The sequence below is a fragment of the Sceloporus occidentalis genome, unplaced genomic scaffold (genome assembly GCF_023333645.1).
Source record: "Sceloporus occidentalis isolate IW3139 unplaced genomic scaffold, rSceOcc1.0.p SCAF_4, whole genome shotgun sequence".
NCBI classification, from domain to species: domain Eukaryota; kingdom Metazoa; phylum Chordata; class Lepidosauria; order Squamata; family Phrynosomatidae; genus Sceloporus; species Sceloporus occidentalis.
Genome location: NW_028316984.1, coordinates 114,953,253 through 115,097,431, shown reverse-complemented (window position 1 = coordinate 115,097,431; position 144,179 = coordinate 114,953,253). Strand labels below are relative to the sequence as shown.

The 144,179-nt window shown below is 41.0% G+C and overlaps 2 protein-coding genes and 1 pseudogene across 3 annotated transcripts in view; 2 read left to right on the top strand and 1 right to left on the bottom strand.

Annotated features, from left to right (window-relative positions):
- The window catches only part of FIBIN (fin bud initiation factor homolog), a 5,806-nt gene extending 1,209 nt beyond the window's left edge, over positions 1-4,597 (top strand). Inside the window, exon 1 of the mRNA XM_089521333.1 lies at positions 1-4,597. This exon is cut by the window's left edge and continues 1,209 nt beyond it. The gene's annotated coding sequence lies outside the window, so the exon portion shown is untranslated.
- A 19,710-nt stretch (positions 4,598-24,307) lies between these two features.
- Positions 24,308-78,313, top strand: BBOX1 (gamma-butyrobetaine hydroxylase 1). Of its 2 annotated transcripts, none has more exons than XM_089521332.1 (8): positions 24,308-24,378; positions 36,742-37,211; positions 38,807-38,921; positions 60,903-60,975; positions 69,093-69,198; positions 72,665-72,861; positions 73,926-74,092; positions 75,006-78,313. In XM_089521332.1, exons 2-8 carry the CDS (start codon positions 36,792-36,794, stop codon positions 75,164-75,166), a joined length of 1,239 nt encoding a protein of 412 aa, XP_089377458.1. In that variant the 5' UTR covers positions 24,308-24,378; positions 36,742-36,791; the 3' UTR covers positions 75,167-78,313. The 2 variants fall into 2 exon arrangements, with proteins under 2 accessions (XP_089377458.1, XP_089377457.1); XM_089521331.1 differs by having other exon boundaries at positions 60,777-60,975.
- A 2,072-nt stretch (positions 78,314-80,385) lies between these two features.
- On the bottom strand, positions 80,386-80,554 carry LOC149314527 (U2 spliceosomal RNA; annotated as a pseudogene).
- Between the last annotated feature and the right edge of the window lie 63,625 nt (positions 80,555-144,179).

Genomic DNA, 144,179 nt, shown 5'->3' with positions numbered 1-144,179 from the left:
CCTACCCGCCTACAGTCCACTGGGTTCCCATGGGGCACCAGCGCACCTACCAAAGGTCCACAGGGTACCCACTGACAGTTCAGGGTGCCTAAAGGGGGAACACCTAGTCACCCATAGTCCACAGAATATCCACTGGCAGCCCACAGTGTGCCCAAGGGGGTCACTAGTCCACTCGCCCCACAGTCCACAGGGTGCCCAACGCACCCCACAATCCACCCCCCCCCGGCAGTCCACAGACTCAGGCACTGATGGTCCACAGGGCGCCCAAGGGGTTCGCTAACCCATCCTCTGACGGGACTCAGACTCGCCCACCATCCGTCCACAGAACCCCCCCCCCCCACTGAGGGTCCACTGGGTGCCCAAGAGGAGCATCCCCCAACCCACCCACTGAGGGTCTACAGACTCATCCAGCTAAGCTTCAGGGTGGCCAGGTGTGTCCTTACTGCAAAGGAGGCAAAATGGAGGGCATCCAGAATGAAAGAAAAAAGCATGAAGGACCTGACCAAAGCAAAGCTATAAAAACACTCATAGAAATATGACATTCAGGCATCTTGGTCCTGCTTGAAATGGAGAACATTTTGGAATTCCTCCTGGATGGAAGGCTGAAATGGAGGACATGTCCTGGAAAAGGAGGACCTTTGGTCACCCTGCACCAGCCACAGACTGCTCTCCTGTCCTCTCAAGGAAGCCTCCTCAGGCACAAATTGGAACAAGCTGCCCACTCTTGGCCCTCCAGTGGTCTGCACTCCTTGGTTCCTGATACTTTCAAGAAGGTTGTTAGTAAATAGCTAGCCTAGGGTAATTAATGGTTTGGGCATTGAACTGGGTTCAAATCCTGACTTGGCTATGGAAAGCCATTGCATAACCTTGGGCATGTCACACTCTCACAGCCTCAGAGGATGGCAGTGGCAAGCCCCTACCCTCTGAAGAAACTTGCCAAGAAACCCTATTATGGCCTTAGGGTCACCATAAGTCAGAAATGACTTGAAGATGCATAGCAACAACAACAAGCTGGGTGAGCCCATGCCTCTCCCCAGATTTGAGGGGGGGGGGGTCTGTTAAAAGACAACTAACTGGAAATAAACTCGTTTATCTTTTCTCCCCCCCCCCCAAAAAAAAAAAAACCTACAACCTTGAAGGCTGTCCTGTCCTGGTATCAGTCTGTACTTGGCTTATTCTTGCTTTTTTAAAGAACAAGGAAAGAAAAAGACAAACTCTGGGTGCTACTTTTCAACCATGCCAAAAAAAAAAAAAAAATCCAACAGGTGATGACTATATCTGGGAGAAAGGCATCCTATCAGTAAAAAGAAATCTATCTTGGCCACTGCTGTTGAAGCCACACAAATTCCACAGCAGGAAGATGGTGTCAGCCTTGGTTTACTGGGTCCTTCCTCTGCTTTGAACATAAAGTATATGAGGATGTGGGGGGAGAATTAGAGAAAAAGGTGACCTTTTAAAGGTTGCAGTCCTATACTGCAGGGCAGGAATGGGTAGCCCTCCAGATGTTGTTGGACTACATTGCCCATCGCCTCTATATAGCCAATAAGGAGGGGAGTTATAATCCAGTAACTGCTGGAAGGTCTACACATTCCTCAGTGTTTACCTGGGAGTACCATTGAACTCAGTGAGGCTTCTTGGGTGGATGAGTATCTGATTTATACTGCATACTACTAAAGGCCTGGGGCATTGTTCATTTTATGCCCATTTTCTAGATGTGCTTACAGAGGCTGAGGGGGGTGATATGTCAACAGCTGCTGAAACCCGTCCCGTTGACAGCCCAATGTGGCCTGGGGCCAGATAAATGGGCAACACCTTTTTCAAAAAAAGTCTTATTACTAGCAAGCACATTAATATAATCAGTGAGTACGTACTTGTCATTTGCCAAGCTTTACAATAGCTCCTGGTCATAGGAGAGTTAGGCACACTTCGGCCTACTGAATTAACTTTATGCTGGATTGTGGTCAATAATTCTGGGAAATGAGTTGTTGCAGCCAAGAGAAAAAAGACTTGCTAACAGCTTTTGGAACTTGCTCCCTTCTCCTTTCCCATTACAGTTAAGTGGAACCTCTAAGATGATTCAGCATTGCCAAAAAATATGTAATTATTAATAATTTATATGAATTTGTTTTGTTCTCATTCACAATAAACTGGTGAATTTGGCCATTGTTTGTTCCAAACTGTATTTGAGGGGCTGACTCTGGAGTGATTTATCCCTGTCTTTCAGTGACTTCTGATAACTGACAAGGAACTTTGTATCCTGACCAGTGATGTGAGAATGAAATCAAGGAATGGTAGTTATTGTTATTTAATTATATGGGGCCTCAAGAGAAGCAAAAGGGTAACACTTTCCATCTGTTTAGTGTGTGTTTATTGGGGAAGTGGGAATTCACTCACTACTTACACGTTGTCTGGAACAAGAGAATAGTAGCTAGGAACTTGGTAAGGTCCAAGGAATGTTCCATACAAGCCTGTAAGAAAATGCCTCCCCTTTCTTCCAGATTTTTTCCCTCCAGAATCACAGTCATCAATGGGACTGATGGGAAGGCTCTTCATCTTATTTAAAATGCCTGTTTTTAATAGAACATGCATTTTTATTTAACTGTGGAGTTACCTACAGTCATAGCTTTGTACATTTTACCACCTCAGTGCCTTCATTCAGCTTTTGAGTTGCTCCAGACTTCACAATTGAGGATGTGCTGGGACTATAAGTATTTTGATATTGAGGGATCTGCTGCATGATCCAGAGGGATTTGTATCATGGTTTTTTTTAAAATAAATAAATAAAGGAAAGTCTTGCAGATATGAAACCCAGAGGCTCTGAGTAAAACAGTGCTAGACTTCCCCCACCTTCCCACCGCAAGAATTGTTTTAAATGCTGTAAAGGGATTTAGTATAGTTGGAAGCTACTGTTGAGTGTCACTTGGCTCCTTGCAAGATATAAATTTCCTGCCCACTGGAAGAGGGCCTAGCTGGATTGCCAGCAGCAACCAGAGATTGCAGTTGGACCTATTCTTCCCTTCAGTCTAGGACTGCCAGATCTAAAATTTAAAAGGAAAGGATACTTTATGGCTGTGGTGCCCATTGATTGCAGTTCTATTACAGCTGCGGCATTTTTAAAATTACATTTGTGGATGTAATGGCTAGTGTATCTTCCTTAGAAAGAAATAAAAAACAACAGCAGAGGTTTCTGGCAAGGATAATCCATGGCCAGAACAATACCCAAGACCTTTAGTACAAAGTCAGAATCCAGGTGTTATTGCAATTCCCTAGACAGCATAGCTAATGGTGAAGAGTGCTGGAAGTTGTAATTTAACAAGATCTGGTCAACTATAGCCAACCATGCTTTAGGAACTTGATGGAATGGTGATAGTCAGATTCCCAGTCTGTGAAACCTGTTGTTTGCTTTCATTGCACTAGACATCCCATGCCCAGATAAAGAATTGCTCTGCCTTGGACCCTGAATTAAAAACAGACCAGGCAAAACAAAATGCATTCTGGACAATGGTGGGAATTGTTCGGCCTTCCAGATGTTGGATTGCAACTCCCAGCATCCCTACCTGCCATAACCAATGGTGATGAATGATTACAGTTAAAGTCCAATAATATAGTGAGGAAAGGGGAAGAATCCCAAGGAACTCTAACCAGAAAACTTCTCTCCCTGTTCTAATTTGCAGTTGCCTGCAGCCAAGAGAAAGATAAGCTCTCAACAGTAGGTTGTTTCCAGGAGGCACCAGATTTTCTTACACCTACATTGCTATAAAACTGCTTTCCTTTGTAACCTGTATCATTGCCACCCTTTAGCTGCTTTCCTGCAGCATTAATGCTTGTTTTGTAAATGCTTTCACTGTCACATAACTAGGTTAAACAATAAGGGGTTTCTGCTGTTTCATGGCTGTGTTACGGTTCTACAGAGCTGCAATATTTGGACAGGCTACAACCAGTAGTAAGGAAGTTAAGGCTGCAAGCCCTATGCTTGCTTACTTTTGGGTAAAATCCAATCCGCACTCTGTACACAGCGCTGTGTAAGTTTACAGCGCTTTATAAATAAAGGTTAATAATAATAATAATAATAATAATAATAAGCATCCATAGCTCTAAATCTTATACCCCACAGTCTTCTCTCCTGAGAACATCACAGTGCTTGTTTTTTCTTACATCTTATCTTCCTCCTAGTGCTAGGATCGGGAACATGTGGCCCTCCAGGTATTGCAGACTACAATCCCAATAATCCGTTACCATTAGCCAGCTGGTTGGAGTTGATGGAAGTTGCAAACCAAAACAACCAGAGGCCAAACTTTGGTCATCCTTGTACAAGTACCTTGCATTGTTACCCTTGACTTGTTCAGCTGGTTGTTTTTTAAATGACTGGTGTATTAAGTATCAAGGTATTGTAAATTCTTTTGAACATCAGATAGACCATTGACATCATAATCAACTCCCAGTGAGGTTTATTTCTGAAGAGGCATGTATAAGATGGTACTGTAAAGCAATCTGTTCTGTATTTCTATAATAGATTTATTTTTTCTTCTGTCATTACCCAATGGACTGTAATTAACTTATATAGTTCAGTACTATGCAAGTTAATTACAATCCATTGGGTAATGACAGAAGAAAAAATAATTTCTGAACTTTGTCATGACTGCACTGGGGTACTTCAAGGATGATCACAAAAGACCTTGTTTTCCCCTTTTGAGAATGTCTATTGGCATTATTTGTGCTTGGCATAGTGAATGTGTGCAGGTTCTGCCTTGTTCATTATATATCAGTCTGCATGAAACTTCTAGGAGTGTTCCAACAATGGTTTCTCATGTACCAACAACTTTCTGTTTAAACAGCAATCACTGACTCCATCAAATAACTTTTCAAATTTGTAGATATGTAAAAAAGTAATTGCTGGAGCATCTTCCTATTCTAGCTGTACTTATTTGTGAGAATGACTTCCATTTTTGAGAAAGTGCCTTTTGTTATCCTTAGCTGTTCCTGTTCTTCTTTCAATAAAAAAACATGATTCTTAGTAGAAAATTAAGATATCAGCAACCATAAAAACAATTTTTAGTAATAGTGGATGACTCAGAGGCAGGCTTAATTTTGTTCTATTTTAATTGAATTTTAGTTAAGAGATATATGTTACAACCCAGCCAAAGGTAAACATGTTTAAGCCCTATTTGTTTCACTGGAATTGTTTGAGTCCATTTTCATTTTCATTTTTTAAAATTGTCACAACAATGCCAAAACTGAAAATCATCTTGGCTGAAATTTATTAATATGAAGGATGGCCATCTTGAACGTTATCAATTCTATGATAACACATCTTCTGAGTGTCCACTGTCAGAGTTTGCTTTTCATAATGGTATTTATTAAGTTTACTTTTTTGTTTACTATTTCTTGAAATTGTACGCAACAAATATGAGGTTGAAATCTAGAAGTATTAATTTAAGCATTGTGATGTTTGCAACCATTTGTATATCATTGTGTATCTTTAATTGCAGGTCATGTATTCTTACCAGTATTCTTATGGCTTTCTCTTGATCCCCCCCCCCCCCCCACTTAAGACAAAAATCACTTCTCAATGTTAATTCAGCAAATATACATGAATCAACCATGGAATCTTGGATTAACATCCAGGTGTATACATGGAGGACTATATTGGTCCTAGTTGTCTTTTGATTTGTCCCCCTGATCAGATATGGATTTTGGGATTGGCTCACTTTCAGTATGATCTGCTGTTTGCTTCAACCAGCATTCTTAAACTGGAATGGGCTTTAACTGTTACTTGCGGTTGTTCAATTTCTGTTGTTGTTTTTAACTGTTCAATCAAGTATTTAACACTGTGATATTTTTAAATGGAGAATGTACTTTTTATAGCATGCCTGTATGTCTCTGTGATGTAAGCTATCAATCAGGACAAAGTTCAGAACAGTGTTTCTGCAAGAATAATAGTTGTGTAGAACAGGGAATTCTAGCAGGTGTTGCTGCATGACAAGTTATATCTCCTGAAATGTTCCCTTTTGCACAACTATTAAAGATGCAATAGGCCTATCCTCGTTTGCATCTGTTCACTCTGCCAGCAATACCATGCTAATGTACTTTGAGTTGCACCCCAAACCTAGTTAAAATAAGTCTTTTATAACACACCAATAATGTTATTTCCATACTTTTGCTAGCTTTTGTTTTATAAAATCATTTGTGTTTCTTTGACAATAGCAAAAGAGCATGATGGGAAGTGTGCTCCCCCCTTTTAATTATGTTTCCTATTTAATTCTAAACTGAGGATAATTTGAATTTATCTGTTGCAGGAGGGAAATGTGTGTTTATATTGTCTTAATAAATATTTAAAGAAAACAAGTTGCACTCCTGATTCATGAATCATTTAAATTTTAATCACACTGTTTTGAAAGATTTTATCATTATTATTTTGACAGCACCACAAGGACCTGAATTATCTATAAAGGGATTGCCATCAGTTACAGAACAGTATAAATTAAATGTTTCCAAACCAAGATTTGTTTTTCTTTAAAGTAATATTTTAAAAGCACGGGGCTTGATACTGCTAAAGTTCATAAGCACCAATGGGAGGAGTTCCTACCTCTTCATAAGTAATTTTGGTGGCCATATAGAAATGTAAAATGGACTAATAGCTGTATAGAACAGGGAATTTCAGCAGGGATAAATGGCACACCATTTCTTCATGAAGTCCACCTTATAAATGCATGGTTTTTAAAGATACCCTCCCCCCCCCCCCCCAATCCTTGTGGATCCTCTGGACATGACAGCATTCTAATAGTGTAGAGACATGTAATTCATGCCTTATCATTCTTTTGTGTTGTCTTAGAAATTGATTCCACTCCATCTTGGTGGAGGGCTGTGGGGGTAACTGTGAATGTTGTCCTATGACCTATGCTACTGTAGTCTGTGGAGAAGAAACAAAGTGAAACTAGGGAGCATCCAGTGAAGGAAAACATTTGTGATACAGTGCTCAAGAAGGGGAGATTTGTTCCCATACACACTCCAGTATACATGGACAGATTACACCTGGGAAAATGTAGACCCCTACAGAAGAAAGTACCCTGAGAATAACAATAACACCCCAAAGGCAGTTGCCGCTATTGCAAAACCTACTCTTTTGGTCAGAGTGGGGAACCTGCAGACTCCAGATTATGAGATTGTAACTCCCATGATCCCTGGTCATTTGCCATGCTGGCTGAGAGGGAGCTGAAGTCCATCAGCATCTGGAGGGTTCCTAGTTCCCTCATCCTGCTTCAGACACATATGGGATACTGAACATTTGGGCTAGATTATGGAAATCATGACTATAATGAATTTTACTGCATGCCATGTGACCTCATATATCATTTATCAAACCATGTGACCTCATTTCTCTCAGGCACAAACCTATATCCTTGGAAGTAAAGTAAAATTCAAATTCAAAGACATAGCCGTATTAGTCTGGACATATCAGTATGCAAAGGGATATCATAGCATCTTTGACACTGAGAGAAAGAAGCTTGTAGTATAAACTTTCATAAACTGACCTTACATAAGCATCTGCATCAAATTTGTTACAATATCCCTTTCCATAATATATCCTTGGAAGTAAGACAAGAGATGTCTTGCATTATTATCTGTATGTGAGTGACAGATCTAAATCTGAACTAATCAGCTGCTGTACCCAAGCAATACTCCTTTCTGTACTGTTCTTGACCACTGTACCTCACACGTATTAGAGTATATTATATTTTTCACTTTATCTTTTTTCAGTATCCTACAATCAGAGTTGAAAGAGACCACAAGGACTATCTAGTCCATCCCCAGAAACACAGAATCAAAGGACCCCAACAGATGGCCATCCAGCCTCTATTTAAAGACCTCCAAAGATGGAGACTTCACCATTCTCTGAGGGAGTGTGTTCCACTATTGAAAAGCCCTTACTGTCAGGAAGTTCCTCCTAATGTTGAAGTGGAATCTCTTTTCCTGTAGTTTGAATCCATTGTTTCGGGTCCTATTCTCTGGAGCAGCAGAAAACAAACCTCCTCCATCTTCAGTTACTCCCACAGCCTTTCAAACAGGGCTATTCTTCACTTCTCAACCAACTCTTCTCCAGGCTAAACAGACCCATTTCCCTAAGTCTCTCCTCATAAGGCATGGTTTCCAGACCCTTCATCATTTTGGTCGCCCACCTCTGCATGAGCTCCAGCTTGTCAACATCCTTTTTTAATTCTAATGCCCAGAGCTGAACACAATATTCTAAGGGAGGCCTGACCAAAGCAGAATAGATTGGATCATGAGACTCATTAATGAATTTGATTGCATGCCATATGACCTCATTTATCAAGGTTCTAATATACTATATTAAAATAATCTCAATCTAAAAGTAAGGTAGTTTGTACCAACATTCATTAAAATTATTCAGCAACTCCATTACAATCTGAAGAAAGCTGTCTTTTTGCATATGATTGCAGATGTCATGGAATCATAGGCGGGTTACACACCACCATTAAAGTACGGAGTCAGTCTGTACTAGGGTTAGGAAGGTGCGGTGCTTCCGCACCCCCCTAACCCTAGTACGGACTGAATCCGTACAAAATGGCGGCTCCCCTTCCACAAGGGGGCTGCCATGACGACGTCATGACCTCGCCGCCTCTATACGGGACGGCGCGGACGTGACATCGTCGGTCCACGCCAGGGTGCTTAGTGCGCCCTTTCCGCGGACCAGGAAGGAGCTCTGTTTCGGAGCTCCTTTCTGGTTTGCGGCGCCGCTTTGCCTCGCTGGGCGCAGCCTTCAGACAGCTGCGCCCAGCGAAGCAAGGGAGAAAGGGGCCAAGCGGCCCCTTTCTCCTTCTCCCCGCCGCCGCGGGGTGTCCTTGAGGCTTGAAGCCCCAAGGACACCCCTTTTCAGGCTGCGGGGAAGCGGCGTTTTGCTGCTTCCCCGCAGCCTGAAAAGCGGCGGATCGGGGCCTCAGCGGCTGCCGTTCTGGCAGCTGAGGCCCCGATACAGCGGGGAAAAGGGCGGGTACAGCCCACCCCAAATCTGCGGTCTGTAACCCGCCATAGAGTGGGAAGAGGCTTCATAGGCCCATGAGTCCCAACCCACCCCTCAGGGACGTAGCCAGGATTTTGGGAAGGGCAGGGTCCAGACTATAATGAGGTTTGGGCACGGCGGTGCAGCAGCACACACCATTCATTGTATCTAACGGAAGGGGGGTCCGGATCCCACGGACCCCCCCCCCCTTGGCTACATCCCTGCACCCCTGCTCAATGCAGAAAATGCAACTAGGGCATCCCCAGCAGGTAGCTGTCCAGTCTCTTTTTTGAAGACGTCCAAAGAAAGAGCTTCTGTAGGTAACTGGTTCCATTGTCGAATAGCTCTTACTATCAAGTTCCTTCTAATGTTCAATCCGACTCTACCCTCCTGGAACTTAAAACCATTAGACTTCTGTCCTCTGAGAAGAGAACAAACCTATACTCTCCTCGCTGTGGCAGATCTTTAGAAATTTTTAAAGACACAGTCTTGCCACTCTTCAGTTTACTCTCCACTAGGATGAACAGGCCCAACACCCTTAACATTTCCTTGTATGTTAGTTCCCCATTTCTCTTGTCATCCTTGTTGCCCTTCTCTGCACTTCCATCCAATTTGTCTATATATATCCTTTCTAAATTAAGGTATCCAGAAGTGAACTAAGTACTTCAGATGAGGACTGACTAATGCAGACTGTAGTGGGACTATTCCTTTGCTTGTCTTGTGAACTGGTTCTATTAATGCAGATTAAAATTTTATTTGCCATGTTTGCAGCAGTATCACACTGCTGGATCATATTCAATTTACAATCAACAATAATTGCAGGGTCCTTTTATAATCTGGGGCTTTTAAAAATAAATAAATAAAAAGAGTACAGAGCAGGACCTTTCTTCTGAAAGGCAGTGCTAAAACAAGAGTACTAGTTTATTTAAGAGTCTGGCTAAACTATAACCTGTGAATTTTGTTAAAATAAAATATTTAAATTTTGGCTTGAATTCATTTTATCGTTTGCTTAAAGATAATACAGAAATTTATTCAGATCTTACAGAAAGCCACAATCTTACTGAAAACAACCCAGCCAAACTGAAGTGCTTTAAAGTCTTGTTCATTTGGAGAAAAATTTAAGTGCATGCATAACTCTCCCATGCCATGGGTGATCACCATTTCAGTTTACCACTGAAAAGTGGGGTGGCAGAGGGATAACTGGGACTCTCTTGCCAAACTGGGACAGTTAGAGGGTATGCTATTCAGGATACTCAGTGAAAAAGTCTTAGGAATAAAGGAAAACAAGAGAAGTAGTCAGGATGATTGTACTAGTTCCAGTGTAGATAAGAAGTGCCCTCTCCTGCCCACCAGCTTGGTTTGTTCTCTCTCAGGGAAATGGGAAGGGAACTACATATCTTAATATCTCACAAAACTACAAATCCCAAGAATTTAGCAATGGCAATTAAGGCAGTGTAAAACTGCATTTATTTGGCAGTGTAGATGCAGCCTTAGACTTACTTCAGGATATCTTTTGACTCTAAATTGAGGCAGACCTGAGTGGATCAGGCCCTTTAGATCAATGCAGTAGGAGAAAGCTCTCTGTCAGAGAATTCAGTACACCTTACAAAACTCGAGATCCCAAAATTTCAGAGAATTAAAGTTGTATCAAATCATGCTTTCTAGCCCTAAAAAGATTCTTACTCATTCCTGGTTATCAGATAAGTGTTCTTTACAAGCTTGGACTATAAAGTCTTAAAAGCAAATCATTTTTTTAAAGTATGTTATTATTACATATCCTTTTACTCTTCTGAGCTTTTTTGGCTCAATAAAGCACTTTAATTCCAAGTTTTATATGGAAACCTTATCTTTATTTTAACACTCCTTAACAATCTTTCATTTAGCTTTTCCCATGACATTTAATTCATGTCAACCTTTCAGTTATCTAAAGAGTGTTGTCAGCCTGAAATAGCAACTATGATTACGAACAATTGTGCATTATTTCTAAAGTATGGCAGAACTCTGCTGTTTTTTTTTAAACCATGAATATCTTGCTGTGCCTGTAGACAGTAAAAGAAATTTATTTCTTCCTCCTATTTCTGTACTTTGATCTTTTCTCAACCAAAGGAAAAGAAAATTGTGCACAGATTTTATTTCGTGAAACATAAATATGCCTAACCTAAAGGGAAAAGAACACACCAGACACAATAATTTTCTGCACTACTTCCCATTACAAAAAACCTGTATCGGTTATGTTGTTGTTGTTGTTGTGTGACTTCAAGTCATCTCTAACTTATGGGGACTCTAAGGCAAACCTTAGGTTTTCTTGGCAAGATTTGTTCAGAGGGGGCTTGCCTCTGAGACAGTGTGATTTGCCCAAAATCACCCAGTGGGTTTCATGGGATTTGAACCCTGGTCGCCAGAGTTGTAATCCATCACTCAAACCACTACACCACATCAGCTCCATCCATGCTAATTTAAACACTGTTGCCTCGCTGATTTTAAGAGAAGAGTTTTAAGAACCTGCTCAGTTTTCCCAGGGAAATCGATAGGGTTAAATTAGCAATTAGATTTCCTCTCCATGGCCATAGAGCAGTGATGGCAAACTTTTTAGAGACTCAGTGCCCAAACTCAGTGGTGTCACCCAGTGCTGGGCGGCGAGATGTCTCCCTTCTGGGGGCGGACCTTCCAGGGGGAAAACTCAAGGCACACTCTTTCAACCTCAGGATACCAATAGCAAACCCCCCTCTGACTAAACTTGCCAAGAAAACTCCATGATACAGGGTGCCTGTGTGCAGGCTCACCATACGTAGACTCAAGATCATGTGGACAGCAAGCCCTTGTCGTCTTAATAGCATGTACACCCATGGCACATGCAGCATGCAGTGTGCAGAAGCACACCATCATTAAAACCAATGGGACTTGAAGTACTGTGGTATTTCCCTTATGGGGGGGGGGGCAGAATGGATCCCCTGCATAAAACAAGGGTCCACTGCAGTTTCACCTTAGGGTCACCATAGGTCAGAAACAATTTGAAGGCACCACACACACAAGTCATGCTCTCTCAGCCTCAGGGGATGACAATGGAAATCCCCGTCTGATGAAGCTTGCCCCACATGATAGTTTCACTTTAGGATCACCAGAAACTGGTGCTCTGAAAAGAGGGAAGGTGCTCTGGGCCCATAAGTTGGAAATGACTTGGAAGCACACAACAACATCAAGCATAATAAAGCACAGAAGGCACAGCACAAGAACAAAGAGAGACAGCAATTTGGGCATGTGACTCTGGAAACCAGGACTTGAATCCCAGCTCAGCCATAAAACCCTCTGGGAGACCTTGAGCAAGTCATACTCTCTTAGCCTCAGAGAAAGGCAATAGCAGAAATGCCCTCTGAAGAGATCTTGCCAGGAAAACCCCATGATAGCTTACCATGAGTTGGAAACAACTTGGAGAAGGCTTCGGGGGCAGAGTCTGGAGCCCCATCAGTTGGAGGGAATTGGGGCCAGGGCTTAAGTCTCAGGGCTTCTATCCCTAGGCCTAACATCCAGAACGTAGTCTCTGGGCTCTGAGACTCAAGTCCATGCACTGGTGCTGGCGCTGGCGTCCTCTGGCCAACAGGGCTCTGTAGGCAAGCACTGACCCTGAAGCCAAGACTCATTGGCCGGAGGGAGCCAGCACCAGTGCTAGTGCCAGGACAGGGACTTGGGTCTTGGAACACAGAGACTCCATTTTGCGTGCCATAGGTTGGCTACCACTGTCATAGAGAGTCCATTGACTCCATGAAAAGCTCCCTCCATCTAAGCACTGAAGTTTGTCCTTCAAAGAACAGCAGAGGAAGGGTTTGGGTGGTGTGGAATGGTGGGATGAGGGAGCTCTACACAGCCCACAGCCTGTGAGGTTTACACTAAACCGGGAGCTAGCACAAAGATTTTCCTTCTCATTAGTTAGCAGCAATCAAAGCGGAGACAAGCTCCACATGCTAAAAGATGGTCAACTGTTTATTAGTGTTTTAAAAGCCCAATGCATTTCAGCCACACTAGAGAGATTGCATCATATGTCCCTATGTCCCATCAAGACATTGGTTGTGCCTTCCCAAGATCATCTGAAATATGTATATATACAGAAATGCTGCAGTGTCTGTTCCCTCTATCTCTATGGCCCTCTATGAGCCAGAGAATTCTTTTGAAGGTGATGTATAACTTTGTTTAGAACTATATGAATATTTTTGTATCACAATTTGATGAGTGTTCTCCTATCTTTTTATATGTTATACTTATCTATGTTTTCAGCCCCTGAGGAAGGCCTAGTGTGGCCAAAATGTGTTGGGTTTTTTAAACATTAATAAACAGTTGACCATCTTTTAGCACATGTAACTTGTCTCTTCTTTCTTTGCTGCTTGGCTATGTGCTTTCAGTTCCTTACCTATAATATCCTCCTTATTCGTTAAACAGCACACATACACAGGAACAGCAATGTCTGCTGCTCCTCTCTCCCTGCAAGGATTCAGGTGGGTGTTGTATGGATCAAACACTCTAGTTTTATAGTCTTTGGACTTCATATCCTTGACCTATCCTGATTTATTTGATAGGGACAGCCTTGATTAATCTTCTGCAATCTCACCTTTCCAGCTGCTTTTAAAGTATCCCAGTTACTCTGTCCTCCTCCCACCTTCCCCCTTTGTCCTCCACCTACTTCAATTGCTGCAAATTGATTTCAATGTTTGATCATAGATCTGGGAATTCTTTAACTATTTCTATTTCCTCATTATCTAGATTGAATTTGTGTATTTCTTCTGTGGTTATTGTTTTTGTTTTGTTTATGTTCAGTATCAGACCAGCCTTTGCATTTTCATCTTTGTCCTTCCTTATTAAATGTTCCAATTCCTGAATGTCTTCTGCCAATATTATGGTGAAACGATTATCCATGACAGAATATAATCTCATTTACTTTCAAGGATTCATCTTTAGCAAATCTTGAGCAAATCTTAGCAGTATTAATAATGTGTAAGCACGTACCTCTAGCCTTATGAAAATCAGCATTTTAAGGTGACATGTCAGGGATTATCAGGAACCCTTCCTGAATAGCATGAATAGCTGCCTAATTTGTGGCTCTAATTTGGCTCTTTTATTTTCTTCCAATGCCCACTTAGTGTATTGGTCATTCAATCAGAATACACCCTACTGCTTGTCATCAGGTGTCTCTAATGTACTAACAGGGTGATTCCTGTTATGGTCATTCTTTGTGAATTTTGTTTACATTCTTTAGAGGAACATCTGGGATTCCTTCTAGACTTGAAATCTAAACAAGCATTTCCCTTCTTTTATTACAAGACAGAAAATGGGCAGTCACTGTCAGGCTCTATATTCTATATAAACCTCTATATTCTATAATAAAAAACCTATGTTTCTAATAGATTACATGGCCTTATTTAATGATATAAAAACATTTTGGAGGCATATGCACAGGCTGAGGAGTTGCCAACTGTAATCTGGCCTGTAACAAGGTGACATTTATCCTCCTAGGTCACATAATATGTTTTTTTTTTTTCCTTCAGTTTTGGTACTGGAATACATTCTGTAATTTTTTAACTTTAATTTTTCTTTGCAATTGTAGAATTTTGTTCAAGATGTTGTTGTTTGTTTTATCTTGCCATTTTCTACACTCTTTGACTGTATTAATTGGAAAAAAAACATTGCTTTTTAGAAGTGACATGAAACAAAAAGTCATCAAGTTGGACCAGCTACCTCATGATTATGATGATATGCTGATAAGAAACAGAGTGGTGAAGACACGGAGCTGAAGATGGCTTGGACCCATTTCAGTAGAGAACATGGGATAAAATAACCTTGAGCTGAAGTACTCCAGCTTAATGGGGCTGCAATAATGGTCAGCCTGGGGCTGGATGGAATAAGTAAGACAATATAATGGTACATGCTGTAAAATGATATTGTGATTGTTAAAAAAAAAGAATTAAAAACATGTAACACACCATAAACGAAATGGGTTCCAGATTTTCATTACACATTACTTTTGGATATTTCTGCTTTAAAGTTCCATTTTTATAGGCTTTCAGAAAACAGACAGATAATGGTAATGAGTCATACTTTTGTGAGTTATTATGTAATCTAGAAGGGTAGTGTGCTTTATTTCAGTTGGACAAAATTCTTTTCTACTTGGATCTCATGCACCACCTATTATACATTTCATAAGATACATCAGTCAAGCAAACACTGCTGATTACGTTGCTTGCAGAGGGAATAATTGTGTTTCAGAATTATACCTGCAGCTGCAAAAATGTTTCTAGCTCAGTTATCTATCTTCATACCATTCTTCTTTTTGACAGATTTTAATATTACACACATGTATGTATAGTGGAGCCCTTGTTGTCTGCTGAAGTTTGGTTCCAGTACTTAACCACCACTATGGATAACAAAATCTGTAAATGCTCTAGGAGCATAGTGAAATAATTTCCTTATATAAAAAAACAAAAACAAAATCAAGGTTTGCTTTTTGGAATTTTTTTGGGGGAGGGGGAATATTTTCAAGAGATGGGTGGTTGCATCTGTGGTTGCAGAGGGCTGACTATACATATCTTAAATCCAACTGCTAGTCCCAACTAGAGTAGGCCCATTGAATCAATGTGATTTACATATGTCGATTTACCATTCAGTAGTGATTCAATGGGTCTAATCCAGTTGGACTAGCAACTAAATTTAGGCCATGGCATTTATTTTCTTAATTTTCTGTCTAAAATGCAGATATACCTCAGTTAACAAAGCAGATGTCATTATTTATTTAACAGAAAATTTGGCACCAGAGACAGAAATAACAAGAAAAGAGTAGGGATAGTTTCCTGCACAGACACAAAAGACGTTCAACACATTTTAGCAAATTTTATATTCAAAATTCACACTATGCACATACAAATTGAAACAACCAGGTCAGGTAAATCTTGCATAAGTGAACAAAAATATTTTGAACTTTCTAATCCAGAGACCGAGAGCCAGTATGGCACAATGACTTGAGAGTTGACTTCTGAGTCTGGGGACCAGGGTTAGATTCCCAGCTTGTCCATGAAACCCTCTGGGTGACCTTGGGTGAGTCACATGCTCTCAGCCTCAGAGAAAGGTAATAGTAAAGCTCCTCTGAACAAATCTTGCCAAGAAAACCACATGCTACCTTGGGTACCTTTCGGGAGAAAGGCAGCGTATAAATGAAATAAATAAATAAATGTGGCCTTAGGGTTGCTATAAATTGGAAACAACTTGAAATCTTCTTCCAAAATGGGATGGATGACTTTTTCTTTCACCAGATTCCCCTATTCTCAGGATTTCCATTTTTAGTAGCCAGACTTAGAGGTCTAATATTCTTTAAAATGATGGGAGTAGCTTATGGGGCAGGTTTATTTATGTTTCCCTTTTCTCTCTTTTGCACTTCACACATGCTCGGTAAGGGATTCCAGAGGTAGCAGTTGTTTACCTTGCCCAGGTAAGCAGGCACAAGTCTCTTCACTAAGAACAGCCAGAGGAGAATGCCATTCTTTCCTAGCTTTAGTGTTTACTACAGACACACTGCTGCAACCTAGCCCTTCTGTTTTTTCAGCTTTCCTTCACCATCTTCCCAATGCCAACACTACTAAAAATCTTTCTGCTAGACAGAGGAAAAGGACAAAAAGAAAACTGGGGGCCTAAAACATCTATATCAAAAGGAGCTTCTTTGTCAGAGGCTTTGTTAAAAGAGGCATGCTTGAATTAACCATACAGCAGGCCCTTAGGATCTGCTGGGATTTGGTTCCAGTACACATGGACAGACATGTGGATACCAAAGGCTCATTATATACAATGGCAAAGTAAAATGGTGTCTCTTATATAAAATAGCAAAATCAAGGTTTGCTTTTTGGATGTGTGTGTGCATGCATGTGTGAGAATAGTTTTGAACCATGTAGGTTGAATCTGTGGAAACATTCAAATAGTGCAATGACAAAGAATTCCCTTATATCAAAATATACTGTGTATAACAATGTGATACACTGTGCAAATTTGCATGGAAAAGAGAAAATATCTTAATATCCAAATGTTTTTCGACATCTTCCTCAGCAAAACAAAACAAAACAAAAGGGAATGTGGTAAAATGAGTTAGTACATAATTCATATATGAACACACCATATTGTAAAAACAAAACCATAAGGTTGCGAGTTCAATACTAGCGAAAGGGCTCAAGCTCGACTCAGGCTTGCATTCTTCTAAGGTCACTAAAATGAGTACCCAGATTGTTGGGGGCAATTAGTTTACAATTTGTAAACTGCTTAGGGCAGTGGTTACCAACCTGTGGGTCGGGACCCCTTTGGGGGTTGAATGACCCTTTCATGGGGGTCTCCTAAGATCATTGGAAAATACCTATTTAATTACAGTCATGAAATAGCAATGGAAATAATTTCATGTGTTTGGGTCACCACAATATGAGGAACTGTATTAAAGGGTTGTGGTATTACGAAGGTTGGAAATCACTGGCTTAGGGAGTGCTTAAGTGCACTGATAAGCAGTATAGAAATGTACTTGCTATTGCTATTGCTAGAATAATAATCGAACAGATATACCTGTGCATTGTTATACACTATATATTTTGATATAAGGGAATTCTTTGCCGTTCCACTATTTCAATATATTTTAGACAGTAAAATTATTTTTTATGTTTTATTTTGTTAACAATTTTGCCTAGACTTTTCTGTTTATTTTGTTGTTTTATTTTTGGTTTAGATTATCATCTTGTTGTTTTGATAGGTTGAATTTGTGGATGCATAAGGTTGATTTATATTTTCTTTCTCCCCTGATAGCAAATAACCTTTGTACATATATATCCTACACATAAACTTTTTTCATATTTATAAACCTCATCCGCTTTTTTAATACTAGGGTTTCACCAACCAAATTCATTTTGTAATTTCAAAACTGCTGGTTTCCAAAGCATTAGCTCAGCAAGAACAGTGCTGACCATAATTGATCTCTTGAACTATGTAGACAAGGGAGGAAAACTCATGAGGAGAAAGACAAAAATGGAACTGGAACATTTTTAAGCAATTAAATACTACTATATGTGACTTATGTCAAAGACACAGACATATTTTTACATGGATTACTGCACTGATTTGACACGTGGAGAGTCTGATTGAATACAGCTACCAACACAAATATTTAACTTCCCATATGTTGCAAAACTCAGTTTTGTTGCCAAAATGGCTGTACAAATCTCATTCTCAAAATAGTATTTTGCTTTCTTTATTATTTTTGCTCATAATTGTTTCCACCAGTCTATTGAATAGTTAACGCTCCCCCCAACATTGTAATATTTGATAAAGATGTTGGTATGATAACATGTAAGGCTGCAGTTGTCAGACATGTCATTTCTTGTATTACAGTGATGAACAGTCTTTACACTTACTGATGTGGATATCTGGAGCTCCTTTTCAACATTACTTGCAGTTGCAACTTCACAGCTCACTTATTATTATTATTACAGTTTATTTATAAAGTGCCAAAAATTTACACAGCGCTATACATAATCAGAATCATCTGCATTTATGTAAAGTCACAGTAGATTTTCTTATTGGCTGAAAAGTTCAAGTAATGTATTATACATATGAGGAAGAATTAATAATGAATTTACAAATGAAGATTGAATTGCAATGCCGTAAGATAACCACATCATTATTAAAACTGGCTATATTGTAAAGTTCATTTTTCAAATATGAGACATTTATTAGACAGATCATTAACTTGGAAAGCACCTCTGAGCATTTGTGGTAAGTCTGAACATCAGTAATGTGAACTAGAAAAATAGAACAAGTTTTAAAAAGAATTAAAACGAATTTTACCTCACCGTTGAAAACTACAGGGCCCTTTGGGTTGCCCCTCCATGGCCCCCCAGAAGGATCAATTTTTTTTTACTCCAATATGTATGGAGGAGTAGAAGCCATTTCCACATATGGGGGGGGGGGGGGGGGGACCCTGAGTCAACATTAATTTTTTGCACATTTTTAAAAAATGTGCCACAAAATGTCCCAAAATGCCCTCTTGTGGCCCTGGAAGGACCAAAAATATGCTCCTTCGTATCACAGAGTGCTTGGGGCCATTTTTGTGGCCCCCTAGTCTCCCATGGTTGCCCACCACTGTTCTAAACAAAGAAAATAGAAATGCAAAATTTGTTAAGCTTACTTAGAATAAGAAAGTGGCCTTCCAAAAAAGCCAACAACTACTGTTTAGATAGACATAAACTGCACGATTTGTTTATACTGAACCATCAGAAAGTAAAGGTGTCTCTATCTCAGCCCCCTGAAAAAAGTTTTGGATTTTGGAGTATTTCAGATTTCAGAATAAGACTCAACCTGTAATGAGAAGGATAGGAGCTATTTGGTCAAACTACCCACACCAACAGAGACAGACAGTATAGTTGTGCAAGTAAATCACCTTACCCTCTGACTCATCTGCATTTTCCTCTTCTTCTCTTTACTTAGGGTTGCCATTAGTCCGGACCTCCAAACCGGGACAAATGTAGGACAAAATTTTCAAATGTAGGACCTTTTTTTGTTTGTTTGGTCCTACATTTGAAAAAGAGCCTCTCTGAGGGGAGGATTCCTCCTCCGCCTGGGCTCCGTTGCAAGCAGCCCAGGCGGAAAAGGAATCCGCCCCCAGGGAGGCTTTCTTTTCCCCTTGGGCTCCGTTTTTGACAATGGAGCCCAGGGAGAAAAGAATCCTCTCTGAGGGGAGGATTCCTTCTCCGCCTGGGCTCCGTTGCAAGCAGCCCAGGCGGAGAGGGAATCAGCCCCCAGGGAGGCTTTCTTTCCCCGCCTGGGCTCCATTTTTGCCGGCGGAGCTCAGGCGGGGAAAGAAGTCTGGCCTCGGCAGGCGAGGCTTCTTTCCCTCCCTCGGCTCCAGCGGAGCCAAAGAGGGGAGGGAAGCCCCCCGCCAAAGGAGAGAGGCCTACAGAGGCCTCTCTCTCTTTCCCCCGCCACCGCTGTTGCACACTTTGCAACAAAGCCCGGGGGCGGGGGAAATCCCGGGGGTGGGGCCAACCCGGGGCGGGACCGTGCAGACCCGCCCAAAACTGGGAAAGTCCCGCCCACAGGCGGGATATGGCAAGCCTATCTTTACTGGACAAACATGAGGAGAGCAAACCAAAAGGAAAGGCTGTTGTTATTAGCTGCACTTGAGTCAACCTCAACTCAGAGTATGCCATAGCTTTTCTTGAAAGCGTTACAGGAGTTTATCATATTACCAAAAAAAAAACCAAAAAAAACCTTACCTCTGCTGTTTTCAAGTCTATTATGGGATGCAGTCAGGTATTAATGCATGGAAAATGCCACCCATGCTGCATCCCCCCCCCAACTGCAACCCACCTACAAGCCCTGCTCAGAAGTCGGGAACCAGGAACTGACTTTGCAAATCAACCATCTGAGCACAGCTTGTAAGTGGGTTTTAGGCGGGTTGCAGTCGGGGGTCGGCATTTTCTATGTGTTAATACCCGACTGCATCCCATAATAGACTTGAAAACAGCAGGCGTAGGTTGGGGTTTTTTTGTAATGTGCTAAACTCTATAGTCTCTAAAACACATGCTGATTTTCTTCTGGAAATTTTCTCCATGTTTGACCATGGAGCGCTCCATTATTCATTATGTTTGTGCTGTTGTTCCTAGTGCCTCTTCTTTTTCTGAACCCCGCTTGCACCTCTGGGAGTTTTCTCTCCATATATGATTGGAGTCTACATTGCAGAATTTTGAGCAGAATTTTGCTTGCATGGGAAACTACTATCATGGTCTTAAAGTTGCTGCAGTCTTTTGTGCCTCCTTTTTTGCAGATGAGGATGAATGTCTTCTATAATTTAGGCAGCTTGGGTGGCTGGGCCAGGCCCACTTCATGCTGCCCAGAGAACCAGGGTAGGAATAAGCATCAGGGGTCAGAGGCTACTATCTGCCTGTTCTCTCCCTCTGAATAGCTTGGCACCCACTTGGTGAAGGAACAGGGCAGGTCCCACACTCCCAGGCCACATCAACCAAAGAGAGAGCACAGTTAAGCAAGAAGTGCCACATCTGTTTGGCCACTCCCTCCCCTATGCTTGAATCTGTCTTTCAACAGCAAATTGTTGCATGTGCCAGTGGTAGGGTGACCAGATGTCCTCATTTTCCAGAACATGTCCTCCATTTCAGCCTTCTGTCCAGGTGGAATTCCAAAATGTCCTTCATTCTGAGCATGACTAAGAAGCCCAATGCAAATGTTGAAAGCACTTTCCCCCCCTTGAATTGTCAGCACAACTGACAAATGAAATGAATTATTTACATGTAGATTCAGTCAAATTTTTGGTAAAGTACAGTTTTAAGCATTTGTCTCGCTCAAAGTTCTATAAATATATCACAAGCCAACAAGGCACATTTTAATGAAGAAAAATCAGAAAAATATGGCTGAGTACATAATAAAATTCAATATATGTAATATAGCTGTAAATAAACCCTATGAAATAAATTTGGATCCGGTGGGATAAACAGGAGCTGCTAGCTTACATCAACTCCACTATAATTATAGATCTCTCAGGAAAGCTGGTGTCATAAGGCAGCTGCACTCCCTTTAATAACACCCTCTCAAGAGTCCAAAGGTAAAGGTAATTGCATCGACCACAAGCCAAGGAGCAGGTCCTTGATAATGCTAATGGAGTTGCCTACTTAAAGTCTAAGCCACTCCAAACTACAGTGGGTCCCCCACATTCACTGGAGTTAGGGGCTCAGGGCCCCTGTGAAAGTGGAAAAACTGCAAATAAAAAATACTGGGTTTGTTTTTACCTGAGAGAACACCTATCCAGATCCTCCAGTGCAACTCTGTGGTCAACATCCTAGAGCCTAGAGATAGAGAAATGTTTTCTTTAGCAATCTCTAGGTCTTCCATTGCAACTTTGTTGTTAACTTCCAGCAGAGTTTTGTTAGAAGTCTGAGAGATTCCTAGAGAGAACATATTATTCAAATCTGTGAACGAGCAAATCCACAAAAGTCAAAGCAGTAATGTGGAGGGCTGACTGTGGTCCAAAACACATTGCAGAAATAATTCAGTTTAAGACCACTTTAACTGCCCTGGCTCAGTGATAGGGAATCCTGGGAACTGTGGTTTATTGTGGCACCAGAGCCCTCTGACAGAGAAGGCTAAATGTCTCACAAAACTTACAGTTTCCAGAATTTTCCCTAGCACTGAGCCAGGGCAGTTAATGTGGTCTCACATTGGATTATTTCTGCAGTGTATTTTGGATCTGTATTGGGATTGCAAAAGGGATAGCTCATAACAGTAGCTAAGAAAATCAAATTCAACTCTGTCAGGATTGCCACTAAAACATAATGTCCCAAGGCTCCAGCCCTTGGAGGCTTGCCTTTGCTACACCTCTGGTAGAACAGCAATGTCCTATGGCTTTGGATGGTACTTAATGAGATCCAGATTCAAGTCCCAGTAAACCATGGAAACTCACTGGGTCTGTCCTACTCTAAAATAGTGGACCATGGACTGGGGCCAGTCCCTGGTGAGTTTCTAGAAAGAAAGAGAAACACATGTTGCTGATGCACCCAATGTGGCACCTGTCTATAACGGCACACCAAGGTGTGTGTAGAGTAACTGCTAGTGTCACATATCAGCATGATCTAGTGGTTTGAGTGTTGGACTATAACTCTGGAGACCAGGGTTCAATTACCAGCTCAGCCATGAAACCCACTATATGACCTTTGGCAAGTCACACTCTCTCAGCCTTAGAGGAAAGCAATGGCAAACCTCCTGTGAACAAATCCTGCCAAGAAAACTCTATGATAGGATCACCATAAATCGATAACAACCTAAAGGCACACAACAACAACAAAAGGAGCCCTTTGCTTTGATTGTGTCTTCCTGCACAGCAAGTGACTGTGCTGGATGGCAGATATGCCATGACAAGCTCCTTGGAGAGGTTATAAATAAACAGTGCCTCATAGACCCAGGGTTTGAGTGTTGGACTGGGACTCTGGATACCAGGGTTCAATTCTCAGCTCAGCTATGAAACCTACCTTGAGCAAGTAACACTCTCTCAGCCTCAAGGGAAGGTGATCGTAAACCTTCTCTGAACAGGGCGACCAGATGTCCCAACCTTTGGACCTGTAAAGACAGGCCAAAATAAAGCTGCTTTGGGTCACTTTGGAGGTATGCAGTTTAAATGATATATGCGTCCTAAGAGGTCAGAAGCCATGCTAAAGCCACGCTCCAGTCCTAAGGATTGGAGCATGGCTTTGGCACAGCTTACGGCCTCTTAGGACACATGCATCATTTAAAGAGCATACCTCCAAAGTTACTCGAAGCAGCTTTATTTTGGCCTGTCTGTACGGGCCCATAGAGGAGGCCAAGGCACTGCAAAATGTAGGACATTGAAGAAAATGGGGTACATTACTGTTGGAGTATTGGCATCAATGCTTGTTTTGTAGATCTATGTTTTTCCTTGAGAAGCGGGGAGTCTTCTAGCAGTAACAATGATGTGTATCTCTATGGTCATTTCTTTACTGGCCAACCGAAATGCCCAATATACTTGTTCAAGCTTTGGAAGTTCCATGCTTGCTTGTAGCAAGTATATTGTGCATTTCAGTTGGCCATAAAGGTATCACTGATGGATTTCTATTTGTATTTTGTTAAATGGCCAACGCAGCTACCCCTGAGTGCTTTCTCTAAGGTCATTTGGCCAGTGTTGTTTGTGAAGAGGCCACTTCCCATAAAGTAAGTTTTCCTTTTCCAGTGTATCCTGTTTATTTACCAGAAGCTCAGACCCAGTAGATTTTTTACCAAACTTTTGTGGGGTACACGGCTGTCGCTGTGTTGCTGCCACTGCTAAACTTTCTTAACAACAAATAACCAAAACCATAATCAATTTTCTTACTATTACAACACATAAAAGCTAAAAAAACAAAAACAAAAAAGCACCTCACATATAGAAATATAAACTCATGCTTCTTATGCTTAAAATGGTGGACAATTTTGGAAACTGGACTGAAATGGAGGACATGTCCTGGAAGGAAGAGACCAGGTCACACTCTCTCAGCCTCTGGGGAAGGCCATGGCAAACCTCCTTTGAACAAACCTAGCCACTTTAAAAGAGTTGCCATAAGGACCTGAAGGCACACAGCAAACCCCACAAATGCCTATGGGGCAATGCACATTATACACAGAAGCCACCCAGTCCCTGCTGCTCAGAGCCCTCCTCCTCCTCCTCCTCCTCCTCCAGAGCCTTGGAGCCTGACCTTCACTCCCCCTCCCCTTCCTTCTCCTCCTGGGGTTGTTTCCTGCGCCCGCCCGGGCCTCTCTTCCTCGCCCTTCCTGATAGTTCCAGAGACTGGCAGGTAAGGCGGCTCTGTGTTTGCCAGGCCTCTGCTCCCCCTTTTATACCTCTCCGGGCGGGCGGGAAACTGGGCTTCATGGAGGGCTATTGAAACCTGGAGGGACTTTGGATGGAGGGGGGGGGTTACTCCTCTCCGGCTCCCCCCGCCCCATAATCCTGGCTGCATCCACCCTAGAGAAATAATCCAGTTTCAGAGCGCTTTAACTCTTTTCTGGCTCAAGGCTATGGCCCACAACAAACTCCAACTCCCAGAATTCCATAGCCTTGAGCCAGAAAAGAGTTAAAGCGCTCTGAAACTGGATTATTTATGTAGTGTGTTGTGCACTACAATTCCCATTGGCCACCCTGAGTGGGGTTGATAGGATAAAGTGTCCATAGAGCTAAAGGTTCCCTCCCTCCTGCTCACTTTAAATGGTTTTTCTAGCCCTAAAAGTGAGTCTGGACTAAGGCTGAGCTGGGAAGAAGTGGCTTTTTCTTTCTTTTTTTGGAAAAGGCCTCTCAGAGTCCCCCACCACTCAGCAAGGCATTCTGGGAATTGTAATGGATGGTGTGCAACTTCCTGGTGGGTGGGTGTAACTATAGAAGTAGCTTTCAACGACACATAGCCCTGTTACGCTGGGATTTCAGTATGAAAGGGGCCTTGTAGCACCTTTGAGAAAGGAAGGAAGGAATTCTAGGATAAACTTAGACTTCCTCTCCTTCATTCATCTGAGGAAGTAGACTAGGGTCCAGTTCACACTGCAGAAATAATCCAGTTTGAGACTGCTTTAACTGCCTTGGCTCATTGCTAGGGAATCATGGCAATTGTGGTTTATTGTGGCACCAGAGCTCTCTGACAGAGACGAGCAGGGTATAAATACTCTAATAATAATAATAATAATAATAATAAATGTCTCACAAAACTATGGTTCCCAGAATTCCCTAGCATTGAGCAGAACAGTTAAAGCGGTCTCAAAGTGGATTATTTCTGCAGTGTGTTTAAGTCTACCAAAGCTTATACTACAGCTTCTTTCTCTCCATATCAAAGGTGGTTTGAATATAGTTATATTTCAGATGAAGGAACTGGCAAAACCACCTCTGAGTATTCCTTGCCTAAGAAAATCCTATGAAATTCATGGGGTTGCCATAAGCCCACAGGTGACTTGAAGATACATGTACGGACAATGAGAGGCTTGAGATATACTTGCCTCTGTAATGTTTCAGAAGTGGAATTTAGCATAAGACAGGATCAGGATAGGATTCACAAACTACCTGAATATCCATGTGGAAATGGTGACCATGTTCCCCCACTCAAACTTGTGGCCTTTGGAGTCTCTTCCAACACTATGATTCTGTGTTTTGTTTCCAATTTCCCAAGTTGAGCCTGTGCCTTCCCAGTATAGATGTCAAATTCAGTGCTTCACTGTGCTAGAAGAAAGAACATAAATAAATAAGATACTGATGAAAACAGAATCATAGATTCTGTACCATAGGTCCACACTGCAGAACTATTCCATTCTGAGACCACTTTACCTGCCGTGGCTCAATGCTAGGGAATTCCGGGAACTGTAGGTTTGCAAGAGATTTAGCCTTCTCTGTCAGAGAGCTCTGATGCCACAATAAACTACAATTCCCATTATTTCCTACCACTGAGGCAGGGCAGTTAAAGCGGTCTCAAACTTGATTATTTCTGCATTGTGGTTTGGACCTTAGATTCTATATTTCCTCAGTATCTTATTTAATTTCTATTCTGTCTTTCTTCCAGCACAGTGAGGCTTTGGATTTAGCATCTAACCTGGGAAGGCACAGAATCTCAAACTTGTCTAATTGGAAATACCATAGATTCATAGAGTTGAAAGAGAATCTATGATTCTGTATTTCCTCGGTATCTTATTTATTTATGTTCTTTCTTCCAGCACATTGAAGCACTGAATTTGGCATCTATCCTGGGAAGGCACAGGCTCTCTAACTTGGCTAATTGGAAAAAAACACAGAATCATAGCGTTGGCCTTCTAGTCCAAAGCATGTGCTAGAGAAGAGCCATCAATTATAAAAGAGTACTAGCTTACAGAGCTGTTTCTGGCATCAAATTGGGCAAAAATATGGTATGATTGGACAGTATTAGAAAGAGGTCGCTAGTGTCATGTCGTAAAAAAAATTTCCAGCCACCATGGAATCGTAGGGGCTTATGCAAACATACCTCATTTATCGTAATGAAATGCATGGAATGTGTTTATTGTGAGTTACATTTTAGTGTGAAAGGATTTCTTGTAAACTCTGTCTTCAGAGTCTTCTCAGGACAAGAGGTTGTATAAGGTGAACTCTCTACAGATTTGAGAAAGTGATGCACAAATCCTTTTACCCCATAAGGATTTTGGTGAAGTCAGTGTAGCTCCTCCAGAATAAATATCTTAGAGATTGTATTTAACTCTGTTTAAGATGTTGATGGGATTGTAGATTATTTAGTGAAGTGACTGAAATCTGTTTTAAAATATGAGCCAAATAAACTTTGAGTAAATTCAGACAGCTCTTCCATCTTTTTCCCTTAACAGATTGTTTTTTGCTTGTTTGTATGGAAAGAAAAGAGTCAAAAGCAACGATAGGAGAATTGGGCGAGGGAGGGTTCAAATTTAAGATAGTGTTGAGAATGAATGAGATAGGAATGTTGCACCAAAAAAAAAAAAGTCCCCAAAACTGGAATTGCCCTTACTTTGAAGGTCTTATTCCCAAATGAAAATGAAAACTTTCACTTAGTGCTTCTTCACACTTGATAATTATAGTGCTGATTCCACTTCAATTGCCCTGACAGCATCCTATGGAATCTTGGGATTTCCAATTTAAGGAGGATCTTTTTTTAAAAAATTCTCAGCTGGAGAACTCTTATAATAAACAAAAAACCCAGGATTCCATAGGGATGAGACCATGACATTTTTAACTTCATGCAAATAAAAATGAATAATTACTCTGGTTGGTACAAATGGCTACAAAGAGGATTCAAAAGTAATTACTGATTGTGTAAGACAAGTACATTTTATTTTCTCATCCCATCAGCAATTGCCTAATGCAGTTAGGGTTTATATGCAGTTAACTGCAGTGTTGCTGGCCATAAAATTACCAGTACCTTTTATAGAATGGACCTTCCTCTGATCTCTTTTAAAATACTATTCCACAGTGCATTCAGTCTGGGCTGTTTCTACACAGTTGATGCATAGGTGGTCTTCCAGGTCAGTATGGTACTAATCTAGTAAGAGCATGAAATACTATAATAGTGCAAGCCTGCCAAGTATCGCCTTGTAAAATATTGAGTCTTTAACAAAATTTATAACCACTGCAGGAGGAATATTTAAAGCACATTTAAATAAGACATTTAAAATCTCACCTCATATATTATGAACTCCCACTCCTTTAATGATCACATTCTAGTGTCCTGGCTGTCTCTTTCCCCCCCTTTGCCTCATAATTTTATTCTTTATTTTGTTTTTAAGGTACATTTTTCTATGGCAGCCAGTAAATGCAATATTTTTTATAATTGGTCTCAACTTTCTGACTGATTAATTCTAAAAATATTTGCATACTAGCAGTATAGGTTCCATTGGGATAAACAAATGCAAATAACTATGCGGTCAAAGGTGACCCAGGAAGTAAAGGGACCACAAGGGCCTTACAGTCCAAATCCCTGCCATGCAGGAATACACAACCCAAGAACTCCTAAAATAATCAGTCCAAACTCTGATTAAAGACCTTCAGAGCTGAAGACTCCACCACCCTCTGAGACAGTCTGTTCCACACTATCAACAGCTCTTCCCAATGTTTAGATTGAATCTCTTTTCTTGAAGCTTGAATCCATTGGTTTGTGTTCTGGTGTCTGGAGCAGCAGAAAACAAGCTTGTTCCATCTCCTACATCCCTTAAGATATTTGAAGATAGCAATAATAATAATAATAATTTTTATTTCTATCTTCCCGCCTCTCCCGATGGATCGAAGCGGGATCACAGCAAGGTTAAAATTACAATTACAATATTGCAGCATTAGTTACTGCATCATTAAAAACCACAGTTAAAAGAATAAAAACAAGAACATAAAAACATTAACATCAATCAATCACAGGGTCAGCTGGTCTTGTTCCATGCTAGTGGTCTTTATAGGAGGTCAGGAGGATAAGCGTAGCGAAAGAGCTCTGTCTTTACTGCCTTCTTGAAGGTTTCTAAGGATGTAACAAGGCGGGTCTCCTCTGGGAGTCCATTCCAAAGTCTAGGGGCAGCTATACTGAATGCCTTTAGGGAAGTAGAAACATGTTTGGATGCTGGTATCTCCAACAAATTCTTCCCACTTGTTCTAAGAGTGCGGGGCGGATTGTATAGGGAGACATACTATCATGTCACCTCATGACCAACTCCCAAAGTTATTCCTCATTAGGCTTCATTTCCAGACCTTGGTCATCTTGGCCACCCTTCTCTGGATATGCTCCATCTTGTTAATATAATAGTGCAACCCAATTGATAGTGCCAACTAGGGGCTGGTTTATGAAATCAGTGGGTTTGACATAAGTGCTGACTTACGTTATTCCACATTTAATTCAATGGGTATATCCTAGCAATTTGATTTAACCACAAAATTGTGAAGTTGGAGATATGGTTCAGAAAAAAATTGGGGAAATAATGCCAACTCAGGCTTATAAAAGTGTTCATAATCTGAAATTAGACAGTTTTAGCTAAGAGTGACCTCAGCTGCTGGCAAATAAAAATATTCAAACTGGCTTATGTTAAAACTAGATTTGCCATGGGACTGACAACTGTTAGCCCTTTCAAACCACAATATATTATTCATATTTTCTGTTTTTGGTAGTAAGTGACACAGTGGAATAGTGGGAATGAGTAGATATTCAAGAGCTATTTCATCATGACGCCAAAATGTAATGAAGACATTACAGTCAGTCAGCTGTATCTCATTTTCCTGATCAAACCAGACAATGTTATTAATGCACACTTTTACATGTGTAAAGAGCAGAATGAAACAATAGTACAGCAAGAAACTTTTCATTTTTCAGATCTGCTATTGAACCTCCCTTTAAGTCCCATCATTCCAGGAAGAGTGCACACATAAGTCCTAGGGACTGAGCTGCTTATGCTTGAGGGTGGTTTAGAAATTTCATGAAAAGGATTATGCCTCTCCACTACATAGAGATGCAAGAGTTCCACATATTGGGATGTTTCATGCATCGTGGCATCATGAATGTATTTTTTAAATTATTTCATATTAAATCCTGTTCCAAACTGAGGCTTAAGGTATCTCACAAGATTCACTTTTTTAAAAGTATTGCTAAAAACATAAAGACCTATGTTATGTTCAGTTATGTGATCGTTTAGTTATGCTAGCATTTCTACATTATCAGAAATATTGCAATGATGGTATTCAGTCTTTTTTTATATACCCCAAAAGCAAAACTTCTTGAACTGAACTAGCAAGGATTTTCATTCAATTGATATTAAATTGAATAAGCTCTGATAATTATAATGGGTTGAAAGAAGTGAAAAGCTACAGCTATTTTTAAAGGTGCATTAGGTCCCCATTGGAAGCTTATTCCCAAACAACCATTTGAATAAAAAGGTCTTGTTCACAAAGAAGGGAGCCGAGTTAGCACCACTTGGAAAGACTGCTCCCTGCAGCCTGGGGCTAGCCACTGGGAAATCTCTCCTTCATGCCCCTACCAAAATGTGTTGCTAACGCTCTTGCAACCAGGAGAAGATAATATAGGAATTTTCATTTGCATTTTACACTGGAATGTGATATATGTAAATGTGAGTCAGTTGCATTTTACACTTGTCTACAATATCTGAAAAAACCCTGGGTTAATTTATGCTTATCTCATTTTTGACAAATGAACACAAGGCTGCATGAGTCTCTTAGACAGAAAACCACACTTTGTGTATAGATATATATCTGTGTGCGTGCGTGCATGCGTGCACGCCTTCAAGTTGCCTGTTGACTTATTGCAACCTCTAAGTTGCCAGTTTTGCCTCTTCCTTCCTTTGAAATATAGGCTGGTATTCATTGGTGGTTTCCCATCCAAGTACTAATTTAGAAGGTAACCAAGTGCTTAGCTTCCAAGATCAGATGGAACTTGATGCCTGTTACCTGATGCTAAATGGGATAATTGGAATTGTGTTTTCATTTTTAAAGTACAAATAACAGAGACAGAGCCCTGGTTAAAAAACAAAACAGAGGCCATGATGTGCAGGGGTCCTTTCGTCACCTTATATTTTCCAACACAGTCCTTGCTCCTATTAAGTATCAGGAGAAACCCTTACTGCTGTATCTGAATAACAACATAAAAAAGGATTAGACATAAAGAGAATTAACAATGATGATTTATTTGAAACTAATTAGTGAGTTTCAAAACCAATTTTCATGTTTGGGGTGGATTTACTTTGTTCTAAGCATTTGCTTTGACTGAAATAGTGAATGAAGGTGGGTGGTACATAAATTACTTTCTTGTACTTTCAAGGAGTTAATTTTATGTATTCATTTTTCCATTTTCAATTTCAAATTAACTATTACAGAGTGTAAGAGGTTAATGTTTTCTGTTTCCAACTAAACCATCCACACATTATTAAATATTTTAAGAATGTCTAGCTTGATAAAAATGTAGTGTGAAATGTCATTGTTGTAGATTATGATTTCTGTCACATAATGAACAAATTCTTCAGCTGGAATAAACTGATGTTTTTCCATTGATGTTTTTCCATTGATGTTACTGGAAACTCACTCCATCCAATTTCAGGGAAAGACATAATAGAACTGTGGCCCAGAAATCTGGATTTCATATGTTTGTTTTCATAGTTGGAAAAATGTCGGTCTCTGTACAAAGATGCTTTTACCTTCATATATCTTCAATATAGACATTGAAAATTGTTGTATTCCTAGTCCAGGAATCTCTGACCAATACAAAGGGCTGGAAATAAGACATTTTAAAATATTGGTAATGGAAAGCAACATCCGCAGCTACCTCATGCAGTGGGCCCTTGGTATCCACTGGGATTTGGATCCAGGACCTGCCATGAATAACAAAATCTCTGGATGCTCAAGTCCCATTACATTGGACCCTTCCTGTCTATGGAATCTGTATCCATGGATTCCGAATAATCAAAAATTATAATAAAAACACTCAAATACAGTATTGAAAAAATAGAGTATTTTAAAAAATACAGTTGGCCCTCCATTTTCAGAGGCTCGCACATATTCAAGCCTCATAGGCTTGAATGGGGCGCTCCCCCCCCCACCATTGGAAATAGCAGAGGTTGCCCTCAGCAGATATTTGAGTGCGTGGAACCCAGATCCGTGAGTTAGGATGGGCGACTGTACATACAAAAAGCAATACAGGACATCACATCTCCCTGGCCCTACCTAGTTGCCTTGCAAAAGGACCATGGTTGAGGCTGGACCATCTCTGCTGCAGAAACACCCCAGCTGCCTACCCCACACTGACACTAACTTCCCTCCCTTCCTTTGTGCCCCACGATAGAGGGAAGTGAGTGTTAGGATGGGGAGGTGAGGTATGTGAACAAATTTCAGTGTCTCATGCTCTGCAATGCTTGAAATTCAGGAACTAAAGGATAATTTCATTGGAGGGCAGAATTCTTACACTGAGGGGTAATGTCCTCATAGCTGCATCCTTAGAGAGGCACATGCAGATCCTAAGTATGTTTGGAATGTGTGCTGCTGTTCAGATGGCCCTGTGGATTTTAGGCTATGCCTTGATCCATAAAAAACTTGAAATTATCCAGATATTTGTGGATTTCAATGGCTTCCCTGTGCATCCTGACATGGTAGTGGTTTCAACCGGAAAGAGGAAACCCTTAAAGTGAACAAAATTTGGCTACCAGTCCTGAGGAAGCAAAATAAGGACTCAGCAAATGCAAATGGGAAACCATTCAGAATCAGGGCCTTTCCCAGCAGATAATGACATTAATCCTCTTTTGCATTAGCCTCCCAGCCTGAGGCCATCCATCAGCACAGAACAATACACATGCAAATCACTCCTGCATTCCCAGGCTCACACAGTATATATAGACCCACTTTTTCCAGGCAAAGCATTCTCTGAAGATGCCAGCCACAGATGCTGGCGAAACGTCAGAAAGAAAATTTTCTAGAACATGGCCACATAGCCTGAAAAACCCACAAAAAACCAATAATAATAATAATAAATGAAAGCTTCTGTCCACCCCAGCTAACTGGAATCAGTGGATGCTATAAAGTTCAACCTAATAATTTTTCAAGGAAAAAATTGTCCTTTCTATAAACCAGGGGTGGGAACCATGCAGCTTTTCAGATGTTGGATCGCAGGCCCCAGGAGCCCTAGCCAGAACAGACATTAGTAAGGAATGCTGAGGGCTGCATTCCAACAACATTTGGAAAACTACATAATTCCCACCCTCACTATCTAAACTTTAAACTAGCATCATAAATATGTGCTCTTCCAGGAGTGACCAACAGCAGGACAGTTGGTACCTGGAAAGCCACTGGATGAGCCATGTTTCAAGCTTGTCCTGTTCAATTAATTTTTTAAAAAAACATAAATTGTTGCTCTTTTGGTTAATGGAGTCTGAGGGGAGCCTGCAACCTCCCCTTTTTGAACCAGAGCAGGGCTGAAGCAACCTCATACCGCGGCCCCAAGCCGGCCTTCTGAGGGCACAAAAAGGAACTGCAAAAAGCAACTCCTTTTTGTGCCTTCAAAAGGGCACCATAGCTGCGGCAGCACTGGACGCAGTGCCAAAGATATGCCATGACGCCGTGCGCCATCTGGAGCAGCGTGCAGCATTAGGGCACCCTGGGGCAGAGTTAGGCATGCATCGTCAGGACGCCGTGTCCCGACTCTGCCCTCAGGCCAGCCTTTCAGGCCAGTCTGTAAAGACCCTAAGAAGCAGATAGACGTGTATTCTGGGCCAGGTAAATATGAGCAGAACTTCAGACCACCACTGAGCCTAGGTCTCCATGTCGCAAACAGGGCAATGCAGAAGTGTCTAGTTGGCTTATCTTGCTCCAGCCACCAGCATTAGCCACTGTGAAAGAAGGTGATAAGAAAGAGCAGCATGGAGAAGGCACAACTTACTAAACTGTTCAGCTATTTCATTTATACACTTCTTGTCCATCTTAAATCCCCTAACTGCCTAACATGTCTAAGGCAAGCAGCAGGAGTTGTCAAGAGTTCAAGGGAGGGCATACTTGCATGTTTCTTCCTCTGGATATGTTTGAGTGGAGGTGTTTGTATATGAAAGTGGCTTTGTGTATGCATGCACATGTGAGCACATGCACATATTCAGGGTGGGTGTTCAGTGCAGAATTATTTTCTACACATTTTATTTCTTGTCCATATATTTATTTTATTACTGTTGTTGGGTTTTTTTGTGTGTGCCTTCAAATTTTTTCCAACTGATAGTGACCCTCAGACGAGCCTATCATGTTTTTTTCCCTGCAGATTTGTTTAGAAGAGGTTTACCCTTGCCTTCCCCTAAAGCTAAGAGCATGTGACTTGCCCAAGATCACCCAGTGGGTTTCATGGCCAATTTGGGAACCCTGGTCTCCACAGTTGTACTCAACACTCAGACCACTATGCCATGCTTGCTTATTGTGATCAGTATTTGGGTTGGCATTTTTTGCTATATTTCATGCGGTCTGGAAAGGAGAGCCTGTTCCAATAGTGTGGTGAGATATCGTTACCAAAGCATGCTGAATAAACAGAAGTCTTTCATTTTTAAGATAGCAGTTAAATGTCTACAGATTCATAGTACAATGAATGGGTAAAGCAGCCAAGGGCTGAACAGAATTCCCAAGGAGTCAGATTTGCAAGATGTGATACCACATGCTGCTAGAATTCAATGACACGGCGATGTTAGTCTGGTTCACTCCATGCATCTGGGGAAGTATACTTACACCTAAGAAAAGTTTTACAGTGCGCCCACATAAGGGAAGGGTCAACTGTACTGCCAACTTCTTTTTTTCTCTCAATTATGAATGAATGAATGAATGAATCTTTATTTGTATACCGCTATTCCCATGATGACAGCGGTTTACAACAGTAATAAAAACATACCGAAACTACAAAATCCAATAGAAAGAAATCCCCCCCACATTAAACAATACAGTACAGTAATAAAAATATCCATCATTCAATCACAGTTAAAAACAGTTAAAAACCAAAGCACCAATTACATCCAATACAATACAGCAACACAAGGGGAGAAGAATGGAATTAAGGAACATGGGGGAAAGCTTGACGAAAGAGGTGAGTCTTTAGATTTTTCCTGAAAGACTCCAGGGAGGGGGATGAGCGGAGCTCGTCAGGCAGAGAGTTCCAGGTTTGCGGGGCCGAAGCAGAAAAAGCCCTATGTGCAGACACCACATATCTTGTATCAGGGACTCTCAAAAGTTGTTTCCCGCCCGACCTGAGAGTGTGGGGCGGATTATATGGAGAGAGGCGGTCTTCCAAGTACCCTGGGCCCAAGCCATTTAGGGCTTTATAGGTAAAAACCAACACCTTGTATTGCGCCTGGAAGCGAATTGGCAGCCAATGAAGATCTTTCAATACCGGTGTTATATGGCTGGCTCTGGAGTTGCCAGTGACCAGCCTAGCTGCCATATTCTGGACCAATTGTAGCTTCCGAGTTTGGTACAAGGGTTGCCCCATGTAGAGTGCATTACAGAAGTCGAGTCAAGAGGTTACCAGTGCATGTACCACTGTTTCAAGGTCCCCCCGGCCCAGGAAGGGTCGCAGCTGGCGTATCAGCCGAAGCTGATAACAGGCACTTCTAACTGTCGCATCCACCTGAGAAGTGAGGTGAAGCGACGAGTCCAGAAGCACACCCAGACTGCGAACTGTGTTCTTCACGGGGAGCGTGACCCCATTTAGGACAGGTGGAAAAATTTCCATCCCCGGACCAGGGGAACCTATCACAAGTACTTCCGTTTTCTCTGGATTCAGGCTCAGTCTGTTTTCCCTCATCCAGCCTTGAATTAGATTCAAAGGCCTTACAAGATCCCTGATATTGTATACCAGATGCTGTAAGGTATGCTGAATACCACATGCTGTAAGGTATAAGGTGAGGGGGGAGGCAACAGTGGGTATAATCTTTCTAAAATATCTTTCTATAGGATTCATAGTATTCAGAGTGCTTAATTTTGCAACAACTGCTTGGTTCTTGCCTTTCAAAATCATGGTACTGCTAGACATCTTTAAACCAATATAATGCACTCAGTACCAATACTATGCCCCCAATAACAAAATACATATTTATTCCAGAACGCTTGAATAAAACATTAAAAACAAATAAATGGAGGCTAGTGTAGCCAACATGGTGTAAAGAGCCAGTGTGGCGTTGTAGCCAAAATCTATGTAGGGGAATTTTAATTAGCTCCAATTGAGAGGGAGTCGGCCACAAGGACTTTACGAAATTGTCTTCCACCTGTATACCAACAGACTGGTGGATCTAGGAAATGATGCAGAGGCAGACTGCTCCAATAAAGTATATTTTATTTAAAGGGGGAAAATCACACAGCATTTCACTATCACACACTCATTCATTCAAGGCTCAGGAAATCAGGGGTGAGCTTGGAAAAGATTTGAGGCAGCACTACGGATGATACTTACTATAGATGAGGCTTGCTTCCAGACTCCAATTGGGTGAAATAGGTTGAGACATGGCCGTTCCAAGAGCATTGGTTGAATGGAAGTGCCGGAACTAGACTAGAGATTACAGTGACATAGAGTCCCCATGAACTCTAAACTAGCACACTGAGGGGAGTTTTCCAGGGGTTTTAAGGGCTAAATTAGCCCCTGGGAAAAGGTGCTGAATTATCTGCGGTGAGGCAGTCTGGTCTGGCAATAATCAAGGGAAACGTGAAGGGAGTTGTTGATAGCCGTCTCATCAGGTGAGACATCTAGACTATCATCGCCTATTCTTCTGATTATGGGAGGTGATATTGATTCCATTAGCAACTCCCAAACTACCTGTTAGGCTAGTCCGAGGGGTATTGTTCTGTAGAGGTCCCATGAGGCTGACCTCATTTGAGTGTACATGTCCCACCACTTTGGGGATTATCGTGGGCTGCAAAGCAGGGTCCATCTGGAGTCATGTGGAATACCACACACAACAAAATTCAGAAAAATGCACTATGGCTAACAGCATAGTGGTTTGAACATTGGTCTATGACTTTGGAGATCAAGGTAAAACCCTCTGATGGGGATGTCTTAGGGTCACCATAAATCGGAACTTACCTGCAGGCACATAACAACAACAAAGTACATAATACTAAAAGAGTGTAAGAAATACTTTTTTTAAGCAGAATCTTTCTTCCTTCTAGCCTTTCAACAACATGCTTTTTCTTACAGCCCTGACCTGAATAGAGGTGTCATCAGAGCAGAAGTAATTCCTTTATCATATGAAGATCAACCAAGAGAAGGCAAAGATGTGGACTGCAGTTGCTAAATATTTGTTAAGACCGAAGATCCGTCAAGATTGTTCTCGGACCCTGCTGCAAGCACAAAAGGGCAAGTTCAGTCATCGAAGGCATTTCTCTCTGAGCGGGAGGCCTTGGCAACATTCATCTGGGATAGCACAACCAGTTCAGGCCTTTGGCATGAGCGCAGCCATCCAGAATGTGGAAACTCTAGAGGCAAATCAGTTTATCTGTGTTCACTGGGAAGATGGGAGTAAAAGCCTTTATCCTTTCGTGTGGTTACGAGACAACTGCCAATGCCCTGACTGTTTTTTACACTCTGCTAAAGCACGCAAACTGCTTCTTGAGAATCTAGATGTCAATATTCGGGCCAAATACGTTGGCGTGACAGAAAGGAAAAAGGTAAACTGTATGTGTATGTGCATGCATTTTGAAGCTGTTGTTTTCACACTCTTGTATATTAATTTGAGCCCATATAATATGTTTCTCTTTTATGTGGCAGCATAAAATGGTTTTAGGGTCTAATCCTACACACCAAGGTGTATAGGCCTTCTGTCAAAGGATTCATTCCCTCCAGAGTAATCTCTCAGGATATGTATACTGGCAGTTGGTAGAGTCAGAGTTTGCAGCAATAACTTCTGTCTTACAACTCCCAGAATTGTTCCGTAGCCATGCTGGCTTGAGAATTTTGAGAACTATAACCCAAAAAGTAACTTGTACAAGCTTTTGGCAGCACCTAGTGGTAGAGAGGGACAGAACCAGGAGTAAATGAGCTGTTTCCTCTTTTCTTACTTTTCGGTCTGCCCCCACTCACCTCCTCCACTATATAGTCACAACAGTTTGATACCGTAGTGGAACCTTGGTATAGCTGGGGTTTGGTTCCAGGACCTCCTGTGTGGATACTAAAATGCTCAAGTGCCATTAAATACAATAACGTAGTAAAATGGTATTACTTATGTATAAAATGGCAAAATCAAGGTTTGCCTTTTGGAATTTATATATTTTTAAAAAGTTTTCAAGCCATGAATGCTTGAATCTGTGAATAAAGAATCCATGGATTTGGGAGGCTCACTGTATTCTAACTGCCATGGATCCATCTATAGAATCCTGGGATCTATACTTGGGTGAGATATTTAGAATTTTCTTCTGGAGAACCATACTGCTATAATTCAGGGGAGTGCACTAGAGCTCTCTAATAGGGAATTATGAGTATTTCACTAAACTACAACTCCTGTTCCATAGGATGGAATAGTTAATATGGTACAAAATTGTATGACTGTGGCTGTATCCACACTGCAGAAATAATCCAGTTTGACACCACTTTAACTGTCATGGCTCAATGCTATGGAATTCTGGGAATGGTAGTTTGTTGTTGTACCAGAGCAGTGACAGTTAAAGTGGTGTCAAACTGGATTATTTCTGCAGCGTGGATGCAGCCAAGGCAGAATAGCATCTCCCTCTTTCTGTATGTATATTCCATTCACTGTTCTATTTGTCCTCTCACTTTCCTCACAAGAGAGCCACTTAGGTAGAGCCAGGTGGTGCTTGGAGGGGTTTGAACTGATCACTTGTAGAAAATTTTTAAAATTAGCCCAGGGGTCATAGGTTGCCATCTTTTCACATTGCACTTAACTGGGTGTTGAATAAGTGTCACTGAGCACAGTGGGACTGACTTTAGAGCAGGTGTGCCTAGGACTGGTTAGAAATGTTGGGTGCTTTGTACAAAGACTTTGTACCTGTACATTCAGTTGGATTCTTCCACAAGTAGAAAGGCTCCTTCCCTCAGCAAGAGGCTTTTGAGTGACTTGAGCTTTTCTACTGGTTAAAAGGAGAAGGAGGTGATGCTTGCCAATCCCTGCCCCCCCCCCCTCATGTCCCTTGAAAAGGGCTTTGTGGAACAGCAGGGAAGTGGAACTGAAGAAGGAAGAGGAATAAGTGAAAAAAAATACTTCCCTCTGTTCCTTCAACAGAGTTTTCTTTTTGCTTTATACATTAAGGTATGCATTATATGGCCAGATGACCACACCAGTGAATTTGAGGCTGAATGGCTGAAAGAAAGATGTTTTTCTGAACAAGCAAGAGCAAATGTTCAAGAAGAGTTGTTTTTATCAGGTAAGGAGTCATCACCATCTCAGTGATTTGTACTGAGGCAGCTCAAAGTTTCAAGGTATGTACCTTCAAGTTGTCTGTTGACATGTGGTTATTCTATGAATTTCACAGGGTTTTCTTCCACAAGGAATACTCACAGGAGGTTTGTCTTCCTCTGAATATAGTCTGCATTACCTGGTATTCTCTGGTGGCCTACCTTCCAAAGGTTTGGTGTATTCAGGGTATTTAGTCAACTATAGTTTTTAATAGCATGGACTAATTATTTTTAAAGAGGTTGAACCACTAATATGAAGCAAGAAGACCCCATGTCCACGCCCTTGAATAGAAGAAATGGAAATCTATATCTTTACAAGAAACCTGGAGGTTCATGAAAGAACAAAGAACTCTATGGAGATGTACATCTTGATGATCCTATATACGGTACTTTAACCCACTTTGCTATTGTGGGTACTTTATTATTCCAGACATATATTCCAAGTCTGGTTTAGGGAAAGTGCAGCCACACCAGCGCCCCCCAGTAATTCTCTCCCCACTAGGTGTTTAGGGCCAGCTTTGCCACTTTTAAGGGAAACACATCATTTTAGATAAGGCAATTGCTTCGTTAGATGAACTCGAACTAAAGTAAAAGTAAAAGAATTAAGCATTGCTGCCAACCCCTGTTCTAAATGCTTCCAGAGAGATATAATAATAAAAGATATGGAGTCAGATTTAAAACCTTTACGTTCTGTGTCGTTTCAATGAGAATTTGAAGGGGTCTATAGTTTTAATTTATTCAGCACTAAAATTATCATGCTGAAAAATACACCAAGAACTCTATCAGGTTTAGCTCCATTTATCTGATGGTGCCTATGATTTGTAATTTTATGATGGCATATGTTTCTTATCTTACAAATAAATAATTGTTATATAATGGTACAACATACCATTAGAAATCTGGATTGTTTGTTTCTGTATGAAAGGCACTGCATCAGGGGAACATAGCAAATGTATCCTTTTAAAAATGAAAAAAAAATCAGTGTGACATATGAAATCTTGCATCCAGCCCATTAATGTGGAACATCATAAAGCAGTTTTGCAAAGGGTCCTGGGTTATTTGGAACTTTATGCAAGGTTCCTCAGTAAGAAGATTATTATGATTTCTCTGAAAGGCCATGATATTATGATTATCTATGGCGGGATACAAACCGCCGCTTTGCGGCGCTTCCCCGCCGCCGCCGTTTGCTGCGCGCGGGAGCTGCAGCAGCCAAACCGCGCGGCTCCCGCGCGGAGCAAAAAAGAAGCTCCATTTCGGAGCTTCTTTTTGCGGCGCCTCTATGACGTTGCGAGGCGCCTGGCGCGGACTCGCGACATCATAGGTACCGCGACACGTCTGGACGCTATGCGTCCAGTACGTAAAGATGGCGGTGCTCATGTAGAAGGGGCGCTGCCATCTTGTACGTATATAGGATACGTACTAGGGTTAGGGGGGTGCGGAAGCACCGCCCCTTCCTAACCCTAGTACGTATCCTATACGTACTATATGGCGGTTTGTATCCCGCCTATGTTTCTCTGAAAGGTTATTCACCCTCGAATTCTCTGAAAGACAGCCATAACTATTGATCTTCCCCTCTAGTCTAAATGATCAGATAATTTTTGTTGTTTCCTAGCATGCAATCCTAATTATATGCTGTGATGATGATGAAACCCAACACATTTGTCTTGTGTCCTTCAGAAACAAAGCAAAAATTAATCTACATAGCAGATCATGCCCCAGAGACCTTTTCTCTGGCATGAAAAGATCCTGTGATCCAAATGTGCCTCAGCAGACATGTCATTCTGAAAAGTATGAAAGGCCCCCTTGAAAGAAGACTCTAACTCAGGGGTGGGCAACTGCAATTGTTGGATTCCAGTTTTCACAAGTATATTGCCATCGCTGTATCAAGGCACGCAGGGCATTTGCAACCAAAAATTGTTCCAGAATTTTCCCTCTAGTTTGCTCTGAACAGGACATTGTCTGTTTCTGGACTGCAGTTGTGTTTGGGGAAGTTGTGAAACTTAAATGATAAACTGTTTTAGGTGAGGTTTTACTTCCAAATTGGAGGGGTGAGGGCCTCGTGCAACCTGTGGTTTATCCCTGTTCCACTTCTGCGCCAAATCAGTTTTGAGAGGCAAGACAAGGTAAGAAGAAATTGTGAAGTAGGATCAACTTAGGACTGTGATTGTATGACATGTTTGTTATGTATATATTACTTTATGTGAGCTCAGTATTTATGTGGACTTTCCATAAAACAGACATTTCCATTTACAATTTTGGAAGTAAAAAGGCAAATTCTAGGCCAAACAGCATTAAAAATGATACAAACTGAAAGAAGATTGATTGATTGATTCTTGGTGTCAGTGCCCTGACTTTTTCTGATACATCAAACACAAAGCTGCTTCACCTGGTGAATAAAAATAATGACCAAAAAAATGAATAATTTTTTTCTGTCAAGGACAGTATTCACTTGTGGGTAACCTGTCAGAATCTGACAGTGAGCAGGGCAAAACCTAAAAATAACTGTGACAACTCCTTTGTGTCTTTCCCTCTGTTTCTCCCTCTCCCTCTCCACCTGTTGGGCTGCTGAGGAAGAGATAGATTACACTTGGAGAGATATGCAATGGTCACTTGCAGAGGCCTTTAAAACTTAGGCTGAAGGCCATTGGAGATCAGATCAAAGGCTATAGGTTGCCCAACCCTTCACTGCATTCTGACTGTATAGGGCTTTGAAGGTCCTATTCTTTAAATAAGATCTCTTAAGATATATGTACGTCATTACAGAGAGGGGATTTTGAAATGTCCAAAACTATAAAGGGGGGGGGGGGGAGGAAACAGAATTAAAAAATATTTGGCTTTTTATTTCTGCGTTCACATAGCAAGATTATTTAGAGGCTGCTTCCTGGCACCACAGTATTATTTTTTGTAGATTACTTTCATGGTCTGCTGCCAGAAAGACAGCAGCTGTGCTTAGAACTGCAATTGAATAGCTGTGGAGAAGTCCCATCCTCTGTAACTGTCACCTCCTGCCAGGCCATTCTGCAGTCTTTTCTAGAAGAGAGATTGTTTATGTATGGCCTGTCACAAAATTTAAAAAAGCAGCAGCAGGAAGAACCTGAGCTGCATGAAAGACTGTTGGTATCTCAACATTTAACTCTTTCTACTGCTGAAAGCCTCACTAAGAAGAAAATACACCTGCTGAGGACTGTACTTAGATGTGTAGGGTGGCAGAGGAGAAGCCCCACTTGCTATAACTATCAACTCCTACCAGGCTTTCCTGGAGAGTATTTCTGACCATGTTTGGGGAAATGCTGTTGGAGCTGGAGGAGGCTGAAGGATGATTGGGAACATTTGTAAGCTGTTTTTCTGGATCAAGGTAATCATGTTTGGATGACCATCATTCAGGGGGAGGCTTAATTTGTATTCTTTAATAACTTGTGTGTTTGGAATCCTCATGGGATATTCAGCTCTTGGAAAAGTTATTTTTTACACTATGAGTTCCTTGCTGGCAGAGGGATTCTTAGGGTTGTATGGGAAAAATAAATTCCCAGTGATGGAAACTCAGTCTACCAATGCTATGAATGAATGAATGTTCAGACAGCCATAAAGAGATGTTGGAAATTGGAGGCCAAATCCAGCATCACATTGCTGCAACGCCAGTGGAATCCTGACACCACGATTTCCTGTCCTCACTGAAGCCTTTAGCACCAGTTTGAAAATGGCTCTGGTGGGTTTCTCTTGTGGGTTTCTTTGTCCAGCATAGATGGATTTTGCAGGTTTGGTTTGTTTTCTTTGGATGCATGGCATAGAGGGAGCTGCAGTAAGGAGTTGAGTTTGCCCAGATCCATTTCTGCCAATGACTGTAGTTCCATCAGTGACTGTATCAGTTGGATCCAGGCCTGGGTTGGAAGGTATAAGAAGAACCAATTCATATTGTCATTTCAAGGGATGGCAGACACACAAAAATTCTCTGCATAGTTCAGTTCATCATTATTATGGTCATAGATCAGCACACCTCTGCATAGTGATTCCTAACTTGTTGACAGCACATTGTTTGAATCAACTGTGCCAAATACTGAATTCAGATTATGAACAGAAGAAGTGGTACAAAAAAACCCTAATTTTTCAGATTCATTTTTTTAAATTTATTTTTATTAAACAAATGTACAAACTTACTGAAATTGTATCCAAGTTCTTATACAAAAAATAAATTCGTTAAGACATTTCAACAATATTATATATAATTTTTCAGATTCATACAATCGTCTGGCAGTCTGAGAGATCCCACATAAAGGACTTGCATCACTTTCACCTGGTTTGCTTTTGGTCTGATAGAGTCTGATGCATGCAGATTAGTTGTGTCTATCTTGCAGTTGAGATATTTCTGATGTGTTGAATAAGTACAGTTGCCCCTCCTAACTCACAGATTTCAGATCCACGGCCTCAACTATCCACAGACCTCCACTGTTTCTAATGGCGTGTGCCCCATTCAAACCTATGAGCCTTGAATATGTGCGAGCCTCCATTTTCACGGGGGGAGGGGGCTGGAATGGATCCCCTGCAAAAACGGAGGGCCAACTGTAATCCATTTCATCTGAACACAGCAGTAGCAAGTGGATTTCTTCACTGAAGGGAATTAACACTAGTAATACACTAGTGCCCAGCAATTTCTCACAATAACTCCCAAACTGACAGGCCAGGCATACTTCTCTTGCACAAAGCAAACATTGATTTTGCTATTTTATATAAGAGATGCCATTTACTATGCTACTGTATTTAATGGGACTTTAGTATCCACGGATTTTGGTGTCCATTGGAGGAGGTCCTGGAACCAACCCCCAGTGGATACTAATGGTCCACTGTACAGCTTAAAAACACATTTTAGACTGTTTAATGCATATTTTATTGTTTTAAATGTTAAATTAATTTTATTGCTTAAACTGGTTTTACTGTATGCTACCCTGATATCCTTTTTGATATAGGCCAAACATCTTAATAAAAGAAAGTCTTGGAAGCTCACTGGCCAAATTTTAGGCTTTGTGAGAATTCAGATGGTATAGACCTGCATTGCCTTGATGTGTTAGTCAAACCCAGGGCACTTATCCTGTCTCTACAGGTAGGACATCAGGGTCTTTGTTCTGTTCATTTGCATAGAGCTAAGACTGCATCTACAGAGAAGAATTAATGCAGTCTGACACTGTGCCATAGTTCAGTGTTATGGAACCCTGTAGTTTGTAGTTTTGTGAGATATGTAACCTCTTCTGTCAGAGAGCTCTGGTGTCACAACAAACTACAAATCCCAAAATTCCATAGGATGGAGCCATGACAGTTAAAGTGGTGTCAGACCACATTAATTGTGCAGTGTGGCAGTAGCCTAACACAGGCAATCAGCAGAAATTAAAGACTAGCTCCATCAAACCAATGGTACGGAAACCATATATTTGAATTCACTCTCCAGTGGGAAAACACCTCCCTATATATTAAGAAGCATATTTACTAGTTTGCTTAGAACACGGGGCTTTCTGTCTGACATGCTAGTTTTTTTTCTGTCTTCTCTAATCAGGCAGATACCATCTAGAAAGGAAAAAGCCTAGATATAATCAGTTTATCTAATGAATGACACGTTCTTGAAGAATGTGAAAAGCACTATATATAGCTCATTGATAAGTCCATGGACCATGCAGTGTTCTGGCAAGATTTTTTCCCCCTCCTTCGTAGCCCATAGGTCTGTTTTTCATCAGTACTAACAAAATTGGTTTTGAAAGACATGAATGGGCACTACTAGAAATTTCACCTCCTTCTGAAATCTGAGCTATTAAAATTTCCTGCAAATGGTTTGAAAAATAAACACGTTTTTCAATGCAGCTATTTTAGAGCTACATTGGAAGAAGTCTGTCAGAGCATTCATGGCCTGCCTTATTAGAATGTTTTAGCAATTTCATTTTCATAATTCATGGCCTTCAATCCTATCCTGCAGCAGGGGAAATTATCCTGAGTGTTGTTAAATAGTGGAAACAATGCACCATACTGAAATGACAGAATAATGAATGATCTGAGTGGGCTGGTTTACCACCAGCAAATGCTGGCAGAGAAGGCAATCCCTTTTTAGCACTTATACTTAATAGATTTTCAAGATGCAGTTATTCTTGATTTTCATTTTAAAAATTGAATAATGTTCTTTGTTGTTCAGTGAAAAATTGTACAAATTGATGGATGGAGAAAGACAACCTTGTTAGTTTAAACAGGGCTATCACATATCACGTCTTAACCTTCTCTTCTCCAGGTTAAACATACCCAGCTCCCTAAGTCATTCCTTATAGGACATGGTTTCCAGACCCTTCATCATTTTAGTTGCCCTCCTTTGGACACGCTCTAGTTTCTCCACCTCCTTTTTGAACTATGGTGCCTAGAACTGGACACAGTTTTCCAGGTGGGGCCTGATCAAAGCAGAATAGAGTGGCACTATTATTTTCCTTGATCTAGACACTATACTTCTATTGATGCAGCCTAAAATCGCCTTGGCCTTTTTAGCTGCCGCATTGCACTGTTAACTCATGTTCAATTTGTGGTCTACTTGGACTCCTAGATCCCTTTCCCTATGTGGTCTTGTTCAGCCAGGTGTCCCCCATCCTATATCTGTGCATTTCATTTTTCTGCCCTTACTGCAGAACCTTACATTTCTCCGTGTTGAATTTCATTTTATTAACTTTGGCCCATCTTTCTAGTCTATTCAGGTCATTTTGAACTTTGATCCTGTCCTTTGGATTATTAGCTACTCTGCCTAATTTGGTGACATCTGCAAATTTGATAAGTATGCTCCCATATTTTTTAAGTATGCTTGTTCACACAAAGTTACACTCACTTTTATAACTGAGAACATAGCACACTGTTCCTGTTTTATTCAACTTTAATGAGAACTTATTTGTCTCATTTGATGACATCAGTGCCAGCTCTTAGATATTTTCAGCATATCAGCTATTCATTGTTTGAATTTCTGGTTAGCCCTAATCCAAGGCAAACACACAGCAAAGAGACCTGGGTTGAATCTACACTGATGAAATGGTCCTTTAGGCAGTCCATGGAATCCTGAGCACTCTTCTCCAGCCCCACATCTAAAATGAATGGATTTTCTTCCTATCTTCTTTCTTAACTGTCCAGCTGTCACATCCATGCATGGTAATAGGGAATACAATGGCTTGTATGATTCTAACTTTTGTGCTCAGTTGTATATCTTTGCATTTTAGAACCTTTTCTAGTTCTTTCATACATACATATATACATACACTAAAAGCTGTTAGCTTCACATCCATGTTGGTAATAATTTTCCATGCTGTAGAAGAGTATTTGCAGAATTCTAGAAACTTGTGATGGAAATTATTCAAGCTGTTAGCTTCATTTATTGTGAAAGGTTGCAAAGCTAACGAAGGAAGTTTTATATGAAGAGGCACTTCTCTGGAAGCTGCAGATTTGCAGCTTAGAAGAGTTTATGAAGCCAGATCTTTTTCTATGGTCAGTATTCATATTATCAGCTTTGGTTTATGCACCACTTCCTTAATTTCTTTGGAGGGGGGGAAGAGTCTGAGATGACTGTGCATGCCCTTGTAACTTTCCAATTGGAACCAAAAACTTTATTTCACATTGGATTGAGTTGGAAACTCTTTGTTATGTGTTAACAGTTGGAAGCATATAACTCCACTATTACAAACATTTCAGTGGTTGCCGAGCTGGTTCTGCAGTTAGTTCAAGATGTTTGTTTTCTCTCTAAAATCCTATATATCTTGGGGTACAAAGCCTATGAAAAAGCTCCTACTCCTATATGAATCTCCAGTGTAGCCAGATAGGAGTTAGGAAGGATCTTTGTCTGAAACACTGTAGAGCTTTGACCAATCCTTAGAGACAAGCTGTATGGCCTGACTCATAAATCACCTCCAACAATTTTTTTCAGTCACTGAGGAATACTCAACAGGTCTCAGTTGCAAATGGCATCTTCATCACAAGTAATACTGTCGGTAACAGCTAAACCAAGCATTTTCAGCTTTGAGGCTGTGACTAGGGAATCTTTTTAACATCTGACATTTGCCAGGTCAAAGAACTTGGCCCACCTAGGAGTTCAGTAAAAACATTTTTGTTTAGGCAAGTTTTAATGGATGTTTATTTGAGCAGTATTTTCCTCCTGCTGTTGGAAAGAGTTAGTGATTCAATTCTTATGGCTGGATTCTTGTTAATGTTTCAAATTTGTATATTTTTATTTTTTTTAAGTTTCTGTTCCCTGCTTTTAGAAATGTAGCAAACTTCAAAGTGGATTGTATATTTCGAAGCAAATAAACAGACTCATTGAAATTAATTTCCATATGTTATATTACTAGACACCACAATATACTGGTCCCACAAACTCCTAACTCAAAGGCTTGGGAGTTTGGATATTTATTTATAATTGTATTTATAAAGAATCATAATACAGTAGTATTAAACAAATCAGTATAATATTGAGATCCCCTGATGAGCTCCTTGTTGAACCAGAGGAGATGGAGAGGCATCATGTCAGACTCCATCATGTCTAGGCCCAACAATTAATGAAAGACTCTTTCTCAATACCAGCTGCCACTGAGAGAGCAGCACTGCCATCTCTTTATCATTGTGTTTCGTGGTTTTTAGATTGTAAGCCTGCGGGTAGGGAATTGTCAGAGTAACAGTTTGTAAATTCTGAGGAGTGTTTTTTGGCTGAAGGGTGAGGTATAAATTTTCCCACTCAGCCATGAAACCTACTCAAGTCACACTCTCTCAGCCACAGGGGAAGGCATTGGCAAACCTCCTCTAAACAAATCTTGGCCAGAAAACCTCATGATAGGTTCACCTTAGGGTCCCCATAAGTCAGAAACAACTTGAAGGCATAAAACAACAACTGTGTGTGTGTGTGGAGAATGCTGAAAGACCAGTATATTCCCAGTCACCTAAAGAAGGATGTTTTCAGCACCCATTCTCACAAACACACTCTTTCCATATTTGCCTTCTTCTTATTAAGTTTGAAAGCCATGTAGATCATAATCTATTTCCTCAGGGATGGAACTTGCCCCAGGACCATCACAAGACCAGTGTTCTTCACTGAGCCATAATATTCTGTCTTTATTTATGCATTAATTATATGTACTATTTTTGCATTTATTACATATACATGCATCAGTATATTTCTGAAAGGCCATATGAGGGAGGGCTTTCACTTGGGCCCACTACCCTCTCAAGCAGGTCTGGTTCAGGCATGGAACCTTATGAGGACCTCCTTAGTGGCTGCTGCAAGGCTGTGGAATTCCCCCCACAAAGAGGCTAGTCTTGTCCACCTCTCTGCTCTTTTTTGTTGGTAGAAAAATACCTTTTTATTTAAACAGTCCATCAGCTTTTAATTGCTGGTGTAAGAAGGCTTTTTTCAGAGGGTTATGCTGTATTTTTATCTTTACTATGGTTTGAATGTGTAGTCTAGCAATTTGAGGCTGCATCAATAAGACTATAGTGCCGAGATCAAGGAAGTAATAGTACCGCTCTTCTCTGCTTTGCTCAGACCTTTCCTGGAAGATTGTGTCTGGTTTTGGGGACCACCATTCAGGAAAGATGTAGACAAACTGGAGTATATCCAGAGGAGAACAACCAAAATGGTGAAGGGTCTGGAAACCATGGCCTATGAGGAGTGGCTTAGGGAGCTGGGTATATTTAGCCTGGAGAAGAGAAGGTTAAGAGGTGATATGATAGCCCTGTTTAAATACTTGAAGGGATGTCACATTGAGGAGGGAGATAGCTTGTTTTCTGCTGCTCCAGAGACTAGAACTCAGAGCAGTGGATGCAAGCTGCAGGAAAAGAGATTCCACCTCAACATTAGGAAGAGCTGTTTGACAGTGGGACACACTCCCTCAGAGAGTGGTGGAGTCTCCTTCCTTGGAGGTCTCTAAACAGAGGCTGGAGAAGAGAAGGTTATGCGGTGACATGATAGCCATGTTTAAATATTTGAAGGGATGTCATATTGAGGATGAAGCAAGCTTATTTTCTGTTGTTCGAGAGAATAGGACCTGGAGCAATGGATTCAAGCTACAGGAAAAGAGATTCCACTTCAACATTAAGATGAACTTCCTGATGGTAACAACTGTTTAATAGTGGAATATGCTGACTAGGAGTGTGATGGAGTCTCCTTCTCTGGAGGTTTTTAAACAAAGGCTGGAGGGCCATCTGTTGGGAGTGCCATGTTTGTAAGGGATATCATATTGAAAATGAAACAACTTTGTTTACTGCTGCTCCAGAGACTGGGGCATGGAATAGTGGATTCAAACTAGAAGAAAAGAGATTCAAAGTTGTGGAAGCACAAATTGTTCACATAGTGCCATTGCAGATGGTTGTGCATTGCACAAGAATGCTCATAGATGTGCATTGCACTTTTTAGCATGTGTGCATTTGGTTGTGTATTCAGATGCATAGTTTCTATCGTGGTCCTGCCCTTCAGTGCAAGGGTTATGTAGCACAATTAATGTGTACCTCAGCACAACCTTTATGTAGTATCTTGGCTGTGAATTTCTCCAAGAAAAATAGGGGGAGATGGCAAATTTTCATCTTCCAGGTTGTATCTATGCAGTGATGGAAAGTTTAGAAGCAGTTCTAAATATAGTATTATTGTTGGTTGTTGATATATAAAGTAGGATTATATGTTGTTATTGTGTGCCTTTGACTCATGTCCAACTTACAGTTACCCTAAGGCATACAATCCGCCCCATACTCTTATGTCCTCTGGGAGGAATTTACTGCAGCCTATAAAGACCAGATTGACTGCGACCTCCCAGAGGCTTTTTCTGCAACCGCTCCCAGCCTGTGCAATGGCCTGCCAGATTAGATCCATCCCAAAATAAATTACTCGGCCATGACTCTACCCACGGTTATTGTTTTAATTATTCATGTAATTTTAGCCTTAAACTGTTTAATTATTTTTAAAGGGGGGAGGGGTATTTTGTATATATGGTGTATTTTTTTAACATTGTAAGCCTCTTTGATTGTTTTCACAAAAAGTGGGGTAAAAATATAAGTTTTATTTATTTATTTTAAGGCAAACTTGTCACAGGTTCTTCTTGGCTAGGTTTGTTCAGAGGGAGGTTTACCTTTGCCTTCTGAGCCTGAGAGCACGTGACATGTCCAAGGTCACCCAGTGGATTTCTGTGGCCAGTCGTAGTCCCACGCTCAAATCATGACACTGACTCTTTGTTTTGTTTGGCCTAATCAAGATGCAGTTAAAATGTTGCACACTTGTTATCCAACATGCCAGGGTCCCAGAGGGCACCCACAACTAATAGGAGGAATTTTATTAGCTCAAGTGAAGCTGCTGAGAGGGATTTGGGTAGCTAGAAGCAGTAATCAACCTTGTGTATACTGGTTCTGAGAAACAACTTCAGAATGCAAGGTCCAAATGTAGTCTTATTTATAACCGCAAAAGGGGAAATCACCTTTAATACAAAAACATACACACACATATACAAGAACTAGCAATTTTAAATGTGGTAGTGGATAGTGATTTTCAAGATTCAATGGGTGATACTGTACCTGATTCTAGAAACAGAGGTTCTAGTCCGAAGGTTATGAACGGAAAGTGGCTCAGCATGTTGACCGTGTATCTGAGTTGGCCAACAATAGCTGCGGGGTCAGGTAAGATACAGACAGAGTTCCTGTCTGACTTCAAAACAAGATCAAATTGGTAGTCCCAATTTAGCAAAGGTATACTTTATAGGGTAAAACATACTCTGGGGAAGTTTTGGGGGTTAAGGTGAAGTTCCTAGGAGGAAAGAATAGAATTGGAAGTCAGTAAATGTCTAAACAATCACCATGAATGTCCCTGGACAAAAGAGTCTCACTCCCAAAGGGAGGTAAACTGGGACTTCTGTTCATGTGTAAACACCAGGTCTATCACCCACCATCACTCCTATCACCCATCCATCACCAAGTCTATCACCCATCATGAAGGAATTATATAGATCTTTATTTATTTATTCTAGCTAGGTGCCCTGGCCTCCCCCATGCTTGAACCAGCAGGATCTCCAAGTGTGCTTATGGAAGTGCTTATGTGGCATGGCTAGTTTCCTGCACTGGAGGTGTCTTCTTGGTTACCTGCCTAAAACATCCTTTTAATATCAATCTGATCTCAGAAGAGAGGAGGGGTGCAGCAGACCAGAACATGGGATGTCACACTGTTGTAACATATTGGTTGTTTCTGGTTGACCATTGTGGCCTTTGTAGGCTATTTTTTCATGGACTAGTATGGCTTCCTTTGTTTTGGTTTAATTTTTTTACTTAATTTTTTTTTTATGTTACATTGCTATTTCCTCTGCATTTTCCCTCTCTCCCCATCAACCTGCACACTGTTCTGGAGGATTCCTGAATCTACCAGAACAAATTTCTAGGGAAATGTCTGAAGTAAGGGGAAATTGGTAAAAATTGTTTTCCTCTACCATTAGCTGGAGCATCCCATGAGTAGAGTTTCACTTATGGAATTTCAGCATCCAGTCCAATGTGCTGTGGAAGTTCATTTATAGAATTGTTTGTGAGGAAGGTAAAAAAAAATCTAGAAGATAAATTATACAGCTGGAACCATGAGTTTTCATAGAACTCAGTACTCTAGCAAACACATCAATTGCAAATTTGTCTTTTAATGGATTTGTTTGGCAAGTTTGTTTATTGAGTTAAGGCACGGTAGATGAGTCTGCTATGTAACTTTTTCATTCCTATGAAGAATCAAAAACATTTGCAGCTTTTAAAGAAAAAATCTTTTGAAGCAGTGGTACAGTATTGAGTGCAGCACATTCAATGCTAAGCAGTATGTGTTGGAATAGATTTGCTGTGGAATTTTAATAAGGTGTGATTACATTTCTCTTCAAGGATCACACTGTGTGTGTTTTTTTCATTTGAGGAACATTTTGAAAAATATAGCAGCTTGTCAGTCATGCCACAGCTTCTTAGAAACACGAGGTCAGATATAAAGATGGTTTGTGTGGATGGTTTACATTAGGAAGTATATGTTGTGTTTCTTGGACTCTCCCTCTAACAGGCTTAAGTCAGAGGAATCAGACATGCTAGTTGTGGTTGGAAAGTGCAGACCTTGCAAATATAGAAAATTGTTGTTACTACTCACAGTCATCAACTCAAGGCAGGTTTTGCTGACTATACAGTGCTGCTTACCTGCAGTGAGAAACACACATGTGGGACAATAAAACAAAAAATCCTGAGTGTCTACTATTTTTAAGTTTAAGATGGGCTGCAAAATCTGTGTCCAGAAGCTCAGCAAAGGATCTGCAAAGTTTCTGGTTTTAGTCTGCTTTCGAAAATGGAACTTGTGCTTAATAACAGCGTTTAATAATTGAAGTTGAGACATTTCCTCCTGCCACATCACTTCTAGATTTAAGAATGTTCTGCAGTCAGTGTCTAGCCACGTACCTTCAGCTCAGTTTCCAACCCCCCCCCCCTTTCCCTGAGGGTTGTCCTCTGAATGTACAAGCACCACAGAGAGTGGAGCTGGGCTCCAAAAGGATTTTAAAGTGTATCCTGTGCTGTGGATTTGAGCTTGGGAAGAATCTGATCAAATTGCTTGAAAAAGGGCCCCCTGCCAACAGAATTTAGCCTACAAGACAGAAGATTGTCTAGGGCAGCATTTACCAATCTTGTGCAACCAGATATTTTGAAACTTAAGTCTCATAAACCATAGCCAGTATTTCTGATTATCAGGAATTGTAGTCTAAAACAACAGGAGGACATTGGTCTGGGGAAGGTAGGTGTGCGGAGCAGAGAAAGGTGCTATATTGACCTAGGCCACAACTGAGGTGGAAGCTAAGGATTGTATCAAGTTTCATGAAAGGTAAGGCAGATGCATGACATTACCCATCCACTTCTTGCTGCTGTTTTATGATCATCCTGGATTGCTGGTTTCCCTCCAGGTCCTTTCTGATCAGTCTTGGTTGGGCATTATTTTCCCCTTTTTGGCCAGCTAGAGAGTTTAGCTGTCTAGAAAGTGTTAGCTCCCTCTTAGCTCATTAGCTGATTCCCCTAAAGGCACAAGCTTCTTTCAGCCGTCAGTTGTTCAGCATGGATACTTTCCCAGCAATCCTTAATAAGTCCATAAAGAAATGAAGTTGTTTGTTTCTTCACCAGACTCCATCCCTCCTATGACTAGGGGAGAAGAGCCTCTCGGGCATTTATGATTTCTCCAAGGACTGTTTTATTATCTCCTATGGTGCCATTCCCCAAGCGTTCTTCTCAAAGGGCTTCCAAAATGGGTTGAAGAATCTGGTCAAGATTAAAACACCATATAATTTCCACAAGACACATTTTAATTCGTTGAGATCCTCCTATATTCTATGTCAGTCCCATTAGCTGTACTTCCCATAGAAGGCAATGAATCTTTTTCAGATGCAGTGGATCAGAGTGACTCTTGTATACATACAGTACAACATACTGCCTTTTCAATCAGGATAGCTTCAGCCAATTCCATCATAAGGGGAGAGGTCTTGGTAATGTAGGCAAAGTTCTGCTGACATGGTCTTGACTGGAACCAAACTTCTCAGAGAGTGTCCTAAGCAAGCTGGTCTGAGTTTCAGAGTCAGTAATCATGGTGGATGTTTTCACAGATCAGTTGCAGTATTTGGCCAGAATTTGGTCATTGGTCATTGTAAAATAATAATAATAATAATAATAATAATAATAATAATAATAATTTATTTTTATCCCACTTCTCCAATAGAATTGAAGCAGCTTAAAACAATAATAAAATGCATACAATATAAATATGCAGACATATCTGGCTGAATCCCAAATGATCTTCTCTGTGGTTGCCTTTCAAGATGAAAAATTGTTCAGGGAGGCACTCACCCTTTATTAGTCGAAACTAAGGAGAAAGGGGTACCAAAGGATGACAAGACAGTAGGCAATAGTTCCTTCATGCCAGAGCCTTTGATTCAAGGAAGCAAATACCTTAGGAACATGTGGTCTTCTTGCTCAAGCTCAAAGCCCTTTTTCCATAGAGGGGGAGGCCCATAGAGGGAGAAAGCCTTGACATGACATCAGTCTAGTAGATAGGTACACCTTTATCTCTGGCTGTTGGGTTCAGGAGGCAGGCTAACTGGACTGTGTTCTTGAATTTGATTATACCTCAGACAAATTTGTACCACCGCTAGTGTTTCAGAAAGCTAAGAATTATCAGGTTATTCTGGATTCTGATTATCAATACACAAGAAATTTCTATTGATACAGATTGATTTTCTTCAATAGAAAAGGGCATTTCATATGTGGTAAGCCCCAGATTTTTTGAAATGTTTAGCATCCATAATCTTTAAAATGCCATAAATTCTGAATGCTAAATGTTTACTGAAACATCTGTGTTTTGTAAGTATCCATACACAACACACCTGGACAATATAACTGCACACAACACTGGATGTACAAAATACTTTTCTTGTGGCACAAAATTTAAGTAAGTAAAAACAACATGTGGAAAAGTCATGGTGTGGGGATGAAAACTTCTACAAGTCATACTCCCAGAGTAAGTTCATGTTCTTGGAATTAACTTTTTGTAAGTGTCATGCAATTTGTGGAGCACCTCCTCCTTTCTACAGTATAGAAAGCAGAAATAATTTGACAGTATACTTCATGTTTAAATTAATGTTTTGTAAAGTGCTGTGTAAAGCCTACAGCACTATAAAATAAATGTAATAATAATCATAATCATAATCATAATATTTATTTGTATTCCACTTTTTCACAAAGGAATCAAAGCGGATTCAAACAGTATAAATAAAACATCAAACAATTAAAAATTACAATTTAAAAACCCCAACCCTCCCCTCAGTCATAAAAACAGCAATCAACCCATAAAAAGAGATTAAACATCAAAAAATTTAAAACTATCCAATAGGAATACATTAAAATTTCGGGCAGATTAGTGGAAGAAATGAATCTTCCTCTAGAGGAAGGGGGGTGGGATTGATGGTATCGATCAATTTTGCTATCGGTATCAATAGAGGTGTCAACAGAGGGGGAGGCAAGTCTAATGGATCTAACCTAGTCTGGGAAGGCCTGCCGGAAGAGATCCATCTTAACAGCCATTTTAAAATCTTCCAAGGTGGTAATATGGCAGATCTCATCTGGCAGGTCATTCCAGAGCCTGGGAGCGGCTGATGAGGAGGTCCTCTGGGTCACTGCTGAAAGTCTGGTCTTCTTAGGTTGTAGCAGATTCTTCCCAGAGGACCGAAGTTTCCGGGGAGGATTATATGGAAGTAGGTGCTCCCGCAAGTAGTCAGGACCCAAACCATGTAGGGCTTTTAATAACCAATTCTCTTATGCATTTAATTATTATTTATCTATATACTCACTAGCCTTAGTGTTGTCCAGACTCTTCCAGGGTACAGCCATGGATTTGGGTGGAAGGAGACAGTTTCTGAGACAAAAACAAAGAGCAATAAAAAGCAGAATATATGGCTAATTTAAAGATCCCTCAGTGCTTCTGATTAGTTAATCCTTCTTTAGTCAGTGGCCTTGTAAACACTGGCTATCTATCTCATTGTAATAACCTAGTCAAAAGTAGGACTGCCCACATGAATGACTGTCCCTGTTGTAGGCCACAACAAAGTCAAAAGGTATTTAACCTGTCAGAATCTCTAAATCTGGTTGGCAGTGCATAATTGGAAAGGGATACTTAACAAAGGTCTTTAGTCATCTGCATTTATTGCAAGCTACTTCCGAAAATGGAAAGGGGGGGGGGGGAGTCAATTTCCTATTAGGATCTTTGTTTTACATATACTAGCACACAGTGCATGGCTGTTCAAATGGAGCTTATTTGCTTCTGTTGTGTCTGTGCATTTTTACATTTTTTTAAAAAATGCAACTGCTGTTTGTTGTAAATGATGGGAATAAAGATTCTTTTTGCCCCTTTCATGATCCAGCATCAGTTAAGTCTTTAATATTATCAGTGAAAGTAAACAAAACAAATGTCTGCATAGTTTATTTCATAATCTGAAAGCACGTGGATAATAGGGCTTCATAGGAGCATCAGAAGAGCCTGCTTCAAGTAAGAGAAAGGATTAATGTTATCCAACATCCTGTTTGCAACACTAGCTCGTCAGATGCTTTGGGGAAAAATATAACAGATACCTTGAGAAATTTCCTTCGTTCTCTCCACCATCACCACCCCCAGCTTACAGAATCTCCCAGCCAGCTGTCCCATGGAATCTGGGAGTTATCATCCTAGAAAATATGTTTGCCAAACTCTCCATATAAGCAAGTCATTCATAACTCATTTTTGTTGTTGTGTGCTGTCAGGTCATTTCCAACTTATGGCAACCCTATCATAGAGTTTCCTGGGGCTAAGAGTGTGTGACTCACCCAAGGTCACCCAGTGGGTTTCTATGCCGAAACAGGGAATTGAACCCCAGTCTCCAGAGTTGTAGTCCAAAACAAACAGATCTCTCTCTCTTATTATCTGACTCCCTTCTCCTTCTCTCTCTTATTCACACACAGAGAGACACACCGAGTAGATTGCCTCTGAACTAGGAGAACCCTGATTTTTTAAATTGTCTGAAAAACCTTCTCATAAAGAAAAAGAACCTTCTGAGGCCAGATGGAACTGAAATGGTCTGTATCTGTCTGATGCCATTACAGCATATTAAAAATAACTTAATATAGGAAGCTGAATTAGGCTGAAGTTTGGTGAATTTGGAACAGAAGATGCAAATGGCCATTTTGTTTAAAAACTTGTTACTGTTTACAGAATAGGCAGCACTACATACACACTTTAAAAGGGCAAACTTCTTTTTTTGGAAACCTTCCCAATTGTTACTTTTGAAACATACCCTTCCTATATATTCATAATGAGAAGAGTTTTTCATCTTGGCAAAGGCAGCTGTCCTTTAGGACCCAAAGAAATGGATCAGCTGTATTGTTTAATGGGAAGCTGACACAGTGTTGCAACAACACTGTGAGGAATCCGCTTTTGGAGTATCTCTTGACAGGAAACTGCTGCTACTTTTCTAGGTCTTCAGGAGATAATTTAAGGAAGGGATGAAAAAAGTTTGGCTCTCCAAATATTATTGGACTGCAGCTACTAGTAGCTGTAGCCAGGATAGACAGTGGTGAGAAATGCTGGGAACTGCAGTCTAATACATCTGAAGGGCCATACTTTGCCTAACCCTTTCCTGGGGGAATATTTTGGGATCACATGGCATCTTTAATGGTGGCTTCATTACTCCCATGTTAGGACCATTTCTTACTCCTGTAGCATTGCCATTCTGCTGTCAAGTGGTTCCACACAGAGATAATATGCAGCTATTTTATCCAGAATCGGCTATTCCAAACTTTTTCAGTCCCAATGAACTCAGCAAGTGCCCCAGATTGTTCATTAAATTCTTTTAACCTTTTTATTGCTTCCTGTTAAGTGCTGGTAGAAGACTGATTATCCTTTTACTTGTTCCTTTAATTGTTATCTCATAATTGCCCCTTGATATGTGTCCCTATGAGGAAAGAAGGAGGCGTTACTTGCTGGTTTCCTCTCATTTTTTAAAAAAAATGTGTTACTTTGGCACAGCCATAAATGAGTGAAAAATCCATAAAGCACACTCCATTTAAGACTTAGTCATCAGTAATGGTGTTGTGACATTCAACAAGCAACAATAAAAGGGCAAAATGCACAAGCTGGAAGATCTTAAATAAAGGCACAATAGACCACAGTGGAAAATTTCAGAAGCGACTAGCTAGTTCACACTGGAGAAACTGGCACCGCATTTACCTTGCAGAAACTATTTTTGTGCAGATAGAAATATAAGTAGGTTATCAACAACAACAACCCCACACACACACACACATATATATAATAGACCACAGCAGGTTCGCCTCAGGGTTGTCATAAGTTAGAAATAACTTGAAGGCACACAGTGAAAATTCTATTAAAGTATTTTAAATGTTCATTACAAGACAAAGTATGCCAGCAGAAATGGAGGATAACTTATATACAACTGTACCAATGTCCTGGTTTATTTTGTTATATTTTGTACCAAATTTTATAACACTGGCCATCTTAAATAAATAGTCCTAGAAAAATAGTGTGTGTGTGTGTGTGTGTGTGTGTGCCTTCAAGCTGTCAGTTGACTTATAGCTATCCCATGAATTTCACAGGTTTTCTTAGGCAAAGAATACTCAGAGGTGGTTTTGCCCATTCCTTCCTCTGAAATATAACCTACAGCAGCTGGTATTTGCTGACAGTCTCCCATGCAAGTACTAACTAGAGCTGGCCCTGCTTAGCTTCTAAGAGCAGCTGGAATCTGGTGCCTTTGGGGTATTTAGCCTGGCCCGGGAAAATCTCTTTTTTTTATCATTTTCAAGTTTCAACTCTTCCTATGTAATGGGAATGATAGTGACCCTGAGGCCGACTCATATACTTATATAGGACTAAGAGGAAAGAGCGTGATCGACTATTTTATTCTTTCTCAAGCAGCACGCTTATGGTATATTAATTTTAAAGTTTTGGTTAGGCCTGAGAGTGACCATATGCCAATTCAATTACGTTTGATGCCACCGTTTATTCCCATCTCTCCTAGAAATAAAATGCCGGGATCCTCTGAAAATATGATCCCCCTAGGGGACAAAAGGCTTAGGTGGAATGGGAAAATTAACGAAAATGTGAATAGCTTCCTAATGTCTCCAGGGATGCTTATGTTAAGAGACCTCCTTATGTCGAACCAAGACCCCTTGGAAACCTTGGACAAAATAGTCCAAGGTGTTTATCACACTATACTCTTATAGTGCTACTATTCCACTTTGACTGCTCTAGCTGCCTCCTGTTGCATTCTGGTATTGGCAGTTTTAAGGAGGGGTATTTAGAATTCTCAGGCAGAGAAGGTCTCTGCCTGAGAATTCTAAATACCCCTCCTTAAAACTGCAAATCCCAGAATGCAACAGGAGGCAGCTAGAGCAGTTAAAGTGGAATAGTAGCACTATAAGAGTATAGTGTGATAAACACCCAAGAAATCCGGCCTTTTTTGGTAAACACTAATCCCACATGCTCTACCAACAAGTATAATCATGGTTGGTTTGACAGCCAATGTGCCTTTCAGAAGTGCATCTTAGCAAGATCTATAAAGAAGCTAAGAGAGGAAGATTCCTCAGAGAATTATATGTGTTATCTTCATCATCGAAGGGAGTATAAAAACTTACTTAGGGGAAAAAATAATTCACATGACAGTCTTGGTTGGACTTATGTCAGGCCCTCGTGGAGAAGAACCCCCCAAGATTTTGGTCCCTAGTAAATAAAGGGACTAGAAATCCTCAAGGATTACCATTAATCAGATCACCTCCTCTCAATGGCAAGACCATTTTTCTGGCCTCTTTTCCCATCCTTGCCATGATATAACACAGAGTCCTTCCACCAGATTGGATACATCTCTATTTTCCTGTTGTCCCGCTTGGGATCCAGTAACCATTAATGAAGTTAATTCTTTGATTAAATCTCTCCCTAATAATAAAGCACCAGGAGAAGACATGCTTCCCAGTGAACTATTCAGATCAAATCTAGACTGGTGGGCTCCACCTCTTGCTTCATTATTTACTTATATAAATCAGTATGGCAAAATTCCTCAGAGGTGGGATGTGAGTATTGTAATTCCTACTCATAAAAAGGGCTTTATGGCCAATCCTAAAAACTTTAGACCTATCAGCCTATTGAATATCATCTCTAAACTCTATGCAAGATACCTGTTAGGCAAATTAGAGGTCTGGGCTATGGAAAATGTGGATTTACTTCCAAATTATGCCATCCATAGAGTCAAGCAACTGATTAAAGAGAAAATTTATCTTGCTTCTAAATGGGCTGATCTTCTTTCAGTCTCGAACTCTTCTTTTTCTTTTTGGTACCCATTGTACAAGACTTCGTTTGGGCTAGAGCATTACTTTATTAATCTTACTCTGGCCCCTGCTAGAAAAGCATTTACAGCCCTATTTGACGGGCAGATATAATAACACTCCTGTCCATCTAAGACTATGTATCTGCAAAACCAGGGAAGTGGAGAATATCGAACATTACCTTTCACACTGCCCTCTGTGTATATCTCCTAGACAAAGGTTTCTTGAATGTATTTTAAATCCCTTTTCGATAGATCTTGCTTTCAGCAGATTTGTGTCCTTTTGGCCGGCAACAATGTTTTTGTTACTTCTATGGCAGCAAAATTTGGTTTAGCTGCTAGCAAGATTAGAATCAGTTTTCTTGATCGGAATGACGGCTAGAACCATTCTAGTTTTATGTTTTTATTATTTTATAATTTATGATCTATTATTGTTTTTTGTTGTTGATGATGATGGGTCTCTTACTAATTTTACCATGTTGTTTTATTTGCGGTTTTTATGCCTTGGTTTTTTTAATACTGTTTTTGTATTTACTGTTTGGATCTATTTTATATTGTGACGGCTTTTAGCTTTTAATAATAAACTTCTATTCTATAAAAAAATAAATGCAAATATAAGAGGGAGTTAGCTGTAGAGAAAGTTATGTTATTACAACAGAGTTAAACAAATTATAAGGAGTAGACTACCTTAGTGCATACAGGACAGATTGCATGGCAAACATGGCTCTCTTCTCGTAGTGTTCCACTGCCTCTAGCATCTCCTGTGTGAGGCGGCTCCCTTGGTCTACCTATTGCCAGGGCCAGTCTTAACAGTAATCAGCATGGTGGAATAAACCCGACACATGAGAAAACGAAATCTGTGCAGGAGAATGGGCAAATTTCATTTAACTCTGAACTGGGTAAAGCTATGTAATTTGTACTTAGGTAATTTTTTAAATATGATTTTTACAGAACGTCGATACTGGGGTTCTGATCTTCAGCTTCCAACGATGGCATTTGAAGAGGTGTTGCATAGTGATGAAAGTGCATACAAATGGTTGGTTACCCTTAAAAAAGTGGGAATTGTGCTGTTAACAGGTGCTGCTAATAGACAGGGAGAGGTGCTGAAACTTGGGCAACGGATTGGATTCCTCCGTCTGACTTTTTATGGGTGAGTTAAAGATTTATGTATTTGTGACTTTCAGTTCTATAATCTAGTGGACATTTCAGGAAACAGCACCATTAGTTTATTTCTGCAGGGAAGTTATATTACTGTAATTTACGTTAGAGATACTAAAGCAACCCAAGAAGATTCAAGTTGCAAAAAATATTTCAGGCCAATTTATGGGTACCTTCAAATATAACTTGAGATGGGTCAGCTTTTTATTCTGTTGTTTATTTACCTTTCCACCAACTCCAGTACAATAGCAAAGGTGTTGAAAAAATAATTCAGGAAAAAGCTCCAGTAGTGCTAATGCACATTAATTATGTTTAATATGTTTTAATGTATTTAAATTATTTTTATGTTTTAAACTGTTTGTTTTGATTTTACTTGTATGCTATCCTGAGATATATATATGGCAGGGTAGAAGTAAATAAATAATTAGTAAATAAATGTGCTTTATTGGTCAAGGAGGCCAGGGTTCCCTCTTCTAGTTCAATTAGTAGATGTTTTTGCCAGTGCAAAGAGATAACTGATATAATACTGGTGCTTGTTGAAGAATTAGCTTCATTGAAACCAGTATTATATCTGGACCCTCACTGGTTGAGACCACTTGGAAAATGAGTGCACTGAATTATGACTGGAGGGTTATTCTTCTCTGGTACAGGATGAGTGTCCTCTATCTGAAATCCTTGGGACTAAAGGCATTTTGGATTTTGGTATTTTTCAAATTTTGGAATATTTACATATACAAAATGAGATACCTTAGGGATGGGACCCACTTCTAAACATGAAATTCATTTGTGTTTCATATACAATTAGCCCTTTGTATTCACGGGGGATCCATTCTGGAAACCTCCCCATGCTTGTTTTGAATGGCAGCTTGTCACGACTATTCTGGTGCAGCTGCATGTACACATTGCCATTGGGGTGAATGGGGTGGGGCCATCTATGGATGCTCAAATCTGAGGCTGGCAAGAAGCAACTGCACACCTTATGGAAACATAACCTGATGGTAATTTTATGCACAATATTTTTTTAACAATTTTGTTCATAAAACAAAGTTTGTATACATTGAACCATCAGAAAGTGAAGGTGTCACTATCCCAGCCACCCATGTGCATAATTTTGAATTCTCGAATATTTTGGATTCCAGAATTCCAGAGAAGGGAAATGCAAACTGTAAAACGAACAATATCGGTATTGTGTTGTTCCTGAATGCAAAACATTGATGACATGTCACGGGAGGTGTTTAAATGTTGGTTATGGATGCATGGTATGATATTGCATGAAGTGAAGATTAGAGACATCTTAGATATTCTACACAGAGATTTACTAAAAGGTGTTTACCAGGACACATTAAGGAGACAAATGGCTGCCTCAGCATTTAAATTGGAAAATATGGTGTTAGCAGTTCATTTCTCCAGTTCATTTCCCCAGTTCAAGAGAGTGCTTGGGATGCAACACTGAAGATTTACCACATGGGATTTGCCATTTTATGAAGGACAGCTGAATCGAGATCTTGTGAAGATGCCAATACTTGTTTATCCAAGTGTTTTTGTTATTTCAAACAGCTATACTTTCCAGGATTTCATGACTAGGATCAGTCCGATAGGACTGAAACCAGTTTAAATTAATGAAACAATGCCTTCAAGGAACACATTAACCATTGCCTGTCATCGTTTTTGCTAAAGAGAAACTGCAGATTGTCAGACTGAGAGGAAGGCTCTTCCACACAAGAAAGTGATGAAGATAAAAGTATTATCATTTTATAATTAAAGCTGGTTCATCCCTAATAATACTAATAACAGCTTTGCAACTGTAGCCTATTCAGTTGTCATATTTTCCCCCTCTTGACCCAGTCAGTGGTTCTCTGTGAATTTTCAAATAGCTTTTCCTGCTGTTCCTTACTTTGCCTCCCTTGTACTGTCTGAGAAGCACTTGGCTTGAAACCCAAGGCAGCCTGGCCTAATCCCTTGGATGTCTGTCTCCTGCTTGCATGGGGTCTTGCATAAATCCCAAAGCTACCTTGTCTTTTTGTTGCAACACAAATGTACATCCACCATCAAAATATACATTAAAATTCTGTTGATTGATCCTCTCCTGTGACTTGAAAAGGAGACAGGCATGAAATACATTCCACAGTTAAACATTACTATGTGTAATGATGCCACATCTGTCCCTTATTGATTTTACTTTAGTCTCAAAAGGAAAAAGAATTCAAGACATCCCGGGGCTTTCAATCAACAAAGGCTCTTATTTTATTTTATTTTATTGTTCCTGATTTTTCCTCATAGAAGAAGAGCCCCAGTTAAATAAATGTCTGCTTTGAGCACCTCTTCAGAAGTTAACAATGAGAGAAACAAATGAGTATCTCTCTTCCTTTGTCTAAAACTATTTAAATAAATAGAAGGGGGGTACAAAATATTCCAGCCCTTGGCTTGAAGATTTACATTCCTTCCAGATTAGAACACAGAAGTAACAGTGATTATTTACTTCCCGCTGATAATGTTTTTGTGCAAGGCCTCCTGGAAATTATATTTGTGTATGCAGTGTTGGATAAGCACAACACAATAAGAGTGGGAGGAGTATGTCCAGCTAAGTGGTTAACTGAAAGGTTAATAATGAATAAAGGAGATCCTGTGCTCTGATTAATCACTAATGAAGAGTGAAAGAGTAACAATTTCAGTCAAGTAATAAGTAAATAATTGAAATAAAACAATAGTCTTCATTTTATTAAACTGAAATTGACAATAATAATAATAATAATGGGATGCTCCCATTTCCAGCCTATACAAAAATTATCTCAAAAACAGAAAATTCATCCTTTTTAGGACAACAATGAATGCATACTCTCTTATTGCATTTCCTGTTATTGCTAATTTTTAAAGTTGCATTGTTAGATGCATTAGCAAATGTCTAGAAAGGGGATTTTAGACTTGCAACTGGACAAAGCAACTGTATATATTTAATTTTTTTAGAAAGGCAAGGGGATTACTGAATTACATTTGCAAATACTCATGTTAATCTGATTCAGAACAATGTGTGGAACTGTAATAAAAAGTTATAGTTACTTGAGGTTGCAGATAATGATAAGATCTCTTAACTTAGCTTCTAGATACATGATGGACTCAGTACATTGCACAGATAATAAAACTGGTTCTTGGAGATCACTGTACCCCACCGTTCCAAAGACTCAAGTCCAAAAGAAATTGTGAAATACTGAGTTTGCATTCTAGCAGAGACAGGGACAGCTTTTCATAAATTGGGTGTGCTGTTTATCATTTTTCCAAATTCTACAGCATGCAAATTAGAAACAGGATGGAGTAGATAAAGTAGGGATTCCTTGGGATAAAATATTCAATACAGCTGATGAACACAAAATGTGTCCTTGGAAAAGTAAGGTACCATTTCCTAGGGACACTGGTCTTGCTATGGGAAGTCTGTTGTATACAAATGCATGCCTTTCAGCTGTATATAATGAAAGGTAGCAAACATAAGTTGATGCAGTCTGCCCACTTGTACTAGAAGGATCAGGAGCACATTTCAAAAGTTCCCTTACTTTACAATCTGCCCTTATAGAGCAATCATCCATTAGGTATGATTATGATATACAGAATATGGAGAAACAAAGCTGCTCCAAATTGGCAAAGGGTTCAGGAAAGACTGCATTCTGTCACCTTATTTGTTCAGCGTGTATGCTGAGAATATAAGAAGAGCAGGTTTAAACTCAGAAGGAGTGAAGATGGAAGGAACATCAACAACCTAAGATATGTGGACAACACTGAAAGTGCAAAGGCAGGCTTAATGCTGAACATAAAGAAAACAAAAATAACAATCACAGAGGAATACACAACTTCAACCTAGACAGTGAAGAAATCTACATCCTTTGATTTCCAATATCTTGGATAAAACATTGATCGGAATGGACAGTCAAGAAATCAGAAGACTAGAAATAGAATGGCAGCTATGAAAGAACTAGCCAAGATCCTAAAGTCTAAAGATATACAACTGAACTCTAAAGTTAGAATAGACCAGGCCATTGTATTCCCCATCACAATGTACAGATGCGAGAGCTGGACAGTAAAGAAAGTGGATAAGAGGAAAATCCACTCTTTTGAGATGTGGTGCTGGAGGAGAGTGCGAGGAAACCATGGACAGCCAAAAAGACAAACAAGTGGGTTCTTGAGCAGATAAAGCCAGAAGTCTCTCTGGAAGCCAAGATGAGCAAATTGAGACTAATGTACTTTGGCCACATCATGAGAAGGCATGACTCATTAGAACAGACAATGATGATAGGGAAGGGGAAGGGCAGTAGAAAGAGAGGAAGACTACACACAAGATGAATAGACTCAATTGGGGAGATCGTGAGCATAAGTCTACAAGATTTAAGCAGAGCAGTAGAGTATAGGGGTACTTGGAGATGTCTCATCCACAGGGTTGCCATATGTTGGGGATGACTCAAGGGCAGTTAACAACAACAAACATGGCTATCAGTTATCAACCTAATAAATATTTTGGTTCATTCATAATTCGGGTTTAGCTGAAACAGAAGGTGTTATGGTTCTGGCCAATGCACATTCCTTAATTCCAGTTCACATGACATTTAAATTTAGAACTCATCATGTAAAACAATAATTTGAACAACACCCCTGTCCTTCCCATGTCCCTACTTTTGCATGTTCTTGGGTTTGTCATCTCCTCTGCTGTCATATGTGTTCCTACTGTTCAGTTGGCTGGGCCCTTTTGACTTCAGTTCTGATTTTCCTAATTTTATGTCATATTGTCGTTTTCTGATTTCCTACCCTAGGTTTGGATTCACAGAATAATGTTTATTTTAAATTTATTCCTACTTCATTGTACATTCTTCTCTCTGTGTATCTCTCACTCTTTCTGACTGTATTGTACATGTAGACCACATACATCATGCTTTTTTGTGGTATTTCACATACATGTTGTTTGTCCATCCCTTTACTGCTATAACTTGTTCGTCCACTCAGGTCTTGTCACAAAGAGGGAGCAGGTTAGAGGGCAATCCCTGTCTAAATTTTCCAAGCCCGGCGATTGAAAACAGCAGAGATTAGAAACCTGTGCAAATCCAAAATACTGGTTTTCTTTTGGGTTGTCATTCTGATTCTGGGCTAGCAAATGAGTCTATGACATGAGATGTTTTGTCTTTTCATTGAACCCTTTTTCCGAGCCTCATTTTTCCTCCCAAGTTCTTTTCTGTTAGTTCAATTTCTATTTGTTTTTGTTACAGTTTTATTGTTGTTGTTCAGGTGTGGTTTGTCACACATACATATGCTGAGTGTTTATACACATCTACAAATTGTTCAGGTAGCCTGCTCTTGCTTTCTCCTTATGTGAGCAGACATAGAAGCAAATGGCTGCCTGAAGATTTTCATTTGAAAAGATGAACAGAACTGAAGTATATTGGTTGCAGAGGCACACAGAAAGGGCCCATACCACTGAGTTCTTTTTGGTTTAGGACCTGCCATGTCACAGTTCCCTGGTTTGTTTATACTAGTTCCATTGCTTTTATGTATTTATTTTATTTCATTTATATCCTGCCTGTCTGCCAAAAAAAGGGCACTCAAGGCAGCTCAGAGTAATAACGATGAAATAAAAATTGGATTGAGACATAATTAAAAACACATAAATAAAAAAGAAGCACTGAGCCAGTTAAAATACTTTTAGCAGCTACCCAATTTAAATGCCAAAGACTTGTCTGGGTTTTTTTTTTTAAAGGTCTTTGCCTTCTAACAGAAAGAGGGCCTGCCTAGTGGCTCTCAGCAGTAATCTCCAGAGGCTTGAAGCAGACACTGATAAAGTCCTTCCTCACATCCTCACTAAACATGGTGGGGGAGCTGAGAGAATATGGCTTAGTCTCATGTCAGAGATATTTTTGTATCATAACCAACCTTTGGAATATCATCTGGAAATAAATCAGGAGCCAGTTATAGTGTCATTAACAAATAAGTCCACAAAACGACCCAGTGAGAGTTTCATTCATAAAGGAGGGGGGGAGGTCAGTTTATTTATTGAGAGTATGTATTATTCCAATATATTGTAGTCATGTAAGCCACCTTGATTGCTGCAGCAGAAAGGCAGGGTATAAGAATAATGTTTATTTATTCATTCATTCATTCATTCATTCATTTGGCTGATAAGGAGAATGGCATGGCTGGCAAGGCAAGGCAAGTCAGGTCCTTTCCCTCTAAGAACCCCTCAGGTGAGGGTCGAATGCCAACCATGTTACTACACAGTATGTGGTAGTAGCATTTTGGGCACTCGAAGTGGAACCTAACATGGCTTTGCATGGGCTAACCCAGAAAAATGCTTGCATCTCTTTTTAATTGTATATCTGGGTCCTAGGAAATTTCTTCTAGAAGAACAAGCTGACATTGAAGCCACATGGTATATCATCTTCCCTTGAAACCAAGGCCCTGAGTTTACTTAGCAAGGACTGAAGAATGGTTGTTTACCTTTAAAGAGCCTGTACATGACCAACTGATGCCTAGCCTATAGTGAAAACTTCTGTCAATCTTGTTGATGGAATTTTCCCAGTACATGCACTTTGCTGTAGTGACTTTGAAACCTTGACACTTCAATATAGTTTATGTATGAGCTCAGGGCTTCCATTCTGTTCAAAATATGGTTCGTCAGGGTGGGAGACAGAAATGCATTTTTTACCCAATAAAGTTGTCTCCTTGTTTCGTCTGAATAGCCTTCTAATCCTGGTGAGGCTAAAAGAAGCAGTTCCACATTACAACCTTAGCCATGATGATTGTCTGAAAGGTCCAGCAGCTGAATTGCCAACAGAGTACTGGGGAAGAATCTGGGAAGATTCAACAAGTGGGCCAGTAAATCCATACCTGTCAACAACCCACTAACCATAGTAGCAGAGTTCTTGAATCTCATGGCATAGCCCTTCTTTGGCAATTAAAAGACAACAAAAACTGATGTGCACACAGATGAATTATTTTTTCTAAATATATTCTTAACTAGGAGGAAGCTCACTTTCCACTGCTCCACAGACTAGAACATGAACCAATGGATTCAAAGATGTGAAATAGCTGACATTTGACCCATTGACCAATCTGGAGGAGCCCTTTGACACATGAACATGCTGCATAGAAGGTCCTAAGGTCCTCCTGGATGAAGTCAAGTATGGGGCAAAAGGGAAGGTTCCCTGAAAATCACCCTGAAGAACCCTCTTTGAGCAAAGGCGTGTCCAGGATCCAACTTAATAAAATCATTTCCCATACCAGTGCCTGAACCATATATTATGCTTTCATTGAGTTCCATTAACAGTGATTTTATTCAAACTGGAGCATGTGTTTTTCAGCCTTGGCTTCTGCTCCCTTTTTTGTCACTTGTAGCGTATTTTGACTGCATTGCAATGTATTGTACTCTGTATGCCCTTGTATTTCAACCATTTTACAGTACATAATTTGTTTCTATTGTCAACATGGCACTCTTCTTTATGTTAGCTCATTCATCTTGAAAAATACGAAAGGAAGTAGGGACATAAGTTAGGCGCTGGTTTTTAATAGGAAAGGTAAGAGTGAAATTTGTTTTCATGAAAGAACCTTTGATGTCTAAACTACATGAAAATTGCAGTTTAACTGAAATAGTAAAAACAGGGGACCCCAATTGAATCTGTTGAATCACAAGTGCTCACAAGTGTAGTCTTCTTCAACCTGATGCCCTCCTGAGGTCCTAGTCTGCAGTCTTCAAAATCTCCAGGACAGCTAGTACATCAAGCACTCACTCCAGGGATTCAGAAAAGAGCCTTTCTTAATCTTTCTTGTAGATGCCAGGGAATAAACCTGGGGTGTTTGGAATATAAAGCATATGGTCTATTGCTGAGCTTTGGCCCCGTCCTCTTTATTTATTAAATAATATTTGAAACTATGTATTTTACCAAAGTTGTTTTCATTACAAGTCATTATTTTTGTTTCACTAGTTCTAAAACAGAGCGTAGAACAGTGGGAGGCCTGTGACTCAGATGGGTATTAATTTTATGAACAGTCAGTGGTTGTAATACTCTTGTATCTGGAGTTTTATAGGCAGCCTGTTTTAATTTTTCTATTTCTCTGTTTTATTTCTTGCTAATTATGAAGACCTACTTGGCAAGTACAGGACAAAGTAGATGCTAACAATGTGGCATATACTACTGAGAAGCTAAGTTTTCATACTGATTACCCTGTTCTTCAATTTCCACCTGGGGTAAGACAAAGCAAACTGGAAGGAAAGAAAAAAATGCGGGGTGGGGGGGAGATGGGAGTAACATTCTTATAGTTTTTTTAAAAAAAAATTATGTGCAATACAAATGTCTGGTGATTGAAAGCATGTATCTATTCTTATCCTGCAAGCTGAGGAGAGAATCTAATACTTTTTAAAATTAATCTTGTTTAATCTTTTTAACAATTCAGTCTTAAGTGGAACTCTCAAGAGCAGTCTCTTACATACATACTTATCAGGTCCCACAGCTACATAGCAAATGCATGTGATCGAAGATTTAGCAGAAAAGCGTCATACATAAAATGTGGGTAGAAATTACACGGATTTCACATTGTTCTTCATGTAAACCACCCTTCAACATGCTAAGGTCCATATGTTTTGGAATACAACCTCCATCCATTCTAGTAAACTTGGTCAAAGATGATAAGGGTTATACAATGGACCCTTCCCTTCTGCAGGGGATGTGTTCTGAACCCACACACCCCGCGTAAGGGGAAAAAATGTGTATGCTCTAACCCCATTAAAAACAATGGGGCTTGTGCATGTGGTGTGGTACAGTGTGTGCAGCACAGGCGTACACGCCATTGGTTCCTCCCATCCATATCATCAGCGTAAGCTGAAAGCCATGTATAGCACACCTGTGTATGGTGCGGGCACAATGTAGTGAAAAACATATGGTGAGCATGAGATTGGAGAAGTCTGATGTGGACCCTCCAGGTTAGTTATGCATACATCAAACTGAACTCTGCACATATCTATGGGTATGCAGCAAGTACAGGAAAGCCCTCAAACTCGCTCAGAAAGACTTCCTTATAGGAAGCCATTTCTTGAGAAGCGCGAACATGAAAATGTATTTCAGTATAATGCTTTAATAAGCTACTGAACTTCTGACACTGGTGACAGTATTTCTGCCATTCTGCCTGCATTTGCAAAGGCAGGAGATTAATGTGGTTAGTCCAGATGCTGTAGGAAACTTTTGCTCAAGGCTCTCATGATCTGTAGCGATCATATTATTAATGAACTGAGCAGACCAGCATCATGTGCTGCTAAATGGGTGCCAGCAAATCTTTCAGACTAATGTGCTACCTTGAAAATTCATTTTGATTCTATACAAGTGGATATGGCATGGGAATGGAGGGGTATTCCTCAAATTGGAAACAAATGCAACTTAGCTCACCATCACATTTGTGCCAAGACTCACACTCTGCCATATGTTATTCACAATCTTTTCAATACCAAAATGCTTGTAGGAAATAAAAATAGTTTAAAAAAACATTTTGGAAGCAATCTGCTCTCTACATGTTCCCATTACATGTTTGTCTTTAACTGTACCTAGTTTATTATAGCTTTTGCAGTTTTACCAAGACATTTCACAAAGAATAGCAAAAAGTGACATCCAAAAATACAAAGATACTGGCTAGTATCATCTTACCCAGTTGTTTTGGAGGTTTATGGCCAGTGTCACAAGGTGCATCATTCTGTATACCATTACACTCTGATTCCATTCTCACAATAATTGTTGCTGTGTGCCTTTATATTATTTCTGATTTACAGCAACCCTAAATTATCATGGAGTCTTCTTGCCTTCCTCTGAGGATGTGACTTGCCAAAGGTTACCCATAGGATTTCCATGGCAGAGCACAGATTGAAACCCTGGTCGCCAGAGTTGTAGTCCAGTGCTCAAACGATGCATTAATTTTGTTCTCCATCAGTGCATCTGAAATAGTGTGTTGAAAGCCACCAAACCTCATGCTAAAACAAATCACTTAGGCCCTGTACAGACTGGCCAGCCTGTGGGTGGGGTGGGGGCTGAGCATCTGCATACTCCAAGTCCTACTGCTGCCGGCAAGGCACCATTGTGGCATGCACCAGTCTACACGGTGTGTGCCACGATGACACACCTCTGGCGCAGCACCAAAGGGGCGTCATCATGCTGTGTGGCGGTGGCTATGGCGCCCCTTCGAGGGCACAAAAAGGAACTGGTTTTTCCGACTCCTTGGCTACCTAGTCCTTTGAGAAGAGGAGTGATCAGCATCTTTCAGTCTAGGCATAGCAAGTGGCCATTAATGCTATTAAATATCAAAGTATACAAAATAGAGGCCCCTCACACTGAAACATGCATGTACATACATATACAGCCTCCTCCTTCATAAGCAGACACACACACTCACACAGTCTTTCATCACCATTGTCAAATAGACAAAGCATACCTTTCCCCCAGATATTATTATTATTATTATTATTATTATTATTATTATTATTATTTATATTCCACCTCTTCCGTTTTGGGGATCGAGGCAGTGAACAACACAAACACAGACTTCAGCACTGAGAAGTGGAGATGTATAAATGAATCTGATCATGACTTTGAGGACTCTTAATCTTTCCAAATTCCAACAGCCCTTCAAACGGCTGTTATGTGTTATGGGTCAAGTGTAGGTAATACGGAGAACAGAATGCACAGGGATCTCTTTTTCCATCAGTGCCTTCCTTAGGTAAATGGTGCTCAAGAAATTGTGATTGGGCAGCCATGCACTGCAGTAAAAGTATATATTTTAGGAATGTTTGGTATCTATATTAAGCAGAGTTCTGTGGGGCTAGTATAACATGAGCTTGTAGTAGAAATAGGAGATATTACTCTGGATGTTGTTGTAAGGTTAAAAAAGAAAGACAAACTGACATATATTGTCTCAGGAAATCCATCTCATATATGAGATGCCCATTGCCCACATCTAGGCTAGAGGAGCAATTATTTTGTCACATGACTCAAAGAAATGTATTCCCCAAAGATTTAGTACTTCAGGATGCACACACACACACACAGTTTTTTCAACGTAAATGCCTACTATAGCCTTCCCAAACATGGCAACCTCCAGATGTGCCAGACAAGAGCCTTGATCTCCTGACTAGGGATCGTGGCAGTTGTCATATGCTCTGACACATTGAGCATCCCAAGAGGGAAAAGCTAGCCAAATATCTCAGTGTTAATTAGGCTAATTGGAATTCTCTGAAAACAATTACCATTTGATGGAATAACTGCAAACGCCGTCTCGGGCATCTGTATAGTGACCATCAGCAGTTCTTTTCATTATCCAAATTAGCTATTTATTGCATGGAAATTGCCTCTCTTCTGCCAGAAAATGCTCAGAGAGAAACAGTTTGCACTATGGATACTTTATTCCTGAGTCAGTGCACTTTCATTCATGTTTTATAACCATTAGCCAGTTGAGTAGTACTTCTATTCATTAGGTTTAAGTGACTGTTGAGTCAAGCCATCGCCATCATCATTCTATTCTCAAGACTTAGTGTAGCTTTGTAACAGAGCTGTGTAGGCTAAAAATTGAAACCTGGAGTGAAAGTTTTTAAAGCTTGTAGAGAAAAATAGCACACCAATGATTTGATGATGCATCTAGACTGGTTCCTGTTATGACCTGCCATTAATTTGTTACAGATTCAGTTTCTGCATTGCATAAAGCAAACTCCTACTGGAGGGGAGAGTGAAGTTGTGGATGGATTTCATGCAGCTAATAAGCTTAAGGAAGTAAATCCTCAGGCCTTTCAAATCCTAACCTCCACCTTTGTAGATTTTACAGATGTTGGAGTCGATTACTGTGATTTCTCTATGCAATCCAAACAAAGAATTATAGAGTAAGTAACAATCGCAGATCTGACCAGTAGTATCAGTTTATCTTGTGCTAATAGCAATGTCTAGCTGTCTAATCCTGAATTACTGACAAAGGATACCCTTTTAAACTATGTAAATAACCAAAGTGGCAGATCTATGCCTGCCATCTTGTGGACAAGGGGGGAAATAGCTTTTTAAAAATATATGTGCTGTTAGATTTATACACTTTTTTGTTGTTTTTTCTTCAATAACAAATTTATCTTTATTAAATTTTGCTTCTTATTCATGGAGTTCTTAGAAAAGCATTCCAATATAATGAAGGACTGCTTTGGAGGAAGCCCTGTTTTAGGTTTGCACAATTTGTCAGTTTCTATTTTTCCAATATTTGCATTTTAAAAAAAGAAGAAGAAGAAAAAGCAGTTCAAGTCTGACTCAAGATTAATTTTAGACATTTTTGGAAAATTTTAGCTATAAAAATATGCCAAATAAAATTCTCAGGTGTCTACACTGGCAAATAGAATAGGCGAGCAATCAATCAGAAAAAGAACAGTTGCAACCCTAATTCAGTGCCACAAATGTGGGTGAATATATTCAGACTTTTAAGAATCAAATCAGCAGTTTCAAAATACACTGCAGAAATAATCCAATTAGAGACTGCTTTAACTGCCCTGGCTCAATGTTAGGGAATTCTGGGAACTGTAGTTTTGTGAAACATTTAGCCTTTTCTGTCAGATTGCTCTGGTGCCACAATAAACTACAATTCCCAGGCTTCCCTAGCACTGAGCCAGGACAGTTAAAGCAGTCTTGAACTGAATTATTTCTGCAGCGTGTTTTGGCCATCAGACCCCATTTCCTGAATAGATACACCTTGACAGTTTTTGTTTCCTCCCATCTTTGAAATTTTGGACCTCTAATTCTTAAGTCCCATTTCTGAAGAAATGTGTGGATTTGATAAGCACTTATCTGTTTTAGTATTAAAAGACTGCTGTCAAATAAGTTTCAAGAGGGGAAATTATTTTCTTCTTACTCAAAAACTGGTAAAAGGCTTGACTTTGAAGATAAGTTTGCTCTCTCCATTTCTCAACAGTGTAGATGAAAAGGGCCAAGTGATTCGTATCAACTTTAATAATGCAACCAGAGACACTATATTTGACGTACCTGCTGAAAAAGTGAAACCATTTTATGCTGCTCTCAAGGAGTATGTTAATCTGCTGAACAGTGCTGATAACAAATATACCTACAAAATGAAACCAGGTAAATAAATAAACTGTTTACCTTTGCTTTTATTAACAACTGTGTACATGAATCAAAGGGCTTTCATTAACAAGAACAACAACTATTTTGTGTCTTCTTGTCAGTACTCTTTGCAGGGGTGGGGTCAGATTGGAACTTTTTCTTTCTGCCAAATTTTTCTGGAAATAGATTCTGAATTTTAATAGATTTTTTCAGTCGGTTTACCATATCATGGTAGATTTGCACAGAGGATCCTGAAGAAAGTTTTCTTGATGCCATCCACTGGAAAATCCAGATGCTTACTAACAAAGGCCATACTTGAAAAACTACACAAAGTCTTTGCCAAAACAATTCCAGTTCAGCACTACAAAAATATTAATCCCATCATATGGCTGCATTGCATGAATGGAACACATGTTCGTCTACTCTTGATAAGAGCTTGATTTATCTTCATCTCACCATATGTTGTGGGCAGAGCTTGGAAACATTATTGGTTTGGACTGTAACTCCCAGAATCCCCCAGCAACTATGGCTAGGACAAAGGGATTCTGGGAACACTAGTCCAAATATCTTCAGTAAGTTCTGGCTGTGATATACCAAAACAGTTTCTAGTTAACCGTTACCTTATTGAAATGGTTGTTGCTGCTTTGTGCCTTCAACTCATTTCCAGTTTATCGCAACCATAAGACAAACTTATCACAGATGAGGTTTGCCTCTGCCTTCCTCTGAGCCTAAGAGAGTATAATCTACTCAGGTTTACCCAGTTGGTTGCCATGGCTTAGTGGGGATTTAAACTCTGGTCTCCATGGTTCACTCAAACCACTACACCATGCTAGATCTCACTGAAATTTAGTAACTCAAAATGTTGTCTCAGTAAGGCCTCCTGGTTCGTCACTTTTCTGACAGCTGTATTTGTATCTACCACTCTTTGTAGGTGAAATAGTGGTGTTTGACAACTGGCGCTTACTTCATGGTCGGCAGAGTTACCAGGCAGGGACAGAAATATCTCGTCACCTTGAAGGAGCTTATGCAGATTGGGATGTGGTAATGTCAAGGCTCCGAATCCTGCGGAAGAATGTTCTCAGCAGAAAGTAATCTTCAAGGTTGGACTACTGGAACCTTTCACACTGTGTAGAGGATGGATGGTTCTCCCACAGACACCAATGGATTTAGTATGTTTCCAGTGTCTTTAGGGAATTACTGGCTGACATTGTTGTATCAATTCTGTTGAAAACCTGACTAACCTCTGAATAACATGGATTTTGACCACAGTAGCACATAGTGCTAGCTAGAAGCTGAGCAGCTCTCATAGTTTTCCAGGGAATTGTTGCCAACAAACAATAAGGATAGCCATTAAAACATAATGGTGAAAGATTTGCAGCATCTTAGAATCCATTTGAAAGGCTATGTTTTCGCAAGTATGGTGGCAAAAAAATGAGAACAACTGGGCATTTTTGGTCTCTGCTCTTGTAGAATGTTCTATTCCTGGTACAAGGAAGGTATAACCTTCCAGATGTTATTGATCTGCAACTGTTGTTTATTATTTTTAATTGATTTTATCGTACACTGCCCTGAAATGCTTGAATATATGGCAGGATATAAAAAATAATAAATGGATAAACATTTATCACCCTTCACCATTGGGTCTTCTGACTAGGTCCAATGGAAGTTGCAAGTCAACATCAAGAAGACAACAGTTCACACTGTGCCCTGTTTAATCTTCAGGGATATATTGCTGCTTGTTTTCCAGGAGGAGGGAATTTTGTGAGCCTTTGGTGGATATAAACCTGGTCACTGTTCTCCTGTGGTTATGTGATTTTTTTTTCCTGCTTTTAAAATATTTTATTGGGCTAGTTTTGTTTTTACCACTGTTGTTATTTCTTGGATTGTTTTAGAATATCATTCTCCAACTGGTGGCCTCTTGATATTTGAGACTATGGCTGCTGCCACACTGCAGAATTAATGCAGTTTGTCACTATTTTAACTGCCACGGAGCCGTGCTAGGGAATCCTGGGTTTTGTAGGTTGTTGTGGCAGCAGAGCTCTCTGACAAAGAAGGCTAAACAGCTCACAAAACTACAATCCCAGAATTCCATGGCATTTCCCATGGCAGTTAAAGCGCTGTCAAACTGTATTAATTCTGCAGTGTAAATGCAGCCTACAACTCCTATCAGGTCCAGCTTACATGTTCAGTGGTGATGGATCATGGGAGTTGAAAACATCTGCAAGGCAACAGGTTAGGGACAGCTGTTTCAGATGTTCTTTTTGTTGTTGTTGTTATAGTAAGCTGCTTCATGGATAAAAAGACAATCAAAATTGTAAAGATAATAACAATAATACAACGACCTCTGTTTATATTTTTCAAGTAGCAATGGGTGACTATTCCCATTTGTATGCTACATTTGCAGCAGCATACCTTCTAACAGAAAACTAAAGGATATACTGAAAGAAGCCATCACTTCTTTTTTTGGAAAAAAATGAATTACATAAATGAATAATACATAAATAAATGTTTATTACATGCTGTAGAAAAGGACTAATATTACTAAATGCATGGCTTCCATTGGTCTCTCTAGGTAAGAAACAGAACTTGAAAGTAATTTCTTGTATGCAGGGTATTGCTGCTAATCCTTCAGGAATGGGGATCAGACAGCCTTTCAGATGTTTCTGGAGTACATGTTCTAGTAATCCTAGCCAGCACAACCAATGGTAAGGAATATTGACAGTTGCAATCCAACAAAACCTGGAGGACTACATGATTTCTACTTCTACATACTTATCTGGTAGTAAGTCCTATTTGATTTTGTTAGCTCTAATTAGATCCACGCAGGTTCCAAATAGGAGTGGGAATCATGCAGCCCTCCAAATGCCATTGGAATGCAACTCCCAACATTCTTCACCACTGTTAGTGCTTGCTAGGACTTGAATTTGGTTAGGCAAAAGAAATTCTCTTGGTATCCTAGATGATGATGTAGAAGGTGAAAGATGAAGTACTGCCACCACTAGTATTAAAATCCCTCCCCTCCCCCAAAAACGTAGATGAAATGCCCTTCTTTCAGCTTTTACCACCAATAAATAAATGGCAGGATTGGTTGGGGTTAAGCATTTTCACTCAGTCCTGTTGAATATGAAAATGGAAATCAATTGCTATCCCACAGGTATTAATGCTGCACATCTCCCATTAATTTCAATAATTTATTTACATGAAGTATTTTTTGCCCCATCCTTCAGTCCAAAAAGCTCTGAACATGACTTACATAAGATCTGTAAACAGAAAGTCCAGTCCATGCTGACAGGATGATAGAAAGGATAGAAAAGAAATTGGGGCTGAGGAGGGTAGAGGAAAACAAGCACATTCACTGCCAACTTTAAATTATGTACCAGGTCTTATAACCAGCTGTAATGGAAAGATTTGGAGATGGGTATGAATGAAACACTCCTGTTTTCCCTCAGTCCTTCTACTGCAGCCTGACAGAATGCTAACTGAACCTATCTGAAACTAATGGACTACATTTGGCAGCTAAGCATTGGTGCATTATATCCACCATAAGTGTGAAGCAAGGATTGGGAATCTCTGGGGTGAGGTAGGATCTCAGCTTGCCTTCTCAAGGTACAGAAAAGCTCTGGATGGTGGTGGTGGTGATGTGTGTATGTGTGTGTGTGTTTATGGAGTAACAACACCCACTGCTGGTGTGGAGCCACTGGGAAGTTGCCAAATTGATAATCTGGCCATTGGACAAAATAAAGATTCCCATTGCTGGCATAAGGCCAGGCCAATATGAACATCGTGTGTGTGATCTTTAAGATATATTTGGATTTTTTTTCCTTTTCATCTAGATGAAATGTCAGGTACACGTTGTATCCCAACCTGGATTTGAAAATGTAGGTTCATCTCTGAGCAATATTAAATAGTGCCTTTCTCTTTCTGCTTTGAATTTTGGCACCACATGAGAGTTTGATATAATACAGCAGAAGCTGATGTGACATATCATCAACACTGGCTTTTAATTGCGACTTGATCCTTTAATGCTTTCTTTTCTGTCCAAAAACTTGAACAGTTTCTGATGTTTCTGAATTAAACCAGAAATCCAATGGTCTTACTCATTTAGCTTGAAGTCCAGTTTCTTATGTTTATTATGCTTGGTGTTTTCCACCAAAATCCTTCCATTTGAAATAGCCACTTTATTCTGGCAAACATTTTCTCCTTTCAACTATGTACCTAGAGAAAACTTTGTTTCATGTGTTCATGCATTAATAAAATCCAGTTTTGGAACCAATTAACCAGTTGGACTCTTGCCTGCTTGCAAACCCCATTTCCTACTACCGTAATGTCTTACACAGATGCCAGATTGAAGATAACAGCGGAAGGAGAGAGTTCTTCATAGGTAATCCTCAAAAGGTTTCCAATATGTGCCTTGAAGATAAGATTTGTCTAATTAGAAAGCTATGAGGCTATACAAAGAGATATTCTGACCCATACAAAGAGGATGCTTTAAGCAGTGTATCTTCTGCTACAAGAATTCATTCATCTACTGATGCTCCTTTACAGTGGGTCTTACCAATAATATTGCAGCAGGACTCTTTCTCCAAATGCTACAAAACAGCTTCATGCACCATTGGCAGCAAATATTGCCCATTGCATTATGATTACTTTTGCCCTCAATTCAATTTGTCATTCAAATTGCCGAAGAAAGCCTAGGTTGAATAATCTGTTCATGTAACCATCTGTTTATATTCCACCACTTTCTCAACCTGGAACTCAAGGTGGCTCACAGCAAGATATATAAATACAATGAAACCAATGACATTATTAAAAAAACAATTGGCTGGCATTGTATTCAGTATTTACAATGTCATAAGCCAGACGTAAGACAATGTAAATATTGGAACCAGTGTGGTATAGTAGTTTGAGTATTGGACTCTACACTATGGAGATCAGCATTCATTTCCCTGTTCAGCCATGGAAACCCACTGGGTGATCTTGGGTGAGTAACACACTGTCAGCCCCAGAACCCCCCCCCCCCCCCATGGCAGGTTTGCCTTAGAGATGTCATAACTCAAAAATGACTTGAAGGAAATAACAAAAAATTGTAATTCATGGTGCAGTGACTGAGAGTGTCCCTCAAAAACTCGCATTAAAAGTCAGACAACACCACCAACAGGGATTTCTGAGGTGTTGTGAAATGGAGTCACAGGTTGCAGGTCTGCATCTTTCTTTGCAAAAGTTTAAAGAGAGTGTTTCAACAGACAGAGCTGCACTCTTGTCTGAACAGGTCTGAATTTCTCTCATCTGACCTGGCATAACTACTAACTGTAGAGGCAGCAAGCAAGGCATAGATACTGGCAGAGAGAAAAGAGAGCTGAAAGTAACATGCCAGTCTAAAGTCCTAACAGATGCTATAAAGCCACCTAGAATGGCATGGTGCAAAGATCATCACCCAATACAAAATCAAAACAGGATTACAGTTGACTAGACATCGCAGCAAGATGAATCTGTCCTCATGCAAGAAGCCCTTAAAATAACATGGATATAATTGGAAGGCTAATTTACCCAATTAGCAACTTGACTCAGAGCAGATATAGCATATTTAAATGCCATTAGTCACATGGATGGTCTGATATAGAGGATTAGTGGAAAGACAAGGGATTGACCAAGAACAACAAAGGGATAGTTGGGGCAATATTGGTGTGTGTATGTTGGGAAGATCTTAGCAGAAATATGAAGAGAGAGCAAATTATATGCTTTGCTGGAGTAGGGATGTAGTTCTGCACTGAGTTTTTTCTTGAAGGAAACAGCAATCAATTTTCTTTCTGCTATAGGAAAATATTTTTTAAAAAACACTGTTTTCAAAGTCCACTCACAGGCCTTATTCTGTGCCAAATTTACACATAAGAACATTTTCTATGCAGGAAACAAAATTTTCTGCCCAGAAAACTATTTCTCTATATAGATATTGTTGTCTGCAAAGAAAAAGTTCCCCGTTTTCTGTGCTGTCAACATCTTTTTCTTTAAAGGAAATAATATTTCTGTATAGAAGCATCATTTTTCTGAGCAGAAAACGCTGATTGTTGTTGTCAGGTTTTCTCAACATTTGAAAGACATGTTTTTTCGCATTTTCAATTTTTAAAATATTTTTTCCATCCATATGCTGAAGGGAGCACAATAAACCAGAGGAAGAGAAGCTGGGTCCTACTGAAGCTTCTCTGGATGTGAAATGCCATGTTTGAATGCAGTCTTTATTTGGCAAACTCTATTTTAATTGAAATATAAATCTTCATACACAGATGGTGGCCAGAATCCTGTGGAGCAGTTACAAATACTTAACCTACTGCTGCATATTCTTAACTGCTACATGTTGATCTCTACATAGGCCTTAGTTTAGGACTATGTAGAGACCAGGGAAAAAACACTAAACTGTTTGCTGCAAGAGCAAATGGATCTAGGATACTACACTTGATCTTAGCCAAAAGGCCGAGAAGCAATAAATGGATCTAGGAATCATTCCACTTCCTTTATTCTGTAACCAGTACTATTCTCAAGGAAGAGTAATAGAAAATCAGCAGACTGCTGTATGACCATTATGTATTATGCAGCACCAGACAGACACACACACAGAGGGATTGACAGGGGGTCCATTTCTCTGTCACTTGAGAAGTGATTACCTGACGTTTCCACTCACTGTCCCGTGATCATTTGTGACAGACCTTTTTTTCTGTCTGTCACACCGGAGATCACTCATAAGCAACGGTGGGACTGTCAGGCAGACACTTCACAACTGACAGGGAAACACCCCCATCAATCCCAGCAGCTGCTTACCAGTAATTGGCCTGAGGGGGATCTGTCTGAACTTCATAGCATCATAGTTACTTGTTGCTGTTGTGTGCCTTCAAGTCATTTTCAATTTGTGGCAACCCTAAGGTAAACCTATCATGGAGTTTTCTTGGCAGGTTTCTTCAGAGGAGGTTTGCCATTGCAATCCTCTGAAGCTGAGAGTGTGTGACTTGCCCCAGTGATTTTACATGGCCGAGCCAGGATACAAATCATAGTCCCGTATTCAAGCCACCACACCACACTGACTTACACTATAATTACAGTACTACATAATATGTCATTGTCATGCAGGATTCTGCCCATTTTCTATTACTCTTCCTTGAGAATAATACTGGTTACAGAATAAAGGCAGAGGAATGATTCTACCCCATTTGCTCTTGCAGCATTTCTAATCCAAAGCTTTTCTCCTCTTGTGCTGTTCTCCTACAATGGTGATCCTGCTTCCACTCTGCAGCCTAGATCTATCATGCCAATATGTATAATGATTAGGACAATGATCGCATTTACTTCAGTGGAAATAATTCAAAGTTACCATACTAAGAACAGCAACTCCTATTTCTCAACACAGTTTCCTTTCCAGGGCAAAAATTTGGAATAATTTGTGTGCACCACAGTATAAGCCCCAGAACTTTTGACAGCAGTGGACTAGACTCTGATTTTGTTACAGTTGTGGCTCCTAAATGACATTATTCATTCTTTTTTCCTTTTATTTATAACTTTTATAACTTATTTTTTCCCCAATACTGGGATTCAAGGCAAGTTGTTACACAATACAGCTAAAAATATAGTGAGTTATTCTAAAGCAAATTAAACAGATTATCATGTTAAAGCAACCATAGAATTAAAATTATTTAAAACCCTTTTCAAAGCACATCAGAGAGAAGAGAAAATGTATAGCTCGCATATATACACCCCATCAAAAACCTCTCAACTTCCGGTTCGTTGCCAAAAGCATATCTGATAAAAGCTTTTTCTGAGGGGAAAAAGGGAAAAAAAGGGAAGGGTTTCCATCTAGTGGTCTAATGGAGAAAATGTACCCAGAAAGGAAAGGATCTGGTCTATCCAGAGCACAAAAAAGCTTGATTATTCTTACCTGATTTGGAAAAACACTAATCTAAGTAAAGGCTGCATCTGCATTGTACAAATAATGCAATTTGACAACACTTTAAATGCCATGGCTCAATGCTATGGAATTCTGGGATTTGTAGTTTGTTGTGGCAGCAGAGCTCTCTGACAGATAAGGCTAAATAGTTCACAAAATTACAAATCCCAGAATTCCACAGCATTGAGTCATGACAGTTAAAGCAGTGTCAAACAGCATTATTTCTACAGTGCAGATGCAGCCTAAGTGGTTTTTTATGCAACACCACCCTTCTGTTGAACACTAGCATTGTTCAGCTGATTGTGCAGCTGCCCCTGTGAATGCTTATTATCCCATTGTGCAGTGCTGACTACACAGTGGCTGTTTCAACAGTCTCCCTGAATCAAGTGGTACATGAAAGGCCCTGAACCATAGTTTCACACCATCCCAAAATGTGCTATTCTATGTACAACTGTAAACATAATGTCAATTGCATAACACCCTTAAAAATATAAACAAACATGGAAGAAATGTAGCTGCAGCATACATGATGCCAACAGGATTTCAGCCAAAAATATAATATGTGGTGCAAAGCACCAGAAATTTGCAATAACTTTACAAATATATTTTCCCAAAATACCCTTTGTAGAACTGCCTTTGCATAGAATACTCTTCAGCTTAAATGCAGCAAGCTGTCTTAGAACTAAGAATGTTTCCTTCTTGTCTTACTTGTACTTCTTCCCAATAATTATTATCCATATATCCTCCCATCTTTTTTTCTAGTTTACATTGAGGCCTTCTTCCAGCCTCCTTCCCCTTAAACCCTTTGCTCCTTGATGTCGCTTCCAGCTAGGCTTGAGACCTCATCTTATCTATGAGATTTTCTCGGTGACACTACCACCTTTACCTACTTTACAGAAGCTGGATTGCAAACTAAAGTTTAGCTTTCATGATAAGAAGAACCAAATCTTCCATCAACAAAACACCATTCAGTTTAACATACTGTGGTAAGAACCACTACTATCCTCACTCAAGCTCCAGAAAGTTGGTAAATTCCAGCTGTAATTGGACTGTAAATAGACTGTGTACCATTTGGGCAATATGGACATGGTGGAGTATCCTATGCTGTGGTTAATTCCAATTTCATTACTGTTGTGGAGCTGGGTGGCATAAGTCCCAAATCTAGTGCTCTAGAATACATGATTAGAATCAATACAACTGAGGGTATCATGTGACTTAAGCTATGATCCCATGTTACAAATACCCAACTGGCACCCAGTGCCACCAATACAGGATGATACTTGGGAGGGGCTTTAAAAGTCTCCAGCAGACTTTCTGTTGTGCCTAAATATTTACCTATAGCTGGATGAACAATGATGAAGGCATTCTCCAGGGCCTCCTGGAGTCCTCTGAAGGATCACTTCTGTGTCTGATGGTAGGAAAATAGTAAGATGCTTCCCCAGTGCCCCCTGTTGTCCAATGGCCACTGTTAGGGGAGCCACAGAAGGGAGGTGGGTCCTGCAGGGGAGGGGTTGTGAATTCTTCCTTCCACAGCAACCAAAAGGTTCAGTATGCAGGTGTAACTGTCAGTTATGCCTGTATATCTCACTAAAAGGGTGCCAGGCCAGATGCTACAGTGAGCATTTAAATATGACTTTTCTAAATGCTAAAGCAACTCTGTAAGGATGGCAAGTATAATCCACATACTGTAAAACACTGTAATAAATCCACACCACATTGCAACTCTCTGATGTAAAAATATGTTCATGTATTTTTCTACCATCATTCATGTCAATTATTCTTAAGAATTTACTTAACTGGGCTCACAACTAGATAGGAGTTTGTGACCTATTAACAATTTATAAGTGTGCACTCACAAATGAGTTTGCACATGTTTGTTGTCATATTTGAAGTTTCTCCCTTATGCATTCCTCTGTTCAGAGGGTATTATCTGAAAGGTTAAACAATTCACAAGTATGTAAATACTTCACACACAACTTTTCATATTTCTTTCTGTTTCTCCTTCAGTGTCTCTTGATAACTTTTTCTACCTTTAGAGTTATCTTTGTCTTCTTGTCTAGAAAGTAAAAAAAAAAACACTAGACAACAGGGAAACAACATCATTCATTTACCAGCAGAGGAACAGTGGCTCAGATTGCACACACAATCTTTTCCATAACTGAAAAGAGAAAAATAAAGGGACTGAGTTGGCTGAGGAAATTTTGGGAGTGTCTTGGGAGGGTGGGGTGGGGAGTCTCAACATACCTGATACCAATAGTTTATTATTTCATTGAACTGATTTACATGTCTCATTGACATATTGCATATCCATTTTATTCTCTATGGCATGATTATAATAAAGTGTGGGTATTTTAGTTCACGCCAACTGGAATCTTAGTATCTTGGACCAGCTAGTTACACACCACTCCTTCACAAGTGTAGCATTGTGAAAGCACATGATTGAATCTGGAACTATTACCTCAAATTTTCATCCACTTAACACCATGATAAACTCTCCTCTTTTAATATTTCACTCACCTAATTGTGCATTTTATTCCAAATGTTTTCAAAATTATCTTCTAAAGTTGTTATCTGTTTTCTATTCCTAGGCATTCCTTTTGAATATTTTAACACAGAAAAAAATATGTATGCTCAAAAACAAAGATCAAAACTAGTTTTGCCATACTGAAAAGTGAATCATAGAATCATAGAGTTGGAAGAGACCACAACGGCTGTCCAGTCCAAACCTCCACCATGCAGGAACACACAATCAAAGCACTACTGAAAGATTACCATCCATCCTCTGTTTAAAAAGAGGGCTCCTGTACTTTTAGTGCTTGTGCAGAACAGGGGGTTTCCCTAGGTGTTGCCAGTCATGCAACCAGGTAGCAAGTGACGTCTGCTGAAATTTCCTCTTCTATACAGCAACTAAAAATACAGAAACCTTCTCCTCTTTTCAATATGGCAACCCTAATTAAAACACACAGACATACATACACAATTAGCCTATATAGAGATCAAACATGGGAATTGGCATTATTACCACATTTTAACCACATAAGCTACTAAACATATTCTTTGCAAGGGTTCTAATTCCTCCATTGAAAGCAGCCACCTTTTGTAGCTCTGGCTTTTCTTGAGGAAAAGTGGTCATTACTATACAAGTTCCACAACAAAAGTAAACCACTATCCATAGGCCAAATTAGGTGAAAATGCATTTGTAAAGAAAAGGTGGAATTACTCAACACCTTCTTTGCTTCAGTCTTCTCAGAAAAGGCAAAGGGTGCTCAACATGAAGAAAATGGAGCAGAGGACAGAATAGGGGAATTTCAGCACAGAATAAGTAAAGAGCTAGCAAATGTAATATCGGAGCCATTGGCAATAATTTTTGAGAACTGGAGAACAGGAGAAGTCCCAGCAGACTGGAGGAGGGCAAATATTGTCTCCATCTCCAAAAAGCGGGGGGAAAGAGGATCCCAACAATTATCCTCCAGTTAGTCTGACATCAATATTAGGAAAGATTCTGGAGCAGATCATTAAATAGAGAGTCTGTGAACATCCAGATGGCAATGCCATAATCACAAAAAGTCAACATGGGTTTCAGAGAAACAAGTCATGCCAGACAAATCTGATCTCTTTCTTTGGTGGTTTACAGACCACCCCTTTGGGGCATATCCTGTACCCGCCCCTTTCCCTGATGGATCAGGGCCTCAGCTGCCACAGTGGCAGCCCCAAGGCCCTGATCCTCTGTTTTTCCAGGCCACAGGGAAGGATCATAGAATCATAGAATCATAGAGTTGGAAGAGACCACTAGGGCCATCCAGTCCAACCCCCTGCCATGCAGGAAATCCAATTCAAAGCATCCCTGACAGATGGCCATCCAGCCTCTGTTTAAAGACCTCCAAGGAAGGAGACTCTATCACCCTCCGAGGGAGTGCATTCCACTGTCGAACAGCCCTTACTGTCAGGAAGTTCCTCCTAATGTTCAGGTGGAATCTCTTTTCCTGTAGCTTGCATCCATTGTTCCGGGTCCTGTTCTCTGGAGCAGCAGAGAACAAGCTTGCTCCCTCCTCAATATGACATCCTTTCAAATATTTAAACAGGGCTATCATATCACCTCTTAACCTTCTTTTCTCCAGGCTAAACATCCCCAGCTCCCTAAGTCGTTCTTCATAGGGCATGGTTTCCAGACCCTTCACCATTTTTGTCGCCCTCCTTTGGACACGCTCCAGTTTCTCAATGTCCTTTCTGAATTGTGGTGCCCAGAACTGGACACAATATTCTAGGTGGGGCCTGACCAGAGCAGAATACAGTGGCACTATTACTTCTCTTGATCTAGACACTATACTTCTATTGATGCAGCCTAAAATAGCATTGGCCTTTTTAGCTGCCGCATCACACTGTTCACTCATGTTCAACTTGTGGTCTACTTGGACTCCTAGATCCCTTTCACACGTAGTTTCATTCAACCAGGTGTCACCCATCCTATATCTGTGCATTTTATTTTTCCTCCCTAAGTGCAATACCTTACATTTCTCTGTGTTGAATTTCATTTTGTTAGCTTTGGCCCAGCTTTCTAGTCTATTCAGGTCATTTTGAATCTTGATCCTGTCCTCTGGGGTATTAGCTATTCCTCCTAATTTGGTGTCATCTGCAAATTTGATAAGTATGCTCCCAATTCTGTCATCCAGGTCATTGATAAAGATGTTGAATAGCACCCCGACACGGCGGGGAAAGGGAGAAAGGGGCCACTTGTCCCCTTTCTCCTTTGTGTCACTGGTGCAGCTGTGTAAAGGCGACACAAACCCAGGAAGGAGCTCCAAAATGGAGCTCCTTCCGGAGCCGCGGAAAGGGCGCCACAGGCACCCGTCCATGCCACTCCGTTTGGAGGTGGTGCGGCTGTGATGTCATAATAGCAGCACCCATGTGGACAGGGCGCTGCCATTTTGTACATACTCTGTTTGTACTAGGGTTGGGGCATCTAAAAAGTATGTACTTGGGTGCCCATTTGTAAAGGGCCTTTGATAAAATTACCAGCTTGGCAGATGAAGGGAATGGTGTAGATATAGGATGGGGGACACATGGCTGAACAAGACTACATGTGAAAGGGATCTAGGAGTCCAAGTAGACCATAAGTTGAAAATGAGTCAGCAGTGTGATGCGGCAGCTAAAAAGGCCAATGCAATTTTAGGCTGCATCAATAAAAGTATAGTGTCTAGATCAGGGGTAGGCAACCTGCGGCCCGCGGGCCGGATGCGGCCCGGTGAGGCCTTGGGACCGGCCCCAGCCCAGTCCTGCCACTGATTGCCGCCGGGGCCTTTGGCCTCTCGCGCGGAGGGTCAATTGTCTATAGAAGCCTCAGAAACATGCATTTATATTAACATTTTTTAAAAACTCAGCAAATTTTTTCGTGTGTCCTCCACTTTTTTTTAAAAAAGTGTCCACCATTTGAAAATTTTGTCCTACATTTTTCCCAGTTTATTTATTTATTTAAATTTTTATTTAAAAATTTAATTATTTATTTTTTGGCTTCGGCCCCCCAGTTGCCTGAGGGACAGCAACCCGGCCCCCGGCTCAAAAAGGTTGCCTACCCCTGGTCTAGATCAAGAGAAGTAATAGTGCCACCGTATTCTGCTTTGGTCAGGCCCCACCTGGAATATTGTGTCCAGTTCTGGGCACCATAATTTAAAAAGGATGTGGAGAAACTGGAACGTGTCCAAAGGAGGGCGACTAAAATGGTGAAGGGTCTGGAAACCATGCTGTATGGGGAATGATTTAGGGAGCTGGGGATGTTTAGCCTGGAGAAGAGAAGGTTAAGAGGTGATATGATAGCCCTGCTTAAATACTTGAAGGGATGTCACATTGAGGAGGGAGATAGCTTGTGTTACCTGCTTCAATGTAGTTTATATTATTTGATGTTCTTGCTATTTTGTGTTATTCCATTTGCTATTATTACCATAGTTCATTTTGTATCTTTTGTATATATTAGTTTTGAATATTTTTGTTATACACATTTGTTACATTTTAAGCACATAGAGAGAAAGATTATTTATAGTATCTTTTATTTTGGGCTTTTCAATTCCATTGTTTCAACATAAACACCATACCCCTGGAGCAGCCAGAAGCCGCCCCTGTCTGTTTCAGGCCTTAGTCTTAAAGATGCTACAAAATCTCTCCACATACTGATTAAACAGACTAACATGACTATATCTTTGAATTATATAATCTGTTTAGAAAACGCAGCAATGCTCAGCCTAATAAAATGCATATCACCTGCATTTTGCATCTTCTGGTTTGCTAAAGTATAAGCATGATATACAAAGGTATCAAGAAAGTTATTTTTATAAAAAGTTCTGTATACCTTGATTATATGCTGTTCAGATAGTAATTATTATTTTAACAATATACTTATTTTGACATCTCAGTGGACTGCACCCACCGTTTCCTTCCCTCAGCAGTTCAGAGCAGTTGGATGTGCACAATATGAATTTCCTCACCATGACCCTGCACCCATGCCACACTTCCCACTAGTAAAAAATAGCAGCGGCAGCAGTCCTTTCCAGGAATAGATGCTGTCCAGTATGAGAAGTTTTGGTACTGAACACAAGGGCAAGAGAACAACCCCCTGTGCCTATCCAAAAAGGTAATTACTTTAATTCAGTAATGATGGACTTGATCAAGGAAGCTGCAGCCCTGAGTTTGCAAGACCTGTGCGGTTGAGGACTGGCACACTTGGAGGTTTCTCATTTATAGACTCACCTTAACTAGAAGCGAACTTGAAAGCACTTAACAACAATAAAGTCACTAACAGCATAGTGTCCTGATTTGGCACAGAAAGTCCCAATTAAATCTCTGTTGCCCCACTTCTTCAGCTGTGCTTAAAATCTCCCACTTTTTCCCACTGTCCTCAGGTTATTCTAGTTGCTGCAAACTGAGTTCAAAGTGCAGCAGTAGTTTTCACTCAGCAGGTGGAAGAGGAGAGGAAAGGTGGAATCATGCCCTTCCCAATAGACTCAAGCAAAAGCAAAATGCAGCAAACTTTCCTAGCTTGTCTGTTTTTCCTTGTTAATAGCTTTTGGCATCTTGACCACACTTTGAGGTTACTTGGCCATATGTGTCCCATTTTTCATTATAAAATGATGGTGAGTAGGCAACAGGGTGTTTGTTGAAATACCAATGTCCCAGTCCGCACCATCAACACTTTTGCCCCACGGGAGAAGGAGCTCATCTTCCTGCATGGGGAAGAACTCTATATGCATACAAATGCAGGGACCCTTCCCACAAATGCCAAACTCCTTCTGAGTGGGGGGCAATGTTCACCACATTGGGTCATTAGGATGTATAGTTTGTTGGGCTCTCTTGACAGAGAAGGGTAAATAGCTCATAAAACTACAAATCCCAGATTTCCATAGCATTGAGCCATGGGAGTTAAAGTGGTGTCAAACTGTATTTTCTCTGCAATGCAGATGCAGCTTCTAAAGCTGTACCTGCTTGTACTATCCTCCTTGGCTCTCACTCATTGGGCACAGGCTGGCTCTTATTCTAAGAATTTAAGCAAAAATAATTTCTAAACACAAAAGGGTTAAAAATGTGATACACACACCATATTGTGATTAATCCTGTTTATTATTTAGAAAGCTGAAGTAATTGCTTGGCTCCATCTACACTTCTGCCTTTTCACTCAGCCATTGTGGCTTTATTTTGATGGTACTTCTTTACAGAAAGTTACCTTGTTTCCCTGGAAATACTACACATTGTTCAGTTGTTTTCCCCAAAAGAAAACCTATATTGATGTAATTTTTCTTGTTAAATAGTATCTCTGTAGACTGGCACTTTTCATGCAAATGAAACTGTGTCAACACTGGCCTCCATTTTTCTCTCTCCTACCAAGACTAACACTATGTAAACAAATGGAGATATTTGCACACACAAAGAAATGTTGACTGTTGCACTTTAAAAACATGGATCCTTGGTTAGAAAGTCAATAGAATTTACCCTTTTACCCCACCTAACAATATTTGAACTTTGTGAGAAGAACAAGATGTTAAACCAAAGTCAGGAAAGTCAATATTTAACATAGGGCTGTCACCTGTAAATGGAAAATGTCACAGAGAAGTCAGACTGATATCACATGCATTAGCCATAGTCAACTGAGTATGTTCCAATATAATTTGTATCAACAGTGTTACCAGCTTCTGTGGAAGACTGGACTTTTATAGCTATGGAAGCACTTGGATGTAGTATTAGGAGGGGGGAACATCTCTGTCACCACTGGAATCAAAACATACTTAACAACCTTGCTGTAGTTCAGTAGTCTCTGCTTTATACAATTCATTTTGTGCCAAACAGAAGTCTAGCAAAGTATCACAATGATCAGAGCTGATGACTGAGGTGAATGGTACTATTGTCACGATTGGAATTATGCATAGTGTACCGGATTGAGTTGGACGTGGACCCAATTTGGTCCAGTTTAATCTGTATCCCATTCTATCTGAACCAGAATTTATAGCAAGATTTGAAAATCCAGCTTATCAGTCCTTCCTAAAGTCAGAAAATCAGAAATAATTATGACTGACATTCAGTATTGCACTTATGGATTTATGACCAGAGGTATGGATCCATAACTACTCTGTATTCAGTAACACTACATAAGAAAAGTAAGTAAATTCAATGCTCTCTCTTTAATACTGTTCACTTGAATGTTTTGTTTCCAGCTTTTTGGACATCAGCACCTGACAGAGGTTGGCACAAAATAGTTTGCTACCTGCAAATAATTCAGTTTGTACTCTGGGTGTACTCCTGGACTCAGCTTTGAACCTGAAAGCCTAGTTTTCAGTGGTGACCAGGAATGTGTTTGCACACTTAAAGCTTGTGTGTGAGCGGTGCCTCTTCTAGAGATTTTGGAGCTGGCTATGGGGATGCATGCCTTAGTCAGATTCTGTTTGGACTATGGTAATGTGCTCTGCATGGGGCTAGATTTGAAGAATGTTCAGAAGATTCAGCTATTGCAAAGAGCTAAAACTCTTTGGAATAGCAGGTTACAGAGACCAGACCAATTCTCTGCTATAACAGCTCCATTGGTTGCCACTCTGTTTCCAGGACACAATTCGAAGCACTAGTTATGACCTATAAAGCCCTATATGGCAGACAGTATCTCACATTCCTGGTGGCTATCCCTAGATTCCTCAATTCCCTTCCCAGGGAGGTCAGACTCTTCTTTTGGCCCTTCTGTCATCAGGCAAATGTTTTTTTAAAACTGCTTTTTATCTTTTAAATTGCCTTTTACTTTTTAAAATCTGTTCAAATTGTTTCAATATTGTTAATAGTTTTATTCCATTTAATGTTTTACCTGTATTCACATTTTAAATTGTAAACTACCTTAATTACCAATTTTGGGGAAATGGCAAGTTATAAATTTCATCATTGTCATCATTATTATAATCACCACTACTGCCATGATCATAAATACTGCCCTACAAAAAACCCTACCTTAACAACCAGCAGCTATATCAAGCAACAGAGATCTGTTCTGCTGCCAGTTGAGGCATGGAAGGATGATGTTTGTAATTCCCCTCCACCAGTGATGTGCAGCATGATGAGGAAATGTCACTGGTGAGAGGGGATGGAAACATCATCATGAAGCACCTCAACTGGCATCAGAAGAGACTTGTTAGGAGTGAAACAGATGGTGAGAATGAAGCAGCTTCCAGCCACTTTAGAGGCATGGTGTTTAGATGATGCGTGCCTCCAAAGCAGCCGGAGGCCACGCCGAAGCCCCACTCCAGTAGTTAAGTCTGGAGGAGAAAGGAGCCAGGATAATCCAACTCCTGGCAGCACCAGTTGGCCCATGAGTTCACAGGCTGCCTTGGGAGCAGGCCATGTAGTCAGCGGGGTTCTGACCCATTTGAGGCAGGAGTGGATTTGGGCCACTCTTTTGTGCTTGTCTGCTCTGGCCCCTAGTTATGTATTCATAAGTACATAGACAATGTGCAGTCTCAGCCAAAATATTTTTTGTTACAAATCTGCATAAATCTGAAGACATAGTAGACCACAAAAGGGGACTAATCCAGCCAAATTTCACACTGAGTGACTGTGGAGCGGGATAGCTGCTTTGTCCTGGTGCTATCCCCGTAATACACCAGAGAGCTGTTAAAATTTAAGATAGTGATATGGGTCAAGATCCTACAGGTCAGAGAAAACCATTTGGGTCCCTGAAATTAATGTTCAGTTTCCCATGCATTCTGTAACTGGAGCCATAACAAATAATTTTCAGTCTGGAAAGTATTTTGTAAAGGAGAATTTCCAGGGACATAATATCCCACTTAGTGTAAGTATCTAACACCTCTGGCTAGACAACACAGAGCCCATTCAGCATATTAGAAGACTGCCAATGTGTCGTTTTTTGTGCCAGGGCTGTCATCATCTTGGGAAAGATTCCAGGGTGTGCTAAATGCCACATAAACAGGGTGTGTTTATGCCACTAAGCTCTCATGCCTTAGTCCTGACCAGCAGTATCACTTTCCAGCCTTTAAATGTCCCAAACAAACTACACAACACGTTAGTATTTTCTGAACAGAAATCCCAAGACTCATAATTGTGGTCAAATTAACAATGGTATGACTGTTGCATTGTGATATGCTATGTATTATTTCCATGACATAGGCATAATGCCCATTGGTATTGAATGGAATGTACTATCCAAAATGTCCAGATACTCTCTTGGAGCCATCAGCTTCATGCTCACTGCTGTTCAATAGAATCTCCTTTCACTCCTGCACCAAAGAGGTTACTGACAGGCCCATAGCTAGGCTTTTAGGGGCCCTGGGGTACAAATTAGGCCTTGGTAGGGCAGAGCACTCGCACGCTCCCAAGTTCTATCACGCACCTCGGGCGCCATCATGGTGCACCACTGTTTGGGGTCCCTTTGGCCGGAGGCCTCAGGGTGGTGCCCCGGTTGCCCCAGCGTAGCTACGGGCCTGGTTACTGATGCTGCATGTGCAGTGCAAGCACATGGAGTGCAGTTTCCCTTTGGGACTAAACAATGGAATGAAATCCAGAAAGACTATTTGTACACAGAAACCCATTTCCTTACTTACGCACACACACACACACACACACACACACACACACACACACACAGAGAGAGAGAGAGAGAGAGAGTTTGTTGAACTGAAACAAAATGTAGAGAGATCTTGTAACATCTCTCTGCATACTGATTCTACAGGCTAACACAGCTATATCTTTGAAACAAAATTTGTTTAGTTTCAGGGTGTACACCAATGGGGAAAATATTTTTAAGTGTTCCACCAAACTTGCCACTGCCAAAGAACTCAGCTGTGACCAGATGATGATGCATTTAAACTAGGTATTTACTAGCATGGATGGCCAGGAAAACATTACAGCAAGAGGTGTTTTAATGGGGGGGGGGGGGGGGAGATTGCAAACAGGTGATCATCTTTAGAAAGCTTGCTAGCCTAAGGAGTCACTAGAGAGTAAACATGTGACATCAGATATGGTTAGTGGAGACTCTTGTGCATAAGGGGATGGCCTATCCTGGAAAAAATGGACTGGGAAAGAGCCATCCTTGGTGCTGCTTTCCAGGAAGCTTGACTATATTGACCTTGGCTCGCACTCCAGATGATTTGCTGTCAAGTCAAATTAAGGCAGCATGAAAACAATGAGAGTAGTCTTTTTGCCTGCAAGTTTGTTCGGTCGCTGATTGCATTCATACCCAGAAAAGAGCAGCTGTGTTTACATCCAGAGAGTCCACCCTCCTCGTTCTAATTAATTCATGGCCCATTGATCACCCTGTGAATACACTTACAGTGCCATGTGCTCTTTGAGACAAGAATGGATCGGTGCAATTATAATTCAGCCCTGACATTCAGACTAAGAGGCACACTGTTGCAGAGAGGAAAGGGGATTTTTGCAACACAGCAGGCAAAAATATGTTACCATTTGGGGCATGACTCCATTACACTTGGAAACAGAAGTGTACATGCAGGGTTGAGCTTTTCCAATGAAGTCAAAACAATTTCACAAGTTCACATGGAAAAGCCATCTTCATTTACTACAGCGAAAGATGACCAAAACCACACACATAATATTTGGCATGTTTAAATATACAGTAGGCCCTCCACATGCACTGGGGTTAAAGCACAAGACACCTGTGAAAGAGGAAAAATAACAAATAAAAAGCTACTTTTTTTTTACCTGAGAGAACATCTCTCTAGGAATCTCTAGGTCCTCCTGCACAATTTTATGGTCAACGTGCAGCAGAGTTGCACAGGAGGACTTAGAGATTCCTAGAGAGAACATATTAATTGAAACTGCAAATAATCAAATCCAGAAAAGTCAAAGTCTTGAATGGAGAGCGGACTATATGTGTTTTGTCATAAGCTGTTTTGGAATTAAATCTGTTTTGTTAGGAGCACGTGAAGCACAATAACTATTACACACAAACACACACACACAAGGATGTAAACACATGTATATTCTTGTATCCTAGTGTTGGAAGGAAGGTGAATGAGGTGGAGAGAAAGAAGGAGATTCTTTACAAGGTTCCACCCAAGTTTTTGTGAGAATACAAGTGTATTTTCTCACCAGGATTTGTGTAGAAACTTGCAAGGAGAACAGTAGCACCAGCAGCTTCTCCCCTTCCTTAACAGGCCACTTTGGCAGTGGTTCTCATATATGGGTCTTCCATATATTTCAGAATTCCTGACCACTGGTGAAGCTGTCTGGGACCTTTGAAGTTAAACACCTGAGGGACTGAAGTATCAGACCCACTGTACTGGGATTTAATTACACTGTTTGTATATAATATTTAGCTAGCTCCTTTGTAACTTGGGGGGGGGGGGGGGAACAGACCATTCCAAAGGGGTGGCTTGAAGTTGCCCCGAGAGAGCCTGGTTGGGGCCGCAGCAACTGCATGCTGCAGCCTGAATCCAGCTTTTTGCCAGCCAAAAAAGAAGTGACAAAATGTTGCTCCTTTTTGAGCCAGCAAAAAGCCAGCTTTTCCCTCCCTGCCATGGCTTTACAGCTCTCCTGCAGCATGCTGTATGTAAACACTGCACCACCAGAGTGCCATGAAGCCAGCCCACATGTGGGCAGCCCAGCAGCTTCCAGGTGGCTTTGGCGCTGCATCAGGGCATGCAGCTTGCATACGCCATGCCCACAAGCGGCCAAGAAGCCAGTGTTTCAAGCCGATCTGTTTCAGGTCTTTGTTTAGGACATGAGGGCATTACCTGATTATGCTGTAGAAACAACTCACTCTGCCCTGGTTATTTCAATGATGTAAATATTTTAAACATGCTGCATTCCGGAGAAATAAAATATGTAGCCCCTGCCAAAATTGACATTCTTCTAAATGTCACTTAATGTTGCTTCAGCTACTGTATGATCACAGTTCTGTTTCCTAAAGGTCAGGTAGAACTTTACCCAAAGTTAAATATCCATTATTTTGAATAACATTGACAGCATAAGCTATCCTCCAAAAGAACAGCCAGTGATTTCCCTCAATGATCCACTCTTGATTCTGAACAGCAATTTGCTGTGCAAATTCTGCCACTTTGAGTTTTTTCTTCTCGTTCATCTTTTCCTCCACAACAGACATATAATTTCTCTCCCAGTAACAAAATTTCCCTCACATACATACACACACACACACTAAGCCCCATCCCCACCTGAAACTGCTAGTGAAACTCTTGTTACAGGTCAATGCCTAAGCCCAGATCTGGTCTCCTTTCTGCCAGAAGCACCTCCCAGTTTGAGATAAGCAGTTGTTGCACATTTTGCATGGCTCTAGGGAGCAAGATGTTCAAGGCGGCAGCAATACTTCAGTTTTACTTTCTTTTGAGGAAGGAGCACAGGAAATCTCTGGTATTGTGTTAATATTTTCCTTTCCTTTTCTTTTTAACAAATGGACAAGTCAAGCATATGCCAAGACACACAAGACAGCATACCTACTAGCACATCTCATTCCCAAAGAGCGAGAGAGACCCACATTCACAAGATGTATTCAGCCAACAATCCTCTTTCTCTGTTTCTATTCAAAGCTCCCACCCCTTCATACATATATTCTGGCTGCTGCCAGGCTGCAAAATGAATACAGTTTGACACCACTCTAATTGTCATGGCTTTATTCTGCCACACTGCATCTGCACTGCAGAATTAATGCAGTTTGGCAGAGCCTTCTCAGTAGCTGCTGCTGCTGCTGCTGTCATGTCCTGCCTGGCTGAGGACTCAGAAGAAGACTCTGACGCTGAACCTGGCTCTAGCTCTGCCCTCAGAGCACCAGCAGAGACCATGGCCCCAGGAGATAACCCAGCTTCCGGGCAGCAGAGCCTTTGGGAACTGTGGGCATGGAGGAGGGGGGGGGAGATTGGAAAGGGTGTGTCTCCGGCAGTCTCAGAGGCTTTATGCAAAACACTAAACAATTAAGTAATAATGTGAAGTCGAAAGCTTTCATGACCAGCATCCATAGTTTTTTGTGAGTTTTCAGGCTATGTGGCCATGTTCTAGAAGAGTTTATTCTTGACTTTTCACCAGCATCTGTGGCTGGCAATTTCAGAAAAAGGAACAGCTGCACTCACGAGAGCCACTGATAAAAGCCTTGGAAGGACGCCAGGGCCTTTGTCAGAGGCTATCTGATTTCCTTGGAGAAAGCACCTTGTTTCTTCACGTTCTGTTTGACTACTTGGCCCTGATCTTTGAATTTCGGGCTGGCCATTCTGCTTTGCTGAAACCCGTGACCTTCTTGGACTGCTCGACTACTCTCTTTTTTTCACCCTTTGGCTTGCACCTGGACTGACTACAGAGCTTGTTTTCAGACTCTGCCTTTTGCTTGTAAGTCTGCCACCCAAGACTTGCCTTAACTCTACAAACTCTCTGTGGTGTTATTTTATTTATTTAGCAAATACCTTATTTGGAGTTTGATAGCAGTTGCTGGCTGCTTTCCTAGACACCTGCCACACTGCAAAATTAATGCAGTTTGACAACATTTAACTGCCATGGCTCCAGTTTATGGAATTCTGAGATTTGTAGATTGGAAAAGGATAAATATCTCACAAAACTACAAATCCCAGAATTCTGTAGCATTGTAATAACGTTTAAACTGATGTTAAACTGCATTAATTCTGCAGTGTAGATACAACCTCTCTCACACACCCACTGTGAAAGGGGGGGGGGGGATAAAGTTACCTTCCCAGCATCTAATAACTACCTTAAAGATGTCTTATGCTCTTAGAGCAAGGAATTCTGTGTCCTAGCATATGCTGTTGAACTGCAACTTCCAGAAGCCCTAACAAAAGGGCCCATTCACACTACATACATTTATAAAATTATACTCCACTTTAGCTGCCATGATTGCATTCTGTGGAATTCTGGGGTTTGAGGTTTGGTGAGGCACTAGAGCTCTCTGACTGAGAATTCCAAATACCCTTCACCAGACTGCAAGTCCCAGGATTCCATAGGATATTGCCATGGCAATTCAGATGGATTCATAGCTCTATAGCCAATGCTGTGGTTACTGGGAGTTGCAAGCTGACAACATCTGGAGGCTCACAAAGTATGTGATATAGGCCCAGTACAGACCTCCCAAAAAGAGAAACCTGCCAAACCACGTGGCTTCCCTGTGGAGAAAAAAGAATCCATGAAAAGCAGGTTCTTTTTGTGCCACGCCAGTTATGGCGCACTCGTGATGTAACTGGTGTGACACGATATGCAGACTCTATGCTTCCATCACGTCACAATGGTGGCACCCATATACATGGGGTGCCGCCATTGTTACAGCACCGCACCATACTAGGATTAGGGACTATGCAGTTGCCACACGGTCCCTTAACCCTAGTATGGCACCAGCATGGCGCATTTGCCCTGTCTGGACCAGGCCATAGCTAAATTACACAGTGCCCACCCATGTCTCGGAGAAAGATCTCCTAACCCACTGATTATCAACCAATCACCCTCAGCAATTAGCTAACAATCTCTTAAACAGTGTACATCTATGTTGTAAGAAATAATGCAGGTAACTGCCATGGCTCCATCTTACAGAATCCTGGTATTTGTAATTTTGGGCACTCTTGGGCAAAACTGCAATTCCCAGGATTCTGTCAGATGGAGCTACAGCACCTAAAGTGGTGCTGAACTGCATTATTTCTACATTGTAGATGCACCCACAGAAGACAGTAATCCAACATCTGTAGAAATGCTTGTAGAAATCCAACTGCCATTTGCCTGTTGTTGCCTGATTAATTTCCCTCTCCTATTTAACAATACAGTTCTCTTTCCCAACTTTTCACAAATGTTTCCTATGCCAAGGAATATTTTCCTCCCTCTGTGAACACTTCAGCTACAAGAAGCACAAGTCAAAACCCAACCTTTGGATGGTAGCCAATGACAGCAATCAAAATTAGAAAGAAGTCTTTCAGCATCTACATATCAAACAGCTGGTCTTATTAAGCCAGTATGGGGTGGGGGAGATGAGAGACAAAAAAAAACCCCAAATTATTTCATTTTCACCACTGGAGGGCATTCATGCACTTAGCTGAAGTTGTTGTTACACTTGGTAATGCTATTTAATTCATTGTGAAGATTGCTCAAACAGGAAAATAGGCCCAGCTATTTCTGCAAACGGAATGCATACAATACATCAGAGCATGGAAAGTTATTTCTTATGTTAACTGCTACATTAGAGCAAAAGGCTAGTTATTTTATATTAAAAGTAATTATTTACTTTCCAGTTTCTTATAAAAAGCAAATAAATAGTTCATTTTGGCAACGTTTTAGAAGAAAATCTGAATGCTAAAACCTGTAGTACAAAACATGCTTTTCTCCCATTCATCTTATCATTGCCACACCCATAACAGAGCACAATATACAGCACAAACCAGCATTTGAACCAGGTGATATGGTTCGACTCAAGAGAAAAGTGAGATATACATGAAAAATAAATAAATAAATAACTTTCTTCTACCATTTAGTGAAGTTGTTGCTGTGTGCCTTCAAGTTGTTCCCAGTTTATGGCAATCCTAAAGCGAAGCTATCACACAGTTTTCCAGATAGCTTGTTCTTATAATTTAACTACTCTCAAATTGCTTTTATCCTGTTGGGATATGGCCATGGCCACAGAATACAATGCATGTGTGCATTCAGACTCAAATCTCCAGGATTACTTCCAAAACTGGAACCCCTGGTGAATTTTCCTATTACAAAATCAACCATGGGCAGGAAAAGGAATAGTTTTAGCAGCGGAGCTGTCTTGGATCAGGGCCAATTCACAGGAAGAGGAGAAGGTCTTTCTGACAAGTATATCTATATCTATATAATATATAGCCAAAGTTTAGGATAGTTATTTTCCTTTACTACAGCTCTCAGAATCTGCAGCCAACATAGCCAATGACCTTGCTGGCTAGAGGATTCTGGGAGCTGAAGTCTAAAAACTGGCTTTTCCCAGCAATCTATAGAGTGCTAGTGTCTATTGTAACCTCTGGTTGTAGAAAAGAAGCCTTCTATCTCCTCTTCCAGATACACTGCCCTTTATTTTAAACAGCAGCAGCACCAGATCTTGAAAGTAATGAACAACAAAGAACACAGTTTATTCCTCACTGGTTATTTCGCAGATAAGGAGATAATGAAACCACTTTTAAAAAGGAAGTAATTACATTCCAAGAGAACTCAAGCTACTTCTTTGATGTAATGAGCAAAAATTTCTGACTACTTTCTAATGTTACTTTTTAATAAACATTTTCACAGGAATTTTTCAAATTGTATACCCTTCTCTGAAGACCCAAATGAGGTTGTTTTACTTTGGATATATCATGAGATAATGCAACTCACTGGAAAAGATGGTAATGCTCAGCAAAGTGGGTGAATGGATTCAATCAAGGGAACCACAGTCCTGAGTATGCAAGACCTAAGCAAGGCAGCTGAGGGTAGGGCTCTTGGAGATCTCTCATTCATAGGGTTGCCATAAGTCAAGTTCAGCTTCATGTCAAATAACAACAAATGCCCTTCTCTTACCATTCCTAAGGGGCTTTAAGTAACAGAAAGTAACAGGAAAGTAATGAGAATAGTCTAACAAGTAACCTCACAAGTTACTTATTTTTATCACTGCAATGAGTAGTGTCAATGAGTTTGTTTTTTTTAAAAATGTATTAAGTAGCAAAACAAATTACTTTTCAAAAATATCTTTCCAAGCTCTGAACAGGACACAATTCAGTGTAAGTGTAATTAGAAAAAGATTATCAAACTGCCTATTTTTCCTTTTGAGACGTTGTCTTGGTTCTTGGTTTTCTCACACTGTGGGATCTGATAAAGCCACAACTGTGCCAAATGGGGCCAAGGCATATTTTATGGCTCAGTCCTACATATGTTGACTCCCATTACATTCCCTTGGACTTATACCCATGTACAGGCTTGCAGCCTTGAATTCCTAAGATTATGATTGTTCATTCAGGGCCCATAACATCATAAAATACATCTAAAAATAAACCATCCATCTAAGTAGGGCTGCCAGATTCAATATGAAGCTTCTGCACTGTTATTAGCTGCAGAGAGAACTGGCATATATAGCTTTCCTATCACCCAAGGAACATTTGCCAGACTTCTCTTACAAGGCTACACAATTATGTGGAGCTGTGGGGAAACTGCTAAGTGTCAAGAGTCAAGGGTGTGAAATAAAAACATTTTTTCACACCACAGCCCGTCTGAGGCTAAAACCTCAGTCTAATCCACCAGATTGTACAAGTTGTGGCTTTTCATTCATTTCTACTCATCAGATGGCACAAAGGTTAATGGAAAGAGCCCCAAATTCAACTAGGAAAAGAACAAAGATATTTGGGTGGGGTTCCTCCCCAACAAGAACCATGCAATTTTACTTCTCCATTTAGTGCATAATAAGTACTAGTTAAAATGCATAAATGGGAAATAACAATGACAGCAGGAACTGTCAGGGATGATGGGAGTTGTTGCTCTTCACCTCAGGCTGTAACTCACCACCTTGTTATTGAAGCTGAGCTGACCAGCTTTGGTCAGTGGTTATTGCTTTCTCCCAAAGCAGCAGAGTTTTCTGAGAATAGGCTGAAGACCCTGACAATCTTCTCCAAGCCTTCTCACTCTTCTTCTTCAGATGTCTCCAAACACCATCAGGATTCTGCTGGTTCTTGTATCGTCACTCAAGACACCAACACAACTCAGTAGTCTTAGATAAAAGATCTACTTTATTCTACTATACACAGTTACTATCTCTATATGCTCAACCATCCACAATATCTCTACACTCTACCAATACTCCACAACTACCCACAAGTTACATTAGCAAAACTGGCAATTATTATAGCAAATGTTTGTTACCACCCACTAGACAATTACCACCCAGTGAGTGTGTACATTCACAATGGGGCTTTCTAAACAGCCCTTTGGGACGTCCTCCGGACGTCCCATTTTAAAAAAGGGGCGTCTCTTTTAGACGCCCCATGGTCTAGTACGGACTCCGTCCGTACAAGATGGCGGCGCCCCTTCTACATGGGCGCCGCCATCTTTACGCATCGGACGCACAGCGTCCAGACGCGTCGCGCCGCTGCTGACGTAGCGAGCGCGCCCCTGGCGCCTCGCTACGTCGCAAACGCGACGCAAAAAGAAGCTCCATTTTGGAGCTTCTTTTTTCGGTCCGCGCGGGAGTCGGGCCGTTTGAAGGCTCCGGCTCCCCCGCGGACCTTCTGGCGGCGGTGCCAGACCGCTGCAAAGCGGCGGTCTGTACCCCGCCAATGATTGGTTGACTTTTGTTCATCCCATACTCAAGTCCAACCCATGAACATCATCTGATCACCTTGTACATGTAACAAGTCTCAGGTGTTACCAATGTACATTCCTTAATTTTGTTCTTGGCTCCCAAGACTTCTAAATTATATCATCCTTTACACCTGTGTGATTTCTTAATTGTTCATGCTTAGTCATTCTGACTCTCACATACATATTTTATTTCTATAACTGCATGTCCCATGTTGCATTTCCTTGACAGAAACAACAGTTTACATATCTGTTTTTTTCAGTATCTAATGGATGTCAAATTTACACTGCATAGCAAATTGTAATGTAGGAAGCTGTCTCATAACAAGTTCAGACCTATGACCCATCCAGGAACAATTCACACTACACAATTATAACACTATTATTTCACTTTAACTGGCATAGTTGGACCCTACAGAATCCCAGACTCTATAGTTTAAGGAGGCACTAGGGCACTCTGGCTGAGCAATCTAAATGCCCCTCCATAAACTGCAAATCCCAAGATTCTATAGGATGGAACCATGGCAGCTAAAGTGGATTTGCAGTGCTATAACTGCATAGTGTGGATGGGCCTCCAGTTCTGTACTATTTGCTCTGCATTGGTGGACAGTGGCAGCCCAATGGCAGCCCAAGGTTTCAGTCAGGAGTCTTTCCCAGTTCTTCAATCTGGGATTGAACATTCTGTTTACAAAGGATGTACCACTGGATGTAACATCCATAATGTTAGCAATGTACATGTAATACAAATTGCATAATGCCAGAAAAGTTTTCATTTTCTTTCTTCAAGAAATCCTGATTCCCCAGACAAGTTTGGAGTTATGGAAAGTTTTGAGCTCACAAGCTGTAAAGAGCATTACTTCAAGGAGGGAAAAACATCTCCAAGCTTGGAGTAATGTGACACTGAAATGTTTTTCAAGAAAAATACCAACATCTGTGTGAACTGAGCAAACACTGAGTCAGATATTACATCTCAGGATGATGGGGAGTTTTTGGTTTAGGAACCACAATGCAAAAATCTCACAGTCATCAAATGACACAATTTACTTGGTAAAATTCATCCTTGCTTTTTTTTTTTTTTTTAATCTTTCTTTTGAGGGGTAAAGGGAGCAGTCAGTGTAATATGAACTTGTTTAACTAGTTTCAGCTTAAATGACTCAAACAATAAAATTACCCAAGTGTAATCTTATATGAAAGAAAAATAGCAAGATTAAAAATATGGGCTCTTTTTTCATTTTCAGTGGAACATAATGTGGGAACATTTCAGAGGATGAACATTCACAATTGGTTTGCATGACTTTCTCACATCTCCAGTATCCAACACATAAAGAACAGATCTTTGCCTTCAACCTTTGCTGCTTTCTAACTTCATTTGGAGTCAGTAAACAAAGTCATACATGGAAGGCTACAGGCCTACACTGCTAATAAAAAGAGGTCATTGTGGGTCTTCTTAATTTGTCTTCTTATTTATTTCTATTTCTATATTGCTTTTTTGTAATGTGTAAGTAATTCATAGAATTCTTTTTAATAGACAGCTTTATTAGGTGCACAGTTAGAACTCCACATAAAGCCATGGAAAACATAAAAGAGGACAAAATATAAAAGCAAAATCACACACACACACAAAAACCCACCAGAAAATACCACCAAACTAGGTTAAAATGTTTGTGAGTCCAGCAGTTGGTGTAAAGCAGGAATGTTTTTTTAAAATTCAGGACAAATTTTCACAGCAAAGGATCAAATCTCTCCAAAGAGTGCTGTGCATTGTTGGTTGACTGTACAAGTTAAATATTCAGTAAAAGGCCACCAAGTGTTACAAAATGACTGGTCTGTCTTAACTCATGACAATAGGAAATCTCCATTAACCTTGCCCCTTGGTTGTTATTGCTCCAGCACTGGTAAAAGGACAAGTGAGAAGGGAAGTCACAAACTTTCTCAAAAGCTCATGCAGAATCTTTGCTCTGGGTAATTTTTTGCACAGAATACAAGAACTAAAACAGTCTGGAAATAATACATTGTAGATTATGTCATCCCAATACACTGATAAATTCACCAGATTTATCTAAAACATGTTTTTGATATTTTTCACAATAGGTCTACAGCTATGTATATAGTAGAAACATATATGTGCATAAAGAGGGAGGTTGGACCCAGTACCTCTTCTTTGAAAGAAAGTCCACTTGTTTTCACAGGGATAAAACACACAGACCAAATAAAGTGGTTTCAAAATGCTTTGAAGGTAGGGCTCATTTTAGCAACCTCGGAAGGATGCAAGCCTGAGTCGAGCTTGAGCCTTTTCGCTGGTATTGAACTCGCAACCTTATGGTTTGTGAGTGAGTGGCTGCAGTACAAGCATTTAACCACTGCACCACCAGGGCTCTTAACTGAGCACAAAAATTAGAATCATACAAGCCATTGTATTCCATATTATTGTGTATAGATGTGAGAGCTGGACAGTTAAGAAGGAGGATAGGAGGAAAATCAACTAATTTGAAATGTGGTGCTGGAGAAGAGTGCTAAGGTTTCCATGGACAGCCAAAAAGAAAAACTAATGGGTTCTGGAGCAAATCAAGCCAGAAATGTCTCTAGAAGCCAAGATGACAAAACTCAGGTTGTCTTGCTTTGGACACATCATGAGAAGTCATGAATCCTTGGGGAAAAAACCCAGTAATGCTAGGAAAGGTGAAGGGAAATAGAAAAAGAGGAAGATCACATGCAAGATGGATGGATTCTGATAAAGAGACCACGAGTATGAGTTTGCAAGAGTTGAGCAGAGCAATGGAGGACAGAGGGTCTGATGAAGGTCTCATCACCAAGGTCACCATGCATTGAGATCGACTCAAGGGCAGTTAACAACAACAACAAATGCAGTTGCAGCTTTTAGTGTACCTGGAAATTTGTAATAAATATATTCAACAAAAAAAGAAGAAGAAGAAGAAACTAAACAGTAAATTTTAAATATTAATTTTCCAAGTTTGGTATAGTATCTATTCACTACATTACTAGGACAGTTTTTTAACACAAAATTTCCAGGACTGCCACTTGATAATGGAAAATTTTCTGCTCCATATCACTGGACACAGGTAAATGCACATGTAGAGTTTGATTTGTTTCATCATTCTAGACAAACAATGACAACTTTTTTATTTTAACATTATTTTAACATTATTTGTAACACTTAAAATACTTTCCTAAGCAATGAATAATATATTGTATTTTCTGGCGTATAAGACTACTTTTTAACCCAGGAAAATTTTCTCAAAAGTCGGGGGTCATCTTATACGCTGGTTGTCATCTTATAGGGTTGAAACTTCCGAGCCGGACTGGAGAATCTGCTGTTGCCGCATATGGTGGGGGGAGCTCAAAAACATCCGTGGCCACATACCCTCCATATGTGGTGACCGTATGAAAGCAGCAAGGGCGGTGCTGTACAAGTACAGTAGAAGAATATCTTGGAGACAAGGAGGGCTGGGCAGGCAGGGAGAGCTGACCAATCCAAGCAGGTTTTGTATACAACAGGTTTTCCTGCTAAGTATCTGCATGTCATAAGCATTTGAATTAAAATTACCATATTGAAATCAAATTTCATGTTTTTTTAATTTTTATTTGATGTGCGTTGGAAGAGGAGTAGTCTAACACGGCAAGTATATCCCAAACTCTATATTTTAACTGGAAAAGTTGGGGGTCATCTTATACACCCAGTCATCTTATACGCCGGTAAATACGATATGTGTTTCATTTTCATCTGTCTTGATTGCACTGGCATGCACTAAATTCTAATTAGGTTAAAATATATTTTTGAAACTTATAAAAAAGCTTCAGTACTTGTTATTCCTGTATCATGTCAAATAAAAAAGCAATAAAAATAGCATTTTATTAAAGTCTAACTCTTAATACTACCCTATGTCCACAACCTAGCTGATGCCTATAGAAGAAAGGACTATAAGTTAAGAGTTAATGAGACACCTTACTATACCCTTGATATGTACCACAACTGAATGTGTCTGGAATACTTTGCGTGTTTTGTAGCCATGCCTGATTTCTGTGAGAGATGACTGCAAGCTCTACTGAGGAACATCTTTTAGTCCACTAATTAATTTGGGGGGCCCTTTTCACACTACAGAATTTCACACTACACACTTTCAGGTGGCAAAACGGATGGGAGCATAGCAGGATGTTCCTGCCAGTTTCATGACACTGTACGAAGATTTTCAGACAACGTCGCATGACATTGTGATAATCCTACTATTATCTCATGAATAAAGAGGAGTTTTCCAACTGCTTTTCATTCATGGGAAAGTCTTGTGAATGAAAAGCGGCTGGAAAACTCTTCTTTATTTACAGGATAATGGCAGGATTATTGCGATGTCATTAGAAAATCTTCACTCAATTGTGTGACACTGACAGGAGCATACTGCTATGCTCCTGTCACTTTTGCCTATCTCAAAAAGTGCAAAGATTGGCCAATGAGTGAATTAGGAAGCAGGTATAAAATATTAAGCAGGTTTAAAATGTTACAGAGCAGTTTTATAAACCTGTACATAAGCAAGAAAACCCTACCTGCGGTTCAGCATATCTATCATTTTGAACCACTATCCCATGGCTTTATCACATCATATCATCATCATCCAATTTCCTTTAAGGAGCAATTCCAAGCCAGAACTGCTTACACTCAAGAATATAATATGGCTGTTTAGCTCGCGAAAGATGCCCTTCATCCTAAAAGGGCAAATTGCCTTAAATACTCTTAATTTATCATGTGCACTAACATTAATCCTCCAATACAAATTATTTACTCAGTTTTTATAAGTTTGATGCCTTATGTGTATGTGTGCCTTCAAGTTGCCTATCAACATAAGCGCTCTCCCCCCATGAGTTTCATAGCGTTTTCTTAGGCAAGAAATACTCAGAGGTAGTTTTGCCAGTTCCTTTCTCTAAAATACAGCCTACAACACCTGTTGGCATTCCCCCACCCAACTACTAACCAGGGCTGACCCTGATTAGTTTCAAAGATCATGATCTGGTGTCTTTAGGGAATTTACTAGTTTTAAAAATATAGAAAATGTGGAGCACCTGGATTGGTTTCAAGATCTGTTTTTCCTAATGTCATCTTTGGTTGGTGGTATGAAGAATGAAATCTTTTCTGTCTGTCAGGAGCTGTAAAGATTTATGGGCAACTATCCTATGGGGAGGTGGCAACTTCTCCATGAGGGACTTTCAAGCCCAGATATCATGGGCTGTTGGATCCTCCTGAACTGGAGTACTGTTGTTTCCCCTACTATTTTTTTCCTTCCTAATTTTAGTTTTCCGTACACTAGTAGTTATAGCTTTTGAGCTATTATTTTAAATGTTCTAAAAGTCCAAGACTAACTAAAGCTGGGCTTACTGAGAAGCTGCTTTTATATTTCCTCAATATGATAGAGTGAAGACTTCATTTTAGCTTGGTTAAGTCCCATCTCCACCCAACCAGGCCATCCCTGATTAGCTGCTTGTCCCATCCATGCTATGGAGCCCATAGAAACTGCACAAATCCCTATGGAGACACTGGCTACATCGAACAATGGCACCACACTTCCACTCCCCCATCCCTGCTGCAGTCCCCAAAGCTGGCTTTCCAGTTAAATCTGGAGCATCTTCAGAGATTATCGCACTGCCCTTTTCCATCTTTACATCCCAACCACAGTGTAAGATGAAAACTTTTAAGCACGGATTTTATTGCATGTCTCTGTGCCCAGGCTGGAGGCATCCCATACCTGATCATAGTATCCTGTACCTGATGCGAACTTCTCTCGTACTTTGCAAAGAACAGGAAGGTCCCATTCTTTCAAAAAGTGACTGGGTATGGGATGCCTCTGACTTGGGCATGGAGGCGCGTGCTAAAATCCATGCTTAAGAGTTTTCAATCTATGCTGAGATCAGGATAGAAGGATGGACAGGGGCAGTGCAATAATCTCCTTCTTTTGTTAGCTACCTTTTTTAAAAAAAGAGGTAGGATAGAAAAGTGAATACTAAATAAGAAATAGAAAGAGGAGGAGGAGGAGGAGGAGAAATAATCATCCAAAAGGGCTCTTTCTGCCACCATTCCTCCTTCCCAAGTTGCTTTTCTCCATATGGAAGTTCCATTTGCATGGTCATACTCATAGAAGCAGCAGCAGTTTGGCTTTGGAGAGTGCATCAGAAAAGCAGCAGGCAGGGAAAGTGTTAAGCAAGCAGTTTGCCAGAGAGTCTTGGTGGAAAAATACCCTCTCCTGAAGTTGCTTTTATAGCAAGATTTACATGGAGTTACAAGCATCTGGGGGAGAAAGGGTGTAACACACAGTTTTCCATTAATTTGAAGAACTTTCCACATATAGAAATAGGTACAGAGAACTCTAGGTAAGGGCATTTTTATTTTTTTTATTTCAAAAGCAACAGAGATACAAAGTTCTCTTTCCATTTAGAGCATAAAAAGCACTAGTGAAAGCACATAAATATAAGAGAATAGCAAGGGCTGAAACAGCAGCTAGGCATCTGCTTTTCCAGCATACTGTATAATGACCGATTAAAATGGCCCACACAGATTTATGAGTCATCCTAAGGAATAAGTTAGTTTTAAATGTTGCTACTTTGAAGACTGGGCCCATTCCCCTTAATCAGAAATCAATTTTCTCCTAAGCACACAATAGACCTTTTTAGTTTGACTTCTAGTGCCAGAAATAGACATTATGGAAGCCACATGGAAATTTCCATACCCCAACAAATCCCAGCTCATGGTTAATTCTACAAAGTTTTAAGTTTTCTCTAGCCTACTCTTCTTCCCAGACCATCACTTGGAGGTCTGGCTAAACTTGCAACGTGGTGACATCACATCACATATTTTCTAGTACTGACATTAAGGAGAACCAGCATGGTGTAACGGTTTCAGTGTTATATAAGAACTCCTTGAGACCAGTGTTTGAATCCCTGCTCAACAATAAAACCTATTTGGTGACCTTGAGTAAGTCACACTGTCTCAGCATTAAGAGAAAGGCAATGGCAAAGCTCCTTTGAATGAATCTTGTCAAAGAAAATTTTTATGATAGATTTGCTTTATGGTCAAGCTTAGTTGAATGGACCATGGGATTTTCTTGACAAGATTTATCCAAAGGAGCTTTGGCATTGCCTTTCTCTTAATGTTTGACTTCCCAAGGTCACTTAGTGTGACTTTCCCAAGGTCACCAAGTGGGTCAGAGATTATTTGAAGGCATACAAATCAGGGAGACATTAAGGTTACAGGAGAGGCAAGGCTGCTATTGCAGTTGCAGACCTCTATGAACAACCAGTTTCATTCTGAATCTACAACAGCAAATCATGTATGAAGTAGAATGAATCTATGAAAGCTCATGCTACAAATGTCTTGCTCTCAAAGGTGCTGCAAGATCCGTTTGTAAGCAATTACATGGTATGACTTAGTAATAATTAAATTATTAAAAGTACTATAATTATGGACTGAAATTATTCTTTTACAATGAAGATTAAGACCAGAATTAATTGTAGATGTGAAATAAAGACAAGGATATATCCAGCCAGCGAATCAGAATAAAATATTGAATTAATTGTACACCATCTGAAAGTTACTGAATCAAAACTAGTACTGTACATGCTTTCCCCCCTTACTTCAAAACTGATGTTATAGGAGCATTGTATTTACACTGAATGCTGTAGTTTAGAAGCAAAACTAATTACATTGAACATTATACAAACTGCAATATTTTTCTTTGCTGATAATCTTTTCAAATAAATTAAAGGCAATTCATGAGCCAGAGTCACAGTGAGGTGCTAGTTGACATAACAAATGCACGAGGAGAAAGAATACAAAAGATAAGATAGGCATGCTACTTCAACAGTGACTTTCCACCACATGAAGAATGAATGACTTGCAAAAGATGGCATAGCATTCCATTTCTGGACACAGGCATTGTTACACTTGTGTGCTCTCCAAAAGCAGAAGTAATGAACTGGGCACAGTAACCTCAATTATTCATTGAGTGCTCACCTCTCATAGAAAGACATTTCCAAACATGGTTTAACCTTGTCTCCAATGTAAATTGAGAGCCAGGGTGGTGTAATAGTTTGAATATTTGACTATGACTTTTGAGATCAGGATTCAAATGTCCACTCAACCGTAGAAACCCACTGGGTGACTATGGGCAAGTCACCCTCTCTGTGTCTCTTTGAACAAACCTTGACAAGAAAAAAAACATGATAGTTTCACATTAAAGTTGTGTCAGCTTTTCCAGGTTGGTGCAGGCACAGCACATCTATTGTCTGCTTTGGGGGCATGCGTCATATAAATGCTATATCCCAATGCAGTTTTTCTTTTCATAGCTGTCTGTGATATCACAGACACCATATGTGTGCTATAACTATAGAAATAACAAAGACTGTTAGAGGGCTTTATCACACCATCCCCTTTCATGCGGCAGTCACACTTTAAAAAAAAATCTGCAACCTGCCACTGATTGCAGCCATCATCGCAATTTGCCTTTATGTATCTGTTGGGTGCTGCCCCATTGTGCTCCCTTCCTATGCTTTCCCTTAACTCCACTCTCCCTCCCTCCCCAGTATGCCTTTCTCTATTTTTTATTTTTTTTCAACTTTTGTTGTGTAATTTCGGAGCTCTGCAGCTCCAATTTAACATCTTAATTTTTTTTAAAAATCTTGAATCTGCAAGCTCCAAAACTGCAAAAACCATAGAAATAATTTTAAAAAATTAGTGAGAGGGGGGAAAGGGGGAGGAAGGGACAATGACACCATGTTACTGCCAATTGTGTGAATGCCCCAGGATGGCTTTTCCCAGCCAAGGCATCATGCGATTGGCAGCTCATTCACAGGTTTCCCTCATGAATGAAAAGGGACAGCTCAGAGACAGAACAGGGGTGGGAGGGAAGTGGCATCATGCAGTCATCATCACCAATGTCACTTCTTACCCAATGAAATTGCAGTTTAAAAACTGCATGCAGTTACACTGCAAAAGAAGTGGAATTATCCCTTGTGAAATTACACTCAGAATATAATTTAGGGCGCATCTAGAATAGTCTAGGCTGTTCCTCTGCAGCAACACCAGGCAGGTGTCTGCACATGCATCCCGCTATGTTGCCCAGCACTGTCATACCAGACACTTTTTCTGAGGTTAGAAACAAAGCACCCAGCATCAATCACATGGCTGGGTTCCCTGTTGTGACCTCAAAGGATTCACTCCAGCAGTGGCACCACTGGGTGAAACAGTGGGACACATGCGTAACTATCTGCCTAGCATCGCTGTGTTGTGCTCTGGATTTGCTAAAAAAAAAAAAATTCAGAGCAAAAAATGAGGATTTTTAAAGCTGGCTTAAGGGAGGTAAAAGGCCAGATTCAATGTAGAATTGGCCTCTTAATGGAAATACACCACTCCAGCCTTGCTGTTTGAGAGGAGGCATGCCTGTGAGAGAGGCACATTTAAAAGACTTTTGACCATCTTGCCCCAGCCCCAGTCGGAGAACAACCACTGGAGCTCGCCTCCCTGTCCAATACCTGCTATGGCCAGTTGTGAGCTGCATCGAGGGATTCCAAGGCCAGGCTTCAAAAGCCTCAAGGCTCTCCTCCAGACCATCCAGCCGCCAGCCTAAGAAGCAAGAGGGCCCCGGAGCTCGGCTCCCGCCCAGTACCAACTAGGACCAGCTTAGATGAATTGTGGCATTTTACTGGTTTTGTATTGCTTTAATTGTTTAATTTAATCTAAATTGAGGAATTTGCTATTATCTTGTAATATTTTGGGAAGTATAAGGGACTATAGTCTCCTGGCATTATTGTATTATTGCTGTCCTAGTATTTGTATTGAACAGTATTTTTTTGCTGCTAGGGGAAAGTTGATATTTCTTAGTTTAACTATGTTAGAGTATATTTTAATTTATTATGTTGATACTGTGGATTTTGTTCTTCGTATTTTTCTATAGATATCTATTTTCCTTGCTTTAGACGTTAGGTTTATGTTTTGTATTCTGGTTTATGTTTACTGTATGGTTATTTTTTGTATCTAATATTCTTGTTGTAATCCACTTTGATTCCGTGGGGAAAAGGCAGAATAGAAATAAATCATCATCATCATAAATTATCGCATGGCCATTTTTGCCCTGGTCATGCACGGGATGGGATCAGGGTGGAATGGGGAAGAATGGATGTTATCGCACAGAAAATTGCTGCTGCGCTGCTCCTCCCATCATCACCCAACCTCCAGGTATGCTCTGCCGGCTGGTTTTGGTACAGAAGTCTTCTGTATCAAAATTGGCTGGCAGAGTGCACCCAGGGGACGGGTGATAGTCAGGTGGGCAGCGCAGCAGCAATTTGCTCTGTGTTAACACCTGTTTTCCCCCGTTCCACCCCGATCCCATCCCGTGCACAGCCAGTGCTTAAAATGGCTGTGCAATAATCTCCATTGTGTAGCCAGATCGCAGTGAGGACAAAGGGAAACCATTTTAATTGGCCCATGTAGACATGCCCAAGCATATTCTTTATTGCAAAAGGGAATGTTTGGTCAGATACTGACCAAATATGATGATAACAAAGAAGTCTGGCCAGTAAAAACAAAAAAGGTGGGGGGAAGGCTGCAGTCCTATTTTGCAATGTATGGTTGTGATCACTCTGTGAGATTTTACTTTTCCAGGGGCCCTTTCATACTATATAATAATAGCACTATGATTCCACCTCAGCTTCCATAGTTCCATTTTATGGAGTGCTGGGATTTGCACTTTTGTTGTTATGTGCCTTCAAGTCATTTCTGACACATGTCAACCCTCAGGTGAACCTGTCATGGGGTTTTCTTGGCAAGGTTTCTTCAGAAGAGGTTCGCTTTTGCAGCCTTCTAAGGCTGAGAGAGCATGACTTCCTGAAGATTATCCAGTGGGTTTCCATGGCTGAGTGGGCATTCAAAGCCTGTCCTCGTAGTTCAGTGTTCAAACCACTACACCATACTCACTCCTAGAGAGAAGTATTTCAAATTCTCAGCCAGAAAGCTCCTCCAGTACCTCACCAAATTATAAACCCCAGGATTCCATAAAATGGAACCATGACAGTCAAAGTGGAACAGTTAGCTGAAAATGTAACTGGACCATAATTCTTTGTTCTGGAAACATGATAGTCAAAACTGTACAAAATAATAAAATAATACATATTAATACAAAGGAGGCAACAAAATAAAAACATCAAATAATTAACATGCAATGCCTGGGAACACTTCCCTGAACAGTATAATCTTTAACCAGCTTCATAGTTGAGCTAAAGACTATACTGTTCAGGGAAGCATTCCCAGGCATTGCATGTTACTTATGTGATGTTTTTAATCCATTGCCTCCTTTGTATTAATATGTATTATTTTATTATTTTGTACAATGTACTGTTAGGGATGATGGGAGTTGCAGCTTTTCTCCTGGCTTTCACTCTCACCCCCCTGGTCAGCGGAAGAACAACCAGTTTGACCAGTAGCTCTGAGAATTGGCTGAAGATGTCTTCCAATCTTCTCTGGAGTCTGCTGGTTCTTGTTCAAGACACCAGTCAACACAGTAGTCTTCTATAAAAGATCTACTTTTATTCTAATATATACACTATGCACAAAACAATTCACTAGTCACAAAACTCACACTACTATACTCCTCAATACCCACAAAAATATTGCCATACATTATTGCTTATATAGGCATTTGTCTCTCTATTCATTATACAGTTGCCACCTCCTGGGCGTGTACATACATTATGATTGACACATCATACTTGGCTCAATCTTTACCTCACATTGCATCATATATTGCTGTCCACTCAATGACTTTCAGGTGATATCAATTTGCACCTTTTCAGTTTGTCCTTGCCACATGTGTCCTTGGCTTTTAGGAACTTCTAATTACATTATATGCAACACCTATGTGCCATTTCAATAGCTTTTGCTGTGTCATGTTACTTTCAAATACATTCATATACATATTATATTTCTTGTGACTATATATCCCATGTTGCTTTTTCCTGACATGTACTCTATAGGCAGGCTTATTTTTATCTATTTTTACCTATTTTATTGATTGTATGTACAGCGCTGTGTAAATTTACAGCGCTATATAAATAAAGTGTAGTAGTAGTAATAATAATAATAATATCCACAGATGGATGGTCCTGCCAAACTGAGGAAGAAAGTTACACCAAATGGTTGTTTTATCACTGACAAATCTGCTATCAATGCCACAATCTATCCTATTGTATTATAATAAAATATATGCAACAAAGTATCATGTCACTTCTTCAGTGTAAATTTTTATTGTATTTTGTAATAACTCCCATATGTCACTTGCAATGTAAACCTTGAATGGTTCCTTCACTGCTATATGCTATTTAGAGTTTTAGGAGTAGGGACAACGTAACTGTCAAGAAACCAGCACAGAAATAAAGTATAACTGGAACTAGGCACAGTTTTGGAACTACTAGATGGATTTTTATTGTTTCCTCCATAAATTTCTACCCTTCTTTTTATATAAAAAAGTATATCCAGAGAACAACTATACTTGAAATATATACACAGAGAAAGAGTCACAGAGAACAAGAGGTTGAAGCATATAAACCCTCAAGATTAAGTTGAACATTGGGTCATCTTGCCCTTGAACAATTTAATCTTTTGGCCGAACACCATAAAATATGTCTCTGAGAAGGACTCACTACCTGTCTGGACATATTTACAATCTTTTAATATTTGCCTGAAATTCATTAGAACCTGTACTAATAGCAAGTCATAGAACATCCCAAGCTGCCTTTAATTATTATCCCATCAATTATATCCTCCATCATACATGATTTATACTTTTTCCTCTTTCTCAGCAATCAAGTTTTCCTTGGGAGACTGAAAATTTTCTATTGGTTTTTTCTTGTCAACACCTGACTCACAAGCATGAAAATACACCTGAGGCAAATGAGGTGATGAAATGCCAAGCCAGGTTACAGTATTAACTTTGCCCACACCTCCTTTTGTTATCAGCAATGTAATTATACCTCAACAAAAAGACTTAAGCTAAGGCCCTACAAAGTAAGGGCGTTCATTGTTTTAAACATGAATCAGGTCAGAGCAGGGCCAGAATGTTTTGTTTTATTATTTTATTTTATTTTATTTTATTTTATTACTCCACTTTTCTTCCAGTATGGGATCCAAAATAGCTTACAATATCCTGCCCCAAACTCTCAAAAGGCAAGGGGGAAAAGTACGTTTGAAGCACAGAAAAGACTATCACAGCTTCTCTTACTGGATGTAATCGTCAGGAAAAATGCCCTCTCTGTGATACTCCTTCAGGTCGCTTTGGAGGTATGCTGTTTAAATGATGTATGCATCCTAAGAGGCTGGAAGCTGTGGCAAAGCCACGCTCCAGTCCTAAGGACTGGAGCACAGCTTTGGTGCAGCTTCTAGCCTCTTTTGATGTGTGTAACATTTAAACACCATACTGTCAAAGGCCTGTTACAGACTGCCAAAATAAAGCTGCTTCGGGTCTCTTTGGAGGTATGCTGTTTAAATGATGCATGGGTCCTAAGAGTCTGGAGGTCGCGCCAAAGCCACACTCCATTCCTAAGCACTGGAGTGCAGCTTTGGTGCAGCTTCCAGATTCTTAGGATGCATGCATCATTTAAACAGCATACCTCCAAAGAGACCCGAAGCAGCTTTATTTTGGCAGTCTGTAACAGGCCAAAGTGACCTGAAGCAGCTTTATTTTGGGCCCTTTGGCCTGTTACAGACAGCCAAAATAAAGCTGCTTCGAGTCACAGTGGAGGTATGGTGTTTCAATGATGCATGCGTCCTAAGAGTCCAGAAGTCGCACCAAAGCCACACTCCATCCCTAAGGACTGGAGCGTGGCTTTGGTGTGGCTTCTGGACTCTTAGGATGCATGCATCATTGAAACACCATACCTCCACTGTGACTCGAAGCAGCTTTATTTTGGCTGTCTGTAACAGGCCTTTGTCTGCCTTTTGGGGCTGTCTGCCCTGAGGCAGACCATAAGGAGCTGGACAAGGGAGCCTAGGCTCCCAGCTGTCCAGAAACTTCAAGGACTATAAATCCCATCTGAGCTGTAAGTAAGATTAGGAACTTACTTAGTGGCATTAGGATTTTGTGTTTATTTTACTGGCTTGGCTGAAATTACTGTATTCTGTAACTTACATTTCTCTTTGTGCCTGTAAGTGGTCCTACATGTAGTGATATCTTTTGCTATAGAACTTGTTAGTTAGAATAAAGATTTTCTTTAAAGCCCTCTGCCTCTTTTGCACTCCTTTTTCATGTGCCTTATCTTGGCTAGTTCCTTCCTAAATTGGCAATTGGAAGGTTTCTGTGGAATTCCCCCCAGCAAACTATGTTCCTTGGGGGGGGGGGGGTAATTCACCAGGTGGTAGCAGCTATTTTGGAAAAGGTGTTCTCAAGGGGTCTCATCTAGCTCAGCAGGAGTGGAGGGGGACCCAGAGGACCTTCACGTGGTGGCTTCTGTGTTCAAAGAGCCATAACAGGGTAGCAGTGTTTGGCTCTGTGCCCACTGAACATCATAACACTGTGATTGGAAAAGTGATTTTTCAGTGCATCCTTTGAATCTGAGTAAGACAGAGAACAGCATCTGAGACAAACTGTCTAAGAGCCTCAAGATTGATACTCCTGTTAAGCCTTCCAAGTACAACCGCATGAAAAGGTTAGTATGTGCTCATCTGAAAAGCATTTTGGGAGGGCGGATTTCCAGTGGATTATAAAACTTAATAGAAGTTAGCATTTGTCTGTAGGGCTCCAGGGTGGCTTGTTATCTGTGCTCAAGTTATTTTAACCAATAAAAACTGCATATATCATAAAGCATCATCTCTAAATAGGGCATGTATAGTTTTATTATCAAATGCAATGATTATGTGATGCTTCGAAGAAATCATGCAAAGTAAGAGAAAAGACAGTTATCAAATGGCTTGCCATTAGGGCTTAAGTAGGTGTGATGCATGGATCCAGTAGGGAACCCTCATTCTCTACTTTTTGAATATTTTCAAGCCATTGATAGTTGAATCCATGGATGAAAAAATCCATAGACACAGAGAGCCAACTGTATTGGTAATCAGTAAACAAGTATAGCATAGTGAACACTGACAGTGAGCATACCTATTCAGGTCTACATTTTCCATCAGTTTTTATGGCTTATAGCATGAGAAATTCTCACTTGTCATTGTTCTCAATTTCCTCTCATTCCCCAGCATCATCTGGGGGAAACGTCAGTAAGTGTTGGTTGAAAATATAAGCATTTGTCAGCTTTATCATTTGACGTTTCAAATACCTTTTATTTATGTTGTCAGACATTGCAAGTTGCTTTAAACAGCCATACCATGATGGCTAAATAATAGTAACTCGTGCAGATTACCACAAACATGATTTACCAGCAGATAACCATGTTTAATGGCATTTTGTTTCTAGATCAGCATGTAAGCATTTTTTCATTTAAACTGAGACAGTTCCATCACTTCCTTTGCTTTCTCATGTCATCACATGTTTACTTGAATGGTTTTTGGATCACATAATAAAGCAGTGAAATGATAAACTGAAGTAATCTTTGACACTGAGATTTAAGTAACACTGAGAGGCTGATGATAAATGTCTCTAGTCGAACACCTGTGGAAGTTATCCTAATCTTCAGACTGTCCAAAAATTGTAAGCATCCTTTAACATCAGGGCAATATGTCTAAACTATTTGTGGGAAATACGAAAGTAATATCAGGTGATTACTACACACAGTTTTTTGACAGTTAGTTGGGAAATAGCACCTTTGATGATACTTATCACACAGTGTCACATCCAACCCATAGCTTCTGTATCTCTGAAAAGTGATTAGGCCATTCTTGTTCATTGACAGGGGAAACCTGTCAATAAACTCCCAATCATACTACTTTTTCATTACACACAGGTGCAAAATGTCACTGCCACAGCACTTCCAATATTGACAGTCATGTGGTGACAATGAAGTTTATTGCACGGTCCCTAAAATGGGCCCATTGCGTCCTACAACGGGGACGTGCACAGAATGGTATGGGGCTAAGAACTGCATTTTACTGCACAAGGGAACGCCACCGCTGCTGCCAAGCATTCTAATCATGTCCTCCCTCCACTCCAGAGAGTGCAGTTTCTGAAAACTGTTCTAAAGAGATCTCAGAAATCACGCCCTCTGGAATGGAGGGAGGACACGATTGGAATGCCCGGCGGAGCGGCAGCATTCCCTTGTGCAGTAAAATGCAGTTCTTAGCCCCATCTTGTTCCGTGGGGCATTTGAAACACAACAGGGCCATTTTAGGGCCCATGCGATAAACTTCAATGTCTCCTTTTCTTGCCCATCACTCTTCCTCCATGTTATTCCCAAAAAGACTGGTTTCTTTTATTTTTATTTTATTAAAGCTTACATCACATTAAAATTAAAAGGAATTGTGATAAAAAGTAAAAATAATAATAAAAAATGAAGAGCGTGCTGGGTAGGGCATCGGGCAGGGCAGTGAGATAAATAGGGAAGGCAATGTGAAGGCAGAAACAGTCCCAGTTGCATGATTGTGAAGAGGTGCAATAATGGCTTCTTTGAAACCATTGGCCTGTTACAGACTGCCAAAATAAAGCTGCTTCGGGCCTCTTTGGAGGTATGCTATTTAAATGATGCATGGGTCCTAAGAGTCCGGAGGTCATGCCAAAGCCACACTCCATTCCTAAGCACTAGAGTGCAGCTTTGGTGCAGCTTCCGGATTCTTAGGGTGCATGCATCATTTTAACAGCATACCTCCAAAGAGACCCAAAGCAGCTTTATTTTGGCAGTCTGTAACAGGCCATTATGTTTCCATTTTTATTAACTAATGTGATTGTGACAAGAATGGGGCTCGTGTGGTAATGTCTTCAGCTTATTAGCGGACCTGACACATCCTTTTCCATATTTCAGTTGTTTCATTGATGAGCTACATGTAAACATGCATAAACCAATGCAAACTTTTTAGCCCTGACTTTCTCCTTTCAGTGTGTGTGCCCAAATCAGACTTCCTCTGAATTTAAGATAATCACTTCTGCTAGAACATGTCTATGTAAAACAAAAGTGAGGCTTTCTTTGATGAGTAGATTTGATTTAAGAATGTATTACCCCACCCCCAACTCTCTCTCTCTCTCCAGGTTTGTAGTGGGAAAAGCATCAAAGGAATGCAGCCTAACCAGGTAATTTCTACACATGGGAAATTTTAAATGACTTTTTTTTAAAGCACATGTGCTAACAAGTACAGATTAAAGATAATAAAAGTTCTTTCTTCAGCAGTGTCTATGTTCTTGGGTTGTGAACACTATAAACAGCCCACGTTTCCTTGATATACTTCCAAAGAAGGCTTGTGGGCTGAGAAGAGGGGAGTTTCTTCCCACTGTTTGATCCACAAACTGCAACTGCATACGTCTGTACAATCCCATATCCAAAATTTTCTGAAAACTATCTCTGTATAAAATTTAAAATACAAAGGAACCAATTAATTCTGGAGTCATGAAAGATATTACACAAGAAGGCACATGAGAGATCTTAGGAAGTAAGTGATATTTTAACCTGACTTCTAAATTGGCTAAATTGGAATTGTAAGATTAAAGCTTTGCATTATTTAACTGAGTGTGTTTTCCTAATCTTTCAGTGTATACTTTCTCATAAAAAGGAAATCCTAATCTGCAATAAGGTTTATGAGTATGGAAACAAGGTGATTGCATGCAATAAGTATTGTCAAAAGTGTAATCACAGTTTAAAAGCCACATATAGTAATCTCCTTAATCTTCTCCTGGCTTCTAGAGAGCTTTTAAAGAGCCATTAAAACGGATCTCTTCTGGCAGGCCTTCCCGGAATAAAATACTCGGCCACGGACAAGACTTCCCATCTAGTGAACTCTGCCCATGATGATTTTTTTAATTAGTTGTTTTTTAATCTTATACTGTTTAATCTTGTTTTTTTTTGGGGGGGGGGTACTGTGTATATATGGTTGTATTTTAACTTGTTGTACGCCGCTTTGATTGCTTGGCAAAAAGCGGGATAGAAATAACAAATTTATTTACATTTTTTATTATTTTTATTATGGTCTCTATTTTTCATTTATGACTGAGGCAGGATATTCCAGTGTCTTTTTCACTTGCTTTAAAGCTTTACAGCAGCATGCAATCCCACCTCCACAGAAGGAGAGGGCCATAGTGGGTAATAATTACTGTAATTACTCTAAGTACATAATTGACATAGGAAGAGAATCAAAGAGAAGATGTGACGTATTTCCTCATTTTTTCTGATTTATTTTCTTTACTGGAGGATGATATATTTAATTTTGTCTCCTTTGCACAAGGTCAAGATAAATTGGAATTATTCTTATATTGCATACAATATTCCTTTGCTTTCATGCTTCATCATCAGCAGAAATCTTTTCATGAGTGCAATCCACTATTGCTGGCTTTATAGAGAAGATAAAATTTAATTGCAAATGATCTCAGATAATAATTACTCCTCATTTCCCCAGCACTTTTAATGTGCAGGGTGTACTGTAACCTCATATTTTTATTGCTGTTTATCCTGACTACAGTGCCCTAGTGTTTTGTTTTATAGAAGGTGAGTCTGATTATTTGGCTGAGCTCAGATTTGATTACTGTTTTTACCTAAGCCTAAATTTCCTTTTGTAATGAAAGGAGATATTTTCTGGATGAAAAGTGCTTAGACAATTGAATTCCTGGCATGCCAAAGCATTTTTAAGGATTTTTTTTTTGCTATTGACCCAATATTGTATATAACAGAGAGGCTTGCCCTTATAATTGAGAAATTGGACACCCAGTAATAATTACTTTTTGTAATGCTTTGTGGCATATCCATGTCTCTTCATTTGTGCAGTTATGATCATCCTCATTTTCGAGACTGTGACTATCCAAATTGAACATTACCTACATGCTAATATCCTTTCTGTTGGCAAGAGCAGCCCCCAAATGGATGAACTGATTTCTTTCAATACTGTCCCTCCACACAGAGCACCAAATATTTCCATCCTTACTGTTCTGGGAAAGGCCACATTTCTCCCAGATTTGGAAAAACACATAAAAGAGCAAGCAGGGGGGAGGAAAAATGCTGCTGCTGTTCCCATCATTCTTCTAGCAGGATTCCTCCTCTGGATTAACCTTTTCAAGTGTTAAGAGTTTAACACTTCTGACAACTCAGTCTAGATCCACCAAGGATGTGGAAATCTATCAGTTTCATTCTGACTGAGTTTCTCCATTTTCCACTCATTATCATTCCATTTTCAGTTTCATAAGGACTTTTTATGAGGTTGGAAAGATTTTGGTGCATTTTTTTTTTAAAAAAAAATGTTTGTGTTCTTGTATGCATTTTTGTATTGATTAAAAGTGAGCATTTTGTACATTCTTCAAATGCATGTTTTTCATCTATATGCATTTTACAAAATTTTAAAAAAGTTTTTCTTCTTATTTTGCCTTCCAAACAGAATCAAAAACCTTACAAATTAATAAAATTTCAAAACAATATACATTCTATTCCAAAATGAACTTTTCCACCCAGAAATGAAAATCAAGTGAATTTCTTTCCTGTCCCTAAATCCAACCCAGAGTATTGGCATCTAGAAGCTTTCCCCAAAATAGTTGTCATCTCAGTTAGAAGCTATAGTAGGGCTTTCAGAATCTGGTGGCAAATGCACAACTAATGTACAGTACTGATGGGGAAACTTGAAAAAACTATACTGTTTTACCCAGATTAATTTAGAAATGCCTAGTTTTTAGTCAAAGTCAGCAAGAGGGTGGATTGAATCTATGTCCACAGCAATGTGACCCCATGAAATATCACCTGAAGAGCAAAATGTTAAGCTGTCTTAAAAGTGAAGTCCTTTTTCATTATTAAGAGAATGTCATGCATATGTTCTTTGTGGAATGTTAATATTCCCCAGTATGTGAAATAGGGAAAGCGCAAAGCATGCTACCAGGGATCTGGCTTCTTTAACAAGCAAATTCACCCTCTTTAAGAAGCAGCTGTACTGGTACTATATCAAACTTAAGTTCAGCCTTAGATGTATGTTGTGAACAGTATCTGTTAAAAAATAGGCTTCTTTCATTCAAGATAGAAGAGATTGCAGCACCTTTCAGTAAAACCTGTTATGACTATGCCCACAATTAAGGGCTCCTACTTTATTTTGACAAATAGTGGGATGTCTCTGCATCAGTACAATACCACGTGTTGTCTCTCTATGTCCTTATGACATAGACAGTGGCAGAAAAGGATGGGGAGATGATACATTGAAAACTACAATAGGTATACACTGGCACATATCTGATGTGAATTGCACCTGTAGGGAACCTAGTGGAGAATGATGAACCCAGAGAGAGTATCCTTGCCCAACTTCAACTGATATACCAGATGCACCCATTTGGCCTCAATGGTTTAATGACCTTCTGATTAGATTACTGTAATCTGCTGTATATGGGATTACTCTTGAAAAGTGTATACACAATCCAAATGATGCAAAATGAGTTGTCAGAAGCATATGAAGTGCAATTTAGACACTATGGCGGGATACAGATGGGCAAAAAGGGGTGTGTTCATGACGTCATGAAGGTAGAGCCTTCAGACGGCCCTTACCTGAATGCCGCCATGAACACGCCGCCCGCACACCCCAAGCGGGAAGAAGCGGCATTAAAAAGGTGCTGCTTTTCCCCACTTCTTTTCTGTATACTGCGCAGCTGCGCATCTCCATCTGTAAGCTGCTGCACCGGTACGCCAGAATTGTTATGCTGCTAATTTAAGTTGCCCATTTAAAAGCTCCGAGTCAGCTGCGTCGCATAATGAGTCGGGGTCCTGGAACATGCGCAGTTTGCACCGAGGCTCTAATTAGAGCGTCAGATGCCATGCAGATGTGGAAGCTGCAGCACAGCTGCACTCTATTTTAATGCTCGTAACCCTAACCCTAACCCTAACCCTAACCCTAACCCTAACCCTAGAGCAACATGTACGCATGCGCTGCTAGAATTGGGGAAAGTTTGGAATTTAAAGTGAACCCCTACACACATTCCTGTGCCATTTTCACCTAACAATAAAAAAACCCTAAAACTTTAAATATTTACATATGTACAAGGGAGGTGATGGGGGATGGCAGGGGGACAGCGGTGGCAGAGGCGACAGCTGTGGCTGTGCATTGCAGATTCAGCAGGAGCGCGGGGACCAAAGGAGAGGAGGCATCCATGATGCTGGTGACATTGGCAATGTGCAAGCGGACAAGGATGCCAACACCAGCTGATCACCAGCTGGCAGGAGACCACTATTGTTCTTGGGCAGGGCGAGGGAAAAAGTTTTAAAGGGGCTTGGGCCAGCCGGCAAAAGAAAAAAAAAGCTCTGTTTTTGGCCGCCCGTGAGGAAGCTGCCTCTCTCTTTGCAGCGTCCTCCGAGGCGGCGGTTTGGAAACTGCGGGTCAGAAACGGCCCCAGGTGAGGCGTCTTCACTGCCCCCCATGTGGAAGCCCCATCTCCTGAGCCACACCCCCGGGGTGGGCGGTCTGGAGGCTCCGTATTCAGCAGAATACACCTCCAAGACGTCTTCCCCTGCCCATCTGTATCCCGCCTATATATCTCCAGCCTTGAACAAACTGCACTGATTTACTTCTGAACTCAATCTAAGGTAAATAATAATAATAATAATAATAATAATAATAATAATAATAATATGATTTATTTATATGCTGCCCAATCACTAGGAATCCGGGCGGCTTATAACAGAGGAATAATACAAAATAAGCAATAACAATAAACATGAAATAAAAGAGATATAACAAAGCAGCATATTAAGATCACAATCAAAAAAAGCAGTAAATTACAAAAATAAAATATATCAAATCAATAGCAGCATATTAAATAACAAAATACATAGCAATTAATAAAGCAAAACAAGTAAAGGGGAAAACTAACAATAAACATTCCTTGCAATAAATAATTAAAACAAACTAAGGGAGGGTGAGTTCCTTTAGCGTCCTCCAGCTGGCCCTTGTTGGAGTTTGGGCAGGAGATGGGAGGAGAGCGCTGGGTCCCCCCTTCCCTCTCTTGGCTGGAGGAGAGGTCTTCCTGAGGCAGCCCCGAGACTTATAAGTCCTAGACTCGGTTGCCATGGCGTCCTCCAGCTGGCCCTCGTTGGAGTTTGGGTATTCGGTTTAGATCCACAAATTCCTAAATGGTTGGCCTAATCAGTCTACTTCCTCCAGTATGAGTCCATTGAAATTTCAGCTCTTCAACAGAAGGTCTGTAATGTGTCCCACCACACTGTGTTTGAAGAGCATATGAAGTGCCATTTGCTTTGTAGAACCACATAGTTTCTGGACATCCTTCTCAAACAAAGCCAGGCTTGCTCCAATTCTCTTGAAATTTTGGCAGGTGGTCAAAATTATATCATTTGGAAATGTGTTTGGTCTTTAAAACTGGTCATGAAATTGGTTTTTAAGGAACTGGAAGCCATAGCTACTTCAAAATGTGGCACTCAAACTGTTGTCTGGTGTATGCTTTAGAAATACAGTAATCTCCCCCCCCCCCTCCTGCCCCCTAGACATTCACTTCCCATGAAAAGTTGGCTGTGCAGACTTGAGCAACCTAAGCCAGCTCATTCAGCTGTGTGATGTGAACTGTCATGAGAGACCAATGCAAAATAAAATACCACAACCTCGGCATTATGGGGATAGGATTTTTAAACAACTTTTTGTTTTTATTTTATTGTTTACCATTTTCTGCCCTGGTGAACATAAAAATGAGAAATAAATTCTTTTAATTATTAATTGAGTAAATATAAATAGACATGTATTGTGACCCAGACATGCACCCTTGCAGGTGTGAGTTCATCCATTAATTTCAATGCAATGGATTGTATCAAAAGGAATGCTTGAGAAGAGTTACATCCTCTCTTAAAGCTAACAGGCAGCTTCTTTTATTCAGGAATGCATGTAAAGCTTTGAATTGGGGGCTGAGAGCTAGTTCACATATAATTAATGGTGTATCCTAATTAGATTCAATTATAATGAATTCACCTCATTAAAATATCTCTTATAAGTGGCTCGTATGTAACTATCTAAATCACACAATGGCAAAAACAATTTTGCACATGACCATGGCCCAGCTACGACTTTAGGGGCTCTGAACACTACAAGCAAAAAAATTATCTAGAGCATGGCTGGCTCCAGGTTTGAGGAAGGCATGGGTAAAGACCATCCCCATCACTCCACAACCCCATCACCCCATAGCTCCATCTTGTTAAAGGATCTTAGAGGAGAGCCTCAGCATCGTCAGCACTAAGACAAGAGACTAAGACTGCAGTAGCTGCCTGAAGATCTTGTACTTTGATGTTGGGTCTGCCAGATGACATCTTCCTACATTTGCAATTGTGTGCCTTCTTGCATAGCTGGGGACACAAGAACTTCAAAAGTAGTCCAGACCTACATACTGGAAAATTGGAAACCAGTGCTGTGATGTGAATGTATGTATGTATAATAGGTATGTACCAGAAACATTCACTGTCCTTAAAAAAACCAGTCATAAAGACTTGCATAACCTAAGTCAACTAAGCCATTCAACTGGCTCATTCAACCCATCCCTGGTGTAATGACTAGGTGCTAGTACTGTTAGACATAGCAACGAACCTTAGCCTATATTGAGCAGCTGCTACTTTGCATGTATCTTTAAGAGTTTAAACATATATGATATATTCATATCATTTCTTGTTTGTTGATCTGAGCCATCCTCTCTTTATTCCTGGATAAGTTAGACTGAATTTGTTCCTCTTCCATTTTGTCATATGAAGTGTATTTTTTTCTCTCTCCTATATGTTTGAAGCGCATGTTACAGAGCTTCTCACCATAAGATGTTACAAAACAACTAGAATTGTAACTAAACCTACTTCATATAGTTTACAAAGAAATCTGAACCTGCTTTATTTCTCTGTGGATTGACAGTGATAGTGGTGGTGGTGTGGGACTGGTCGTCACTCACTTCTACTTCCAAATACTAATTATTCTGTGAAGTTGAAGGCTTTCACAGCTGGCATCCATAGTTTTTTGTGGGTTTTTCAGGCTATGTGACTAGCTGCAGGCAAAATGTCAGAAATAAATTCTTCCAGAACACAGCCACATAGCCCAAAAAACCTTATTATTCTGCTTGGGAGAAACACTGTTATCTCTCACATTCCTGAAAAAGCACATTTGAATTTGTCCCAAGTATACACAAAGCTGGTAAGGATTTACATTTGGAAGCAACCATTAGTTTATGTTAGTTGAAGAGTTTTGTTTAGTGCTTGATTAAATGATGCACAGAGATCAATAGTCTTGTCTCTTTAAATTTTTACATGAGGAATCAGTAGGTGGAGGATAGAATTCAGATCAGATTGGTAGATCAAAGAGTCTTGTTTGGTACACTTTTTATCATAGCAGATTCAGTAGAACTCAGAGAACTAAGTGCCTTTTACCTAATCGAGTTTCATCAGTTTACTTCTAATCTGCCTCCTTTGATATAAGGTTAACAGCCACATCACCTCATGGTCTCCTCCTACTTATAATTAACTTACATAAAATACAAGGTGCCATTAGCATAGAAAATAGCAGGGGGAAACTGAGAACAAAGTATCTGTTGAAATATGACTAAGCTGGAAATTATGCAAATGTGAATGATTATACCAATTTTTTTAGAGACCAACTTTTTTAATTTATTTTTTTCCTTTAGCACATCTTGATACAACTCTCCTTTGTTAGGTAAGAGGAAACAGTCCTCCTTTCTTAAACTGAAGGTTAAAAAAAAAAAAAGAAAACTAAGAAAGGAAAGGAAAACTAAAAGGCAGAGGGGATAAATATGTCCTTATAGTACTGTTTAGCCTAATACAAAATTCATGCAGGTTTTTGTTTAATTACAAAAGTCCCCTGTAAGTGATCCATTTAAACCTCTGGCAAAAGCCATCTGCCCTTCCACCGCACTACTCCATCCAAACACGCATGGAACAAGGAAGGAAGCAAGGAAGCAAGGAAGCAAGGAAGGAAGGAAGGAAGGAGTCTACAGACTCCCAAGTCAGACTGAGGCATTGGATGATGCCTTTCTAGAACAGATGACCACACACACTGAAAGGAGAGATGTAGTAGTGATGGGGGACTTCAACTATCATGATATTTGCTGGAAGTCAAACTCAGCCAAATCCTCAAGGTCTAGCAAATTCCTCACTTGCCTTAGAGACAATTTCATTGTCCAAAAGGTGGAAGAGGCAACAAGGCGATCAGCTATTTTGGATCTGATCCTAACCAACAAGGATGACTTGGTTAATGGGGTGCAAGTGGTGGGATCCTTAGGTGGGAGTGAGCATACAATGGAAAGGAGAAGCCAGGCATAGTCAGATTTTGTATGTGTATTGTTATGTTGCCTTTCCAGGTCATACAATATATATACCCATGTCCTTTTCAGGCAAGCATTCTCTGAAGATGCCAGCCACAGATGGTGATGAAACACCAGGAAGAAACTCTTCTAGAACATGGCCACATAGCCCGAAAAACCCACAAAAAACTATGGATGCCAACCATGAAAGCCTTCGACTTCACACACTCTAGACGTTAGGTTGGACTGGATGGCCCTTGCAGTCTCTTCCAACTCTATGATTCTAGGTAGGTAGGTAGATATGTGGTTGGTTGGACCTGACCTCATTTAGTTATGGCGTCAGTGTCATGCATTATTTTTTTATTTCATTTCATTTCATTTATATGCCTTTCTCCCAGATTATCCCCAGAGAATCATGGAATTTAACCAAAAACAGAACGGTTCCCCAATGTAGAGCTAAGATCCAATCTTCCTGCTTATATCAGTAATTTAGAAAATGTCTCTCAAAAAACAAAATAAGCTATTGGTTGGTACAATCCACCAGAGCATTGAGAAATAGCTCTTTTCAATGGTAAAGCACCGTACAAAAATGGTAATTTATCAACTACATTGTTCTCACCATACAGAAAATATATACATGAGGCATGGCTCCACTAAAGAATGGGAAATTTGCATGGAGAGGTATTGGCCCTGCATGTAGAAAAATGGCAGGAGCGATGTGGTGGAATACATGTGCATGCAGTACCTGAAATTGTGCACATGATGCTGCTGGATGGATTACACAAACACATTTTTAGAAGTTGGTACTGAGAGAGCTGTCAATCTATTGAAAAAATGCTGAGTCAAATTCCAGTTCCCTTCCTCCTATCTTTCCTCCCTGCAATGAGGGCTGGATCGTGGAGTAAAAGCTAGAGCGCCACATCTCACATGGTGAGCTCACAACTCACCACCCACAGATCAGCAGGTGATAGACACAGTGGCAAATTGGCTAATGTGTCAACACCTCAACCAGCATACCTCTATCTGTAATTATCTCCCTCTCCCTCTCCCCTTCCTTCCTTCCTTCCTTCCTTCCTTCCTTCCTTCCTTCCACAGGTATAAGATGACCACCCAGACCTGTGCTGTGTTACGGATGCTTGTGTTATTGTGTTAGTGTAAAAAATTATCCTTTTCTACAGCAAACAATAAGGCTATCTGCCTAGTAAAAGAATGCTGATTCACATAAAATTAAAGCTTTGTAGTATAAGTTAAGCAGTATTTTATTGCTAATATGCAGTTATTATAAACAATACCATATGTAGTACTGCATAAACATACAATACATTTAGAAGTCTGGCTGATGAAGACCTGCCTTGTTGAATCATGTTAATGAGGGCTTTCAGAGAAAACAAAACAATGAATAGATAGAATATTAACCAATAAAAAACCCCACCCTTTTATCATCCCAGCATTTCTTTTTAAGATTAATGAACTAAACTCATTAAGGAATGAACAATTATATAGAAGAAGCTCTAGACTGCATACAAGGAAGTTTAGTTCTTTCAAACTATAAGCTTTACTGTAATTAAGCAAATAGGGAAGGGTTTATATCTCATGATGTCCAAGCCCTGATACCTCAAACTGAAAGAACATCAAGTAAAAGAGGAAAAAATGGTTCTCAGACTTTGCAGAGCTACCAGACAAAGTAAACACTGGGTGAGACTGACTAGAACAACTGCCAGTTTCATAATTACAGTGGGCCCTTGGTATCCACTGGGGTTTGGTTCTGGGAGACACACACACACACGTGGATACCGAAGTCCCATTGTATACAATGGCATAGTAAAACAGTGCTCCTTATATAAAATGGCAAAACCAGAGCTCTAAGCCCAGCTTTGCTTAGGTCCTGCAACATCAGGCCCATGACCTCCCTGACTGATTCCGTCCACTGTGTGCAGTCTTTCTCTCTTTCTACTACCGCCTACCTATCTGAGCATAATTGTCTTTTCTAATGAAACATGCCTTCTCATGATGTGGCCAAAGTACAACAGCCTCAATTTGATCCTCTTGGCTTCCAAGGAGATTTCAGGCTTGATCTGTTCAAGGACCCATTTGTTTGTCTTTTTGGCTGCCCACAGTATCCTTAGCAGTCTTCTCCAGTACCACATCTCAAAAAAGTTGCTTTTTTAAAAGTTGCTTTTTTCACTGTCCAGCTCTCACATCTGTACGTGGTGAATGGGGAATACAGTGGCTTGGCCAATTCTAACTTTAGTGCTCAGTTGTATATCTTTATCCTTTAGGATCTTTTCTAGTTCTTTCATTACTGCCCTTCCTATTCCTAGTTTCTTATTTCTTGACTGAAGTCACCGTTCTGATCAGTGTTTGATTGTAAGTGGGCTGGGAACTCTTTAACTATTTTGATTTCCTCACTGTCTAGGTTGAATTTATGTATTTCTTCCATGGTCATTATTTTTGTGTTTTGTCTTTTAATTCAGCATTAAGCCTGCCTTTACACTTTCATCTTTGACCTTCCTAAGGAATTCTTTCAAGTATGTGATTTTTTTGCTAGTATATGGGCGGGATACAGACGGGCAAAAAGGGGTGTATTCATGACGTCATGAAGGTAGAGCCTTCAGACGGGCCTTACCTGAATGCCGTCATGAACGTGCCGCCCGCACGCCCCAAGCGGGAAGAGGCGGCATTAAAAAGGTGCCGCTTTTTTCCGCTTCTTTTTGATTTGCGGCGTACGTGCGCATCTCCGTCTGTAAGCTGCTGCACCGGTACGCCCGAATTGCCACACCGCAAATATAAGTTGCCCGTTTAAAAGCTCCGTGTCAGCTGCGTCGCATAATGGGTCGGGGTCCGGGACATGCGTGGTTTGCAGTTAGGCTTTAATTGCAGCGTCCGCTGCCATGCAGCTGTGGAAGCTACGGCACAGCTGCGGCGCATTTTAAGTCTCGTAACCCTAACCCTAGAGCTCCATGTGCGCATGCGTTGCTGGAATCGCGGGAAGTTGTAAGTTTTGCCTGCGGATGTTTTGGTTGTAGAAAGTGATAAGGGAAAGTTTGGAATTTAAAGTGACCCCCTACACACATTCCTGCGCCATTTTCACCTGGGAACGGGCACAGTTCGGCTGCTCCTGGCACAGCTGTGCGGCGGCTCCCCTTTGCCACCAGGCAGGATGGCACAGCCATCCACCAGCACCCCGAAAAAAGGCAGGGGGACGTCTTGGTCTCATGCGGAGACGGCTGACCTTATAGCTATATGGTCCCAGCCAAACATTCTGCAAAAATTGGAGCAGTCTTACCTGAATGCTGACACATATCGAGAAGTGGAAGAAGCCATGAGAGCCAAGGGCCACAACAGAACTTTGGAGGAGTGTCGCCGAAAATGCAAGTCGCTAAAATCTCAATACAAACAATACAGAGATGCTCAGGCCAGAGGTACTAAGAAGGCCACTCCCCTGCCCTTTTACAAGGAGCTGCATGCTTTCATTAAAAGTGATGGAAGCATCAGGCCCAACAGACTAGCCACCAGTGGGGAGCATGTGAGGGTCCCGGCGGGCCAGCCAGCCAGAGCGGAGCCTGTGGTGGTGGAGGAGGAGGAGGACGAGACCCCGGACCTTGAATGTGCCCAAGACCTTTTGATGCCCCCTCAGGGTAAGATGCGCCAGGGCCCCTGGGGGGAAGGGAGGGGGAAATGGGAGAAGGGGAAGATGTGGCCCCGGGGTGGGCACAGGGCAGAGATGACCCTTGTCCCTTGTCATACAGATGAGGAGCAGGAGGAGGAGGAACACCCCGACTTGGGCAATTCCTCCAGCAGCCAGAGACCTCTGGACCCCCGCGCCCTGCTCAGACAAATGTCTGCTGGGGCCGGGAGCTCCAGAAGGAGACCACCATCTCGTGCTGGGTCCTCTTCCATGACCAGCAGCTACCGTGACCACTCACCTGTCTCCCGGGCCAGTGCACCTGCCAGCGATGGCAGTTAGGCCGAAGAGAGTATGCAAGGTAAACCCTATATTTATGTTTATAACTGCATGGCTCAACTGCGCAATTGTGGCATGTTTCTTTCACTGCTTACTGTGCTGGTATGTTTGCAAGGTTGCTGTGGAAGTAGGATTGTGAGTGTCCCTGGCATGGTTATGTGCTGCATGTGTCCCACATTCCTAAGGCACCCCTCCCTTGCATGTAAATCTCTCCTTTCTCCATGCCCTTAGTTTGAAGCTCTACCCTTTGCCACAGCTTCGAGTGAGAGTTCCTGCATGGCAGAATGGGGTTGGACTAGATGGCCCTCAGGGTCTCTGCTAACTGTAGGCTTCTGTGACTCTCTGCTTGTATGTCCCATAGTAGGAGGACGAACTGAAGCAGAAGAAGAAGGAGAAGGAGAAGGAGAACCACCTCCAGCTAATCCCATAGCTGCCATGTCAGCAGAGGAGAGACTTGCCACCAAGAAGAAAAGGGTGCGTCCGTCAGCAGCTACTAAAACTGTGGCGGCTGTGGATCAGCTCAAGGCTTGCTCAGAAGAGCACATGGCAGCACTGATGCAGCAGGGGCAGCGAGCCTTGGAGGACAGGGAGAGGGGCAGACAGTCCCGCAGGGAGCTCATGGAAAGGGCACTGGGATTTCAAGAGACGGCACTAGGATTTCAAGAGAGGACACTGGGAGTTCAAGAGAGGAACCTAGAAGTTAATGTGAGGGCACTGGGATTTCAAGAGAGGAACCTAGAAGTGCAAGTGAGGGCAGTGGAAGTTCAAGAGAGGGCTGTTCAGAACCAAGAGAGATCAATAGACAGGTCAGACCAGGAGCAGAGGCGACTCAACACCACCTTGGAAGCGCAGACTGTTCTGACGGGGCAAATGCTGGAGATCATGAGAGGAGGGCAGGGTGGCCCGAGGCGCAGAAGGGTACGTAGGGAGCAGGGTGGAAGAGGCAGGGCTGCTGTCCCCAGGGTCGTGGACGAAGGGGTTGAGCAGCAGGAGCCCCCAGCAAGAGCTGGAAGAGCCAGGGCTGTCCCCAGGGTCGTGGAGGAAGAAGTAGGGCAGCAGGAGCCCCCAGCAAGAGCAATCCTTCCAGCTGAGGAGCAGGGAGTTGCCATGGAGGTGGAACCGGCTCAGCAGCCTCTTGCTGGGCCATCCTCCAGCCTCTTCAGTGACTCTGTGGCAGTCCCACCGCCCACACCCCGCCCCCAAAGGCAAAGGGCAACTAGAGGGGGCCTGGGATCAAGGGGCAGGGAGCACTGACAAGGTACTAGGTCCCATGATGTCCCATAAAGACATCATTTCGCCTCCCAGGGCATGTGTTCCCTCCCAGCCTTATCTACTCTAGTCTACCCTTCCTGTTCTCTCCTCCCACCATGCCTGGCTCACTGGTCCCCAAACCAGCAATGTCCAAACTCTGTCCTTCCAGGTGTTTGGACTTCATCTCCCAGAATCCCCAGCCACCTTGCCCTGTGGTCTGGGATTCTGGGAGATGAAGTCCAAACGCCTGGAAGGACAGAGTTTGGACATTGCTACCTCCCAGTACTCCTGCCTAGCTTTAGACTGCACAGTTGCGCCTAAGCTGTCACATTCACACTCACAGCCACACTGCCGCAGTTGCGCATAATGAACCACACAAATTTTTTTTAAAAATAAAGTTTTTTATTAACAATAACAATAAAAATCTTATTTACAACTATTTACAAAGGGAAGGGGGAGGGTGAAGGTGGTGAAGGGGGGATGGCAGAGGGGGCAGGGGAGGGAAGCTGCTTCAGGGAGGGGGAGGAGGCGGTGGGGCGGGCAGCCGGCGGAGGAGTTCCCGGAGAGTCTCTTCCATGGAGGAGACTCTCTCCGCCAGCTTGTCCACCTTCTCCTCCAGGGCAGCAAACCTCCTCTCCGTCCGGTTCTCTGTGGGGGGAAAAGAAAGAGGATGGTTAGGGTCAGCCTGTGGAGCCCATCACCCACTCCCACAGGCAGGGTTTCTGGGTGCCCCCGCTCCCTTCCCTGGGTTCACCTCTGCACTTACCTTGCTGCCGGGCTTGGAGGACTCGATCCAGGGTCCTGGCATCGAGGGCCAAGTCCCCTGGCTCCCCTGGCAGGCGGCGGCTCAGGCCAGGCTCCTCAGCGGCGGCGACAGCAGCAAGGACTTCAAGCCCTGCAAAAGAGGAAGAAAAGGCCCAAGTTACCATGCTGGCATGGCAGACGAGGGCACAAGTGTCCTGGGGGCTGCAGTCAGGCAACCCCCACCCCTCACCCTAGGGACCTACCTGCCGCCAGAGGATCCTGCTCTGGCTGCGGAGGGGCCACAGCAACTGGTTCTGGCTGTGGCCCACCCTCGGGGACATCCTCGTCCCCCGAGGATGGTGGAGAGGGCGACCTGGCACGGTGCCCTCCCTCCCTCCGCCTCCGCCTCGGCCACACGCCTGCAGAAGGGAAGAGGAGGGATGGCATTGGCACCATGCAGGAAGGAGAGGAGGGCAAGGGAAGGGTCAAGGAGGGTAGGACAGGGCATGGCAAGAGCTCTGGCTTACCTGGAGGACGGCGATCTTCCGGTCTGGGCCTATCTCCCCTGACCCACAGGTCCTTCAGCCGCGAGAAGAATGGTGGCCGCCTGTCAACCGGGGGCTCCTCTCCGAAATTCTCAAGGGTTTCAAAGAACGCTGCCTTGAGAGTTTTAAACTTCACTCTACATTGGTGCAGCGTTCTTTGAAACCCTTGGTTTCGGAGGGCACGAGATGACTCGAGAAAATGCCCCCGGTTGGGCTTGTTGGTGCTGGCCATCACCCTCCTCGCAGCTGCCTGTGGCATCAGGGAGTCCAGGAGGATCCCGACCTCCTCATCGGTCCAGTAGGCGATGCGGATCGGGACCCTCCTGCGTGGCACTGCCATCTTGATCGCCGTCCTGGGGTCTTGCACAGTTGCGCACGGGTATATATGGGCACCTGCGGCTCAGGGCCGTTAGGCCAAGGTGGTCCTAGGCCAATGAAAGCTTTCAGAGGAGCAGTTTGAATCTCTCCCCCAATAGATGCCCTCTGGGTGCCCTATTGATACATTCAAATGGGCCATTAGGAAAGCTTGAATTTGAGGGGGATTGATACATTGTCAAAGGGGCAATTGGCAGTTGGAGCTGATGTATCTTTTTCACCCAGGAAAACAGGCGCCAGGAGACCTTTTGTGTGTGTGTGGTTGTGTGTGTCCCCCTCAGGCACGTGGCAAAACATGCCCACAGCACAGATCAGGAATGATAGGCAGACTCAAACTGTGGATAATGGGATACATTTATTCATGTGCTTATGCTATTACAGAACATTGCACTCTGACATCACAGATGATGGCACAGGAGCCATCCTTCAGATTCTCCTTGTCAGAAAAAAATCTGCCAGGGCATTCCTCACAGCCTCCCCTGCTGCCTTCTTGGCATTCTCTTCATCCTCCGTGATTGCTCCCAAGGTGGGCAGCACAAAACGGCGCCTATATCACATGCCCTCATCCAGGACCCTGCCCTTGGTCTCACAGATGTTGTGCAAAATGACACATGATGACAGGATGGGCACCACGTTCTCCTCTGCCACCAGCAGTGGGGCAGTGAGACAGCGCCATCTCGCCTTCAATCTGCCAAACGATCTCTCCACGGCCCCCCTCATGCGATTCAACTTCTTGTTGAAGAGCTTCTGTTTGGGAGTGTGGGGGGTCTTAAACGGTGTCATGAGCCACTTCCGAATGGGGTAGGCACAGTCAGCCAGTATCAGGGGCCCGATCTGCTGGCCTCTGATGTTGATGCTGGGGTTCCCTTGCACATAGATGCCAGCCTCCATGGCCTCGTAGATGAGAGAATTCCGTGCCACCCTGGCATCGTGGGCTGACCCATGCCATCCGAGCTCCACGTCCACGAACCTTCCTGTGTGGTCACATGTCCCTTGCAGGATGACAGAATAGGAGCCCCTTCTGTTGACATCGGCATTCCTCAGCCCCAAGGGTGGTATGATCAGGCAGTGGCACCCGTCCATGAGGCCAACCACTTGTGGGAAGCTGCACCGACCAAAGGCATCCATAATCTGTGGGGGAAAGGAAGGGAGAGAAAGAGAGGAATTGAGATGACAACTCTTTTACACGTGCGCAACTGCACCATAGCAAGAACAGCAAATGTACAGTGAGGGGGTGACACTTGACACAGAGTATCACAGAGCTGCCAAAGATGAAAGGGAAGGTGGTCTGGCTGTCCCTACCTCACGTGCGTTCCCCAGGTACACGGTCCGTGACAGCAGCAGCTTCTCCATGGCCAGGGCAAACTCCACCACGATCTCCCCCACGGTGGCAACGCCAGTCCCAAACAGCACCCCCGTCACAATGTAGCTGGACTTGTGTGCCAGTGAAAAGACACCAATGGCCACTCTCTTCTCCACTGGGATGGCTTTCCTCATCACTGTGTCTGCCTTCTCCAGTTCTGGGCGCAGGATGCCCACTAGCCTGTGGAAGAGGGCACGGGGCATTCGGAAGAAATGCCTCCATTGCTCATCAGACCATATGGTTGACACAAAGTTGTCCCACAAGTCTTGGGATGCAGGGACCTTCCAGCATCGGCGGAGGCGTGCCACTCTGGCCAGGGCCATGGCACTGCCAACAGTAGCCTGATGAAGTGCTATGGCAGCCACTGCCGTGCGCTGTTCTGTGTCATCATCATCATCACTACTGCTGTCATCCAAGTCTACAGCTGTTATGGTGGTGGATGATGGGACCTCCATTGCAGCGGCAATGGAGGCAGAGGGGCCGGAGGGGGCGGAGGGGGCAGAGGAGGCGGAGGAGGCGGAGGAGGTGGAGAAGACGGCGGTGGCACCGGCGACAGCTGTGGCTGTGGATTGCAGCTTCAGGAAGACCACAGGGAACAAAGGAGAGGAGGCATCCATGATGCCAGTGCTGGCACTCGCAATGTGCAAGCGGGCAAGGATGCCAACACCAGCTGATCACCAGCTGGCAGGAGGCCACCTTTGTTCTTGGGCAGGGCAGGGAAAAAAGTTTAAAGGGGCCTGGCGCTTTAAATGTGCACATGCGCATTCCGCAGCCGGCAAAAGGGAAATTTGCCGGCTGCTGGTAGACTGCCGCAGCTGCGCACTTCTCATGCGGCAAAAGAAAAAAAAAAGCCGCGGTTTGGGCCGCCCGTGTGGAAGCTGCCTCTTTCTTTGCGGCATCCTCCGAGGCGGCGGTATAGAAGCTACGGGTCCAAAACGGACCCAGGTGAGGCGTCTTCACTGCCCCCTGTGTGGAAGCCCCAACACCTGAAGCACGCCCCGGGGTGGGCGGTCTGGAGGCTCCGTATTCAGCAGAATACACCTCCAAGACGTCTTCCCCTGCCCGTCTGTAGCCCGCCATAGTGTCGTCCACACATCTTACATTCTTGACGTTTCTTTCTCCTATCTACATTCCTCCTTCTGAGTCTAAACCAGCTTTTCTTATATTTTCTGCATACAAATTGAACAAAATGGGTGACACACCCATGGCCTTAAGAGCCATCCATAGCTTCTCATGATCTATACAGTCAAATGCTTTGCTATAGTCTATAAAGCACATGGTGATTTTTTTTCCTGGAATTCCTTTGTATGCTCCTTTAGGCATCATACATCCCTAGTGCTTCTTCCTTTTCCAAACCCCACTTGCACTCTGGGATTTCTTTTTCCATGTATGGTTGGAGTCTATGCTGCCAAATTTTGAGCATAAACTTAAATAAAATAATAATAAAATATTTATTTCTAGCTCGCCTTTCCTGTGATCAAGGTGGGTTACATACACATGCCAATACAGCATAGCAATACAATATAAAACACAATAAAAACAACAAATACATTACATTAAAAATTGCAATAGCAATTACAAATTACAAATTACAAAATCTAGCTAGCTCGAGATACTTAACACATACAGTAAGAGAGGGGAGGGCTACATCGGGGAAGGCTGGGGAAAAGCCTGTTGAAATTTGCTTACATAGATGATAAATACTTTGGTTCTATAATTGCTGCAGTCTTTTATGTCTCCTTTTTTGTGAATTGGGATGTATATTGATTGTTTCCAGTCTGTTAGCCACCGTTTTGTTTTCCATATTTGTTTACATATATTAGCACTAGAGCTGCTTCTGTCTGTATATTATCGTGTATACACATGTCTATATTTTATAACATCAACAAACCATATTGTTGAACAGGACATAATAAAACTCAAAGGCACCAAAAAATCTATGGTTTAGGTCCAGATTATTTGAAGGACTGTATTTTCCTATACAAACTTACCCCATAGATAAAATCCTCTCTGTGTTCCACCACCTTCACAGTACACCAGGTGCAAATACAGGAGATGGCCGACTCTGCAACTGCTTCCAGGCTGGCATCCTCCATACTGTCTTTCCACACCCAGGTGACGACCTTTTTATTCTGGTTGGACTTTGAGTGTTGATATATTTTTTTAGGAAAATCAAGCTTTGCATAATATATGGGATTTTTATTTGTTGTTTTTTAGTGGTTTTGTTCTAACTAGTTTTAGTTTTAATTGTTTTCTTATAATTTAATTGCTTTTTAATTTTTATCCACTGTGAATTGTTAACTACATTTCTTTTAACTGTTGTAAATCACCTTGAGTCCCAAACTTTGAAAAAGATAGGTTGTATATACCAATATGTAAATATCCTGTATCACTGATGTCATTGTGAATGTGTAACTGTGGGGCTGTGCAGAGTGGCAGTTTGGGCAAGCTTGGTGGTGGAGTCGGGGCATAGTGTCTACATGATGCATAGTGTCTACATGCTACACCCCCAGGTCGCTCCTCCGGCACTACATAAATATGATACAGTGCTGAAGGAGCATCAGCAAGCTGCAGCAATGTGGCTATTGCACCTTGCAAAGGCCAGATTGGGGTCGTGGCATGTGGTTGCTGCAGCCCTGATTTGGCTGTAACAGGGGTGGCTGCAGGCCGCCCCTTCAGGGCTGTGTGCACAGCACCTATGTGTTATTTCCTGATCCACTTCATCAGACCAACCTTAACTGCCAGCAGCTGCACCAATCTCTTTTGCTGGTCATCAGGGCACAGGAATATGACATCTCCATTCCTCTCCCACCAGCAATCTGTGGTACAATGAGTGAGTGTGACAGGGACCCTGCTTCTGATTGGTGATCATTGGCAGGAGGAAGCTGGAAACATTATCCTGTCACATATTGATCACCAATAGAAGAGATCTCCATCACTCAGCGTGGATGCTGGCTGTTAAGGTAGGTTTGGGAGACATTTTCAGTCACAACCACCTTTGTCATCACTGGCTATGCTGGCTAGGGCTGTTGAGAGTTGCAACCCAGTAAGAACTTGAGGGCTGCAAAATTTCCACCCCTGATCTTTCTGTGTTGCACATTATCACTCGTAATTTCTAAGCATTCTTTAAGCATTACATTAAGTCTGAACATGTGACATTGTTTCAATCTCCAAAAGTTAAAACAAATGTGCAAAAATTTATAGATAATCCAAGAAATCCAATACAATTTCTCTCTATTTTGAATAATCAAATTCAACTCAAATTCAGAACAAATCAGGTCATGTGTTCTTCATAATCTGAGGACATTAGAGATTTACAAAGATTTCGTTTCAAACAGAGCTTCTAAAGAAAAGTGGCTTAGGTTTATTTGTGCCATAAACAGCAGTTTTACAGGCTTTTCACAAAGCAGAATCTATGAAATGGAAAATCAGTTCATAACAGTATGGTACTCAGTGAACTCACAAAAAAATTGAAAAAAAGAAAACCAAAATCCACAGTAACATCACCAAACAAACAATAATCCAAGCTTTGACTTATTTGGTCTATCTTGGTAGGGGAATGGCTGTGAGAGTTGAGGTTTGCCACTAGCTGCTAAGACGATTCCATCCACCTCATGCCAGCCATCGCCAGTGTGAGGAGGAAGCATGACAAGAATCCTGCTTCTGATTGTCATTGTTGGTGGAAGGGAGATGGAAATGTCAGTCTGCTCCAACCCAATCATCAGTAGAATAGACCTATGTCAAGGGCAGCAGCTGATGGTCATTAAAATCTGGCCAGCAGACACTAGTTAGCTAAGTATAAGTAGCCAATATAGGATCTCAGCCGATGTATAAAATAACTGCAAACAAAAACCATGAACCATACCGAAGCAACATGGACCCCTTTAATTATATTTTCATATAAAGAAACATGGCCATGTAGACAATTGAAACATTTAAGGAAAATTCTAATGCAATCCTTTTTAAAGAGCAGAACCCTCCCCAGGTAGCCTAAAATAGCATTTAATACTTATATTCGTTCTCATGTACAATTCTGATGAGGCAAGGGAAGAAAAGAAAACTGCAAAATTGTTGTTGTTGTTGTTGTTGTTGCATACCTTCAAGTCATTCTGACTTATGAAGATCCTAAGACAAACCTATCATAGAGTTTTCTGGGGCTGTTATGTGTTATGCTCAATAAATATGAATATTAGACTTTGATGCATAAGGCATGAAGCTTTCTGTTGCCAGATTTCTCCAAAATTTGTTAAGAAAGCATACTGGGCAGGAAAGGCTGGTGGCCTGGACTTCTGCCCATCCTAGATAAAGTCAGACTTTATGCTAAAGTACAAAGTTGAATTTCCCTCCAACCTCCATCTACCAGCTGGCAGGGAAATGGTTTCAATTCATGACAGCAATCAGTGCTTAACTTTCTTTTCTACTTCCACTGGAGAACTGCCAAACTGGCTCAGACTGGTACACCATCCCACCCCCATTGTGAGGTATTGTGCAGCTTCCAGTGATGTTGGGCAACCTCATCCGGATTTGAAAGAAATAAAATGTTTATATTTAATTATATTTTAAACCATATTTGTCTTGTGTATGCGGTTCCATTGTCCTCTACCACCCAGACTATCTAAGAGTCATTATCAGTGCCCAGAGGGCATGTTCACACCTGCCCTTTTGCACACAAACTTAACACTCATCACTTTAAGCACATGTTTTTGCTCTCTTTATACAACAACATTAAGGACCCCTGGTGGCACAGTGGTTAAATGCCTGTACTGCAGCCATTCACTCATAAACCACAAAGTTGTGAATTCAATACCAGCCGGGGGTCCAAGCCAACTCAGCCTGGCATCCTTCCACTGGTCACTAAAATGAGTACCCAGCTTGTTGGGGACAGTTAGCTTACACTTTGTAAACCGCTTAGTACATTGGTAAGTAGTATAGAAATGTACTTGCTATTGCTAACATTGAGGTCATGTTTTGCTGCACCCAGAGGCATGCCCTTCACTTTAGGAGATAGCTCCAAAGTTAGGAAGAAGTTCAATACAAAGACAGAGAGTGTGTGTGTCTCTCTCTGAGACCTGCTTCCTTTCCTTCTGCTGTTTTGAATACCAGTCATTCAGACTCTTCTGAATCCATGAGTGTATTTTAGTCTGTACTCCCTTAAATTTAACTAAATCCCTCTTAGATTGGCTGGGAGTAGAGTTTTAGCACAAGTGCTGTCCCCCCCCCCCCCCCTTTACATTGAGAAACAGTTTGTATTGAGTATAGACTGTTTTGTTGGTTTCTTCTGCTATCTTTTTCTGTCTTTCTAATAAAGAAATAATTGTTTTTGCTGCAAAATCAACTTGTCCTCAATCTGATTTCTTCTCTTTTATCTCATTGTCACTTGGAGTCACTCTGGTTAATTGTCCATTTTTTAAAACTTTCCCCAATAAGGTCCAGCAGAGAGTTATTGCCTGGAGGAACCTTTTCTGCCTGACCAGTAAACTAAGCAAACTGTTTTAACAGGACTGAAAGTGTGTGATTTGTCCAAGGTTACCTAACTGAGTAAATTCTCACTGAGTTTAACACCATTTCTTATGTTCTTCTTGGATATAATATTGTTTTTGTTGATTTTGTAATATGTTATTATCACAACATTAATGATGCTGTAAGAGAGAAAGAGGGAAGAGGGTGAGAGAAAATGCTTGAGAACGTGTTTAAAAGCAAAACTAGGGATCCCCCCCCCCCCGTTCAATGCAGAGCTTAGAAAACTTAATTTCTGACCAGAAAAATATTTTCTCATTTGTTAGAATTGTTGTTTTTATAATTGAATGCTTTTTTTGCCTTTTAACACTGTAGTAATATGCCTAATGGCATTAGCAGGAGCTGTACATATCTCTCAGGTTTGGGCCCTGAAACCTCAGGGACTGATCACCCTAATGGCTATGTAAACAAATCATTTCATTGTGTTTATGTACAGAACCATAAGCTCTGCGTATAAGATTTTATTTCATAGGACCCTCATAGTTGGTGGAGTGAATGACTTGGACATAAATGAAAAGATTGTGTTTATGTGGAAGATGGTTTCTGCACACATGCTTCTTTTCCTAGAGAAATCATGACCATGATAAATAGCATGTGATAAATTGATGTTTAGCAGAAGTTCTTCTCAAGGCCAGAGAAAAAACTAGGAGTCTCCAATCAAACTCACCTCCAAATACAAAGGATGTGTGCTTTTGTGCCTTGGCACTTGCTGAGGTCATGTTGGAACAACAGCTTTCTTTCTTGATACCCTGACATTTCCCTTTCTATTCTTCTGATTTAAGTCATCAAGTTCTACTGTCCTTTATCCACCATCACCACCCAGACTGTCTGGCTCCTTATTGTACGAGAACATTCTTTCTCCATCAGGTAGTTTATAAGAAGTACTATGTCATGATTTGGGACAAGTCACTATGTGCCTCGACTAGTGCCAAGGAGTATGGAGGAGAGATAGGATCAGTTAAATACATACTTGGAACTAACATTGCCAACATACAAGGAGTAACTCGAGAGTTGAACCTTAATTCGAAACATGTTTTCTTCCAGGAATAGGCAAAACATTACTCTGTCTTCATCGCCATTCCAGATGTGGGAAGTGTGCAAGGCATTCTTTGCCAGCTCCCTCTGATGCATTCTTTCCTTGGCATGTAGGACCTAGATTTTCAAGCACAGTTGTCAAATAACTATTCCAATTTTTTTTTTAAGGAAGTGTACACTTGACTGTAAGACAGCTCTATGACTAGGGTTCTCAAGCCTAGAGGTGGTGTGAAAGACACTCTGATTTGAGTAAGCAACTCAATATTTGTGTATGCTTTTATTTTGATTCATATTGAAGATATATCCCTTTGTTATTGTCTTTCCTGTTCAGTAGTTGGTCACTTAACTATACACAAGAAAGCTAGTAAATGCATGAAGCAGCTTGAGTTAAAAGCTCTGTGTCTGGGCTGTTATGAAATTTCTGTCTGAAAGTATTTCCTCTGGGTTTGCTTGTTCATATCTGCTGGACATGGCAGTAGTTAGCTGATGAATACTCCTATTATCTACCTCTTCGTTTGTTCACTAATTATTCCATGGTACTCCACACAACAGCAGCTCCTTACTGAAAATGTTGTTGTTGTGTGGTTTCCAATTTATGGAACTCTAAGGTGAACGTATCATGGGATTTTATGTGGCTGAGAGTGTGTGACTCACCCAAGGTCACTCAGTGGCTTTCATGGCCAAGTGGGGAATTGAACCCTGATCTCTAGAATCATAGTTCAAAGTTCAACCCACTACACCACACTGGCCCTCTTACTGAAAATGGAGACACATAGTAACCCAATCAAGTTAGGAAAGTTGGTTCAGTCTTCGACAGATCGTGTGATCTCACCTTGTGATTTCTCAGAATCTACAGCAGTACATGAGGTCAATATTAATAATTTGTCAGCACATTTTGGTAGGTTTTCAACAGTTAAAATGGTGGGCTTTCTTTTGGAACAAAACATACAGAAATAAACAAGCACATGCAACATATAAACAATGAAACTGTTCATTTAAACAGAAGACCATGCTACACAATTTGCACAAGATCTGTGATTAGATCTCCTGATGTTTTCTTGTTTTAATTTAATAAAATACAGCCACAGGGAAAGGAGGTAATTTGTTTGGATGTCTGGGAAGGCTTTTTCCCCCTGCAGTGCCATTTTTCCAATTGAAACCAGAACTTGGAAAAGTTACTTTTTTGGCTGACAACTCCCAGCTGGGAAATTCTAGGAGTTAACATTCCAAAAAAGTAACATTTCCAAGTTCTAATTTAAACCACCACTGCCCCAAGGAATTTTTTCCTTAAAGGTCAGAATGCAAATCATTCTGTCTCAGCTTGGTTTCCAACAATTTTCCTGCTTTCCCTGTTGGGTGAAAAATCTCTCTGATGATCATCGATGATGATGATGATGATGATGATGATGATGATGATGATGATGATGATGATGATGAAAACAGGAGGGATACGAAGAAGTAAGGTATATCTTGGCTGAGATCCTGCATCAAAAAGATATAGCATAACTTTATGCTCAGTTGTGCTATGTCATCTTGTTACAGAACTCTCTAGCTCAGAGGTTCACAGCCTTTGATACTCCAGCTGTTTTGGACTTCAGCACCCAGAAGCCTTTGCCAGCATGGCCAATGATGAGGGAATCTGGGAGATGAAGTCAAAAACATCTGGAGGATGTTGGGAAGCAATGGCTCTTTTGCAGGGCCCTGTCCAAATCAGATATCCTATGACAGCTTTTAGTGATGTATACTCAAGTTGATTGACTCAGACTCAAGTCTCTTCAATGATTCAACTTAGACATGACTAGGCAATAGGTGATGCACCGACTCAACACAACTTGTATATTTTAACGTCTGACTTGCTGTCCTAACTTCATCCAGAAAGGTTATGGAATGGAAAATGGTTTTCCTCCTTTGAACAATGCTTCCATCTCACTGCTTTTTGCCTACCAGTCATGTGATGGAAGCAGTATTTTACATCTGCTGTATGTAAAGCTCCACTCAAGTTTATTGCCTAATGCATTTGCTGTCCCCCTCCAAGACTTGTACCCTTGGCTATTGGGGGGGGGGGGGGGTTGAGTCTTGCCGGCTGCTCTTACAATAAGCTTTAGAAGTCTCCTACAATGTGCAGTGAGGACAGGATGCTGAATAGATCTTTTTCTAAAATCCAGTCTTGATTAATTGCCTATGAAATTTTTTTTTACCTATCTTTGTGTAGGTGATTTGATTTTCTAG

What these genes read in the sequence shown, in the direction of transcription:
- BBOX1 (XM_089521331.1), top strand. Translation starts at nt 36,792, where the DNA reads ATGAAGATCAACCAAGAGAAGGCAAAGATGTGGACTGCAGTTGCTAAA. An exon ending in AGAAGAGTTGTTTTTATCAG is followed by an intron (nt 38,922 to 60,776) that starts GTAAGGAGTCAT and finishes TGATTTTTACAG; the next exon opens with AACGTCGATACTGGGGTTCT. An exon ending in TTCTTCAATTTCCACCTGGG is followed by an intron (nt 69,199 to 72,664) that starts GTAAGACAAAGC and finishes AATTTGTTACAG; the next exon opens with ATTCAGTTTCTGCATTGCAT.